Here is a 144,179-nt window from a genome sequence, read left to right on the forward strand (position 1 = left end):
AATATTTAAGTACAACTTTGTATCATTTTTTCTTTTCTTTCTTTTTTTTTTTTTTAGTGAGGCAATTGGGGTTAAGTGACTTGCCCAGGGTCACACAGTTAGTAAGTGTTAAGTGTCTGAGGCCGGATTTGAACTCAGGTACTCCTGACTCCAGGGCCAGTGCTCTATCCACTGCACTACCTAGCTGCCCCATATCATTTTTTCTAATTTTTGTCACCAACATAATCCAGTGCCTAATACTTGCAGACTTTAATTCCAAAGTTCCTATATTGCCAGTCCAATTAAATAAACATCAATCAATCACCATGCATTTATTAAGTGCCTATTTAATGTAAGCCACCTAGTATGTTCAAGGCACGGTGCTTTATAACTCCCTTTTAATTCAGAGTTGAAATTTATAAACACTTAGAATTTTTCTTACTTTAGAGTCAAAGCTTTTCTCCGGACACCTACAGAATTCTAGTTCTCCAGAGCTTCCGGTCAATTTAGCATCAAAAGTGCTTGTAAGTGGTTTTCTTCCTCTAATGAAAACTATTTCCCTGATTAATTTCAACTAATCATAGGAAAAGCATTTGTGTGTCTTTCCACATACTCTGCTTTCTTCTTGCTTCTTTCTCCACACCAGCAGAATCAAAAGACAGAGTTTAGTCATATTACACAGCCAGCATGCATCCCAACTGTCATTTTCCAGTAGTTATTTTCCACTCTCTTCATTAAAAAGATAGAGTATCTCCTTCTCACAACAGGTATTACTAGCTTGAAATCTGCATACAATGTCTTTTCTGTGGGTTGAAGTTTCCCCTAGCAACCAGTTTACAGACACGATCAGAAACAAACTGACTTAATCAAAAATTTCTCAGGACTGATATCCCAAAGAACCTATTACCCCATCAAAACAAAAGCTTTTTAAACAATTATATAATTTTATACATAGATTTGAAATGATTCATCACAACTTGCTATCCAGCAGGATTAAATGAGACTTGATATTCTAGGATAGAAATGTTCTGTGGTCCATTACAATTAATAATTGTTCCATTTGGAACAATCTGGCTGATGAATTTCACCACATGATCCAATCCTGTTCAATGTGCATGTGGGTGTTGGTTTTCTAGTGCATACCTGAAGGCCTTTAAAAAACCATGAAAATTGTCTTGTAAGGAATCAGGTGTTTATGAGCCTATATATTCAGCATTTACTTCTTTTTACTAAATGTAAGGTCTTAGTGACATCCTCCAACATAAAAACTTGGTTTTACTAGCAGGGCAAAGGGCCCTTCCCCCACTTTCAAATTTCCTATCACTAAAGTGGGAAACAAAAGAGCTCTCTATAAATGTGGCTCCCTCTCCAAAGCAGAGGACTCTGAGATTTAAGCTGTGAAGCCTGGGAGACCCCTGAGGTTCAACTGTTAAGAACACCAATTTCCGACTGAGGAATAACATGCAAAGAGAGTGAAGGATAACTGACATCACAATTTATTGCCCCAAAAACAACCTTCTCAACTCAAAGCAAAACCATAATTATTGGTGAGAAAGACACTGCCTGTTAACTGAATGTGAAAGAATGATTTACAATGCGTTCCCCCCTCACAATGGAAGGCCTCTTGGCAGTCACAAATACCGGTTTTGTGTGTTTGGGAAGCAAAGCTCTGAGGAGCAAAAGTGAGTAAAAAGGATATTCTGCCTGGGAAGTGTGCCCTTTTCCACTACATTTATTCCATAAAGTCACAGCATTTAGAGGTCTTGAAAAATTCGCTGTTAGGAAAACAAACCTGCACCATAATAAGGAAAGAGAGGAGAGTATATTTAAAAAAAAAAGTTTCCTATCTCTTGAAATCTCTTTGCCTGGTATTTATGGCTCACAGAAAGATAGCAGTTGTAAGAATGACTGAAATGCTAATACAATTTCAACTCTGAGAGGGAAGCCAGGACCTTAGAGATCTAACCTTGCTAGAAATATGAGCTTTAAAATAGTATTAAATTCTTACATCAAAAGAAAACTGTCAGGAATTAAAGCTAAAACAACGCTCTAAGATAAGCAGGCGGCTAAAAGTCCACTTTTCTCACACATTTCAAGCTATGAGAGGGAATAGTTAAAGGAGATGGGAGGAAGCTTTAGGAGGAAAAAAAAATGAAAGACTGAAAAGGTAGGAAGAGAGAGAAAGGGGTGTGTGATGGGGGAAAGATATTCATCATTCCCAAATTCCAAATCACTCTACAGGCCTGTAAAATATCTAAATTTTCAACTGCAGGTCGTTCTACTATTTCCAACCTCGGCACAGCCACTGGAGGTAAGGACAGGGATCAGAGGCCCAGAGTATCAGAATATCACCCTGGAACTTCCCTGAACAACTGAAGTTGCCTGGGCCTTCTCATCCTAGAACATCCCTCTACAACACCAACCTCTTCTCCCATTCTTCAAGAAGCCTTCATTTTGGAGAGAGGTCCCAGGCTGGACATCCTTCATTCACTTCCTGGGGCTCTGCCTTCTCTGGCCTTCATCACCATCTTCCCTTTTGGATACTTTCCTTCACACCACTCCCCAACCGTTTTAGCCCCCTATTTCATTATAAGCTCCTTGAAAACAAGTCCTCTCTTTTTTTTCTTCCTTTCATCCTTTCATCCTTCCTTCCTTCCTTTCTTTTCTTTTTTCTTCCTTCCTTCCTTCCTTCCTTCCTTCCTTCCTTCCTTCCTTCCTTCCTTCCTTTCTCTTTCTTTCTGGCTTGTATTTGTATACTCAGCTCTTATCACAGTGCCTGCCACATAGTAAGAACTTAACAAATACTTATTCCCTTTCTTGTCTGCCTGCCCACCTCAGAAGCCATCTAGACAAACCCATACCTCCCTCTCTGCCCCACCCCCAATAAAAATAAACTCTATAACATAACTAACAAGTGGTAACCTTCACCTGAACCCTTCAATGAGGGAGCCCCAATCACTTCCTGAGGCAGTACAAGAGAGAAGGAGAAAGCCAGGGAAGAGAAGTGCAAGATGAGAGGGGGAAATAAAGTCAGTTTTCTGTTTTCAGTTTATAAGAATTAAGGATTAAGGACCTTTCATCACAGAAGTTGTACAGGCAGGTAAAATTTTGCCGCAGACGACTGCAAGTGGTTGGGAAACCCTGTTTGTGAGCACTTTGGAATGGAAAAGAAACTCTAGTGAAGAGCTTTTGAAATGGGAAGTACATGTGTCTGCCCCATCCAAGCCATCAGGCCATAATGAAAGATCACTAACCGGATTTTAAGAATGCATTATGTTTCATTCTCGGACCTAGGAAAGTTTCCCACAGAGATAACACTCAAAGTACAGATTGAAACATGTTTTCCCCTCAGTGCTGGGAGAAAGGACATCATCCTTATCTTTTTTTTAAAATAGAGGGGGGTTTTTGCAAGTCACAAACATTTTTGCTAATCCATTCTTCCCACTACACAGTTGAACAATATTTTTAAAACTGAAAAATAAAGCCCTCAATACATGGCTACATCATCCAGCAAAACAAATTCTCATATTGGTCATGTCCAAAAATGTGTTTCACTTTCTGTATTTTAAGTTCATTCTGTCAAGAGATGGATAGCATGTTTCATCATAAGGACTCTGGAATTACAGTCAGTAGTTATTAACGGGCATTTATGAAATGTCTGTTATGGGCCAGGCACTAGAGATACAGAGCCTACATTGTGTTAGAAGAAATGACCTGCACATGTGTAATGGGGACATTGCCAATGGCACATCCCCCTCAGAGAATGCATAGTGTCCTTTTTCTGCTGCCAGTCCAGGTGGGAGAAACTGTTTCTGGATAGGTAATGAAAGGACCCTGCTCCCCATTGTGAAGTATGCCCAGGCATTCTGTGACCAGTTCTTATTTGCCAACCATGTGATAAAGAGGGGTACTTTTGAATGGCCAGAGAGCCAGAACTGAGGGCCGTTCAAAATGGGCCTCTTTGTCTTCTTCTTTCCTGTCCTCAACAAGGAGCCAATCTACATCAGGGAGCCCCCATCATGAGAATTAAAAGGGATATGGGAAATTGTTTTCCCGTATCCTGGATGGTGGGCAAACAAAAGACTTTGAGAGGAGATCTAGAATGCTGCTTAAATGATCAAAAGAGATCAAAATAGAGAGAATATCATCTCTTTTCCTGCAGTTGGCTAAAAATGCCATTTCCCATTGCCTACATAATAGTTCACAAATAGCACCAAATGGTAGAATAAAGAAGGAAAGGAAGAAAGAAGGGGGAAAGAAAGGGAGGAAGAGATTAGATCTACTAAGAAACCTTTAAAAGGCAATTTTCTAAAAAAAAAAAAAAGTAAATACTTGTAACGGCATTGGACTGATTGTTTTATATTTAAGAACCCACGTACAACTCATTTCCTGCCACCAAGTTCTAAAAGAATTCTGCCTTTTGTTGTTCCTTTCTGGGCCTCTTCAAATTGACAGCCAGGTTTCATCATCCTTGCAGCAGTTTCCCTAAATCCTCTCAGGAAGAGATGCATCCTCAAGGTGCCTCTCATCAAGTCCAGGCTTCCTCTGCTCTAAGTGCCTGCCCCTCTCTCTCTAGATACCTTGTCAGATATATAACTGCCTCTCCCTCCCAAAAGAAATAACCCTCATTCAGTCAGAGTCCCAGACTCTTCCTCCCATCTCACATAAGTAAAATCAAACATAGGATCACAGATTTAGATCTGAAAGGAACCTCAGAGGTTGGTTGCCTAGCCCAGCACCCTTTTTGATTGAGACCCAGAGAGATCAAGTAACCTACCCAAAGTATTGCAATAAAGCAGGAGCCAGGACTCAAGTCCGGGTCAGAGCACTCAGGTTTGAAGTTGGAATAGACCTTCTAAGATCCCTTCTGGATCAAAAATCTATGCTGGAAATCTAGATCTCTTTTCCCTCTACTACAAAGCCTCGGCCTATCAGGTGCTGAATATTGTACTCAGCACTAAGGAGCTGTAAAGAAAGGGGGGAGGAATAACTTCTTTAAGAGGCCTGATGGCAGATGGGAGGATCATTGATCTGAAGCTGGAAGAGATTTTGGAGATCTAGTCCAATCCCTTCATTTTACAGATAAGAAAAAGATAGATAGGGGAGAGAGAGAGGGAGGGATGGGGAGAAGAAAAGAGAAGACAGAAGAAAGAGAGGAAAGAGAGACAGAGGTATATTGGTAAATGTTTAACAACCAGCTCTCTCTTTTTTTTAATGTACACAGATACTTTTTTAGATTAATCTACATGATTAACATTTTTTTCTGCCACTTTCTTAAATCTAGAGAACCAACAAAACAACAAATCAAGCTTTGGTATGTAGCATTTGCTCATCTCTGAGGTATAGATGCTCATACTGAAAATTTAACAATCAGCTCTCCCCTGGTTTGACCTGGCCCCAGCTTATCCCTGGATAGATAGATCAATAGAGCATTTATTAAGTGCTTATTATGTTCTAGGCACCACTGGGGATACAGGTACAAGCAAACAAGACAGTCCCTGACCTCAAGGAACTTACATTCTAATAAAGGAAAACAACATATAAAAGGGGAGCTAGAAAGCAAGGGAGTAACACCCACACAGGAGCAAGGTCACTGGTTAGGAGGTAGAGAATAAGTCCAGAGAGTGATTTGAGCCAGGAGTTAATTCAGCGCGTCTGTGGTCCCAAGGTTAAGTAGCTTGCTTGCATAGGGTCACACACACAAGAAGCAAAAAAGGTAATGTTCGAACCCAGCTCTTCTAACTACGGAGCCAGCATTCCTTCCACTGCAGAACAGTATACAAATAGTCTCCATCAATAAAATGCAAAAGGGCTCAAATCAATATCACAGTGATAGGAATGGATGGAAAGAAGAGAAATGATACAATCCTCCATGCCACAGGGAAACATTAGCTCCTTGTAGTTTGTATTTTCAGTATTCACAATCTTCATGGAAAGGAAGCTAGATGTAGGCCTAGTGGCTAGAAGAACAAGTGAAAATACCAGTTTGTTAGATGTTAAATAAACACTAGCTATTGGATTTCCTCTTGCTTGCTGGGGAAAACATAAAGGATATGATGCCAATTCTATCACCCGAGCCCCACATCACAGAGAGGAAAGACCCAAGTCTGAAAGTCAAAGGGGGAAAGTAGGAAAGGAAATTACAAGGTCAAAAGGACTGCCTGGGGAAGTCAGATTACCCAACATGTTTAAAGCATTAGACAGTCTGAACATGGAGGGGTGGGGTGGAATGTGGGGAGAGGGCTGGGGTTGGGGGATGGGAGAGGGGGAAAAGAAGAGGTCTCAAGAGTTGCAGAAAGGTAAGGCAACAATAGCTTGATTTTTTTTCCTCCTAAAGTTTTACTGGAAACCCTCACTCCATTGCAGGGCACATCATTAAGAGGGGGGAAATGGGTTAGGAATCAGCCAGCCAAATACAAAAAGAAAGGAGTGTGGAGTAGAGGTTAATTGTGGCCGTCAGAGATGAGTGGTTACATGGGGAGACTCATTTAAAATTAACGAGGCATTTGGTTGCATTTTATAGATCTTCCTAGGTAGTCAGATCATAAGCCAAGGGAGCAGAAATGGAATGGCTCCTGAGAAACTTTTCTTGGCCAGTTCCATTCAAGTGAAACAGATGGACATGGGGGTCTCTGCACCGGATAGAAGGAACACAAGTAGATTCATGCAAGCACAGGGTCGCCAAGAACCATGGAAGAGAATGGAGCCAAAGTGGGGTGGAGGGGGGCATGAGAGAGGACCCCAGCTGGCATTTCCAAGCAAGGAGGTGAAAAACCTTATAAAGCACAGCTGCTACTTAAGGTAAGGGCTGAGTTGAAATGAGCGCCTGCCCCTCAGAAGTAGCAGCAGCACCCTTTTCTTCTGCTCTGCTTGCTAGCTCAATAGAAGCCTAAGTAGAGGGTGTGCCCTGTAGCCCACAATCATTCCTTTTCTCTGAAAATCTGGCACTTCACACATGCAGTGTCCTCTGTGCCTACTTGGTGATTTCTAGTAAAACACAGTAATCAGGGAACATCTTAATGCTTGGTTGTACAAGGTAAATCGAAGTGGCAAGAGAATTATGGACCAAGCACGGGGATCTTGATCTGAATGTGATGTCTCTTAAAATTACAAGCTCTAGCTCAGCTACCCAGTGGAGGATGACCCTGGCATGTGTGTGTCTGTGTGTGTCTGTGTGTATGTCTGTGTGTCTGTGTAGTATATGGTATGTAGAATGTAGAATTCAAAAATGGAAGGTCTTTATAATAATTTCATTGTTCATAACTTCATGTTATTAACTTCAGCCTCAATATGAAAAGGACTAAGAAGAACCTAAAGTAAATTTCTTGAGATCATGTAGTATCAACAAAATGGTTTGGAAGAATTCTCCTAGTATCCAAGGTTGCCCAGACAATGGTCTCTTTGCCAAGGAGTTCTTAGGGAAATTGTTTACTCCTGCACCCAGGTAGAGTTGAGAATATGAATCTAGGATACAGAAGGGCCAAAGAAAAGGCATTAACATCTTACAACACCAGACTAAGGGGAAAAAATGAGACTAGGTGAACTTTCCCTTATTTTGCCCCAAAATGGGTCTCCATGACACTTCTCAGTCAACTCTCCACCATGATACCTCCAATTCCCTTTTACGTTGTTATCTTTCCCGGTTAAAATGAAAAATACTTGAGGGCAAGAGCTGTCTTGTTTACTTGTATACTTAGCACTTAACCTGATTCCTGGAAAATAATAAGCTTTTAATATATATTTAGCAAATGTTCCATCTGTAAGTCTATCTATCTATTTATCTCTATCTACCTATCTATCATCTATCCTTCAAGCTGTCCGTCTATCCTTCTAACTTTCTATATCTATCAACCAAGGACTGCCAACTTGACAAGTGAGCAATGAAGAAAGATGAAGATGAAAGGCCTTTCTGGGTTATTCACAGGAACTACTGTGCCAAGGTTCAAGAAAAAGAGATTCCCTCCACCAAAGGGCTTTGGGAACTATGTAAAGATCACAATCCTATCTGCTCCCCGAATTTGGTGGAAATAATGCCAACCAGACTTGACACTCTTGTAGGAAACTGCATTTTTAACTGACTACTCCATCAGTTAATTTCCCAACAGCTCCACTGATGGAAAAAGCTAAAGGAATAGGAAATGTGGTCCTAGAAAGTGCCACAATGAGCAAAGAAAGAGCTATTGTTTCGTTGACGGGTGGGTGAAGGTAAGGGGGTTGTTTCTTATTTTGTTGGCTTAAAGGAAGTATCCTGAAGAGGTTGCATGGCAATATCCCTGCCTAGAGAGCTTAGGGGCAGTTATAATAAGGGAGGAAATGAACTCTTCAGTCCAGACATCAGAATCCAAGGTAATGAACTACAGATGCAAGGAGACAGCTTCCAAGCTGGATATTAACTAGTGATCTCTTAAGGATGACCATATAGGATTCCCATGGAAACTACAAGCAGAGGACTAAGCCTGCTGAAATACTGTTTCTTTTTATTCACATTCCTGGATATTCATTTTAGGCATCTTGGGAAGGCACAGTGTTACATAATGCCTTGGTGTCCTCAAAACTCTCTAGGTCAGTGCTAGGCACACAGTAAATGATCAATAAATAATCAGGCAACAAATATTTATTAAGTGCCTACTATGTGCTGGGTATTGTGCTAAACCCTAGGATTCAAAGAAAAACAAAAACACATCCTAATGGAGGAGACAACATTCAAATAGCTATGTACATAAAAGCCATACACATGATAAATGGGAGGTAACCTCATAGGTATTAGTTGTTGAATTGAGTTTCTCTGTATCTTCATACTATAAAATGACTCTGCCTGAGTATTGGTTTGTAGTAGAATATATTGGGATGCTTTGGGGCTAGGGAATATGTTGATACTTCTGTGTACTCTTACATTTTGCACATGCCCATTTCTTTGTTTCAATTAAATTAGAAATTATTGTAGTAGTGCATTGTCTTTGAGATCCATCTCCAGTATAAAAGAATGTAAGCCTAGAACAATAACTCAGGTGACACGTCTAGTATATAGTGGTAATAATAATAACAGCATTCACATAGTGCTTTAAAGTTTGAAAAGAACTTTACATATGTTAACTTATTAGGTAGGTCCTCACAATCACCCTTTGAGATGGGTACACTTATTATCTTCATTTTACAGATGAGGAAACTGAGGCTGGGCAAGGCTAAATGATTTGCCTCCATTCATATAGCTAGTAAGTGTCTGAGGCAGGATTTGAACTCAGGAAGGTTAGGACTAACATCCTGGCTTTTATATTAATAGTTCTGTTACCTTGGACAAGTCACTTTATCCTTTCTAAGCTCATTTCCTCATCTGCAAAATAAAGATAATAATATGTATATCACTAGCCTCACAGTATTGGTATAAGGCTGAAATGAAATAACATATAAATAGCACTTTGCAGACATTGAAGTGGTATTCAAATTCCCACAATGATGATGATGGTGATGGTGGTGGTGATTGATTGATGGACTGATTGATTGATTGATGTTGATGAAGGATACTCACCCCAGAAAGGGACAGCTCCAGAATATATATGCATATATGACCAGTGTAGGAGAATGTAGGGAGTCTAATATTGTTTCTTTTTCTTTCTTTCTTCTTCTTCTTTTTTTTTTTTTTTGCAGGGCAATTAGGGTTAAGTGACTTGCCCAGGGTCACACAGTTAGTAAGTGTCAAGTGTCTGAGTCGGATTTGAACTCAGGTCCTCCTGAATCCAGGGCCAGTGCTTTATCTACTGTGCCACCTAGCTGCCCCCAGTCTAATATTGTTAATGCTGGATTTGATCTAAGCTGTTGTCATTGGCTTGTCAGAGTACCTGTTCCAGCCTATAAGTTCTTATCAAACTAATGGTTTTTAAATGTAATATAAAATTCCTATTTGTGGCTTAAATAGTAGCAGCAGCAACCAGTACCTTTATAGATTGATAGTTGTAAGAGACTTCAGTAGTCATCAAGTTCAATCCCTTCATTTTTTGGATGAGGAAATTGAAGTCCAAAGAGATAGAGACTTCCCCAAGGTTGTAAATGGCAGACCACAGATCTGAACCCAGGTCCTGTGGCTCCAGAGCCTCTATCCACTTCACTATGAAGGCCCAACCCGGTGACTAATACCCATAGTTTCTATGTTATATCTGCCAGTTTAGCCCAGCTGTTGAATAGGAACCAGAGGGGAGCCCTTAAGGTATAATGATAACAAAACAGTGTGTTGGGAACCAGAACATCATCACAGGGGAAAAAAAATAAACTGTTACCTAGGCATAATTTTGACCCATATAATTTTAAGAACAATATTTTAATAGATACTGACATACCAAATACTCATAACCTCCAAGATGCATGAAATGAAAAACTCTCAAAATAAGACTAAGCACAAGAAAACAAAACCAGGTGGGGAGAGGATAAGGTATCTATCATTCCCATCATGCTGTCTGCCATTGAAGTGGCACCCAAAATGCTCTCTTTAAAAGTTTGTAGAAGTTACATTTATGTCCCATTACTTATATTCAATTACAAAAACAGATCATCGTATCTATCTGTACAATAGCCCATTGAATATTAAACCTAAAAGAGCAATAGGATAGCCACTATTCTAAGGATAATTTCTTTCTGAACTCCATCATAATTGATAATTATGATGACAATGATAATACTCATTCAAAGGCCTGAGGCCCATGGATGTAGAAAAAACTATTTCATTGTCAAAGGGGGTGCCAGTCAGGAAACCTCTAGCTAGAAGAATTGACCTACAGAGGACTAACAAAGAGAGAGGAAAGGGGAGAGGGCTGGAGGGAAGAGTCTAGAACAGTGGTATCAAATTCAAATAGGAAGGGATCCCTGCTGGCCCCATATTGACTTTTTTTTTTAGTGAGGCAATTGGAGTTAAGTGACTTGCCCAGGGTCACACAGCTACTTAAGTGTCAAGTGTCTGAGGCTGGATTTGAATTCAGGTCCTCCTGAATCCAAGGCCAGTGCTTTATCCACTGCGCCACCTAGCTGCCCCCCATATTGACTTTCAAAAACCCAAATTTACGTTCTCTATGTTGTATTGCATTTTTGTTTCTTTTGTTAAACATTTCTCAGTTATATTTTAATCTGGTTCAGGTTAGCACTCTAGAGTTCTGAAGGCCATGATTTTGATACCTCTGATCTAGAGCAGTGGGCTCTCCCAATAAAGGTATTAATTAAGCTAGAATGATTGGGAGATTTGGTAGCATCCTCTAAGTCTAGATCTTATGGCACTGTACTCTGTATCCCCTGAAGCTTACCCTATTCCACAAACCTAAGGACCCTATAGATAATAGGCTTGCCCTATACCAGAAACCTATATATCCCATAGATAATGGGCTTACTGTATACCACAAACCCAGGAACCCCATAGGTAATGGACTCTTTTTATATAAAGAGGAAAGTGATCTTTTCTAGAGACTCTGTGTGGAGAGATAAGTCACACACCTGAACATTTCATCTAGATAAAGTTGCCAGAGTCCCACCAATGTAGATTCTCCGTGCATCCAGTATACAGTTCATTCTTGACCCAGTCCAAAGAAAACATTTCAAAAAGAACCCCTTCTTACTCTGGTACTTACGATACATGGGCTTCTTGGGCTGTATTTACAACTAACTATGGAGGAATAAAAAGAGAATGTCCCTTGGAGGAATAATAAAGTGAAGGATAGTGGGTTTCCTCCAATTTAATGCTTTCTCATATATGATACTAAAAAAAATACAGCAAATTCACACAGATATTGCAAGGTCATCAAAGAGAACTGGACCATTTTCAGTTTTCTATTGATAGCAGAGCTCACATAAAAAGGCAATAACCTCAGACACCTGTCCACCATTCCTTCACAACCCAGGAACCCCTGGAAGAGAAACCCGGAATCTTAGAGCAATCATAGAAGATCCTGCCAACAGGGAGAAGAGGACCATGCCACATTAATTTGGACATTCTCAGGCACAATGCCAGAGAGATAGGCCTAAACAACGAGTAAGAGATCCCTTTCACCACATTCCTTGCCCATTACTGGACTCAGCACCAAGTAGTTGAAATACTGGAATACAGAAACTATAATCAAGGCAGAGCAGATTGACAAAGAATCATTGACCTTCATGGATGGAACTCGAGGGTAGCAGCTGGGATAGTAGTAAGCCAGGGGAAGAAAAAGAGGTGGCATCTTCCCGCTGGTACCAAAAAAAAAAAAAAAAAGACCCAAAGCTTTCATGTAGCAAACCCACAAAGCAACTCTGGTGAGAATGAGGCTGATTGCTGGGCAACTTTCTTGCCTTCCATAGAATCAAAGTCTTTGTTACTTTTTATATAATTTCCTGTTTTTCCCCCTTTAAGGTTGTCCTTGGTCCAAGATATCCAAAGTCCTCATCCTGACCTTCAAATCTGCCCTCACCATTTGTTTTAGCCAGATTTCATTGATACAAAAATAACAGAGAGGCATGATATGGTGTTCCTGAGATCCCAGAAATTCTATAGGCTCTTTCCTGTGGTAGTCAAGCCTTGAACTTAGACTCAGGACACTTGGGATTGAACTTTAACTGTGACACTTACTAGCTTTGTGACTTTGGGCCAGGAGTTTAACTTCTGATCTTTGCATTCCACATATGTAAAATGACAATAACAACACTGGCACTACCTACCTCACAGAATGGTTGTGAGGAAAATGAGGAAACCTAAAACTGGATAAATGTGAGTTGTGATGATGATGATGATGATGATGATGATGATGATTATTATTATTATTATTATTATTATTATTCACTTCCACCAGGGAGACGCATAAAAATCTTCCTCCACACTATTCCTGGAGGTTAACAAACCACTATCTGACCCAGTGTCTATCCCCAATATTCAAGCTGTAGATTTTAGAAAAACCTGAATTTATAAGCTGAGGGCTCTGCTTGATCTAATTCAACATCTTAAAATTCCCCTCCAAAATTTTCCATTGCTTTATTATATATGATGAAGTGAGTTCAAATGAAAACTGCTCTCCAAGTCCTCATATTTATTTCATAATGCCAATATTATTTTTACCAAGCTCATATTTCAAGAAGCTTCACTCTGTTCTGATTACTCTGAACCAGGGGAAATTATCTTATCCCTTCCCTGGGTTTTAAAGAGAAACTGTCTGTGGCTTATGTTTATCAACATCGAAATTTCTCTTACGAGGAATTGAAGCCAGGATTTAGGAAGGAAAGAATCATCCAGGATAGGCTTGGCTTTATTGGAGAAGATAAAGAGGTGTTGATTTCCCCAGAGGCATTATCCTGGTAATTTACACCCATAAAAGGTTCCATGGTTCATGGATGGAAGTTTTTAAAAGATCCCATGGTCCTTGCATGACTGTCTACACTGATCTGCTGCTAGAGCTATCTTAGCCAGACCATTTGCCTCTCAGTTGGAATCATGATAATTACTGAGTCTATAAATAGTTACTGGGGAAAGGGAAAGAACATAACCAAGGAATCTCAGAGCTGGAAGAAAGCTTGTTGACCATTTGGGACAAGAGAGGAAGTGATTTGGCCAAGGTCACACTAGCCATACCTCAAACCCTGATACTCCTTCTACTAGGTCATTTGTTCTCTGTTAAGGAGCCTAAGGGGAAATCCTGAAGCATTTCAGAGGGAAGATGGCTGCTACTGGGATTTGCTTTGAAGGGCAAAGAGCCCTTATATTAAAATGCTAAATTAAGAACATACCTAAATCAGGTTTTAAGTCACTTGAGAGGTGCCACCACAGGAACTGATCAGATGATGGCTTTTATAAGATGTAACAAAGAAATGTGTCTGCCCTCCCCTATGGGTCAGTGATACTAGCCTGATGACAGATAGGACTGGGCTAAATTAGTTAGCAGAGATGTTTGACTAGTCAAGAGCAAAACAAAACCAATCCAAAGTAAGGGACTATGCAGAAATTCATTAAGAAAAAAATTGGTGGGGGGGAGGGCAGCTAAGTGGCACAGTGGATAAAGCACTGGCTCTGGATTGAGGAGGAGGACCTGAGTTCAAATCTGACCTCAGACACTTGCTTGACACTAGCTGTGTGACCCTGGGAAAGTCCTTTAACCTTCATTGCCACACACAAAAAGGAAAAAAAGGGGAAAAAAATTTAATGTCACAGACTTTTGGGGCATCCTGGTGAAACCTCTGGACCCCTTCTCAGAATGAGGCTTATCGTCTCCATTGATAATTAAAAGAAAAGTTCAATTTCAGCTAAAGGTTATTGAAAATAATGATTTTCCCACTTAAGTTCACAGACCTCCTGAAGTCTACCCACAGACCCTTTGGGGAGGTCTGTGGTCCCCCTGAGTCAGAGATTCTAGGTGATGTGGTTTCACTTCAGTCATCAAAGTCCCAACTATGTTTTCTGTAGCCAAAGAGAGCGTTGTTCACGGTGTTCTTGTTCATGAATCACCCTCTGCGATAGAGCGGTTGAAGTGAGAGTTGCCTAGGTTGTCTTAATCAATCTGAGTTGGGTCCCAAAGGCCCAATGACACACCAAGACATCTGCAAGCCTATGCTTCAGTTCCTGCTAAAGTGATGATCAAAGATGACTTCTTACGTTCTTTTAAATTGGGTGATTCTGATGCCACAAAAGTTAGGATATAGCCCACATATATATAAGAGCCATTCTCCATGAAGTTTTCATAGGAAGAATAGAGTAACATCATATTAACACTAGGGTCAGAGCCCTACAAATTATCCGCATACTATGCTGCTGCATGTGTTCCAAATCCTATCCTCTCTGACCCCAAAGCTGTAATACCATAATTGCAAATTAGTTTTCCTGCCAAACATACCCCCTATAGGCAACGGTTACCATGCTAAATGGAAACGCCTGCTTCTTTTTTGTGGTGTTGTTGCTCATAAAATTTGACAACATGGTCTGGATGCTTGGTAAAAGTACACATTTGTCTACATAATCATGAGAAGATTGGAGCTGGAGAGCAGTGTTGGGTTTTTTCCCCCTCATATGTTCCTGAGGCACATATTTTGTGCTGAGATCAAATACAGGGGGAAAAAAGTCTGCCCAAATGGGAAGTTTTTGTAAAGTTAAAAGCAAAAGCAAGGCAGGTTGTGATGGAGAAGCTTTTGAAACTTCAAAGAGTGTTCACAATTAGGAATTCAGTGATGAAACTAGCATCCCCCTCATGTCCCACTTATTCCCTAATGCTCATTGCCAAGTTCCTTTGGAGAGATTATTCTGAATTCAACCCATCAGAAACAAATTGGACTTATTTCTCTCTAAGAAATTGGAGCCAATACAATAATGCCAAATTATGCTTGGAACGATGTTAAGCTTGGTTCTGATTTTTCGTGACAAAATAGTTCCAGATTATAACCAAAATGTACAATTCAGGATAAATCTTGTCTTACTTTTAAAAATTATCTTAAACATCCACAGTATTTAATAAGAGAAATTGCTAATTTGATAATTGAGTCTCCCTTTACAGAATACTCTGTGAAGAGAGGGGCCTTGGTCCCCATAAGTACTGCAGCACCAAAAGGACCTTAATATAAGGAGGTTTCATCCATCAGGTGATGTCCTATGGCATGGCCCCCAGTGACAGCTTTATAATAAGGTTCCAGTCTATTCATATTAAGAATTTACTGAGGGGCAGCTAGGTGGCGCAGTGGATAGAGCACCGGCCCTGGATTCAGGAGAACCTGAGTTCAAATCTGGCCTCAGACACTTAATGCTTACTAGCTGTGTGATCCTGAGCAAGTCACTTAACCCCAATTGCCTCACAAAAAAAAAAAAAAAAAGAATGGAGTTAATTCACTGTGACTTTGGTAAAGTCACAACTTAACTAAGATTTAGATTCGTCATCTATAAAATGAAATGAACCAGCTCCCACATCCCCATTGTATAGATTTAAGAGATAAAGTTATTTGTATATGGTCCTATAGGTGAAAAACAGCCATGAAGGGAGGCCGTAGCAATAGCAGTGAAGTGGCCCAGTGGATAGAGTGTTGCACCTAAAGTCCAAAAGACCTGAGTTCAAATTCAGCCTCTGAAACTTACTAGCTGTGAGATGCTGGGCAAGTCCCTTTATTTCCATCTACTTCCGTTTTCTCAACTGTGAAATGGGGATAAAAATTGTGCCTACCTCTGAGAGTTATCATAAAGATAAAATGAGATAATATTTAGAATGTGATAATATTTCTTAAAATCGTTTACACAGTGCCTGCCACAAAGTAAGTGCTTAATACATTCTTCTTTCCTTCCTTCCAAATTCAGTGCTCTTTTGAGCACACTCTGCTGCCTCATCTACATACGTGTCATTTTGAAACTTTGTCCTTACGTTTGTTTCCCCAACCCTTCCTCAGCACCAATGACAACAATGATAATGATAATAGTTAACATTTGTTTGGCATCTTACGGTTTATAGAGCTTTTTTTTTTCCACAATGACCGGGTAAAGTAGGTAGTGTGTCTGTTAAGAGGCCCAAAGTCACAAATCCCTTAAGCTACAGGGCCAGCATTCAAAAGCTGTCTTTTGGCTTCATATAATGTTCTTTCTCTACCTGGTTGCTAATTCATGTTCATGCATTTTTCAGTTGTGACCTATTTCTCTCCATGACCCCATTTGGGGTTTTCTTGGAAGAGATACTGGAGTGGTTTGCCATTTCCTTCTCCAGATCATTGTACAGATGAGGAAATTGAGGCAAATTGCATTGAGTGAGCTGGCTCATAAACATTGTTATTGTTGTCCTTGGGGTAGAGGGAGATTAGACTGGAAAGGCATGATCAAATCAGATTGCTGAGTGTCCTGAATGCAAGTAAAAGGAGTCTGAACTTTATCCTATAGGTAATAGGGAGCCGTAGAAGGTTTTTGAGTGAGTGGCAAAAGCAGGTGGGTTCTTTTGTTTGTTTGTTTGTTTTTAGTGGGGCAATGAGGGTTAAGTGACTCGCCCAGGGTCACACAGCTAGTAAGTGCCAAGTGTCTGAGGCCGGATTTGAACTCAGGTACTCCTGAATCCAGGGCCAGTGCTTTATCTGCAAAAGCGGTTTTTAAAGATGTTTGATCTAGCCATGATCTTCAGGATATATACTTCATGGGAGAGATTGAAAGTGACAGAGCATTTACGATGAGGGATACAAAACCAAAGGGTATGGGATCAGGAGCTTCAATCTATAATTGCTATAGGCACTACTTCCTCCATGTTCCAAAGTTGTGGCTAACAGCATATCAAAGCAACAGTATATCCATACCAATATATATAGCCAAAAGAAATTAATGAGGAAAGGAACAGAAACCATTTAAAACTGGAAATCCCACAGCAGCCCAGCTGCAGAGACCTCAGGCCCCTGAATTGCTCCAGGTTATCTCCAGTATTTTCATGCTTCTATTTGCAGACCCACTAGGAAAGGCAACTGTTAGTGGTAGTGTTTATTCTTTAGTTGTTTGCACAAGGTTTCAAGTGTCATGCTGTTCCAGAGTATAGGCAAAGGTCATGTCACTAACAGAAGTAAGAAGACTGGTCTTGGTCTAAAATGTAGCCTTCAGTCACGTTTCTGTATACATTGACAAAGACTACTCCTCCAATTCCTGGTAAGTGTGCTGGGCCAGGCCTAGGAATGTGACACCAAAGTCTGCTGCTACTTTAATCAAGAAATGAAGTGAAAAGAGCCTATGTTCCAGGTCAGATAGTATATATGGAGAGGGAGAGATAAGTGGGTCAGACATTTTGAAGTTGACAAAATTTTTTCTAATGACTATGTATAGGCCTTCAAGCAGAGAAATTATTCAAAGATAACTCTTTTGTTGTATTCTTCAGAAAAGCATCTGTGGGGGCAGCGAGATGGCACAGTGGATAAAGCACCGGCCCTGGATTCAGGAAGACCTGAGTTCAAATTCGGCCTCAGACACTTGACGCTTACTAGCTGTGTGACCCTGGGCAAGTCACTTAATCCTTATTGCCCGAAGGAAGGAAGGAAGGAAGGAAGGAAGGAAGGAAGGAAGGAAGGAAGGAAGGGAGAAAGGGAGAAAGGGAGAAAGAGAGAAAGAGAGAAAGAGAGAAAGAGAGAAAGAGAGAAAGAGAGAAAGAGAGAAAGAGAGAAAGAGAGAAAGAAAGAAAGAAAGAAAGAAAGAAAGAAAGAAAGAAAGAAAGAAAGAAAGAAAGAAAGAAAGAAAGAAAGAAAGAAAGAAAGGCAGACATCTGTACTTGGAATGCAGCTGTCCAATAATCAGTCAAGTCATTGAGAGGCTTCCAGAGCTGGGCTTCACCCAATAATTTTGTAACCCAGTCAAGAATTAAGCCAATTGGATGAAAGAGTTCAAAGAGGGGGTGGGGTATTTGGGGAAAGGTATTCTTTGTATAATACATGTAGGATCTGATGTTTCTCAAACCTCCATTCTCATTGACAGGTGAGATGCCTGGAGAAAGGTTACTGCTTCCTTCAGAGTATCTGGGTATCTGAGGGATTGGGAGAAGGAGGCTATTTTTCCAGTGTTATAGATCATAAGCCCTCACTGGTACACTTCCCACCACCATTATCAGTCAATAGAAATTAATCAGCCAGACTTAATTAGCCTTTAAAAATGGTTATTTACTATAGCGATACGGTTGGTGCAAAATGTCTACACAAAAGTCAGTGACATACTCTCTCATCAGCATATATAGAGTCCAGAGAAAATGGAGCTCAAGTTTTAAGAGCACCTGTGGGGGTCAGCTAAGTGGCGCAGTGGATAAAGCACAGGCCCTAGATTCAGGAGGACCTGAGTTCAAATCCAAACTGAGACACTTGACACTTACTAGCTGTGTGACCATGGACAAGTCAGTCAACCCTTGTCACCCTGAAGGAAAAACAGAAAAAGCACCTTTGGCAAAGGGGTTACTCCTAGTTTTTAAAGGACTCCCTTTGCTAGAGTCCTCAAGATAGTCCTCTTAGGTATGGTGGAGTTTTTCATTTCTTCATTGGGTCTAGTCTCATCTTCCGACATAGTCGGTGCCTCCAGCCACTGAGCTGCTGTCCCAGGGATCCTGCTAGGATGCTGATGAAAAATCTCAACACCATTGAACACTTTGAACCTCAAAAGGCCCTCCTCTAAGTATGGAGTATGAGGATAGACTGAGTCCACGTATGAAGTGCTATCTTCCCCATGTTACCCCCGGACAATTCTTTCTCAGGAGTTTGCCTAGAATGCTCTCTCCTGCCTCACTCCTCACTCTAATCTCTTCTTCCAAACAGACTTCCTGTCACACCTAGGATGGTGTTCATACCTCGTTCACCCCTAGTAAACAGTCAATGTTCTAACCTAACCAATATGTCAAGGGGAAACAGAGTAAGGTGATTTTGACCCCATTCATATTATCTCGGCAGTATGCTAAGGGTCATCCAAAGGGCAATGCCTTTTGGATGCATGTGTGCTTGGGGATGGGCACAAACAGGCTGAAGATTATTACAAAGAATTACAAAACAGAAGTGAAAGAAAGGATATCAGCAAATAAATATAGGAGTGAAAAAGGAGATGGGTTGGTCACACAGCAAGAATGAGAGATAATTAATGGACGGCCCCTGTGCTCCCTTACTATCATTGTGATGTCAAGAGAAAGCAAGGAAATCCCAATAAGTTGAGTGGCTCCCTCAGACCTGAATTCATGATAAAACATGGAGAAGAGTTATGAGGATTGGCATGCATGAATGTATTGCAATCTGCATCATTGGAGGGAATAGTTACAATAGGGAGATCACAAATCCACTAGAGAATCTGAATAGTGCTCAAAGTTTTCAGTATTGAGGATTGTCAACAAACATTGTTCAGACAGGTGAAAATAAAGCATAGAAGCATTTAATAACACATAACTATTCTGGGATATTTCTACAGAGAGATCAATAGTGGTTTGTAATTGGTATAACTTTTGCCTTTTCATACCTCTTCCTGGCTTAAAGAGCTCTGAGCCTGTTAATATCTTTAAACATGACTATACATAGCAGATTAAATATTATTATGTAAATAGGACTTATAAAATTTTAAAGAAAGAATTATTTCAAGGGGGATTTTAGTGAGCTAAATTGCCTTTATTCATACCTTGAATGATATAAACTAAAGAAACAATACTCAGTAAATTCATGCTGTCAAGTATTGAGTTTTCTGAACGATATTCTCAAAAAGACTGGGAGCTAATACCCACTACCACACTTCCTTGACACCAATCACATATCCAGTGAGACTTCTCCCACTTTCCTATCATGTGACCTTCAGTAGCTTTCTTATGAATAGTCATATCTTATCTTCAATTCCAGGTAGCCCTTGATTGATAGTACTCACATAATATCTGTCCTTCTAGCCTTGGACCACTCCCCAAGTCACAGACCTACTTACCAGACCTGTGCCACCATTTGCCCTAGAATGAAGACTCTTGGTCAGGAATCTTAAACACTCAGACTTTGCTCAACTTTTCAGGAAGTCTGCCTGAACTTCCATATCTACCAGTTTCCCAGTCTGGCTCATCTTATTGCTTCCAAAGACTAAATTATGGTATTTGCCTCCCGTGAAACAGAACTATGAAATTATCTGAACTTATATTTATTTATAATTAATGGAATTACACAATTAACAATTTATAGAAGGAAGCAATTCCTACTATTCATTTCCCTTCATAAGGTTTCTTCCCTTTTTTGGTAATATGTCAAGCTCATCATGTCTAAAACAGAACTCCTCACCTTCCCAAAATTAGCCAGTTCCCTCTCCTGACTTCCCTCTTTCTGTTTATGGAACCAAAAACTCTTCCAGTCACTCAGATTTAAAATCATCTTTGACTCTTCTTTTTCCTTGCCTACCTCCCTTTTATTTTCAGTCAAGAAGCCCTGATACTGTCAGTTGCTCCTTTATGGTGCCTTTCCTCTTCTTTCCATCCCATCTAGACACTTCAATCTTAGATTATCTAAATAGACTTCTTTTTTTTTCACTTATCCATATTTATTCACACACACACACGTACATGTGTATAGATATGTATGTATATAATTTCCCCCAATTACATGTTAAAATAATTTTAACACTTTTTAAAAAGATTTGAGTTCCAAATTCTATGTCTCCCTCCCTCCCTCCCCTTCCCTGCCCCCTCCCTGAGATGGTAAGCAATCAGATATAGGTTATACATGTGCAATCATGTAGAACATTTCCATATTAGTCATTTTGTACAAGAAGACTCAATTAAAAGAAAAATAATGAAAGAAAGTGAAAATAGCATGCTTCGGTATTCAAACAATATCAGTTGTTTCTCTGGATAGTATGCTTCATCATTAATCCTTTGGGATTGTCTTGGATCATTGTAGCCTTCTGATTCCCCTTCCCAATCCTAATTCCTTAAGATCTATTCAGCCAGAATAATATTCATAAGGCATTTTTGTTATGTCCTGCTCAAAAATCTTCAATGGCTCCCCACTGCCTAGAGACATTCAAATCTTCCACAATTCTTACCAACATACATTTCTAGGCACATCTCTCTATTCCCCTGAATTTCAGCCAAACTTAGCTCCTTACTATCGTTCAATGTGCCTTGGAAAGAAGGAAGTGCCATCCTTATTCAGATTATTACCTATCTGTCAGGTCCAAACTCAAATTCTACCATTTTGTGAAACTCTCCCTGACAAGCTTTGGACACCACTCCCTCTTCAGAAAACTTATAGGGTTCATTCTCTGTGCCACCCATAAAATTATGTGAATATTGCAGTCCAAGGGGACATTTAAGATTATCTAATAACCTGGGATCCATGAACTTTATATATATATATATATATATATATATATATATATATATATATATATATATATACACACACGCATACATATACATATATACACATGCATATATATACATATATACATGATTACAACTATATTTATACATAATTGGCTTCCTATGTGATCCTACATATTTTATTTTATGCATTTAAAGACATTAATCTGAGAAGGGATTGAATTAGCATCATCAGACTGTCACAGGGGTCTGTTCATCTAGTCCAACATCATACCCATCATAGGAATCTCCTCTACAAACATTCTGGAGAGATAGTCATCCCATTTCTGTTTGAACACCTTAAGTGACAGGAAACTTACTACTTTGTAAGACAGTTAGTTTTCATTGTTGACTAGCTCTCAACATTAGAAAGGCTTTGCTCATGTTAAACTCAAATCTGGTCCTTTACATATATTGCCTTCTCTTACGATCAATGTTTTTCATGTATATGTGTATTATTTCCCCAGCTGGGTTGTAATACATCACCCTGAGGGTCAGGAACATATCTGATACTTCTTTGGCTCTCTCAGAATACCTGCCATAGTGCCTTTATATAACAGAGGCTATATTTTAGGAGGAAAGCTGAGACACTGGGGTGTATCCAGAAGAAGACAGCCAGGATGATGAGAAGACTCAAAGCCAACCCATGAGAGGAACACCTAAAAGAAACAGGAAGCAGAGTGGTACAGTGGGAAGAATACAGACTTAGGAGTCCAAAGCCTTGGGTTCCAATCCCAGCTCTGCTTACATATTACTTTTTATGACTTTTGGGCAAGTTGTTTTATCTCTCGGGCCCCAGTTCCTCATCTACAAAATGAGGGCATTGGACTGGATGGCTTCAAGAGTCCTGCCCAGCTAGATAGCACTGTGGATAGATTGTTGAACTTGGAGTCCAGAAGACTTCAAATCTAGTCTCAGACAATTACTAATATGTGACCAAGGCAAGTCACTTAATTTCTCTCAACCTCAGTTCCCTCACCTATAAAGTGGGGACAATAATAGCTGTTGTGAGTATGTATGTATATACGTATGTAGGTATGTGTAGATATAGGTGTATGTGTATGTGTACATGTAAAAATACATAAACACTTATATAAACACATACATACAATCACTGTATATAAAAATGCATGTGTGTATGTAACTATTTGGTAAGGTCCTTGAAGGCAGGGTTTATTTCATTTCACTTCCCATTAGATCATAAGCTTCTTGGGAGCAGAGACTCTCTTTTGCCTTCCTTTGTATCCTCAGTGCTTATAAATTCTAGTTGATTGAATGACTAAGGCTATGATCTGATTTTTGAGGAAATTAGGGATTTCTATTTTTGAAAATAGAAGAGAGGGGGCAGCTAGGTGGCACAGTGGATAGAGCACCAGCCCTGGAGTCAGGAGGACCTAAGTTCAAATCCAGCCTCAGACACTTAACACTTACTAGCTGTGTGACCCTGGGCAAGTCACTTAACCCCAATTGCCTCACCAAAACAAACAAACAAACAAAAAACTCCAAAAAAAATAAATAAAATAGGAGAGTTAGGGGGACGACATGCTGGAAATCTGTCAATATTTGAAGGGTTGTTAAGTCTTCTTTCTAAATCTATACCTCTTGCTTTACTTCCCTTCTCTCCATTCATACAGCCAACACCTCATTACCTCTCTCCTAGTCTGTTATAATCAGCACCCGTCTCCCTGCTTCCAGTCTCTGGCTCTCCAGTCTCCAATCCATACTCCACACAGCTGCCAAATAAAGCAGCTTCCTAAGACACCAGCCTGACCTTGTCACTCCTCAGCTCAATACCCTTACTGACTCCAGGATAAAAAAATCAACTCTTCAAGTTAATATTTAAGACCCAAGAAACTCCAACCTCTCTTCATATTGCTTCTCTTTATACACTGGAGTACTGTTTCTTGAGCTTATCATTCTATTTCCCATTTCTAAACCTTTCTCCATGCTGTCCTGCATGCCAGGAATGCGGTCCCTTCTCAGGTCCAGAATCTTTATATCCCACCATGATTCAACTGACGCCACCTTCTCCCTAACAATTTTTCCATCTCCCAATTAGTTGTTAGTCTTCTCCCCTTCCTCAAATTATATTGTATTTACTTATCTATACAACTATCCCTTCCATGTAGTGGGGGAGTGAGGAATGTAGTGCCCCTGAAATCTGGAGAATATGCATAAAAGTTTTTGGCCCTCCCTCTATACCAGAGAAGTATGAATTATTTCTTTTTATGGAGTGTTACAGTAGTTTATTGTAAAATTTGAGGTTGATATTATACAATACTATATGTATATTTTATGCACTTCTGAGTTTCTAAACTTTTTTCTGTGTTGTCTGCTGGCCTTTGTGTGTCATTTGCAGCTTCTGCAAAACTCCCCAAAAATTCCCATTTAGTTTCTTTTTTTTTTTTTTTTGGTGAGGCAATTGGGATTAAGTGACTTGCCCAGGGTCACACAGCTAGTGTCAAGTGTCTGAGGCTGGATTTGAACTCAGGTCCTCCTGAATCCAGGGCTGGTGCTCTATTCACTGTGCCACCTAGCTGTCCCCCCGCCCCCATTTAATTTCTTATGTCAACCCACAACATATTGAATATGGATTTGGAAAGTTGCGCTGTGGAAGGCATAACTGTATATACATTGTAAGTCACCTGTAGAACCAAGTAGAATGTAACACTTTTTGCAGTTTTTGCCTTTTGATCACCACACTTTAGCCCAGGGTGAGGTACTTCATAAATGTTGTTCAACCAGCATTTGGAAAAAGATTTGCATTTATTCTGCTTGGTCCAAGAAGGCAGAACTAGAATCCAAAGAGTTCAAATAACAGTGAGAACGATTTTAAATTGAGAAAAAGAAAAGATTCCTAATAATTATAGCCTACCCAAAATAGAATAAACTTGAAGACCTGTCACTGGAGCTTTCCAAGCCAAGTTGGATGACCATTTGCTGTGGCTGAGGTTCACGATTGGGGTAGGAATGGCACAGGATGTTCTAGCTGAACCTGTCCGGCTCTGTGCTGAGTCTGCTTCTATAAATATTTAGGGTTTGGTGACTTTGACTTTTAGGAGATTTACTTCACTGTCTTTCTTCACTTGAAGCTCTTACTAAAGTTAGCTATCATTTGCTTTAAGTCTAAATACCAGACAAGAGTTGTGTTGCTGAAAAATGATGAGCAAATCAGCTCTTTATGTATTAATTCCTGCTTTATCATTTACTTCCTTATCAGTGATGCTCAAATAGCACAAGCAAATGTCCCAGAAGCAATAAGCAAGATGTGTTCAATAGACTACAAATAAATGAGCTTGTTTGTCGAATCAAGCGCATTCAAAATAAGGAATAGGGGGAAACAAGATTGAAAAGGAAGACTGGGAGCAGGTTGTCATAAGCCTTGAATACCAGGGTCAGAAATTTGGACCTCCTGGGAAATGGCTGAAGGCTTTTTGCCTATACCTTTCCATTTCATGAATGATGAAAATGGTGGTTAAAGAAGCTCAGTATAATAGCTGCACAAGATAGTTTGAGGTAGGGGACAATAATGGAAATAGGGAGACTGCTTGGAAGGTTATTGAAAACACAGAGATAAAAGATAATGAGGAGATGATGATCAGGGAATTTTCATCTCCACCCAATGAAATCTTCCCATCATTCAAGACTCAGCCCAAATGTTATGTCCTCCATGAAGATTATCCTGATCCACTTCCCCTCCCCCCCCCAGTAGGAATGATGTTTCCTCCACTGGAATTCTTACAACAATATATTTGCTCTTCTTCTCATATACTTCTCATGCTATTTTTATGTTATAATTATTTGCAAACAAATGTATATTAGCTCCTTAAGGTACAGCATCTTATCCATATCAGGTGTTTAACCAGTATTTCTAAAATATATTCAATTGGAATCAATAGGAATCAATGGGAAGGATATGAAGGACAAAGGAAAAGATAGAACTGATTCCAACAGGTGAAGCCTGATTGACTAGAAGCTTAGTAATGCCACTGACAGAAATAAGGAATTCAGGAAAGGGAATCAGTGAGAGGAAATATCTCTGAACTATAGTATCATGGTACCCTCTCTAACCACAATTAACCTGTTTCATTGTCTCCTCTTCCTCTTCCCATCTTCTATCTGGAGATGGTCCCCAAGGGTCACTCCTCAGTTCTCCTCTCTCTCAACATTTTCTCTTTCAGCAAGGACTTATCTAAGGCCCATGGTTTAACTATCACCACTAAATGGAGGACTCAGGTAGATGATGGTTAGATGATTGATGGATAGATAGATGATAGATAGGTAGATGGGTAGATAGATGGATAAATGAATAGATAGATAAATGGACAGCTAGGTGATGAAGTGGAATAGAGTGCTGGGCCTGGAGTAGGGAAGACTCATCTTTATGAGTTCAAATCCGACCTCAGACACATATTAGCTGTGTGACCCTGAGCAAGTCATTTAACTCCATTTGTCTCAGTTCCTCCTCTACTCTAGTATCTTTGCCAAGAAAATCCCAAATGGGGTCACAGAGAGTCAGACACGACTGAAAGGACCTAACAACAAAAAGTGTTTAATACATACTTATTCCTTTCCCCTTCCCTTTGACCAGTCACTTCTCTCTGTGTCTCAGTTTGTTCTTCTCTCAAATAAGGTGTTTGGACTAGATCACATAAAAGTCCTTCCCAAATCTAAATCTAAAGCCATGTCCTGTACAATTCTCAGGTGACCTTCCTCAAGAGAAAGGTAGCTGGCTGGGGGCCAAAAACCTCCTGGAACTATTTCTCCTCCACTTACCTTTAGATGCCTCTGGTATGTTACGTAAGCTTAATAATCTGAAGAAGGTGCAGTTAGAGAATCTCCAGGTTCCAGCCACCTCCTGACTGGCTGAATGACCTTGAAGAAGTCTCAGAAAATGGTTTGCACTAATGCACATGTCTCCCTGCCATCTCTCCCAAGCAATAATTGTAGAGAATTTGCTTTGTGTCCAATAAGTGGTTAAAAACTTGTCAACAAATAGATTGAAATAGGTAACAAGACAGGAAAAGCATTCATTTGCCTCCAAACATAATCTGTATATCTCATTTAATGAGAACCCAACTGCTCAGAGGTTGATTATTTACTTAGGACTGAGAGTCCAGTGGTTGTCAATAGTGTTGTTCTTGTTGCTGCTGCTACTATTTAAGCCACAAATAGGAATTTTATATTACATTTAAAAACCATTAGTTTGATAAGAACTTATAGGCTGGAACAGGTACTCTGACAAGCCAATGACAACAGCTTAGATCAAATCCAGCATTAACAATATTAGACTGGGGGCAGCTAGGTGGCACAGTAGATAAAGCACTGGCCCTGGATTCAGGAGGACCTGAGTTCAAGTCCGACTCAGACACTTGACACTTACTAACTGTGTGACCCTGGGCAAGTCACTTAACCCTAATTGCCCTGCAAAAAAAAAAAAAAAAAGAAGAAGAAGAAAGAAAGAAAAAGAAACAATATTAGACTCCCTACATTCTCCTACACTGGTCATATATGCATATATATTCTGGAGCTGTCCCTTTCTGGGGTGAGTATCCTTCATCAACATCAATCAATCAATCAGTCCATCAATCAATCACCACCACCATCACCATCATCATCATTGTGGGAATTTGAATACCACTTCAATGTCTGCAAAGTGCTATTTATATGTTATTTCATTTCAGCCTTATACCAATACTGTGAGGCTAGTGATATACATATTATTATCTTTATTTTGCAGATGAGGAAATGAGCTTAGAAAGGATAAAGTGACTTGTCCAAGGTAACAGAACTATTAATATAAAAGCCAGGATGTTAGTCCTAACCTTCCTGAGTTCAAATCCTGCCTCAGACACTTACTAGCTATATGAATGGAGGCAAATCATTTAGCCTTGCCCAGCCTCAGTTTCCTCATCTGTAAAATGAAGATAATAAGTGTACCCATCTCAAAGGGTGATTGTGAGGACCTACCTAATAAGTTAACATATGTAAAGTTCTTTTCAAACTTTAAAGCACTATGTGAATGCTGTTATTATTATTACCACTATATACTAGACGTTCATTGTACTGAGTACTAGGAATGCGAAGATGAAATTGAACAGCCCCCTAGATTCAACTGGGGGGCTGGAATGAACACCTATAGAGAGTGAATGCCAGAGCCAACACAAACCCAAAGTCCATTTTCCTGACTCTAGTTCAGTACTTTTCCCACTATCTCTATTGGAGAATCACAATCCCAAGAAACAGTTTGGACAGGTAGTATTGTACCTACTTTACCTAGCTTGTAAACTGAGACACTGAGAAATGAAGTGATTTGCCCGAGATGACATAGCTAGTGAGAAGTGTTCTTAGATCTTCTGGTTTCCAAGTTCTGTGCTCTTTCCACTCCACTATACCATAGTCCTTGCCAGTTTAAAAAAATAGATCATTTTGAGGTAGAGATAGGGAGAAAAAGGTAAAGCTGATCCAAAGAGACATGATCTTCTTTTGGCCAAACCCGAAGAAGCTGCCAACTCAATCCAAATTTCACTTGGGCCATGCCAGCACTCAGTGGAGCAATTATTTTAAGAAAATCTATCTGAGGACAACACCATCATTATCCTTTTAATGGTCCTACTCCAATAATCCAGTTAAAACAGGCTTGTTTTTTAAAAGTGCTTTCTTTGCCAATACAATTAAAGCTCTTTGGAGAGGCAGATGGTTTTAGTTCAGCTTGTAGATAGTTTTTCTTTCTACCTTCTGAAAATAATATTTCTGCAACTACAGTTAAATGCAGTTGCCAAGTCCAATGCAGATATGCACAGCCAAACAATTGTTGTGGTTTCCGGAAACCAGAGGAAAACCTGCCAGTGCAGGCTAGAGCTTCCTCACTGCTGAAGACAAATCTATTTTACATCAGAGGGGAATCAGTGGAATCCAAATAACTAGAAAGTAGATAAACTCTGGGGACACCTTTAACAAGAAGCTCTGCTCACGAGAAATCAGTTGCAGTGAAACTATAGACTGGTTCATACCAATGTTTCTCCCTCCTCCATAAGGAGGGGACTGTGCATGCCTAATAATAGGTCATCCTAAGGTGCTTTGAGTGGGTTAATTAATAAAACTTGGAGGAGGAGAGGAGAGAGCCAGAAGGGGCTAATTCAAAAGGTTCAAAGGTTTGGGCTGATTCCATTAGCCACTCCAAATCCAAACTTTGTCCCAAATGTACTTCTTCTAAAGGCGATTTGTCTTCTTAAGGGAAGTGTAACTGAACTTTCTCATCCAACCTCCTATCATCTGGTCAGAAATGTCAGCAAAAGTCATTTCCCTTTACTACTATAAAGACTTCCATTTAAAATGAAAGAAGAAGGAAAAGGCAAAGTAGAAGCAGCTAACCTTTTGTACGCCAAAGAAAAAGCTAAATCAGTACAGGGCAAGGAAGATATTTAAAGTATTCCAACAGGTCATAAATTGCATGAGGGCAGGAATTATATCATTTTCTTCTTTGAGTCCCTGGTAATTAGAATAATGACTCAGGCAGGTGACCAAGCAGATTGAGTGCTGGGCCTGGAGTCAGGAGAACCTGAGTTCAAATCTGGCCTTAGATACTTCCTAGCTGTGTGACCCTGGGTAAGTCACTTAACCCAGTTTTCCTGAGTTTCCTCATCTATAAAATGAGCTGGATAAGGAAAGGGAAAACCACTCCAGAATCTTTGCTAAGAAAACCCCAAATGGGGTCATGAAGAGTCACACATGACTGAAAACAACTGAACAAACCTAGCACAGTGCCTTGAATAAGGCTTACTATAATGTTGCTCTTTGGTTGTTTTTAAGTCATTTCCTACTCTTTGTGTCTCCATTTGGGGTTTTCTTGGCAAAAATCTTGGAATGGTATGCTCATTTTACAGATGAGAAACTGAGGCAAGCATGATTAAGTGACTTGCCCAAGGTCACACAGCTAGTAAGCACCTGAAGCCAGATTTGAACACAGGAAGAGGAGTCTTCCTGACTCTAGGCCTGGTGCTCTATCCATTGCACCACCTAGCTGTTATCATAGTAAGTACTGAATAAATGTTTGATGAAAATGATAGAGCCATGTGGTAAAAAGACCTGGATGGAGAGTCAAGGAAACTTGGGTTCAATTCCTGTCTATATGTCATCTTGATCAAGACATTTCCTATCTCTGGGCCTTACCTGTAAAATGAAGAGTTTAGACTAGACAATAACTAAGGATATCTTCTAGCTCTTGCTCTCTATGATTCTTAGAGAAACACAGAGGAAGACCAGTCATGCCACTGCTTTGTCATGGAACTGATCTTGCTGACACCTAAAACCCCCAATCAGTCCTAATGAACAATTGTACATCTCTCTGAAATAAACAGGTTCCTTCCATGTGTAGATTCATTCACTCATGCCACAAATATTACAGTTATCATCTAATAAGTATTTACATGCAACCACTTCACAAGATTCATTATTCACACTAATCAGAACCTCACTGTAGTAAAGATCCTATGCATAAAAGTCCCTGTGCTGAGATATATACATTTTTTTAAAAGCATAAAGAAATATACTTTGCCTCTGTGAGCTTGCTAATTATAGAATCATAAACTTAAAACTGAGAAGTGTGAGGACCAATTTTTAATTGGGGAGTGTTAGCTAAGCGGCTCGCCAAAATATTGGGACAAGGAAGGAGACCGGCAGCCTCCCTCAAAACAGAACAGGATTTATTTTAACAAGAACGAACTTAAAACACACACACACACACACACACACACACAGTATCAGTAGGATCAAGGGAAAGGAAATAAAATGGGGAGAGGGAAATTATACAACCTCAAAAGATACCACTGCCCAGGAATCAGCTGAGAATACGCACCAGAACTCCTGTTGCCTTCCAGTGTCCAGCTAGAATGTCCCATTCTCCTCCCCAATACCAGAAAAACCCCACACAGCCCCAGCCAATGGAATGGCCACTCTGACAGTCACATGATTGCCTTCACTAGGCTTCCAATCATTATAATTTTGCCAGGCCCATGTAGGCATCTCGGAGTGGTAATGACTGAGGTGCCAGCGCCATGGCAACGGCTACAACCAGTGGATGGAGCACCATGCAGTTAGTTTGCGGAGCCCCAGGCCAGTGCTCCACGAAGCATAAAACCCTCAAATAACAATTAATTCTTTACAGAAGGACCTTAGAGATCATCTAATTCATTCCACTTGTTTTACAGGTGAAAATAACTGAGACCCAGAGGCTTGAAGTTAGTTGCCCAAAACCATACAGGTAGTAAGTGGTAGAGCCAAGATTTAAAGCTAGACCAAACAATCAATCAGCATTGATTAAGCACCTACTATGTGACAGGCACAGTGCTGAGAAGAGATCCTCTGAGATAAGACAGGAAAGGAAAAATGCATTCAACAAACTGAATTCACCTACTCTGTGCTAGATGGGAGAAACAAAAGTTAAAATTTTCACGATCCTTTTACTCAAAGAGCCGAGTGGTACGGATTGACAATTCAGGCATTTTCATTCATGTCCAACTTTTTGTGACCCCATTTGGGATTTTCTTGCCAAAGATACTGTTTTCTTATCTGTAAAATGGAAAAAATAAATAGGGCCTGTTTCACAATGTTGTTGTGAGGATTAACAACAACTATATATATGTGTGTGTGTGTGTGTGTGTATGTATATATATATATATATATGTATATGTATATAAAGTTCTCTAGAAACCCAAAAATACTAAGTAAAAAATTTTTTATTGTTACAGTTATCCTTTCCACAATGCAATTTTCCCCATGGTGGTTTTGATATATCACAGGTCAGCATAAAATATGTAATGGGAATTTTGGGGGAGTTTTGCGGAAGCCACAAATGACACACAAAGACCAGCAGATGACATAGAAGAAGTTGAAAAACTCAGAAATGCATAAAATATATGTATAATACTATATAATATCAATATATTTATTTTAATACCATAATAATTCAGACTTCTTCTCTGGTTTAAAGAGAGGGACAAAAAAATGTACACAGATTTTCCAGATTGATGTGGAAGAGATAACTGCACTAATAATTAACATCATCAACCTTATCTTTATCCAGCATGGAATCAATGGGACAAAGAATAATCACTACAAAAGTACTTCATATGCATAAAACCCAAATGAAATGACTTGAGGCATGTTTATACCTTCCTTAAAGAGAAATCTGCAAAGCCAGAAAAAAGACCCCAAACTTTCCATAACATAAAAGCTTTTCCATCCATCCTTAAACCTAGCTTTGGATTGAAAGTTACATAAGTTCCCTTCCTCTCTCGTATTCAAAATGACTTTAAATTATTCTGAATTATTATTTGGCCATTTTGTTCTTATGTAAAGTAAAATGTCCTGTGACTATGTAAACAATAGGACCAAATGAACTATTTGAAGTCCCCCAAAGGGGGGTTGCTGACCTCACCACACCAGGCCCCCATGTGCTCCCCCTCCCATCTGTCACCACCACTGGATGCTGAAGCTTAGACTTGTTCACTGGTTGGGTCTTACTTAAGGTCCAAAAGCACATGATTGCTTAGAAACGGTAGCATCTCACCCTATCATTTAGATCTGACTCTGCTGGTGCCCAATGTCAGCCTGACACAGGTCACCTTTCATCAATTCACTTGTGTGATGGTTTTTCAGAGAGCATCTTTAAGGACAATGAAGCATCAGCTCACTTAATTACTCACTCTCCCTCTTTTCCTCACACAGAATCAATTTCTAAAAGATAAAATTAACTCTCATTAGGGAATCTATCCCATGCACTTCATCTTGCCCTGCTTTTCTTCTCTGGTGTTTCCATCAGGAGGCTAAACATTCAGAGTGGCCAAGGAGTTTTCAGAGTTACTTAAAATAGTCTTAACCACACTATCCTGTACTTTTCTGCCTTAAAAACATAGATTTCTATTCTCTCTAGTTCAACCGATATGTATAACTATTCTCTTTTTAGCCTCACTACTGACATGCTTCAGAGCACTGGGTCATTCTGAATGTACCTCAACTTCATCAAGAAAATGGGTATAGTATCACCAGCCAGTCCTTTCTCCCTTTAGCAGCATCTGATGAGAAATAACCATATTAAAATATTAAGGATTGATCATGATATAGTGAAAGGGCAACATACTTGAGTCGGGAAAACCTGGGTTCATTTCCCTCTTTAGACACCTATTAGCTATGTGACCCTGGACAGGTCACTTTATTTTATTTCTCTATGGCTCGGTTTCCTCATCCAAAAATAAAATCAATCAACAAGTATCTATTGAGTGCCTCCTATGTGTCAGTCATGGTGCTAGGCTCTGAAGATATGCATATAAAAAATGAAATAAGGGGGCGGCTAGATAGCACAGTGGATAAAGCACCGGCCCTGGATTCAGGAGTACCTGAGTTCAAATCCGGCCTCCGACACTTGACACTTACTAGCTGTGTGACCCTGGGCAAGTCACTTAACCCCCACAAAACAAAACAAAACAAAACAAAAAAACAAAGCAAAAAAAAATGAAATAATACCTACCCCAAATAAGCTTATGTTCTAATGGGGTTAAAATAAGGGCCTTGTAACCTCAAAATCCAGCTCTAAATCTAAGATGCTACGTAAACCCCCAAGTGGTTTCTTTCTTGGGACTTAGTTGTTAAAAACATGTCACTTCAAATGTAAGAAACTAGATATAATTTCCCATTGCCATTTCAGTCAACAGAAATGCCCATATCCTTGACTGTTCCAAAGGAAATGAAACCCTTATCCAATTCTGACTTGGAAAACAAGATGGCTCATAAGATTCCTTATCAAAAATGGAGAGACTTATTTTCACCTCTCCGTTACCAAAGTCGCTACTATATTATCAGGAAGACTTCTCTGATGGACTACCCACTCTGCAACCGTCTTTTCTTTCTTTGAATTTCTGCTGCACTTACAGACTTCACTTGTCACAAACAACCAGATGCTGAATGATGTACTCCCCCGGTTTCTTGTGTGTGTTTCTCAGCTCACCAGGAGGGGAGGGAACATGCCTGCCTTCTTTTGTGTTCCCAATGGCTCCCAGTATGATCCTGAAACCAGGAGGGAAAAAAAGCACAATTGGAACTTGCTGATTCAGATTTGAACATTTGGGAGAAATCAGCCGTCAATGTGGGTTCAGTTCTAAGGGAATACCTTCCCTCATTCACAAAGATGCTATATTCAATGATATTCTAAGCAAACTGTCCACTATTGATTATTAGAGAAAATCCACAGATGAAGATTAGAATAGAGATAAAAATAGAGTTTGACCCTTTAGGACAGATCTGAAATTCCATAACTGGAAAGTGGGAGTAGCAGGTGGGAAGAGAACAACACATGCTATTTCTGTTCAACAGGAAAAAAAAAAAAAAACACCAGTAGATGTTGTTTTACAGGCCTGTCAATCCACCATCTTCCAGAAAGGAAACTAAACTGTAAGAAATCCCAGAGCATTGAGGACAGATGGAATCCTTGCATTTCAGGTCATTTCTTGCATGCCCTGGCATCCAAAGGTCTGAGACGATGTAGGGAGAAATTAATTAGTGGCGGCAGCAGCGTCTGAGCACAGTTTAACTAATTGCTATTATGGGGGTGGGGGGAGAGAAGAGAGATAAAGGGGGAAAATGATCACTCAACAGATGAAGTTTTAATTAATGGTGTCTTAAGACCACCACTTCTTCTGGAAGACATGTTAGTAGCAAGTAAAAATCACCTCTTGTTGGTTACTGGGTCCAGTGACAGGTTCAGTATGCAAACAGTGTGTTTCCTTATCTTCATGCTTCTAAACTTAAAAGGGCAGGAACATCCTACCAGCATCTTTGTACCAAGTGCTTACCTATTTCCAGGGGCCCCAGTCAATAGGGCTGGGTGATAATGGAGTCCTGTGACCCAGTTTTTACTAGAGTATCCATATGCCTCAGGTGGCACAGATGTGAGCAGTTTGTACATCAAAACTATAAGCCTTCATTCAGAATGATTCCCAGCCCTTTTTGACTTCTTAGCCATAAGTAGGATATTTAATCATATTGTGTGGCTATGTGATTTATGTATGCTGTAAATTATATTGTGTTTTTAGTCTAGAAGTGTCTGTCAGCATGCTTAGATGTCACAGCGATAGGCATCCAAGGAAAAAGGAGATAAAAATAAAATGGTTTGTAACAGCATTTTGCAGCCTACAGTAGCTAGAGGAAATGGTACCAGCCACACAGAATCTCTCGACATTCTTGTTAACTGGTTATCTGTTTTGCTTTAAACCAGTTTGACAAACAAGTACAGAAAAATATTATCATCTCATTTCTTCCTCCTCCCTGCCACACTCCTATTCCACCATCACTGCCACCAATCACAGCTACTGTGAACAGATAAAAACAAAGCACAATTAATAAAATCACCTCTGCTTCCTTTAAGTGGTGAAACAAATTCAATACTGATTTGGAACCCAGTCTTAGGGAGTGAAAAAATGCATTAGAATGAATGCTTTCTTGCCCTGCTTTGCATCCTTTGCACTTGTAGGCCAGCTAGGTGGTAGAATGGATAGAGCACTGGCCCTGGAGTCAGGAGGACCTGAATTCAAATCTCACCTCAGACACTTACTAGCTAAGTGACCCTGGGCAAGTCACTTAACCCCAATTGCCTAAAACATCAGAGGCCATCTCCAGTCATCCTGATGTATATATGGCTACTGGACCCAGATGGCTCTGGAGGAGAGAGTGAGATGGTGACTTTGCACAGCCCTCCCTCACTTAAATCCAATTCAGTACAAGTCATGACATCACCTCCCAATGTCATGGTCCTCTTCCAGAGGAAAAACAAAATGGGACACAGTAAGTGCTTAATAAATGCATGTTGACTGACTAATTTAGGCTCAGAGGATCACACTTTGAAACCCAGCCCTTGAACTTGGACTAGCCATTTAACTGTCCCAAGCCTTCCTTTGTTTATCTGTAAACTACAGACTAGATATCCTCCAATAATAATGGCTAACATTTATATATTGCATTTTAGATATATTATCTCATTTCATGCTCACAATCATCTTATAATAGAAATGCTATTTTTATCCCCATTTATAGATAAGGAAGCTCTGGTTGAACTTACCCAGTTTAGTAACTTATCCCGTCACGAAGCCATTAATTGTGGTGGGATTCAAACTCAAGTTTTCTTTTCTTTTTTTTTTTTTTTTGGCAGGGCAATGGGGGTTAAGTGACTTGCCCAGGGTCACACAGCTAGTAAGTGTCAAGTGTCTGAGCCTGGATTTGAACTCAGGTACTCCTGAATCCAGGGCCAGTGGTGTATCCACTTCGCCATCTAGCTGCCCCCAAACTCAAGTCTTCTTAATGCCATTTTCATAGTTCTGTCTACTGGGCTGAGCTGCTTCAAACAGTTGTTCTCACTGAAATGGCACTAGCTGTATTCACTGGACTTATGTTGTATTGGTTTGGGAAAAGAAGGACAAAAAATAGTGCTTTCTTTGAAGGAGTAATTCCAGAAGCAAACAACCTAAAACTAAGACTATCCTTCAACACATCAAGGAAGAACCCCCCAACCCCACCAGATTATTATCCTTCCTTTTTCCTAGTTTATACCAGGCTAGTAATTCATATCCAGAACCCTGCCATAGAAGCATAGTTAAATCTTGATATTTAAAGTAAATTTCTCTTCTTCTAGAGTAAAAAAGAAAAACGTAAGCCCTAGGCCCAGGAACGCATTAAATTCATTTGAATGAGGGGATGAGGAGGGATGAGGAATTAGTTCACCAGGCTAACACTATTGGTAACTAACTTCCTGGTCATCCCAACACCACACAACCAAGTGTGCGCTCACTCCTCTTGTCAGCTCCCCTTTATGTCATTCCCCATTAGAATAAAAGCTCTTTGAAGGTGCGGATGTTGTATTATCTGTCTATCTAACTATCTGCTTATCTATCTGGCATTTTTTCACCTCACCAGTCTGATGTTGCTTGCCACTTAAATTTAGGTAAGAAATGTATTGGGCAAGTGCCAAGTCGTTATAGCTATAACATTAAAGCTCTCTTTGGCATCCAAAATGGCCAAGGTAGGGAAGCAAAAGGGGCTTTGAATAGGATCTGATGTCCTGGACTTGAGGTTCAAAGAGTAAGAGCCCTGAATTACTTATTATCACTTGTGCCTGGAAAAACTGTATTTTCCCTCAAGGATGAGTGAATGTACATAGAAAATGGCTAGAACGTATTTTTAATCAATCACATTGTGACACTTTTTGATGCCCTCCTTTTCCTTCCTGTGATCTGTTGTTGCTGCTGTTGTTTTTCTTGTTGTTGTTGTTATTTCTAGAGAATGGTTTTAAAAGCTGCTAGTGGGGGGGGCAGCTAGGTGGCGCAGTGGATAAAGCACTGGCCCTGGATTCAGGAGGACCTGAGTTCAAATCCAGCCTCAGACACTTGACATTTACTAGCTGTGTGACCCTGGGCTACTCACTTAACCCTCATTGCCCCACCCAAAATATATATATATATATATATATATATATATATATATATATATATATATATATATATATATACACATTGAGAGGAAATCCTGACAGACCTGAGGCTGAATAATAGAAAAAGCTGCTAGTGGCCCAAACCCGCTTGTACCTCTTAGAGCCTATGATACCCTATGATCCCAAATGAGGACTTAATGGAAATACCTGCTCACACCCCCAAAACATTATGGTACCTGCCCTCCCTGCATTGTTTTCTCTGCAAGGGTCACTGAAGGGGATGAAAACCGTAGCAGAATGAAACCTTACTAATCCTCCAGAACAGAAGGATGCGATTGGCTGGCTCTGTGTTAATCACATCTAATGCAGATGACCCAGATTGTCTCTGAAATCCTGGGGGACCAGAGGATGCTGTTCAATAATCTCTCCTGACCTGAAGTGACTGGGATTTAGGACATTAGCTTCTGGAGGATATGGCCCTAGGTAGCAAATACTGCTCTCTTTTAATTAAATGGTGCCTTTCCCCCAGGACCAGAGCACACAGAAGGCACTTAATACATGTCTGTTGAATTTAATTGAATTGATTCTTTTTTTTTTTTTACAGAGTGATAACCCTTTATTTATCCTTTTTTTTTTCCATTACATGTAAAGATAGTTCTCAACTTTTGTTTATACATGCTTTACAATTTCAGATTTTTCTCCCTCCCACCCCTCCCTCCCCCCTCCCCTAGACAGCAGGTAATCTGATATAGTTTATATCTATATATCTCTATACATATACATATAGATATATATATACACACACACACACATATATATACACATAATAACATTGATCCTATTTCTGCATTAATCCTGTTACAAGAGAAAGAATCAGAGCAGTGATGCAAAACCTCAAAATAGAAAGAAAAAAAAACCAACAGCACCCAAAACAAAAGAAATAATATGGTTCAATCAGCATCTATACTCCACAGTTCTTTCTTTCTTTTTTTTTCTTGGATTTGGAGATCCTCTTCTATCATGAGTTCCCTGGAACTCTTCTGTACCATTGCATTGGTGAGAAGAATATAGTCCATCACAGTAGGTCAACACTCAATGTTGATGATACTGTGTACAATGTTCTTCTGGTTCTGCTCATCTCACTCATCATCAGCTCACGTAAGACCCTCCAGGTTTCTCTGAACTCTTCCTGCTCATCATTTCTTACAGCACAATAGTATTCCATTGTATTCATATACCACAACATTGAATTGATTCTTAATAAATGTTTGTTGAATTTAATTCTGAAGCAGTTAGCAAGGAGGGTCCATCTCTCGCCTTGGGATACTGGTTTGATACTTAAACCTACATTCTTTCCATTCATTTCTTCATTCAAAATCTTGCTACTGAGTGATTACTCCATTCAAAGATCTGTGGTGAGCTACTTTTTGACAGGTATAGCAAAATCCCCCCCCTGCCACCCTCTCTCTTCCTTCCACTCCCAAGGGGATCATGTGGCTGGAGTCACAGTCATTCAATAGTAATGGAAGTACTAAATTCTAGGTTACTCAATCAGAGTAAAGATAAGGGCAAGAAAGTAACATCCAGTCACTGGACTAAGGAAAGTAGGAGGAGAAAAGAGGTGAGAGGTGGCAATCCAAGGATTAAAGTAACAGGCACAAGACAAATAATCTAGAAAAGAAAAAAAGCTTAGGCTCCTCTTCCTCTTTCCCCAGAGTCATGCAATGTTCTTAAATTGAGAAGACAGGCTCTCCTTTATTCAACAAACATTTCTCCAGCATCTGCTACTTACAGTGCAATGTGCTGTGGTGTTGGGCAGATATAAGGATAGATTAGAGCCGGTTACTACCCTCAAAGAGCTTCCCAGGAGTGATAAGACTAGGACACAGATAGAGCAAACATTAGAATATGATCAGTGTGTTCAAAGGCAGACAAAGTGCTGTGAGATCAGAAGAAAGAGATAGCACTCACATTTGGGGAGATCAAAGATGGTTTCAAGGACAAGGAAACATTTGCTCTGAGACTTGAAAGAAGATGGGTAGGAAATCATCTGGCAGAAGCTGAGGAGGGGGCCACACCTAGTCAGGAAGGTATGACTGAACAGGATGCATCTAGAACCATAACTAAGGAGGATAGAAAATAGAATAATAGCTCTGGGGTTACAAAGGGCTTTACATACACAATCTCATTTAATACAACAACCCTCTGCAGTAATTGTTACTTTTAGACTCATTTTAAAAACAAAGGCTCAGAAAGGACAAATGACTTATCTAGGGCCATGCAAAGTAGAGCACAGCAGAATCAGGATTCAAACTCAGGTCTTCCAAGTATAACTCAGGGTTGTTGTTTTTTCCATTACACTATGGAATGAGCAGAGGAATACAAACTCCTGTAGCCCACACTATCTTTCTGGCCCTACAATACCAGACCATGTTTCTAGTCATCCATGCCAACCAACTTCTTGCCATCTGTCATGTCGCTGTACCCACCAGAACATCAGAGACCATGCCTTGATGGTTTTAATCCACTCAGCTTTGGAACACCCCATCCCCAAGGCCAAGCTGTTCCACTTGGGTAATCAGTGCATGTCAACTCACATTGCCCAGTATATTTCCTTGATGCCTGATACCTCTAGCCATCAATGCATGCCATCTTCTTGCCACCTTCTACACAGCTCCAACCACCCACATCTCTTGATCTGGGGACCATAATCATATCAGTCCTGCCACTGCTTCTGGAAAGGATGTGCCAATAAAGTTATTTGCTTATTTATTTATTTGGTTGGTTGGTTGGGGTTTTTTTGGTGGGGCAATGAGGGTTAAGTGACTTGCCCAGGGTCACACAGCTAGTAAGTGTCAAGTGTCTGAGGCCAAATTTGAACTCAGGCCCTCCTGAATCCAGGGCTAGTACTTTATCCACTGCATCATTTAGCTGCCCCCCAATAAGGTTATGAAGTTCCACTCACCATCCCTATGATAGGGCCTGGGACGAAAGCAGCCTTCCCCAGCCAACAGTCTCTTCTCTCCCTATTAGAAATGTAAGTTCTTCAAAGGTAGGGACTATCTTGCCTTTATATCTATATCCCCCATACTTAGCACAGTGCTTGGCACACAGTAAGCATTTATTAAATGGTTTTCATTTATTCATCCACCATGATACCTACTCATCAAAACAAAACTGATCTAACCATTCGTGATAGAAAAGCAAAATGGATGAAAATCATATCTTTCCCACACTACAGCACCCAGCTAGATTGGCCTTCTATCAGCTATGTGTATGTGTGCATGCATATGTGCGGATATATGTATATAAAAAGCCAGTGAGGTCGTGCAGTGCATGGAGCACTGGGCCTGGAACCAGGAAGACTCCTCTTCCTGATTTCAAATCTAGCCTCAGACACTTACTAACTGTGTGAACTTGGGCAAGTCACAACCCTATTTGTCTCAGTTTCCTCATCTGTAAAATGAACTGAGGAAGGAAATGGCAAACCACTGCACTTTCTTTGCCAAGAAAACCCCAAATGGGGTCACAAAAAGTCAGACATGACTGAAAAGACTGAATGAACACATATATATTAGGAGCAGCTTGGTGTTGTAATGTATAGAGCACTGGACCTGGAGTCAGGAAGACTCATCTTCATGAGTTCAAATTCTGCCTCAGACACTTACTAGCTGTGTGACCTTGGATCAGTCACTTGATTCTGTCTCAGTTTCCTCCTCTGTGAAATGAGCTGGAGAAGGAAATGGCAAACAATACCCAGCTCTTTGACAACAGAACCCCGAAATGAGGTCACAAAGAGTCAGAAATGACTGAAAGCTACTGAACAGCAACAACTTGTGCTAAATCTTGTACAGGCACAGAAGAGGGATAATGAGTCTGGTTCAGAACTGAGGAAGAAAGAAAGAACATGGTATAGGCAAAAGTATAGTGACTCCAGAGTTAGAGGTTCTGGGTTCAAATCCCACTTCTGATGGTACCTATGTGACCTAAGACGAGGTATTTTCCTGGAACTCAGTTTGTTCATTTGTAAAATGAGGGGCTTGAACAACATGGCCTCAGAGGTCCCTTCCAGCTCTAGATTCTAAAACCATGGGTGGGAAATTCCACAACGCTTTCAGTACCTCTAAACAACTTGCTGCTGCAAGTCTTGTTGATATAGATTTTTACCCAGTGACACAATATGGCTGAATGAATCACCAAATACCATGATGTCAGAAGAATCAAAATTACCGATAACTCAATGGAAAGATTCATTGTGGGGATTGGTAGACTACAGCATGTCACCAGTGATTTGCATGTAAAAAGAAACATAAAAGATATAATCAAGGACATATATGACTAGAAGAGAAAGTGAGGCAGTCATGTAGCAATAACGAGACAATAGAGGCACTGTGAGAGTATTACCTTCATCCCCCTTAGATATTAAGCTTCAGTTTATTGGATGGATGCCCTATGGAGGATTTATGAAAAACACAGATAGGAATCACACGGCAACATTTATTACAAACCTACTATTTACAAGACACAGTGTTAAGAAGCGTGAATGGGATGATAATTTCCACTGGGGAAGCAACCATGTTGATAAAACTACAGATCTATCAAAATATTAACTTAAACTGAATGTTGAATGAGTCATGTAATACAAAGCTGGTCAGGTAGGTTGGGGCCAGTTTGTGGAGAGCCTTGAATGTCAGGTTCAGGAGCTTAGGAGTCATTGAGAGTTTCTGAAGAGTGAAGTGATACGATCAGACAACAAACGAACGGACCAATCCTTTCTGTCCCATGCTTTTTCTGTGGGTAGTTTCTTAGACATTCAGGGCTACAACAGAAGGCAGGGTCAGGAAGGGAGAGGGGACAAAAGTGATGGCTCTGAAAGAGTGTTCCAGTTCCCTCCAAGGTTCCCTTCTTTAGGATTTCAGTTGCAGCAAGCACAGTACAATAAAACATGTGCCATCTGTTAGATCTTGAAACATAGGTAGGAAATTAATTCCCAAAGTTTGGTTTGGCGAGAAAGGGGAGATAGACATTTCAGGAGTAGAAAATCACATGAGCAAGGGTTATAATAGTGTGGATTTGCAATTGGAGGTGCTAGGTTCAAATTCTTGCTCAGCTACTTATTACTTCTGTGACCTTGGGCAAGTAACTTAATCCTTCTGAGCCTCAGTTTCCTCATCTGTAAAATCTATAATGGGAGTTGATTAAGGGACCTCTGAGGATCCTTCAAATTCTAAACCTATGATCCTAAGTCAAAGAGCAACAGCCAAGCCAAATGAGGTTTTTTGAATACATTTCTGTGGAACCTTTCTTGCTGAATCAAATTTCCCTACAAATGAATGCCAATCTCCTTTCTGTGGGATTCAAAGCATTTCACCAGTCAAACTCATTGCCAGCAACTCCATTGCCTACACCATCTGCTCTGGCCAGGCAAACCTTGCCCCCCTTCTATGCTCATTTTCTCCTGCCACCAGGTCTTGGCACAGACAATTCCACATGCCTAGAACCCCTGCCTGGTCCCATCAACCAAACCATTTTCATTTCTTCCTTCAAAGCTCTGCTGAAGACTTACCTGTTTCCCAAAGCTTTCCCTGATTTTGAGCACTCCTTTCTCAGCAAATTATTTATGTTCACACCTTCCGGTTACCAACATAGCCTTCACCCAGCCCCCTAGGCCTATGTTCTTATCTATGAAGAAGCCATGGAGGAAGTCCTCTTCATTATTCATCCATTCTTATCAAGCAGCTTCAGGTAAAGTTCCAAATACTTAGGAAGTCAGATGATAGAGTAGAATAATGATACCTGTAACATTTAGAGCAAATGAAGCTTTCCAAAGCACTTTACAATTAGATCCTTATTATCTCGTTTGATCCCCAAAACAACCCTTGGAGGTAGATGCTGGAGGAAAATAAGGCAGACAGAAGGTAAATTACTTGCTCTGGGCCACACAGCTAGTAAGTGTCTAAGGTCCGATTTGAACTCAGGTCTTTGGACCACCTAAGCTACATCATAATCCTAGATCTGGAGTTAGAAGACTAGGATTTCAGTCTGGGCTCTGGCTCTCTTACATGACTGTAGGCAGACCTTATCTTAGACTGAATTTCCTCATCTATAAAATTAGGACAAAAAATATTTCACATGGCCTATCTCCCAGATTTACAGTGACCATGGTGCTAAGTAAACTGTAAAGCCCTTTACATACTGTCCAACTTTGGATCTGTCTCTCTAGCCCTTGGCACAGTGCTTGGCAAATAGAAAGTTCTTAATAAATGCTTTTTATTCAGTCATTTCTAAAAGTGATTTTTTTTCCAAATAAATCAGACATAATCAAACATTTATTTTTAATTCATCTATTTCTACCCATTTCAATCATTTCTATGAGAATCTTTCTAAAGTGAATTAGCACTTTCCTGCCTTCTTATACATACAGAATGTAACTTAATGCTCGGAAAAAGCTGTGCCATGCTTTGAAAGGAATGAGGGAATTATTTGTACTCTTGAGTTATTTACAATCTGAACTACAGTGGGGCTATGGGACAGGTTAGCAATTAGGTATCACCATTGTTATAATATAACAAAACTCTCAGGGATTCTGGAGTTAGGTAGGGCTTCTTGCCCCTACACTAAATGACCCTCCCTCTCCTGAGTACTCTTTGGAATTCTTATTTGCTTTTCAGAGTTCTCTAGTCTCCTTTGCTGCCAAATGACAGCTGTCCATTCATTCAACAAATATTTGCTGAGTGTCTACGACACACCTGCCCCTAGCAGCTGTCTGTCCCAAACATCTTCTAATCTCCTTTGAACTGAGAAATCAGAAAACTTTGCGCATAGAAACACACAGAGGTTATGTCGTGTTTGTTGAATTGAACAGCATCAGAATGATAAGGAAAATTAGGGGAAAGGCTTTGGATATGTAGAACCAATGAGCCTTCGTGCCTGGACTTGGGGAGAGAGGACTTGCATTCAACTCCCAAATACCTGGGTGACTTTGGACTTTATTCTCTGTGCCTCAATTCCTACTCTAAAAAATATCAGTCACTGGGGCAGCTAGATGGCGCAGTGGATAGAGCACCGGCCCTGGATTCAGAAGTACCTGAGTTCAAATCCGGCCTCAGACACTTGACACTTACTAGCTGTGTGACCCTGGGCAAGTCACTTAACCCCAATTGCCCCGCAAAAAAAAAAAACAAAAAAAAATATCAGTCACACTAGATGTGCTCTAAGGTCCCTTCTAGCTCTGAATCTAAGATCCAATCAGAATTATTTTGTATTCTTTCCCAGAGGCCCTTTTTGCTTTCTTGAGGGGTTCTCAACTGTGTTCCAGATAAATGAAATTGTCAAATAAGTGAACTAAGAATAAGAGGAGTGTTAGCTCTCTCTCTGTGTACACATACTATCTATATATGTAAATACACCTACAAAAATCTAATAGGATTTAAAAGTGGAAGGAACTTTAGAGATCATCATAGGTCAACTGTTCATTTTATAAATGAAAACGCTAAGACTAAGAGAGGTTTCAACTTATCCAAGGTCACTTAAGAAGTAAATAGAGGGCAGCTAGATGGCGCAGTGGATAAAGCACCAGCCCTGGATTCAGGAGTACCTGAGTTCAAATCCAGCCTCAGACACTTACCACTTACTAGCTGTGTGACCCTGGGCAAGTCACTTAACCCCAATTGCCTCACCAAAAATAAATAAATAAATAAATAAATAAATAAAAGAAGTAAATAGAAGAAAAAAGAAGTAAACAGAAGAGCTAGGAGTGAAATATTGGTTCTCTGACCTCAAATTCAATGGATGTTTTTTCCTGCCACACCACAATTTCCTGCTATATGACTAATTATGTGCCTCTGTGTATAATAATTAGTCTTTAAGTTCTTTAACATGTATGACATGCTTTACATACTAGATTCTCACTAGCGTCTCTCATTGCCCTTTAAGGTAGCGACTAACTACGTCCACTTTAGAAGTGAAGAAATAAGCTTAGATGTGAGCTGATCCAACCATTCTGGAGAGCAATTTGGAATTATGCCCAAAGGGCGATAAAGCTGTGCATACCCTTTGACCCAGCAATGCCACTTTTGGGTCTTTTTCCCAAAGAGATCATGGAAGGGGGAAAGGGATCCACATGTACAAAAATATTTATAGCAGCTCTTTACGTGGTAGCAAGGAATTGGAAGTTGAGGGGGTGCCCATCAATTGGGGAATGGCTGGACAAGTTGTGGTATATGAATACAATGGAATACTATTGTGCTGTAAGAAATGATGAGCAGGAAGAGTTCAGAGAAACCTGGAGGGTCTTACGTGAGCTGATGATGAGTGAGATGAGCAGAACCAGAAGAACATTGTACACAGTATCATCAACATTGAGTGTTGACCTACTGTGATGGACTATATTCTTCTCACCAATGCAATGGTACAGAAGAGTTCCAGGGAACTCATGATAGAAGAGGATCTCCAAATCCAAGAAAAAAAAAGAAAGAAAGAACTGTGGAGTATAGATGCTGATTGAACCATATTATTTCTTTTGTTTTGGGTGTTGTTGGTTTTTTTTTCTTTCTATTTTGAGGTTTTGCATCACTGCTCTGATTCTTTCTCTTGTAACAGGATTAATGCAGAAATAGGATCAATGTTATTATGTGTATATATATGTGTGTGTGTGTATATATATATATATATATCTATATGTATATGTATAGAGATATATAGATATAACCTATATCAGATTACCTGCTGTCTAGGGGGGGGGGGGGAGGGAGGGGTGGGAGGGAGAAAAATCTGAAATTGTAAAGCATGTATAAACAAAAGTTGAGAACTATCTTTACATGTAATGGAAAAAATAAAATACCTCATACATAAAAAAAAAAAAGAAATAAGCTTAGAGAGATGTGATTTGTCCATGGTCAGATGTGAACAAAGGTCTTCCTGACTATAAGTCCAGTAGCTTATCTATGCACTCTGTCATGATATGTCTGTGTAGAGGTATATTTAAGGGATGTAATCACTAGTGTGTGGAAGGCAGTGGGGTATGGTGTACAGAAATCTGGCCTTGAAGTCATAAAGACCTGGGTTCAAGTCCTTCATCAGACATAGTGTAGCTTTATGACCTTGATCAAGTCAATTAACTTCTCAGTGCTAAATTCTATAACTCTAAATTACAGGGCAGGTGACAACTAGTATTGGTAAAGAAGATTTTCTCATCAGAAGCTCACTTGGCCAACGAAATCACAGGTCTAGTACCCTCCCCCCCCAAAGAAGTTATTCATTTATCATGTATCTAATTCATATTTCAAATACTTCAAATGTGGAAATGATTTTCTCCTAAGTATCTTTAAGTATATGCCATATGTCTAAGAGGTATTCAATAATTGTCAGATTTTGTTTGGTTTTGGTTTGGGATATTGCAACTGCTGATGAGATTGATGAAACCAATTAGAATCCTTAGCTCACAAGCTTCCACTTCCAAGAAGAACAAGCTGAGGCAGACTCCTCCTCTGAGAATGTCTCCTCAGGGTGATACCTTCAGGAAAACTCTATGGAGATGATTGACCAAGAAAAACCTGCCAGAGGAAGGTTACTGATTTAGAATTGGAAGGGATCGTTGTCTCACAGGGCCAGAGATTTCAAATCAGAAGAGACATCAAAGGCCACGTAGCCTAACACCCATTTTACAGATGAAGAAAATGTGTCTCAGAGAAGTGAAGGGAATTTGCCAAAGGTCATCTGGGTAGTCGGCAGCAGAGTTGATTGTGGAATCTAGGTCCCCTGTCTCTACATCAAGCATGCTTTCCATTATGCACAGCTGAGTGTCCACTTCAAAACTTAGGATCAGCATAACCAGGAGTATCCTATTTTAAAGGTGTCAAAGAGTGGAACTTGTCTCCATCCCTTCCCATCCCAACTTTTCTGCTAACATGATTTTAGTTAGTTACCTTAAGCAGATTACTGAGCCCAGCTGAGGAAGAATATCCAGACCTCCTTAAGAGACCCAGAACAGGGACAGACATGCCCCTCATAGCACCTGGTTGATGCAACTTGAACACAGTCCCCAGAGGAAATAGTCTCCTCTCCATGGTTAAGGTTTTTTTTTTTTTTAACATTGGTTAATAATTTTATTTGATTTCCATAGATGGGTAGAAAGAAGAAAAACATGCATTGGAACTTAAACAAAAAAGCTAATATTAATAATTGTAAGTGTTTAATAAATTTATCAGTTTTAATTTCTAATATGGCAAATATTTAGAAGTATAAATGACATTAAAAACTCCTTGGTTTCCTCGTTAACTTTTTGTTTTGTTTTGTTTTGGGGCAGGGCAGGGCAATGAGGGTTAAGTGACTTGCCCAGGGTCACACAGCTAGTGTCAAGTGTCTGAGGCTGGATTTGAACTCAGGTCCTCCTGAATCCAGGGCCCATGCTTTATTCACTGTGCCACCTAGCTGCCTCCTCCATGGTTAAGTTTTAAGAAAACATCCATAAGTAGTATACTGCCTTGGACCTCTGAGACAAAATAATAATGGTAATAATTTATTACAGAGGAAGTTAACTCAGGAGCCTACAAACAGACTCAACAGGCAAAACATAAAGACAATTAAGCTATCACTGGCACTCCCACAAAGACCCAGGACAGCCAAAGCTGTCTCTCCTACTTTGTCCTTTATTGTGCTATTGCTTTAAAAGTACTTTTTTTAAAGCATCAGAATCTTTTCTAGTAACCCTCTAATGACATGTTTCATAGAAGCAATATAATTTGGAGCCATCTTTGTTCAGTCGCTTTTTCAGTTGTGTCCAACTCTTTGTGACCCCATTTAGGGTTCTTTTGACAAAGATATTAGGATGGTTTGCCATTTCCTTCTCCAGCTCATTTTACAGATGATGAAACTAAAGCAAACCAAGTTAAGTGAATAACCCAGCTAGTAAGTGTCTGAGGCTGGATTTGAACTCATGAAGATTAGTCTTCCTGATTCTAAACCTAGTGCTCTATCTACTGCCTTACCTAGCTGCACAATTTGGAGTTATCAGAACCTTAAAAAAAAACCTGTTCCAACCCTTTCATTGAAATGTAAAGTGTAAAAGAAAAGAAAAGAAAAAGAAATGCTAAGTGACTTACCCAATGTCATACAGGGAGAAGTAAGTGAATGAGTGATCTATATCTAGTTATAATTCTATGGAAGACTACATACAGAAGTACTACCCACCCTGCTACTATGTGACCCTGGTATCTCCCCAGTCATTTCAAGTAGTGCCACAAAATATCCTTCCCAGTCCCCACAAAAGATAATCAATATACAATAGATTTTGATTGATTCACTCTAATTTTTAAAAATTAAATATTCTACTATCCTCCACTAAAGTCTTACTTGGATGCTCTTGTATCACAAGATGGTCCTGGGGGGTGGGGCAGCTAGGTGGCACAGTGGATAGAGCACCAGCCCTGGAGTCAGGAGTACCTGAATTCAAATCCAGCCTCAGAACATTGACACTTACTAGCTGTGTGACCCTGGACAAGTCACTTAACCCCAATTGCCTCACCAAAAAACAAACAAACAAACAAACAAAAAAGATTGCCCTGGGTTCATAAAGGTTTCAAGATTTTGCTGAATTTGTGGCTTCATCAATGTGGATCCTCCTCTAGCAATACAGAAGATGACTCATCTACCCCTGCCCATCTTGGGTGACTCTTTCCCATGACTTCCTAGGAACCTTCCATGGAGGATCCATCTAGTGTGCTGGGACCTTCCTCTAGCTGTCTTGACATTGGAATGATATGAGTGTCGTGAGCAGGCTGCCTAGAATTGTCATCCCTTGCTCTTGCTATATGACCAGTCTACCTTGATGCAGACTCTATGTGAGAATGTCAGAATGGAAAGGTTTTGAGAATGGAAGCAGCCATCTCCATCATCTGCCACCCAAAGCAGCTATAGTTGAAGAGGCTCACCAGCAGGATGGTAACAATTTGATGAATTCTTCAAGTACACCACTTCATAAAGACTATATACTAAGGTACAGAAGAATGAGGAAGCAGAGAAAGCACCCCCACCAGGGAAATCATGGATGAATGAAGTATTTAATTACATGTGTGCATGTCTACATATAATGTGGATGCATACATGTATGTGTTTATATATATACACACATGTATGTATCTACATGTATGTGTATTCCACAGAGCATAATCAGAGAGTGGGGTAGAATAGGGCCATAGAATTAAACACATGAAGATAAGATGTTCCAAATCCCCCAAAGCTGGAATTCAACAGTAAAGAATGTGAACTCTTTATTTGCAGTCATTTTTTTATGTTGTGTGATTTTTCCAGAAGGATAAGGGCCCTTTCTGAAGGAACAGGAGATCTTTGTAATCCTAGGTCAGTCACCTCACCTCCATCAGTCCCACTTTCCTCATTTGTGAACCAAAGAGGAAATGGTCTCTACTTTCAAATGTCACACTCACAAAAGACAACTTCTGCTTATCATAACTGGATCTACCTCCTCAGCTATTCCTGGGGGAGGGGGGGGAGGGGAAGCTCTCTGGCTTTCTCTGAGCTTATATTTTAGAAACATGAGATGAAGACATAAGTCAGAGGGGAAGCAATTGGGGAACTTTTACCTTCCATCTTCTAACTGATGACATTAGTCATTTTAGCCAAGGCCTTCAATTGATTGGGAGGAGAAGGAAGTTAAGTGGTACTTCTGGCCTCTTGAGAGTTCCTTCCTTTGAGCTGATGCTTACCACCAGGTAAAATGAAAACACAGAAAGGCTTTACACTGAGAGAATATGGAATGAGGGGAAGAAAGAAAGGATCAGACTATTCCAAAGTCCTATGGATGTCAACTGTAAAAAGAGACCTAGCTGCCCATTATCTTGGCAGAAATGTGTGGCTTGTGGAAAAGATTCAGGAAGCCATGGGAAGAAAACATTAAGCTGGATATTTATTAATGAGACTGGACCATGATTACCCATACATACTAGGGGTAGGTAGCATGGGGTTTGGGGGGGTGGCATTGGTGGTCACAATGACCTATGTGCAGATACTAAAAGTCTTCCCCTCCTCTTTCCATGTTGTTAATGTCTTGCATTTTTATGGATCCTATTAGGACTGCGAGATGTGATCCCATATACAACCCAACAGAGTTAAGGAATTAAAGGGAGGTGACTGATGAGGAGTCTTTATTCCTAAAGAGAAATATGGTCAGGGGAACAAGGGATCATAGAATTCTAGCATCTAGTCTTGCAGTGAGCTAAGTGTCCTCATACCTTCACTGGTGAGCAAGTGCCTCACTGACTACATTTAAACTACAAGGATTTAAAGGGAGTGGAAAAAACTAGCTACTCCTGTGTAATCAAGGATGAAGGTAACACAAGGTGACATGTGTATGTGTGTGTAAGATGCTTTGAGCAGAGCTCTTCATGGGCCATTTGGAGACCCCTGCAGAAAACAGGACCTCAAGTCCTTTTTGCCATCTGTCCCTTCTGCCCCTGCCTGAGAATCCTGAACAGGCTAGGCTTACACAGGTTAGAAGGAGCCCACTTTACTGTAAGTAAAAGCCTCTGGCAGGGAGCTCACAGGGGTGCTGGCTGGTCACCCTGGCCAGACCTAGGCTGAGTTGCTTTGTTAAGCAAATACGTCAGGCAGGAATCAACCTGGTGAGTGATACAAGTGTCCCAGGGAGTGAGATGTAATGATCACCAGAGCCATTCAATGAAAGATCTTGCCTTGTAAAGGACTAGCATCTGCTGTTAGCCATTTTATCCATCATTTTAGAATTGGGTGGCAAAATCATTCCTAAACAGAGACTGCAAGGAAGAGGCCAAATTTGAGAAGATTCTGTTTTTTATAGGGGGGTGGAAGTCAGAGGAATATATGAAGTTAGAACTTCCTCTGTTTTATAAATCACCTTGGGGACTTGCTACCTGCTCTTTCTCAAAACGAAAAGGAAGGATAATTCATGTTTCATATGACAGTTATTAAGGAGAAATATAGAAGAAGTCTGGAAAGCACCAAAGAGCCCCATGTTTGCTACTGAAACAATGGTTACTAGGTACCAAATAGGTATCTAGTAGGGGAAATGAAATCAGATTTGAAAAGAAGAAGGGCCCAGGGCTGACATGATAAAACAAGACCTCCAAGCCATATTTATAGAATTGAAGAATGTTGTGGCTAGAATTGACCAAAGATATTGTCTAATCCATGAGTTCTTAGCCCTTTTTGTATTGTGTACCTCTTTACTAGTCTGATCAAGTCTATGGAACCCTTCTCGGAATGTTTTCAGAATCATAAAGTGAAATATATAGGCCCACAAGGAAAACCAAATATATTAAAATATAGCAATCCCAATATTGTTTTTAATGTCCACAGATCACAGCTTAAGAGCCCCTGACCTTGGCCACTTCCTTTATTTTACAGATGTGGAAAAGTGAAGGGAATGGCCCAGGATCACATTCCTGGTCAGCAATAAAGCCAAAATTATTAACTGGTGCTCTTTACACAATGGATTAACCATTTCTGTTATACTGGTGGCCTTTGTTGCCATGGATTATAGGAGGTTTATTATATATCATAGACTTTGAGCTAGAAGAAGTCATAGAGGTGATCTAATCAGAGAATAGAGAGGTCATAGGTGTAGAACCGGAAAGGACTCAATGACCAACTAGCCCAATGTCCTTATTTCACAGTTTCAAAAAAAATGAGGACCAAAGAAGTAAAGTCATTCACCCAAGGTCACGCAGGCAGATAGGGACACTCGAGATTCAAAAGCAAGTCCTTCAACTCCAAATCTAGTTCTTTTTACATTGGACCACATTATATCTCTCCCTCGGGAAAGTCAGAACACTTCATCGTGAGCTGGGAGTCAGGTTAAAACCAATATATTACTTACCCCTGCCAGGGTTTTTACTGCTCATTAGTCCTAAAGACACCTCCAATAAGATTATAGACTAGCAGCTCATCCCAATGTGGATGTAAACTCCTAAGACAGACCTAGAATTACTTCATCATCACCAACTTCTAGGAGTACAGTGGAATTCAATGTCCACACTGTCCCAGTTCCATGACCATCAGCTTCTCACTTCTCCTTTCCTCTCCTTCCCAATTCCCTGAAATATGTTGATTAGCAGTGCAGTCATAACACCCTTTAAGGATCTCAGGAATATTCAATTTCAAGTCCATAAACTCATATTCAATTGCCCTCTCTAGTCAAATAAGATATGCCATCCTCCATATACAAAGATAATCCAACTGGTCTACCATCAGCAAGACATATGCCTAGAGGTTTTTTCCTATGTCTAAATGAGCACCTGCCCATGCTCCAGGGCATAATTAGCAATCTACCTTCATTTTTAGCAAACCAAAACCTGTCACTAAAGGAGAATGAGCAAGATACTGCTTGTATTTACAATCCCCTTTCCTTTACAATTCTATATTTTGGGATATTGGACAAGTTATTTCCCTTAAATGTAGTCAAGTCTAGTGGATAGAAGGTTGGACTTGAAGTCAGAAAGACCTAGGTTCCAATCCTGCTTCAGGTACTTAGTAGCTGTGGACAAGTAACTTAATCTCTCTGTACCTCAATTTCTTCATATGTAAAATGAAACCATTGGATTTGATCATCCCTAAGGTCCATTCCAACTCTAAATCTATGATCCTATGACCTCTCTAGGCCCTTGCTGCATCCATGTTCTCCACAAATAGGTACTCCCTCTAATCATGCCAATAGCAACACATCCTTCCCCCAAACCAGAAATGATAAATATGAATAAATATGGTATCTTTTCCATGATCTTCTGACAATTTCACATATCAATTTGTTTTCCAGAATGGGTTGCACAAACTTCCCCCAAGGAGTGATTCATTAATACTTCCTTCACCACTGAGAGTACAAACAAAGCAAGCAAAAGTTGCCATGCCTGATGCAACTTCAAGAAGGATTGAACCAAGGGCTGATGTAAAACTCTGGGGACAATCACTGTTAGCTCCTGAGCAGGGAATAGGACAGGGAAATGTATGTGTTCCTTATAGTTGGTTTCTGCTTTGCCTTTGAAATCCCAGGGCCTTTTACCCGGCTGCCAGCTAGATGCCTAATTTGAACTAGAACACCAAAGGAAAGAAGACTGTCTGTCTTCTCTGCAATGCCTACCTCGTATACTGCTGGTACAAATGAATGTTTGAAAACCATCACATAGAAGAACCAATCCCCCCTCCTTCCCCCAGTCTTTTGAACATATATCTAAAACATCAGATGTTACAAGGTCTGTACTCCTCCTAGACATCACTTGCTCAACCAGAATAAGAGTGGCTTGTAACACAGAGCCCTTTGCTTGTGGGTGCTAATAGGCAAAGTATGTGCACTGACCACATTCTGGAATATTAATACATGCATTTTGCAAATTGCAAATGTTGATTTGCTTACTTGTACAATACAAACAGAAGAGCTTAATGCATCCATCTCCAAATGTCCCCTGACACAGCCCAAGGGATTTGCTAATGACTCTTCTGAGATGACTAGACACCAGCGTGGCATAATTATGATGCTACCCATATTTTCCACAAAAGCATTTTTCTCTGTATCCAGGCTCGGGCATTCTGATGGGCAGTCTGTTCAATAGCAAAGCTTTCCTACTGCACAGAAAGGTAATTTTATCCCCCCTGCCTAACCAGGTGAAAAAGAAATCCAGTAAGCATTAGTATCAAGGACCCAGAATAGTATTGTTTTTACTCATCTATAGATTAGTGTACTTTCCTGAAACTGACATGGGGTCTCAACTTAGAAAGTTTCAGATTTGGGGATTTATCTGCACAAGAAACCTGGTTTATTAAAAGATAGAGTACCAGGTCAAAACACAAGACCTTTTAGGGAAACTCCTTAAGCCCATGGAAATATACTTTCTAACTTACTTGTGGCATTTCAATAGAAATTATGACCCTTACAAGTTTCTAACAAATACTGCTACGGGATTTTCCTTCAAACTGTTCTACATCCTCAGCCACTGACAAAGATCAGCAGATAAATGTTATCTGCATTTTTTCATTTTAAAAGTTCACTTCAAATAATACTTCCTGTACTGTCCACCACCCCATAGTGTGCTGTGTCTAACATGTAAGGCTTTAAGGGAAAAGACAGCTCAAATCACAGAATCACAAAATGGAATTTTCTGAAGTCATCCAGTCTATTCTCATTAGCAATATTCTTTCCCATACACTCAAAAGTAGCCATCCAGCCTTTGCTTATAGAACTCTGGGTCCCCAGATCACAAAATCACAGAACTTGAGAATTGATAGGGACCTCAGAGGCCAGCAAGTCCAGTCCAAAATGAATCTGCCTCCCTCCTCCCCAGTAACATAGCTGACAAGGCTGCCCAGCCTGTGTCTGAAGACCAGAAAACCTATCCAAGCAGACCATTCTACTTTAAGCTACCTCAGATTGTTAGGAAGTTTTTCCTTAAATGAAGGCCTTAATCAGCTTTACCACAACTGTCAACTATTTTTCCCTAGGTGTCCTATAGGGCCAAGCAGAATTAGCCCATCCTTCTTAGAATCCTGTTGTTGTTCAGTCATTTCAGTGTGTATCCAACTCTTCATAACCATATTTGAGGTTTTATTGGCAAAGATAATGTAGTGGTTTGCCATTTCTTTCTCCAACTCATTTTACAGATGAAGAAACTGAGGCAAATGAAGTTCAGAGATTTGTCCAGGGTCACACAGCTATTAAGTGTCAGAAGTTGGATTTGAACTCAGGTATTCCTACCTCCATGCCCAGTGCTCTATCCATTGTACCACCTTGCCCTTTAGAATCATAGGATCATAGATTTCGAGTTAATCGGGATTTCAGAGGTCAACCTTCTGATTTTAAAGAAGTGACTTTGCCTAGAGTCACATGGATAGTCAGTTTCAGAACTAGGATTCAAATCCAGGCCTTCTGAGTCCAAATGCAGCAACTTTCCAATACCACAATGACATCTATTTAAATGCTTTGTTTATCATTTTCCTACTATTAAACCAACTTTCCATTCCTAATATAAATCCAGCTGGGTCAGAGTGATATCTTTATGATATCTTGTTTTAACCTCTTCATTAGTTTTATTTTAAATGTTTGAATTAATGTCCATTGGGGACATTAGTCTCTAGTTTTCTTTCTCTGTATTGACCAGAAGACAGTGATCACAAGCCCCTCCGCACCCCACATCCCTCCACTCAGTTTTGTCTTTTCCAGGCTAAATTTTCAGATTTCTTTTAGATGATCTTTCTGTGACATAATGTCACTCTGCTCCACTCTCCTAGAGGCAATGAGGTGGCATGATATAGAGAGCATTGGACCTGGATTCAGTAAAACCTGAGTTCAAATCCACCTTCGGACACTTATGAGCTGAGTGACCTTGAGCAAGTAACTGAATCTCTGTCTCACTTTCCTCAACTGTAACGTAGGGATAATAATATCACCTACCTCACAGGGCAGTTCTAAGGCTCAAATGAAATAATATTTGTAAAGCACTTAGCCCTTAACAGGCACATTTTTTTAAATTTGGTTGTTTTCCAGTAATGTTTGGCTCTACGTGACCTCATTTGGGGTTTTCTTGGCAAAAATTCTGGAGAGGTTTGCCATTTCCTTCTCCAACTTATTTTACAGATGAAGAAACTGAGGCAAACAAAGGTAAAAGACTTGTCCAGGGTCACATAACTACTAAGTATCTGAGGCCGGATTAGAACTTAGGAAGATAAGTCTTCCTGACTCCTCTAGCATTCAATCCTTTGTACTACCTAGCTATAGGCTCTTTTTTTGTGTGTGAGGCAATTGAGGTTAAGTGACTTGCCCAGGGTCACACAGTTAGTAAGTGTTAAGTGTCTGAGGCCGGATTTGAACTCAGGTCCTCCTGACCCCAGGGCCGGTGCTTTATCCACTGTGCCACCTAGCTGCCCCTAGCTATAGGCTCTTAATAAATGTTTATTTCTGGGCAGCTAGATGGCACAGTGGATAAAGCACCGGCCCTGGGGTCAGGAGGACCTGAGTTCAAATCCGGCCTCAGACACTTAACACTTACTAACTGTGTGACCCTGGGCAAGTCACTTAACCCCAACTGCCTCACTAAAAAAAAACAACAACAACAACAACAATAAATGTTTATTTTCTTTCCTCCTGGTTGCCTTCTGCATGTTCTCCCATTCTCTATGGGAGGTATACCCTTCCTAAAATGTTTCCCCTGAACTGAATCCAAATGTCCAAATATGGTCAGTCTTCCTGGGGCAGAGGATGGTAGCAATACCATTACCAATCTAGACTAGCACACTATGCCTCTCTTTATGCAGCCCAAGATCCTACTGACTTTTTAGCTGCTATATCACAGTAATGACTCATATTGAGCTTAGGGTTCCACTAAAATCCCCAGATTAGAGGAACCACAATCTAGCCTTGCAAAGGTGTTTGTTTGGGTTTTTTTTAACCCAAGTGTAAGACTCTATATTTATGCCCATTAAACTTCATTTTATGAAGTAACTGGATGTGATGGCTAGAGATTTGTCCTCAAAGCCAGGAGGGCCTGTGCAGGATTGGCTTTAAGGTCCTTGCTGACCCTGGCTAAGTCACTTAACTTCTGTTTGCCTCAATTTCTTCAACTATAAAATGAGAATATTAATATCACCTACATAACAAAACTGTTGTGAGGATCAAATGAGATAATTTTATAAATTGATTAGCACTGTGCTTAGCACATAACAGGCACTTAAATAAATGCTTAGTCCCCCAGATTTAGAATCAAGTTCTAGGACAGTAGTTCTCAGCTTTATTATCTCAAGATCACTGTACACTTGTGTGTGTGTGTGTGTGTGTGTGTGTGTGTGTGTGTGTGTGTGAGGCAATTGGGGTTAAGTGACTTGCCCAGGGTCACACAGCTAGTAAGTGTTAAGTGTCTGAGGCTGGATTTGAATTCAGGTCCTCCTGAATCCAGGGCCGGTGCTCTATCCACTGCGCCACCTAGCTGCCCACACTCTACACTTTTAAAATTTATTGAGGACCCATCTGAAGAGCTTTTGTTTATGTGTATCATGTCTATCCATATTTACCATATTAGAAACTAAAACATCTAAGTATTATTATGAAAATTATTTTGACCTCATGAATGACTGAAAATGTCTCAAGGACCCACAGGGATATGCATCACACTTTGAGAACCACTAGTCTGGGTAATTGAGATCTTTTTGGAACCAGACTTCATTATTCAATGCACTAAGTGTCCAAGCCTAGCTTCAGATTGTCTGTAAATCTGACAAGCATGCCATCTACACCTTAATCCCAATTACTAATAAAAACATGAAACATCACAGGGGCAAGGATACATCCCTAGAGCCCTCCAAGTTGACATTCAACCAGTAATGACTTCTCTTTGGGTCTGGCAATTCAACATTCTGAAGCCACCTAATCTCACTATCATTTAGCCCTCATTTCTCCATCCTTCCCCCAAGAATAACAGATTTTGTCCAATGTCTTGCTAAAAATCTAGGTGCGTTATATCTACATTATTCCTGTGATCTTCCAGTCTAGTAACCCTGTCAAAAGAGGAAATGAGGTCAGTCTGTTATGGCCTATTTTGTTGTTGTTTTATTAATTATTTTTTACAGCCCAATCTTTACTTGATAGATGTACTCCCCATAAAATCCTTCCTTCTAAGAAAAACACCTAAGCAAAACTGAGTAACAAGCAACCACATCTAATGGCATGATCTACATTCCACAGTCATAGCCCTCCATCTCTCTTCTGAGAGGAAAGGAATGTGTTTCATCATTTGTCCTTGTCTGGCACAATCTATTTTTGGAAAAAGCTGTGATGGCTCGTCACGATCACTAATTCCTTTGCTAAAGGTTCCCTACCCATGCCTTCTAAAATTTTCCCAGGAATGCAATCAAGCTCACTAGCCTATAGCCTACAGATAGTATCATCACCATCCTCATATCGTTTACATAACACTTTAAGGTTGACAACATGCTTTGCAAAGATCATCTCATTTTATCTTTTCAACAATCCTAAGAAATAAAGGCTATTATTATCCCCATTTTGAATATGAAGAAACTTAGGCAGACAGAGATAAAATCACTTACCCAGGGTGACACAGCTAGTAAGTGTCTGAGGCTGGATTTGGCCCCAGGCCGAACACTATCCACTGTGCCATCCAGTTTTTGTCTAAGCAAGGGAAGGATATAACATTCCATGTACATCTCAAGATATTGGGCTGGCATCATCAGGTGTTTTCCTTCTGGCCACAAACTTTAAGACGCTATCTCCTGGAATGTACTGTCTAAAAAGTAGGAACTACCTGTATTTAATCAAGATAAGATAGTAATAGTGATTACCTTCTCAATCATAGGCAATGTCCTGTTAAATTTCATGAAAAATATATGGGCAGCACCATGATACTATCTAATGCTTCAATATTCCAAATGATCTATCAGCATGGGAATCCCCTCCATTGTTTTAAATAAATTCCCTTCCCTAACCTCCCTGTGCCTCAGGGGGCTATTTCATGGGATGCCATAGTCAAACATCTTCACAAATGGTAGTCAATTTAATGATAAGTCTTTCAAAACTTAGCTAAACTGGTCCTAAAATGGTATGATAATATCCACAAGGTATTCAATTTCTCTCCATCTATCATAGTCTTGCTCCACTAGAATAACATTCAAGAGCCCAAGGCTATGGAAAAGATCAACTACAGTAATAATTATTAACTCAAATTTAAATAATGCTTGAAGTTTAACAAGCTGCTTTCCATACCATAACCCAATGAGACAGGAAATCCAAATATTATCACCCTCATTTTAAAATGAAAGCCTTCAGTCCAAGTCATTTGACTCCAATATCAGTGTTTGAACAATAACTAACCCTGTCATTGCTTTCGTGATTCTCTTTACCATGATTCACTGAAAAGAAGAGTTTTAGCAAAATGGGGGGCCATGCTGGGCCTCTTCCCCAAAATGCAATGTTATGATGCCCTTGTATGCTATATTCTACTTTGGACCTCAAGTACTACAAGGCCCCAGCGTAAAATTAAAATGAAAGCTTTAGCCTTTGTCATACCTATTGGCAACCCTGAGTCCCAGGATGACATTGGAAGACCTTCAATTCTCTGGGTCTCAGTTTCTTAATCTGAAAAAGGGGGTAATAATAGCACCTATCTCTCAAGCTGGTTGTAAGGACCAAATGAGATAATATTTGTAAAGCACTTAGCACAAACCTAGCATGTAGTAGGTTCTATATAAATGCTAGCTATCATCATCACCATCATCAATATTATTACCATTATTATTCAAGTAAATGCTTGGCTTCAGAACTATAACTAGGATGGAGTAATGAGGACTTTGCCTCAGGGTGCCAGATTTGGAAGGGGTTGGCAACATGCAGACTATCCACAGATAGAAACACCAAAACTTAGTGCCTATTTAGCAAGAATAAATAGTTAAAATAAGAAGCTTTTAACATCAACCATGAAATGATAAAAAAAAAAAAAATGCTGCCAAATTACAAAGAACTAGCAAGGCCCCCAAAAAAGAGTTAGTAGGAAACATCTCCCCTTGCTTCTTTTCAGAAGTCAGGGTCCCCAAGCATGAAACGTTTCATATAGTTAATTTTTTTTCAATACATTAAATGTTTATACTGAACTTGGTCCTTTAATCTTCCTGTGTTTTTCTTTTCTTTTTTTTTTAAATACTTTGCTACAAGGGATTTCACTCCTGGATGAGGAGTAAGAGGGATTCTAGGGGATATCTAAGTGATGTAAAAACAAAAGATAACAATAAAAATATTTTTATTTTAAATTAATAAATAAAATAGCATATATGTGCTGGGGTAAGGCCTTCTCCCACTCTGCCTTGTTCTTTTCCCACCCCTTTATAGCAACGGTCTTAAACTGGTGTACCCACATCTCTGATTTCAGCCTCCCTCCACACCCATCTGAGAATAATTCCGTAGTTCTTGCCCCAGGCATAGTTTGTGGTATTTGCCCCAGGCACAAAAATGTCTAGTCCCAGTTATGCTGGTTTCCACTGAATAAGTGCTAAAAAGCAAGTTACAACCATTCTTTCCCTTTCAAGGTATGTGGGCCATGTTAATAACCATTTGGGAAGTATTTTGGGGACCAAAAAAAAAAAACCTCTTCCTAGTGCATACATAGCCCAAGGCCTGTGCCCTCTTGCAAATGCCAAGAGCACAAAAACCAGTCTTTTCTAGTTTATCCCTAGAAGAAATAGCTTAGTCTTTAAGAGTAAGGCCTGCAAGGAGGCAAAGTGAGGAATGAAGAATGTGGCTCAGTAAGGCAAATGGTCCCAAAAGAGAGACAGGACAATTCAATTCTATTGCTAAAGAAAAGTTGGAGAGAGGGGGAGGAAGAAGAGAGAGTCCTGTCGAAGCCCACATTTTTTACAGAAGGTCAGCCAGTGCTCCCTGAATTAGGAACTTTGAGGCTCACTGATACAACACCGAAGCCATAATATGATATGAAACCTTTTCGGCTGACAGAGTGCAGAACAATTTGAGTGTCGCTGTCAGAGGATACAAAAGCTTCTCCCTGGTCTGTTTACTCAGCAGGGGTCACAACACAGGGTAATCCCATTAAGTTTCAGCTACCACACCACCATTCCACTGATTTACTGTCACACTGGAGCAGAGTCCTTACCAGCTAAACCCAAATTTAAACACCACTCTTGGTGATGATCCTGCATGTGAATGAGCCAGCTTCAAAGAGGAGGGAAAGCTATTTAGAAAAGGAAAGCTTGCATTTACGATCCAAGCCATCCTCCTCTTTGTGGTTTGTGTCATTGATTTTTTTTTAATTCTATTCTAAAGGAAGCCTGAACTTATAACTCCCTCTGCTCCAGGTGCTATTGCTACCCAGGTATCAGAACAGCCATCGGGCTGGGAAATGGCTAGATAATAATGAGCCAAGGTCATCATGAACCAAGCCAGATAGCCAGGTTCTTCTCCCCTGTAAAATTTCCTCTTTGGGATCTGTGAGGAATTGTTTCCATGAAAAAGATGAACAGAGCAAAGGTATGGCTACCAACTGTGTCTTAAGAAATGGCAGCCATTGGACTCTTCTGCTGGATCCCCAAGTCAACAGAGATTGCAACTGTACACTTCTACCTACCAAGATAGAACATGTGGAATTCCGTCCTTGGAGATCCTCAGTAACATTTCCTGAAGTTAAAATGGCAAGTTTTGGGGGCAGCTAGGTGGCGCAGTGGATAGAGCACCAGCCCTGGATTCAGGAGGACCTGAGTTCAAATCTGACCTCAGACACTTAACACTTACTAGCTGTGTGACCCTGGGCAAGTCACTTAACCCCAATTGCCTCACCAAAAAAAAAAAAAAGTTTAAAATGTCAAGTTTTCCAAATCCCCTCTAGACAAAGGTTCCAGAATCTCCAAGATGAGACAAAGATGGAATAGAATTACTAGATCCAGGTCCTCACATCAGTAGGAATTTATGGGATGAATTTTAGTCAACTGTCAACAAGCATTCATTAAGTATTTTACTATGTACAGGAAACTGTGCCTTTCAATACTGAAAGGGATCTCTATGGCCATCAAGACTAACTCCTACCTGGGAAAGAGTCCTCTTTACAATTAAGCCAACAATGAGTCATCCAGCTTTTGCTCTAAGGCCTCCAATGCAAAGGAATCCACTACCTCAAAAGGCAGCCCATCCATCCCACTTTCAGGACTAGGAAAGTTTTTTTAACCTCCAACCTGAATTTGTCTCTCAGTAACTTACACCCATTGCTCCTAATTCTTCCCCATGGGGTCCCACAGATCAAATCTAATCCCTATTACACATGGCAGCCTTTCAAGGACTTGAAGACAGAACAGCTGTCACCTCAGAGGAATCTCTGTTCCAGGTTAACACCCCTAGTTCCTGAAACCAATTCTCACAGGAAACACATAAAGATTCTTTACCATTCTGGTTGCCTTCCTCTGGAAATTCTCCAACTTAGCATCATCCTTCCCAAAATGTAGGGCCCAGAATGGAATGGGACTCTAGATGTTGTTTAACTAGGGAAGAATACAGTGGGCCCATCATCTTCTTATTCCTGGAAGTTATGCCTTTCAAGATCCCATTAGCTTTTTTGGCAGCCAGGCATGTCAAGAGGCTGGTAGGTGGTGAAATGGATAGAGTGTTAGGCCTGGAGTCAGGAAGACCTGAGTTCAAGTCTGACCTCAGACTCTTACTAGCTATATGACCCTGGGCAAGTCACTTAACCCTTTTTGCTTCATTTTCTTTATCTACGAAATGAGCTAGAGAAGGAAATGGCAAACCACTCTAGTATCTCTGTCAAGAATGTCACTCTGATGATTCAATTGGGTTTGCATCCCACTAGAACACCCAAACCTCTCTCAGACCAAGCACTGTCTAACAAGACTGTACCCTTCTTGTACTTGTGAAATCAATTACTTCAAGAACCCACCTATAAAGCTTTACATTTATCCCTAGTAGATTTCATCATGAACATAGGTTTATATTTTAAAGAAATGTCAAACTTTCAATTCTAAATGAAAAGACGTGATTTGACCAAATACATATACACATAACACACACACACACACACACACACACACACACACTTTCCTTTCTCTGTCTCTGGTGCTCTGGGTTTCCATTTCAATCTGGAGGCAGCGCCATGACTTCCCTCCAAACCTCTTATGTATCGAAACTCTCACCAGAACTAGAAACTTTGTTCAGTTCAAAGTTCTAAAAACAAGTGAAGTTTCTCTGACAGACTAAAATAGATGTAAATGCATTCAAACACCTGTTCTTGACTAACTCAATATTACTGCTTCCATCTTGTTAATTGTTCTAATTTTACATTTCAAATTCACCACCACCACACGAACATGTTCACGTTTCCTCCTCTGTTAAGGCAAACAATTCTTTCCTGGCTTCAGTTCCTCTTGGATTTTAGTAATCAGAGGATCCAGATCCAGATCATATAGACAAAATGCCACCAGAAAAAAAATGCCACCAGATTAAAAATAAAAACTACTCAATGTTATGCAGTAACTCCTTCAAAAAGTTCAAACAACTTCATTCTCACTATTCTACAATTGTCCAGAATTTCAGGTTGAAGAGACTGTGGGGACCACTTAGTCCATTCCCTTCCTTTTTTTCCTTTTTTTTTTTTTTTTTTGCGGGGCAATGGGGGTTAAGTGACTTACCCAGGGTCACACAGCTAGTAAGTGTCAAGTGTCTGAGATCATATTTGAACTCAGGTACTCCTGAATCCAGGGCCGGTGCTTTATCCACTGCGCCACCTAGCTGCCCCCATTCCCTTCCTTTTTAAGACTCCCCTCAACCATATCCCAAACAAGTGGCCATTGAGTTTTTGGGTAAAGAACTCTAATGAGGAAGAACCAACTATGTCCAAAGACAGACTGCTTCACTATAGTATAGCTATTATTATTAGGAAATATTTTCCTTCTACTCAGCCCAAATCTGCTTCTCTAAATATCCCTTCCTTCCACCAACTCCTAATTCTGCCCTTTGGGGACAAGCAAGACAAATCTACTCCCTTTTCCATATTACAACCCTTCAAATGTTGACCCACCCTTAGTCATCTTCAGGTTAAACTTCCCCAGTTCTCTTAGTCAAATTTTTTATGGCATGATCTCAAACCCTTCCTCATCTAGGCCACCCGCCTCTGGATTATTCTTAATTTAACACTGTTTTTCCTAAAATATGGCAACCAGAAACAAATATAATACCATAGATGTGATTTGACCAAAGTGGGATACAGTGAGAAGTTCCTTGTTCAGGACACCAACCCTCTTTTAATGCAACTTAAGATCACCTTGACTTTCCTGGCTGTCAGAAGACACCGTTGACTCATAAAACCTGCACTCTATCCATATTTCTTCTATCTTATACTTGATGAATTTTTTTTTAATCCAAGTGAAGGACTTTCCATGCATCCCGATTAAATTCTTCCTTATTAGAATCAACTTCTAGTCTATCTGGATCTATTTGGATCCTTACTCTGTCCTCCAATGTGAGTTACAGTCTTCCCACCTAGTATTGTTTCATCTGCAAATCTGACGTGCACATCTTCTACATCTTTAACCCAGTCACTAATAAAAAGAGTAAACAACCCAGAGCCAGCGATAGATTGCTCTGGTGCTCCCCTAGAAATCTTCCAAGTTGGCATTGAATCATTCATTAATGACCACGCTGTGAATGCAGTCATTCAATCAGCTCTGGATATAACAGCACAATCATCAAGCCCACATCTGTGCATCTTCTCCCCAAGGATAGATAGCATGAGACTTGGTTAAATGCTTTGTTGAAATCTACATGTAGTGAGTGCTTGCAGAGATCACTATCACAGAACTAGGATGATATATCTCCTCCTCAGGTTGCTGAGGATACCACTAAGAAGCTGAGGTGTCTCTTCTCTAATGCTATTGGCTCAGGCACTCATTACAGGTATATTTCCCTTATTTTAGCCAGCCAATTATAGATAATACTCCAGTTCCATGTAACCAATTAACTTCCCTTTGCTTTTACTAAATTCACTTCAAATATATAACAAGAACAGAAACATAAACATTTCACACACATGTCAGGGGGGATACTCTACCCTATGCCATCTCATTCTCTGGAAATATTAGACTCAGAATTAATGGATCTTCTACATAGCATTGATTTCACCAATTCACATCCAAATGTGGCACGACTGCCTCATAAGCCTTGTCCCAGCTGTGTTGGTCATCCAGTCTTGACATTCGAGTGATTGGGATTGAGACAGAATTGCATAGTGATCAGCCATACTCTCTCTTCCAGTGTCATCAAAGTCCAGTGGCAAGACAAAAGTCAAGGCAATGGCAATGATCCAGGATGCAGCAGATAATCTTGGCATCATCAGTGTCTGACCAAGCTCTAAGCACTCCACAGTGCCTGCCTCAGCTACCTTCATGGCTGTTGGAACAAATTGTTTTCACTCTCCCATTCCACTGGGAAGTCTTCACACGTTTGAGATAGACATCCCCCTAACTCACTGACGGGTCTGAGGCCTGTCAGTCACCCTCAACCTGGTTTACCCTGTCTGCCGCGATGGTTTTATTGGGGTGTGGCTGCTGTGCATGCTACAACTTTTTGGAGTCAAGGGTGAGAGTTGGGTGAAGATGGACATCAAAGGTGGATGAGCTGCCCTGAAAAAGGCTCATCAAGGCCTCACACCAGAGGTGCTAATCCCCCCTGAAGACCATGGGTATATGGGGGTTTGTCTCAGCTACCACTAGGTTGAGACCAGAAGGTTGCTTCTCAGAGCATCAATACTAACATAGCTACAAAACTCATCATAGACTAACTTCTTAGATTCCCAGATTCTTGGGATCTTGTACTCCTGAACTCTCAGATGTCTCACTCTCTTGAACTTTCAAAACTCAAAGATCATGTCTCCAACATCTTTCATCTAAAACGAAAGAAATAATATGAATCAAAGAACCAAGGCCCATATTCATGGTGCCACATGCTGGTCTCAGATAGGAAGAGGGCCCATGGCCTCTCCCCTTGTAGTATTGACTCTACTCAGACACCATCTAGCAGGGGGAAAAGTGAACAAAAAGAACCAGGAAACAGAGGCCAATGCCAACTAAGGTCTTTTGAATGCCATCATCCCCACCTCTACCCCACCCCACACACAAACATACCGGTTTCAGCTCCACAGCCATGGCCAATCAAGAGACTGCTATTCAACATGAGGTAAATAATATTAGAACCATTTACAAAAAGTCTGTACATGCTCCAAAGCGTGTCTAAAACTATTATACAACCTTACAATGCTCTAGATGCCTCTACCACATGGGGAATTGTATCAGAAACTTTCTATGCATACTCTCAGGGACTGGCCCATTAGTCAGTCCCTTATTATACAGGCCAACTTTACAGCATTCCTGTGTTCTGTTAGTCTAATAATCCTATGAAGAAATAAAAACAAAAACAAAAAAGGAAATGAGGTTAATCACAAATGTTTACTTTTGGGGTTTTTTTGGCCTAGACTTCTGATTTTATTTGCATAGAGAACTCTTGGTGAGAAAACCCACTCTACCAATGCAAAGCCACAACTGCTCTGAAGTTTTGAGAGGTTCAGTGACTTGCCCAGGGTCAAACAGCTATTATATGGCAAAGGCACGATTAGAACATAGGCATTCTGAACTCTGAAAGCAATTCTATATCCACTGGACCACACAGTCCTTTTACTTTAGAGCCAGATAGGTGGCATAGTGGATAGAGTACTGGACTTGGAGTCAGAAAGACTGATCTTCATGAGTTCAAATCCGGCCAGAGATACTTACTAGTTGTGTGACCCTGGGAAAGTCCCTAACCCTGTTTGCCTCACTTCCTCATCTGTAAAATGAACTGGAGAGGGAAACAGGAAACCACTCCAGTATCTTTGCCAAGAATATCCCAAATGGGGTCATGAAGAGTTGTACACAACTGAACAATGGCAAACTTTCACTTTAGTGAAGTGAACAAAAAAGTTAACTGACCCAAGATATGAAAACTAGAAGAGCAATGGAGGAAACAAAGAAAGAAAAATACTTTCAAGAACCAGAAATAAAATTTTTCAATGAGTCCTGCAGAATTCATGTTTTAACATCATCCCCTTTGTACCACCAAGTCAACAAGAGGTTACCAAAAACTTCTTTCATTTCTGAGTTGCCTAGCAAGCCTAACAACTGAGGCAAGAGGACCGTATGACAGACATTTAATTTGGCAAGGTTATAGAGAGCTGATCATCAGGATTCCATGTTCCAGCCTCCAGTGAGACTTCCCCAATCAGTGAGGATCACATTTCTTATTCATATTTCACAAGCCTCCTTTACCAATGACAAAAATGCCAAATCTAGTTTGAGAATCCAGTTTCCTCTGTTCCAGATCACTGTAACTGACTGGTAACTGGCCTCACTGTCCCTAGTTTCTCCACCCCCCAATCTGTCTCACATCCTGCTACCAAATTAATCTTCATAAAACACGATTTTTATCATGCCACTGCTTCAAATCCCTACCATGGCTATCCATCCATTGTTTACAGGAATTCTGTCTCAAAAAAAGACCCTCACCTTTCAAACCTCACAGCTCCCAAATACACATCCTCCTTCACCCATAGTAAGGGATTGGCAAGAGACTATTTCAATGTAGAAAGTAGGCAGTCAATCAATAAGCATTATTATTATTATTATTATTATTACTCCTAGGCACTGTGCTAGGAGTATTAATGTATCATGCTTAACCCTCGCTTTCATGAACAAGGTGATTAGTCCCTTTTTACCTCTGAAGCCTGGATCTTAATGAAACACCATGTGCTACTTTAAGACAGAAATGAAAGCAACACACACACACACACACACACACACACACACACACACACACACTACCCTGATTTACTTTAATTCAGCAAAACATCGGGAATGCATGCTCCAAAGCCAGCCAGTCCTAAATTAAGATGAGATACAACTGTTTTTGTCCTATCCCCTCCTCAGTACACACTCCTCCAATTCTCCCTGAGGGATTGTCTCTTCTGGATCCCTGTAGTGCCACTTGGATACAAAGCACAAAATATTCATTGGGAAAGATAGTGTGTGTGGCAGCTCAGGCTTTCTGCATTTATATTTTAGGGACTCTACTTGTGTACTTATTTAAAATTTCTTGTACAGGAGAAAGCTAATACAGTTGTATCAAATGCTTCTGATCAGAACCCATGACTGATTTAACAGTCTTTCATTTGGGCTACAGTGTGTTCCACAATGCACCCATTCTTTTACTTCTCTACCTAATGCTGTGACTATGTTCACCAATCCAAAATTCTATATTTCCTTCAGGGCCAAATTCAAATCTTTACTTCCTTCACAAGGTAACTTCAGCCCACAAAATTATTTCTTCTCTGAACTCCTTATGGAAATTACTGTTGGGACAACACAGTCTGCCACTTAATTATATGCCATCTTGCCTGGTTTCCTGGATTTTCCATGAATATGCAACTTATCTTTAACCAAAGCATAAACTCCTTCAGGAGACAAACCCATATCTTCTATTTGTGTGTCCCCTGAATAATCAGTACAGTACTAAGTACATTTTTGTTATTTAGTAGATTAGTTGTGCCCAACTATTAGGCAAAGATAGTGGAACAGTTTGCCATTTCTTTCTTGGATCATTTTATATATGAGGAAACTGAGGCAAATAAGGTTAAGTGACTTGCCTAGGGTCACACAGTTAATAAGTGCCTGAGGCTGGATTTGAACTGAGGTTCTCCTGACTCCAGGGCCAGCACTCTCTCCACTATGTCACCTAGAATGTACTTAATGCTCCAATTCTGTATTTACTTTTGTTTCATCCCTACCAGCCCTCTACCAGGACAACAGGCCTAGCTAACATGAGCATCTTTCCATTCACTTGCTGATGTATACATCTCTCAGTTATAAAGAATGACCCTCCCACCAGGACCTCCAGACCTCCCCTTTCTTACCACCTTCCCTCCCCTTCTCCCAGTTAATCTACTCAACTTTGGGATTCACTCCAGAGCTACCTGGTGTAAGGGCTAAAATTCTAGCTATACTGTCTAAAAAAGAAAGAAAGAAAGAAAGAAGGAAGGAAAGAAAGAAAGTGTGTAAGAAGACTGGAAAGGTAGGAAGAGGCTGGGTTATGGAAAGCTTGAAAAGCCAAACAGCATTTTGTGTTTCATGCTGGAGGTGATACTGGAGTTCACTGAACAGTGAGTGATATAGTCAGACCTTCTCTTTAGGAAGATCATTTTGACAACGGAGTGGATGATGGGAGTGGGGAAGGAGAGAACAGGCATTTATTAAGCACTCATGTAAGCTGGACATGGTATTATCTCATGTGATGGCTGGAGTGGGAAGAAACTTGTAGCAGCCAAACCAACCAGCAAGCTATGGCAATAGTTCAGGAATGAGGGGATGAGGCCCTACACTAGGGTGATGGCAGTATCAAAGGAGAGAAGGCAACAGATGCAAGAGATGTTACAGAGGCAAAATCAACAGTACTTGATAACTGATAAGATAGGTGATTAAGAGTCAAGGATGACACCTAGTTACTGATCCTGTGTCACTAGGAAAATATTTGTCCTCTCAACAAGAAAGATTCTTATAAACCAGGAACAGTTTAGATGTTCTTCTTCTTCAAGATACAAGGATGAAGCTGATGACTTCTTAATGTTCCTTCCAGCTCTAGGAGTTTACTTCATGTGATTCTTCATGGTTGATGACCCAATTACTTGTTCTAGTCACTTCCGATATAAACCTACAACATCAGAGTAGCCTCTCTGTTCCTGACTCATCACTTCAATTGAGGCACCTTTGAGTAACCAGGAAGAAACAACCATCCACACATTCAACCAGTCAACCTGCAGAAGGTGATAAGTTCTGTGACATGACTTCGAATGAATAGTCAGGACAGTCAAAGGACTCAAACTTCTGACCTTGTCCTGTCAATTTCCATTTCTCAAAATGAGAAGGTGATATTTGCCACCCATCTTCTATCTTTCAGACCTTCCTAAAACAGAAATTTGGTCTGATGTTGAAAAGCAGTCTAGAAATGTTCTAGAGGAGAGTCAAATTAGTAGTGGTCCAATTAAATAATTAAGGTTTGTGATACTCCACAAAATTTCCTGAAGGTATCACCCTGAGGAGACATTCTCAGAGGAGGAGTCTGCCTCAGCTTGTTCTTCTTGGCAGTGGAAGCTAACTAACAATTGTTCAAGCTGCTTTATGTTCTGATGAGGTTTAAGTATCAGCCTTTCACAAAATTTTAACAGTAGTTATATCAAGTTACTGAATCATTGGAAGTCATTCTGTTAATACTTGCAAAGAGTCTTTTATGTTTCGCAATTCTCTTGTGTGTAATAACAAAGTACCTTCCCCATACCTGATAGATTTTGTGCAGAGTACCTCCCCATTCCCCTCTTTGGGAGAGTCCCTAGATATGAGGCACAGTCCATGCCATAAGTAAACCACCTTGAGGCACCAGAATTGATGTTGCAGGAGTCTAAGAGTATTAGAATTTGGAACCTAGCCCTCTCTCACTAGAGGCCAGGGTCCCCCGGGACTGAACGCATTCTATACTTCAAGCCTGATTGCAGAAAAGGAAGTAGATGCTGTACCCCAGTCCCTGTGAACCTAGCAGTAGTTCTTTAAGGTGAGATATAGATTATCTCATTTGATCCAAAACACAGCCCAATAAGGTAGATGGCATAATTGTCCCCATTTTATAGATGAGGAAACTAAGACTGAAAGAGATTAAGGCTCTTGCTGCCTAGTTTATACAGCTAGCAAATGTACGAGGTAAGTTTTCAACCCTCTTCTTCCCCACTCCAAATCCTTCACTCTCTCCATTGTGCCACACTGACACTCAAGCACAATTTGACTTCAAAACATTTGCCACTCGGTCACTAAGAAAGTTCAACTCTAAAATATTTCTAATTTATGAATCATGAAATAAGTAATTGAACAAAATTACTAAAGGGGTATGGATGTGACAACAGGCAAGGCAGAATATCCAGAGAGAATAGTGAAAGGCCTTGAAAAGGATTAAAACAAATACTGGAAAGTGTAGAAAGGGAGTTAGGAAAATCCAGAGAAAGGATGCTCCCTTTCCCTCCGGTTACTAGTGTTCTCCTACTTCTCAAATTACTTTGTATTTCTGTATTAGTGTATATGTTATATTCCTATTCTCTCACCCAGCAGGTTATAAACTCCTTGAGGGCAGAATCTATTTCATTTTCTTCTCTCTCCGTCCCTGTCTGTGTGTGTCTTTCTCTGTCTCTCTGTCTCCCTCTCTATCTCTGTCTCTGTGTGTGTCTCTGTCTCTCTTTGTCTGTCTCTGTCTCTCTTCTTCTTTCTCGCTCCCCCCATCTCTTCTCAATCACTTTGTCTCTCGATGCCTCTCTCTGTGTTTCTCTGTCATTTTCTCCTTCTCCCCTCCCTCTCCACTGCCTCTATCTCTCTCTGTCTGTTTGTGTTTCTCCATACCACACTTAGTACAATGCCTTGCCTACAACAGAAGCTTATTAAATGTTTGTTGAATTAAACTGAAGACATGAGAACAGTATCCAGAGGTAGAGAGAAGATGAATGATTGCAGAGCCAGAAGGGAAAGAGTAAAGAAAAGCAAAACCATAGCGAGATCTGTAAGTGACTTTAAGAATGCCCAGCTGGACAAATTCTAAACCTAAACTTTGGAAACTTGAATATCTCCAGGTGAACTCGGCTGCTGTGAGGAAGAAAGGAAAGGAACAGAATGAGAAAGATGAACTTGACAGTTGAAGAACACCACTCTCAAAACCACCATCTGGAGATACTAGAATGAGACGCATGCTAATGATACCTTACATTTCTAGAGCTCTTCACAGTTGGCAAAGCAATTCCCTCAAAACAATCCTGAGGTAGGCAGTATGAGGATTATTAGTTTGCTTTTAAAGCTGAGGAAACAGGCTCAGAAAGGTCAAGTGACTTGTCTGTAGTCACACAGCTAATAAGTTTCAAAGTCAACACTAAATTCAGTAGTTTTTCCACTCTACTGAGGGGAGTGGTCAGGGGGGAGTAGACACAGAGACAGGCAGAGGCAGAGACAGAGAGACAGAGGTAGAAAGAGATAGAGACAGAGAGAGACAGGGGAAGAGTCAGGGAGGGTGAAGAGACAGAAAGAAGTAGAGAGGCAGAGACATAGGTGCAGAGAGGCAAAAACAAAGAAAGAGAAAGACAGAGAGAAGTAGAGAGACAGAGAGACAGAAACAGAGAGATAGGGAGGCAGAGAGACAGGAGGAGAGAAAGAAAGAGAGAGAACTAGCAAGAGAGAGAGAGAGAGAGAGAGAGAGAGAGAGAGAGAGAGAGAGAGAGAGAGAGAGAGAGAGAGCTCCACCTCATACAGTTCCTCCTTGGGAAAACACAGATGAGGCATCTGTGGAATTCTAACCTCATCTCTCCCTTGAACAATGCATGACACACTAATAATAGGAGAGCCTTGCACAGTAACAAATCGTTCTCTGGTCCCATAGCCCCTTGTTTTTATTTTTTGGTGGGGGGATAAGAAAACGCCTGAGGTAAAACATATGCTTTGGTGACTGAAAAGATGATGACATGTACAGAGCTGTGTTGCTGTTTTAAATATGGAATGCTCTCAAAATAAAACCTAAGGGGGGAGGGGGGAAGAAACCAAGTCAACCAATTTGAAGCCTAGCCTGTGTTTAAAAAGTAAAATCAAATAAAAATAAAACCTCACACACCAAAGTGCATGCACATCTGGGACAATTTATATTCTTAAAGCTGGGCTTATAATGGAAACTGCAGTCGTCCATTAACTGTGGAGCTCCCAGTGGGGCCCCTGGTAGCAATGTCTGGGCTGTCCCATCTCTCTATGTGGAATCTTTTGCTGAGACCACTGATCACAGGCTACATTAATGAGACTATACAAATACATACATACATACATATATACACATATTTAAGCAAGAGGAAAGAAGTATATCTTTATGAGAGGGAAATACAGGGTAGTGCAATGGGGTCAAACTCAAATAGAAACAGCTGCTAATTCATACATAAGGATCCCTATGAGTAGCATATTGACATTGTTTTAAAATCTGGTATTATGGGGGCAGCTAGGTGATGCAGTGGATAAAACACTGGCTCTGGATTCAGAAGGACCTGAGTTCAAATCCCACCTCAGACACTTGACACTTACTAGCTGTGTGACCCTGGGCAAGTCACTTAACCCTCATTGACCTGCAAAAGCAAAACAAAACAAAAATGTGGTATTATCTATGTTTTACTGTGTTTTAGTTGTTATTCGGTCGTGTCTAACTCTTCATAAACCTCATTTGGGGTTTTCTTGGCAAAGATACTGTAGTGTCACACAGCTAGTATGTGTCTGAGGCTGGATTTGAACTCAGGAAGAGGAGTCTTCTTGCCTCCAGGCCCAGGACTATGCACTGCACCACCCAGTTAGATTTTAATCTGGTTTGGGCTGTACTAGGGAGTTTTGTGGGCTACCTGGGACCCTAGTGGAGCTGAGTGCTAGACATCTCTCTTGTGGATAGGTAGGAGAGTGGAATCAGGAAGACATAGATTCAAATCCTACTTGCAAGCTATGGGAACACAGTCAAATCACTAAATGCTCTCTGATGTGTCTTCCTCAACTCCTCACTCTCACTCATCCCACCTATCCAGTCACACATCTCACCAAATTATCCCCTTCTACCATCACATCTCTTGGACATGTTCCCTTCCTTCCACACAACACCCTCATTTGGAGCTTCCTCACTTCTCCCCTGGATTATTACAAAAGCCTTAAGAGGTTTCTGTTGTAGTCTCCCTGCCTCAAGTTTCTCTACTCTGATCTGTCTTCTAAGCTGCCAAAGTGATTTGCCTAAAACATATATCTGACCATATCATTCCTCTATTTAATAAATTAGAGTAGCTCCCTATTATCTCTAGAATCAAATTTAAATTCTGTTTGACCCACACAATGCTCAATCTCCTACCTCCATGCCTTTGAACTGGTCCTTCATGCCTATAATATACTACATCTTCATTTCCCTTTAGGAATTCCTAGTTTCTTTCAAGATTCAAGTGCCACCTTCTGAATGAAACCTTTCCTCTCCCTCCCCCCAACCCCAGCTACTAATGCCTTCCTGCCAATGTTACTCTGTAACCATTTTTTGTATGTTTTCTTGTTCAGTTGTTTCAGTCGTGTCTAACTTTTCATAGCTCTATTTGGGGTTTTCTTGGCAAAGATACTAGAGTGGTTTGTCATTTTTTTCCCAAGCTCATTTTATAGCTGAAGAAACTGAGGCTGAAAGGGTTAAGGGACTTGCCCAGGGTCTATACCTACAATACATAATATAGATCTGCATAGTGTAAGTATACATTATAAATATGTATAGAGTATGCACTACGTGTCTATGATTTCTTCCCCTTTGAGCAGGGGTTCTTAAACTTTTTTTTTTTTTTTTTTTGCCATTGACTCCTTTGGAATTCTGGTGAAGCCTTTGGCAGAACTATGTTTTTAAATTCATGAAATGCTAAGGAAGCTAATTATATTAAAATCTCTAGGTTGCCCTTCATGCCTGGAACGCTCTCCCTCTTCTGCACCAGCTACTGCCAAACAGATTATTTTATATTTTATTCTGCCAGTAATAAGGAGCCACTGGAGTTTGGGAGGGGCAGGGATAGGGTAACATGGTCAGCTGCTTTGGGAAGATCACTTTGATAGCAGAGTGGAGAATAGACTGGAGTGAGGAGAAATGTGGCTGGGGAACCAACCAGCAGGCTATCACAATAGTCCAGGTGTGAGGAAATTAGAGCCCGCGCCAGTATGGTGGCAATGTCAGGAGAGAGAAGGGGGATCGTGTGAGAGAGAAAAAATTGACAGACCTTGGCAACAGATTAGATATGGGGTGGGAGGAAGAGTGAGGAGTTGAGGATGACATCTAAGCTGCAAGTCTGAGTGACTGGGAGCATGGTGCTGACCTTGAAAATAAAAAAGATTGGAAGCAGGGAGTCTTTTAGGAGAAAGATAATGAGCTCAGTTTTGGACAGATTGAAAGAACAAAGACTTTTTGCTTTTTTTTTTTGTATCCCCCTCCCCCTCCCACAATGGCTAATAGTCCCTGGCATATAGAAGGTATTTTTAAAAGGCCTGATGATTGATTGATTGCCTGTAAAACTGGGATAAGACTTTGGAATTTACCTCACAAGTTTGTCATAAAGCTCAAAAGAAATAATGCAGGCAAGGTACTTTGCCAACTTGAAAGCACTACACTAACATCAGTAATAACACAGACAGAATATTTTCCTTTGCCCTTTGGGGGGATATAATTTACAATGGGGGTTTGGGGCGGGGGCTGGTTCTTTTTTGTTGTTGTTTGATACTAGCTCTCTTTCATACACCAAAGTTTCTAGAATCTCAACTCATTCCTGTCCAAATATTGATGCTGTGTGTGGGTTTGCTGGGAAAGCTAGGATTCTGAGCCGGAGATAACTCTTTTCTCTGTGTGGGGTTTATTGGGGTGGGGGAGGAGGGTTTGTCCCAGGGCCTGGCAATTCTATGACAGTATCTTACTTGCTCTGTAAAATCCTAACAATCCACTCATGCAAAGTACAATCAGTGTAAGAGCAGGCAATGTAACACCATCCTTTAAATTCGAGGGGGGGGGGGCGGTGCAGCTAGGTGGCTCAATGGATAAAGTATCGGCCCTGGATTCAGGAGGACCTGAGTTCAAATCCAGCCTCAGACACTTGACACTAGCTGTATGACCCTAGGCAAGTCACTTAACCCTCATTGCTCTGAAAAAACAAAACCAAAAAAAAAAATTCTATAGTTAGGGTCAAGGCTCTTCCTATTAGAGATCAAAAATTCAAAAAGGGGGGGGGAGGAGCCTGCAGCTGTTTTAATGGAGCAAAAACTCATTTCAGGTGAGCTGAAATTGATGGCATCCAAGATCCCAAAAGAAAGGCCTGACGAGACCATGGATTTCTCAGGAGTAATAGAAAGAATCCCTCAGGGTGCAGAGCTGAGGTTTTTAGAATAAACTGCACAATCATGGTAGTCATCCATCCATAAGTAAGGTTCTCCTCCTCAGTGTCTGCCCCCTAATCATTGTTCAGAAAGATTGCCCCATACCTGGTTAATTTGGGGGGGGGGATTGAGATCCTAGAGTTAGACTCTTGCCTGAATTCAGGGTGGGACAGGGGATAAGATTTTAACAAAAAAAACGGTGAGAGTGTTATCTAACTGTTGGCTATGTTTAAAGGTAAATTATTCACCCAGCTCTGGGGTTTGCCCCTTTCCCAATCATTCCTGACAGCATGTGTGGGACCATAAAGACTTTCCCAAAACCTTGTTTTGCAATAAGCAAAAAGATTCTTTCAACATTTCAACCGTTTAAGACAGGTTTTTAAGAAAGACTAGCTCCCAGGTCAGTTCCAACTGTTTTCAAAGCACTACATTTAGCAATGATCTGTGTGACTTCTGACTTCGAAGTTATTGGGTTTTTGGGTGGTTGTTGTTTTAATTTCTGTTCTGTAAAAAATAATCCAGGCTCTCTCTCTCCCTTTCCACTAAATTTCCATCCTTTTCAATGAGTCACAGAAAGCAAATTTCTTGTCTTTCTATAATTCAGCGTTCATATGGATACAGCTATCTAGACAATGTCCCCTTAACCAATAGCCTAATAATTAAGGACAGTCTCTAGTGTCTTTTCTTAGTATCTTCAGTGTCCTAAGGCTAAATCTTTGTGAGAAACTGTGAAGATCTAAAAGTCCTGCCTTCTTTTGAACTCCTCCAGAATTATAATTTTATAAATGGAAGGGCACAAGCCTGGCACTGGCCATTTTATATGATTATGTATGCATACATTCTCTCTGTCACAAACATATACATATGAATGTGTATATGTATGTGTATATATATGTATTTGCGTGTATGTATATATATACACATATACGTATATGTCTATGTCTACATCTACACATACATGTACATGTAGAGAGACACACACACAAAATATGTGCATATGTTAACCAGTTCAGTGATCTCTGCTCTGTTGTTATTCAGTTTTTCAGTTGTATCCAATTCTTTGTGACCCTATTTGGGGGTTTTCTTGGCAAAGATACTGAAGTGGTTTGCCATTTCCTTCTCCAGCTCATTTTGCAGATGCAGAACTGAAGCAAACAGAGTTAAATGACTTGTCCAGGATCACACAGCTAGGAAGTATCTGAGGTCATATTTGAACTCAGGTCTTCCTGACTCCAGGCCTGGCTCTCTAGCCACTGAGAAACCTGGCTGTCTATGGGACTCTGAGCAAGTGATTTAACCTTTCTGGACCTCAGTTTCCTCATCTATAAAGTGAAAAGGTTGGAATCCATGATCTGTAAATCCCCTTTCCAGCTCTAAATCTATAAGACTATGAGCCCACAACTGTACCAGACCAAATTTAGGAACTCTGTCACCCACCACTGGAATGCAGCCATGCCTTGGTACAAAGCAGCTGTTGAATGGTGCAACAATAGACAACAGTTTGGGACAGGAAGTGAAAAGTACCACATCCTCTTGAAACTACAAGGGGAATTTATTAGGGCTATTATCATGGCTTTACACTCGTTCAGCACTGACAGTTGGGCTCCAGTGCTTCACAAAGAGATTTGATTGCTGTGGTACCAGCTTCATGACTTAGGACAGTGTAATTCCCCAATAGCCTTTGCTTGAGAGGCAGAGCTGAATCTCTGGGTCTTAAATGCTGAACAAATCAATCAAACATGTCCTGAGAGCCCCTCCTCCCCTTCCCAGCAGGTCATTGTGTCAAGTGATAGGGAGAGACAAGGCAAGGGGGGAAAAAACTTCCTTGCCATCAAGAAGCTTAGAACGCTAGAATTTTAGAACTGGAAACCCATCTTGGAAACCATCTGTTTGGGGAAGTAGCATGATAGAGTGGAGTCAGAGGACCTGTATTCAAATTCCACCTCTGACACTTACTACCCGTGACCTTGGGCTGGTCACTGAACTTCCCTCAGTTCCTTATTTGGAAAATAAAGAGTTGTACTATATGGCCTTTGAAGTCCTCCCCAGCTCCAGCTCTCTGATCTTATGAACATCACTATCTATTTGGAGAGACAATGAATGCACAGACAAAATGGTATGCAAGGCAGCACATGAAAAGTGTCCTGTGAGAGAGAGAATTTTGTGTTGATAGTGAAAAGAGCACAGGGCCAAGAATCTGGAATCTTGGGTTTCAGCACTAACTAACCAAATAATCCCAAGCAAAGCATTTAATAACTCTAACATTCCTTCCACTTCTGAAGGTCTGTGATCCTCAAAGAGTTCAGAGGACAACAAATTTGAAAATCGTCAGTGTCCCCAAAGAAGAGCCCACTGAGATCAAAGAACTAAGAACCCAATCCTCAAACCAATGTGACAGCATCATACATGGGAAAGAGCACTAGTTCTAGGGTTGAAGGACTTGGGTTCAAATCCTATAAGTGTATTTACTGCCCGGCAGACCTTAAATCACTTAATTTCCTTTAAGTTCAATTTCCTCATCTGTACAATGACAGGCTGGGGATGTTAGACTGGATGGCCTCTGAGGTCCCTTTCAGCTTAAACTCTAGGATCTTAATGTCCAGGGCAAATACCCACAGCCTTAGTTGAAAGAGGAATGAATGACAGTCAACAAAGATAACAGGATAAATGGACTCTGGGTCTTAGGGTTAGGGAAGAAGAGAAGCAGGTGTCTGGGCTGATGAGGGTTGTTGATGGAATAATATTGAGTTGGCACAACAAAGGCTAATCCTAATCTTACAGCTGAATCTGGGCACTTACCTTGGGAGGTGCTGAAACAGACTTCAGTCTTCAGCCTCAACAATATAAATAAGGAATCTAAGAAGGAAAACAAAAAATGAAAAAGAGTGGGTTTCTTTTGTTTATCTCTCCTCGCTTCTATCTAAAGCTCTGTCCACTTGGGTCACTGTTTGAGATTATGTCATTCTCTATCTTTGATTTCAGACCTCCTCCCAATTCAATTCTCTTCACAGAGCTTCCAAAAGCCCTGGAATCTAAGCAGATTTGGTGGCGATAGAAGGCTCAGTTTACATCTACCCTATGATGTGAATCCTGTTTGACAAGATCCAGGCTCCACCGAAAAGGACAGAAAGTTTGCATCCAGCAATGAAACGTGCTCAAATTTTACCAGAATCACATTTCTGATCATTCCCTGAAGCCACAGAATAGAAATGTGGATCCTCAGCTTTCTCAAGGACTGCCAAACATCAGTTCTTTGGTTGGAGTGAGGAGAAAACAGAAAAGTCCCTTCCTTCCATCTCAAGGCCAAGGCTTTGCACTTACATTGCTGAATACTGGCAATGATTCTACAGTTTGTCAGGTATAGGTCTCTCTATAGAGATACAAGACCAATACTCTAGCTCAAGGGGACCTCAGCCAGCATCACTAATTATCAGAAATCATCTGGTCCAATTCATAGGCCCCCAGATTTTGACAACATCCCCAACACATGGTCAGTTTAAAGCCCTCTAGTATAAGGATGATGCAGCTTTCAAACAGCCTTTAAGCCATTTCTCTTTTTTCCCATATAAATATTTTATTATTTTCCAGTTACACATAGAGATAGTTTTCAACATTTGTTTTTATAAGATTTATAGTTTCAAATTTTTCTCCCTTCCCCCTCCCCAAGACAGCAAGTAATCTGATATAGGTTATATATGTACAATCACATTAAACATATTTCTGCATTAGTCATGTTATGAGAAAAGAATCAGAGCAAAAAGGAAAAACCTCAAAAAAGAAAAACAACAAAAAACCCAATAGAAATAGGATGGCTCAATCTGCATCCATATTCCACGGTTCTTTTTTTTCTGTCTTTGGAGAACATTTTCCATCATGAGTCCTTTGGAACTATCTTGGACCATTGTATTGCCTTTAGTCATTTCTTGAGTTGTCTTGACCGGCCCATTTCAAAGAATTGTAGAATGTTAGAGCTGGGAAGGCCCTTAGAGGACATATAGGATATCAGGAAGAATGCAGGACTTGGAAGTAAAACACAGGACCCTAAATCTATATTCTGGCTCTTACTGTGTGACCACAGGCATATGACTTAACATCACTGAGCCTGTTTCTTCTGCCCTGTGAACTTTAAAATACTATATAAATGTGGGTTATCATTGGTTAATCTGGCTCCTGTCTGCTTAATAGGGAGGAAGGAAAAAGAGAAAGGAACCAAAGTGGATAGCAAACACCTGTTAGCTTCACTGAACACTATTCCTTGTTAGCATCCTAATATTTTAAATATGTGCCTCCTCCTAGGCTTTGAACCTTACTTGGGCTAGAGGTCATTCTGGATTCCTAACTCTCTCACCACCCCCATCTCTACATCCAATCTGTTGCCAAGGCCTCTCGATTTCACTTTTGCAGTATGTTACCCTAATGCTCCCTTCTCTCCTCTGACACTGACATTGCTGTGGTGCAGGCCCTCATCACCTCGTGCCTTGATTATTGCAATAGACTGTTGGTGGGTCTGCCTGCCTTGAGTCTCTCCCCATTCCAATCCATCCTTCATGCAATTACTAATGTGATTTTCCTAAAGTGCAGGTCCAATCACGTCACTCTTCCTCCTACTCAACATTGGCTCCCACTCACCTCCAGGAGCAAATTTTACAAAGTGCTCTGTTTGGCATTTAAAGCTCCTCATAACCTCCCCTCCTCCTACCTTTACAGTCTTCTTGTACCCTTCTCCCTTCCATGTGTTCCTTCAATCCAGTGACACAGGCCTCCAACCTGGGCCTCCTGGCTGCTCCATGAACAAGACACTACATTTTCTCTGGCTGTCCTCCGTCCCTATAATGCTACTCTGCTCTGCATACTGACCTTGCTGGCTTCCTTTTTGTTTGTTTGTTTGGTTGTTTGGTTGTTTTTTGTGAGGCAATGAGGGTTAAGTGACTTGCCCAAGGTCACACAGCTAGTTGTGTCAAGTGTCTGAGGCCAGAATTTGAACTCAGGTCCTCCTGAATCCAGGGCCGATGCTTTATCCACTGGACTACCTAGCTGCCCTTGGCTTCCTTTAAGTACCAACTAAAATCCCATCTTTTACTGGAAGCTTTCCCCAACCCCCTAGGTCTATCTCCAGTGGGTCATCTCCAGTCCTCCTGATGTATATCTTGCCACTGGACAAGATGGGAAGAGAGAGTGAGGTTGATGACTTTGCATAGCCCTCCTTCAGTTAAATCCAATTCACTGTAAGTCAGGACATCACTCCACCTCCTGTGCAACAACAAACAACAAACAATCCTCAATCCCTATTAATTCCAGTGCTTTCCCTCTATTAATTATTTTATATTTATCTTGTATATAGCTTGCTTTGTATACATCTGTTTGTTTGGGGGGAGGGAGGGGAGGGAGGGAGAAAAATTTGAAATTGGAAATCTTATCTAAACAAAGGTTGAAAACTTAAATAAATAATTTTTTTAAATGTATACAAGAGATCATTGTTGTTAGTTACATCATCCAAACTCTCCTGTCTGGTGTTCAAGCACCTCCACCATCCATTCAACTTTTCTAGCTTTGTTTCATGCTCTCCCTAACATACATTTTTATTTTTTTTTTATTTTTTTTACAGAGGCAATTGGGGTTAAGTGACTTGCCCAGGGTCACACAGCTAGCAAGTATCAAGTGTCTGAGGCCAGCTTTGAACTCAGGTCCTCCCGACTCCAGGGTGGGTGCTCCATCCACTGCGCCACCTAGCTGCCCCTAACATACATTTTTTAGTCCAGTCAGTTTCTCAAAAGACCTCACTGCTGTATGCACATACCATGCTAACTCCCACCTCCATGCTTCTGCTTATGTTGTCCCCTGCCTTTCCTTGAATACCCTCTCTTTCTCTCTGCCTATCAAAATCCTGCCCATTCTTCCAGTTTCGACTCAAGCCTGCCTCCCCCATGAATAGCCCATTCTGATTTCTTCATTCTCTAAACCTTTTATCCCACATAGTCCATATAAAATGTTTTAATATTTCATTTATTGAATACTTATTGAGCATCTACTTACTCTGTGCAAGGTACTATATCATATGCAGCCTTGTGTCATCTTCTAAGTGCTTCCTATGAAAGCAATCAAAAGGCCTCAGAATAAAAGTCTTCGAAAATCATTTGATGAAGTGAAATGAGCCAAGAGAGAGAGGTCTGTTCCAATTGGCTTTTGTCACACTCTCTGGGTGCTGCATGAAAGGAGAGGACTCATCTTTGACCTTAATTGTGTCTCCTTCCCTTCTTCCCCTTCCTCTTTGACTAGAGGATAATCTTCCAGTCTCAAAGGGTCTGCAGAATGTTGTACTTCCCATCTTCTTATCAGTGTCTGAAGCAGCATTCCCAGGTCAGTCACCGAGGAGTGTCTATATGAGGAACCAAGGACAAACTAGACACAGATTCATCATGCTTAAGGGGAACTTCCCACAAATAGGAGGAAAGTATTTACAGCACCCAGGAGAGGCAAATCTTTACCCCATACACTCACCCTTGGTCCCATTGTGCCAAGCTTGAGCCCACTTTCCCCTGGACTCCATATGGACCTGTGGAAGAATGTGTCACAGACTTTTGGGGAGGAGTTTTTGTACCCACAGCTCTAAATTCCCCTTTCTAAAAGCTACTTAAGGCTAGCTGGCTCATTTGATTCCCAATGATTCCCAAAATAATGTGGGAGGAAGCACACCTGGTAAGGCTTAAACCAATGACATTAAAAATCACCTTTCTTTCCTCAAAGTTACCTCTAGAATCCTGACAGAGAGGTGTAACTATACTGACTCTGGGAATCCAACTTGTCTGAAGTGGGAGTTTGGATAAGGACACCCCAGAGCTTATCTAAATTATTTGTGGGACATTGGGATGAAATTAGGCCTTTCATATTTGTGGGGACTCTCTAGAGACATTTTCTACCTGGGACTTTCATTAGTAAATGTATTAGCTACATTAGGGGGAAATTGTCAATTTTTTTATTCCCTTTCTTGTTTTAAACTACAACTGTATACCCGTTGTTTTAGGAGACTTCCTTAAACATCAGATGGGAGGGAGAACATGATTTTGGCATTTGTTGATTTGTTGAAACTTTAAGTACAGCCAACTTGCTACATTACTGAATTCTATGTAAGTATTTTTATTTTTAGTGAGGCAATTGGGGTTAAGTGACTTGCCCAGGGTCACACAACTAGTAAGTGTTAAGTGTCTGAGGCTGGATTTGAACTCAGGTACTCATGACTCCAGGGCCAGTGCTCTATCCACTGTGCCACCTAGCTGCCCCCTATGTAAGTATTAACATTAAGACTAATATAAAAAATATTTTTAAACAATGATTCCTAGCAGTTTGCCTAAAACATACTTTGATAGGTCATAAATGTGTTTTTTTTTCTTTTATTACTTTGCAGATCTAAAATGCTTGCTTTATTTGTGACATGAGTTCAGTCAGCTTACCTGAGATCCATTTGTACTGTAGGTCATTGGAAAAGGTTTGTATATTGGCCTGGAAACCCCAGAGAAATCAATCTTAAATGCTTAATCCCTTTCACCAGGAGCCTCACCCTTGTTCTGGGCTTATTTGATCTTGTTTTCTTTGGTCTTTGAGCCTACTTGTCTTGTTACTAGATGAGTTTGGAATTCCTTTAGGAGTAGCTTTGAAGTAGCAGAGATTCACTGGGGGAAATTTCATGTGCCCTTTGGAATAGGGATCCAGAGGAAATTTGCCAGAAGTTTGATATGATACAGGTACCCCTAGAGTAATTCTGGTGTGCCCTGTGAAGATCTACACCAAGAGAATCTGTCTGGAATCCTGGTCAATGGCCTCAGGCATTGAGGGAACCATGGAATAGTTTTTCACCCAGGATAATTTCTCACCTAAGGGTGGGGAAAGGACTTTCAGTTGAACCTAGGTCTTTATTTCTTGTAGGGAAAGTTCCAAGTAGCCTAGAAAACTCTTCAGGAACTACATTTTTGATATGGGAAGCTTGATTGTTTTTTTCCTTTTTAAGTTGGTCGGTGATTCTTGATATGAAGGAGAGGAGTCTCCAAACTAGAGGGGCCTTTTTAGTGGTAATAGAAGAGGGTGTCAACCTGAGGTTCCTAAACCTTGTGGGGAGAGCCCCATATGCTCAGGCAGTTCTGTAAAGGACCAGGTTTTCAATATGGAAAGGGAGGCTTAATTTTTTTCCCCTTTTCTCTTTATTTTCTTTATTGTGTTGGTATGTCAGGGAAGACCCTTTTTGCAGGAAACAAGACAAGTAGTAACCAATGAGGACTTTGAAAAGATTGTTAAATTGTGCCACCATGTAGCTAAAGGCATGAAAAAGGTGCGAATTACTGCATTTGATTACAAACTATGCCATGTAGATTTCCCCTGAAATCTCTTTAATACAAGACACTGAGGAAGGCATTTAAAGGAAAATGCAATCTACCCAAGTCACTAGAGAGCTAGCCATGATTTGACCTTTGCCAAACCAGTAGATTTGCTGAAAACAGCAAATATTAAAGCTGAGGAGTGTAAATGTAGGGCCAACACCACCCCACCTCACTTTAGCTTGATATTTTAACTAGGTAATAACATATCTCAGTCAATCAATCAACATACCTTAGACTAAGTGAAAATGCTTTAAAAGCCATTTGATGAAATGAAATAAGAGGTCTGCCCTACTTGGTTATGGGACTTCATTAAGCCTTCTGGATCTTGTATAGCACTATCAAGTTAGCTGGAATGGAAAGGTTTTTCTAGAAATTAGGGCTTATATAGTAATCTAGAGCACCACTGAACTACCTGAGGAGTGGACAGGGATGAGAAGAGGGGGTGACAAGACTTTGATTTGGCATTAAACAAGTCTTCCTCTTCATTTCTCCTTTAGCCAGAGGTCAACATTCTTACTTCAAAGGGTATGAAGGATGTTGGACTTCTCATCTTTTTTTTTTAATCATAAAAGTATTTTATTATTTTCCAGTTACATGTAAAGATAGTTTTCAACATTCATTTTTATAAGATTTTTTAGTTCCAAACTTTTCTCCCTCCCTCCTCTCCCTCCCCCTCCCCAAGACAGAAAGCAATCTGATATAGGTTGTATATGTACAATCACATTAAATATATTTCTACATTAGTTGGACTTCGTATCTTTCCAATGGTGTCTTTAAAAGCATCCCCAATTCAGCTGTCAAGAAAAGACAACAAACATTATTCAAACATTTATTATGTGCCAGGCACCAAGATAAGCAAGGGATACAAATTAGAAGCAAAAAGACAGTACCTACCCTCAAGGAGTTTGCATTCCAACAGGGCAAGACAGGACAAAATTAGGCTGAAAAAGGCTGAGGTGGGGGGAGGGAAGGTATACACAGGGCATAGTGATGAAGTCTGTAGAATCAGAAGCAGAGTTAAGAAAGGAAAAACTGCTGTTCCCCAAAATGTGACTCTGGAAGGAACTCACCAATGGGTGAAAGGGAACTACAAGAATGAATGGATGGTCCAGGGTGGGAAGATTGTAGATGATGAGGGGACTTCCAGGGTATGAAGGCCAAACTCATAAGGTCAAAGGGCCACAGGGACATGGGGACTTTTCCCAGAGTGAAAAGGCCAAAGGGGACTTCAAGGTTGCAAAGGCAGCTGAGGTATGACAGCAAAGTTCAATGGGTCAAATGAGCACTATGACCCTCAATCAGTCTCCAAAATTCTGTGGGTCTATTTTCTCACCCAAAATCACACAGCTGCTAAGTGTCAGAGCCCAAGTCCTCTGACACCAAACTCAAAATGGTCAGTAGCATCTACATCAGGAGCCAAGGACAAATTCGGACATAAATTCACCATGCCAGAGGGAAACTTCTTATGCACTCCACAAATAGGAGAAAAGGCCCTTTAGCAATGAGGAGCTGTGAACACTCATCCACCCTTTGTTCTCTAAACTTGGACCCAATTTCCCCTGGATTCTTTATGAATTTGTAGAAGAATGTTTCACAGAACTTTGAGAGAATGTTTTGTGCCTACTGGTCTTAAGATACCACAGTAAACACCCCTTTCTAAAAGTGTTTTAGTGTTGTCTGATTAAATGATTCCCAGCTGATAACCTTGGGAGAAAAAACAGCAGTGGAGGCTCAAGCCAATGGCACTAGTGAATCATCACCACCACCTGCTTAGGAGTGAGTACCTTTATAGCCATACGGGGAAGAGACAGCCAAGTGACTCATCAGTCTGAGTGGTAGTTTGGATAAGGAGCCACAGAACTCACCTGAACTTCAGGTGCCCTGAAGTAGCTTTCGAAACCCCAAAGCGTGATGGGGCCAAATGAGTTGGGGAAATTCTGTCCTAAAAGGTTTGACTTTCTCTAATTACCTATTTCTGTCTCCCAAAATGACATTAATGAGGTCTGTGTTTTCCTTAGCTGATCTGTCCAGCACAGGAACCAAAAGAAACAGCATTAAACTTGCCCCTACAGGAAGCTGCTCTCTGCAGATTTGCTCCATCCAACCCACTTCAAAGTCCAGTTAATCCTGAATCAATCCTGAGGTGTCTGGACCAACAAAAGGTGGTGACTACTGCAATGAAAGGCCTCCTTACCTTGGCCCTTTTACACAGAGTGCTTCTGTTTGTCCAGCATCTATGCCAGGTCAGGCACTTCAAACAAACCCTTATATATATCCTGAGGAAAAGGGCAGAGCAGGCCCACATGGGAAAGAGTCCATGTCTAAACTTCCACAATCAATCACGCCAGAGGGGAAACAAGGAAAATATTTGAGTGGCTCCTACGCCAGAGCAGCTAGGCTGTAAGGAAAACAGCAAGGGGGTGATGAGGGAAAGATGTACTTCTACATACAGATGTCTGGGAAATGCCATTCCTTTGTCTCTTCTACAACCCCCACACCACCCCGGAATCTGAATCCGAATCTCTCCAGAGCAGTTCTGCTAGCAATTGTGGATACTGCTCAACCTTATCAGAGCTTAGAGCTAACTACCATCCTGTAGATGAAAGGGGAGCAAGGGTTGGAGTAAAAAGGCAGATTCATCTGATTGACAGAATGACGGGTATGAAACCAAATTGGGTTTGGAATTAAAAATTGGGAGTTCAAACCACACTCCTGCTATTCACCATCTTTGTGACCCTAAACAAATTATTTCATCTTTCTGAGATTCGGTATTCATCTATGAAATGGGAGATATCTTGGACTTGGCCTGACTCAAGCCAGTCCCCTGGTAATTTAGGATATGATCTTAGAACAAAATGTAATATTTGGAGGACATGCAGTGGTTAACAAAAGAAGGTTCACTCAGTCATGGCATAGAAAGGTTGCTTAGTATCAACCTCAGGATGGCCTTGTCCAGAATCTAATAGGTGGAGCTGACTGGTAACAAGGGAAATTTCCTCATAGGAGAAAATGGTCAACAGAAGGATGAACCCAAATCCTGGCCTGGATTGGCAGAAGATATGGGCAGGGAAGTTCCTTGGCTAGTTCAAAGCCACCTCAGTTTCATCTGCCAAACCATCTGTCTTGATTGGGGATCTAGGTATAACAGGGACAAATACATGCTAGAAAATGCAGAGAGAGAACAGGAGATATATAGGCCAAGATAGTCAACAACAGAGAAATACCTCATATAGCAAGACATTCCTGGCAGCACTTTTTATAGTAACAAAAACTGGAGACAAAGTAGGCCCAATCGAAGAATATCTGAACAAATTGTGGCAGATGAGTGAAATGGAGTCTTATATCACTATAAAAATGATAAGCGCGAGAAATTCAGGGAGACATGGGAAGACGTGTATGAAATAATACAGAGCAAATTAAATAGAAACAGGAAAACAGTATCTATAATAGTGTCAATAACAAAAATGCTAAAAGGCAGCCAGACTGATCAATTGCAGTGACCAATCTTAGCCCCAAAAAGAGAATGAAACACTTCTCAATAGAGAGGTGGGATCGTATATTGAAAAATATTCCATGTATGATCACCTAAGGTTGCTTTGTTAGTCATTTTTGTTTAATTGCTTTTCTTTGTGACAAGGATGAATTCAATCGCTGCTATAGAGGGAAGGATGTTGGGAAATGTTTGTGGTATAATAACAAAAGGCAACAATAAACTTTTTAAAAGAAAGAGATTAAAGAAAATATAGTATCTTTTCATAAATTTCATAAATCCACAGGAGCCAAGTTCCTTTAGCATAATAGTAACAAGGAATAATTTTGCCTGTTGCTGTTACCCGTATGGTGACTATCATAAATGCATCCATTGATACAACTGAAGGATTTCTCTGGAAGCAAACACCTTTCTTGATTTGCTCTAAATACCAAAAGGTGGGTTACCAAATTTAAATGACAAAAAAACAAGAATTTTAAAAAAGGAAAGAATGGGAGGAGAGGAGAGGAGAGGGCATGTAGGGAGGGGGAAAAAAGACCAAACCAAGCCAATTTCCCAGATACTAAGGATTTCTTTTATTTTCTATGTCAGGTCAGCCATTCTCTGGGTCGGAGACTATCAAGGTCTCTTGTCAAATTTTGTCATGAGGTTGGAGAGTGAAGAGGACATGGCCACATGAACTTTCTGTCTTTCACCCTGGCCAGTCCCAAAGCACTTGCTGGACTTCACTGATTGATGACATAGGAATAGCCTTGTCTGGCCCTGAGGAGAGAGGCAGCAGCTGTTCAGAAGCCCTGGAAGTGACCCCATTCAGCATTTTTTAGACAGGCAGCACAGAAGGATATAGTGTCCGTTTACAACAGCAAATGAGGTAATATTGGTGTAGGAAAAAGAGTGCCACTCTTGGAGACATGGTTTTGAATCTCTGTTCAGAAACTGTGTGACCCTGGGCTAGTCACACACACTCTCTGACCTTCAGTTTCCTCATCTCTAAAATGGAAATAATATTACGTGTTCTGTGTGAATAACAGAGGTATTAGTGAGGAAATCAATGAAACCTTGAAAGTGGCATAGGGATGCTGGCCATCATCATTCTCAGAGAAACAACAAAGGCAATGAGAGGAAGAATTTCCTCACCTGATCCCTGGGTGGAGATTCAATGTGAACACCATTAAAGGCAGGGGAAGAAGGGGATTTAGGGCATCTGAAATGACCATAAGTGAAGTGACCTCTGCACTTTATCTTGTAACCAACAGGTGGTTGGCATCAGTGTCCCAGTGTATATTGGGCTCACAGTCAGAGAAGGCCATGCACATGAATAGCTACCAAGTAGCAATGCCCTCTCCACTCTCCTGCCACCTTTCTAATTCTTCCCCCTCTTCCCATTCCTAGGATACCTCTAATCATTTCTGCTCCCTCTGCATCCTCATCAGGCAACTGACCCTTCCTGAGCCCAATTCCCCAGGTCCAGTTTCCCTCCCACAATCTGCCCATTTCCCCCCACTCCAGTGTTCATGTTCCAAATTCCCAAAAGTAAAAAAAAAAATTAATAGATTGAAATTTTTTTAATTTAAAGTTTTTTTAAATTTTAAAAAATCAAAAGAAAATTCAAGAGGAAATTAATCTTGCTGGCCTCCTTCAACTCTCTTCCCTCCCATCAGTCCCTGGGATTGTCAGTATGTGATATACTTAAATGCTTTATTTGGGGTGGGAGTAGCATGACAAAGGACGTCCACCAAATTCCTCTTCCAATACCTCATCATAGTGCTGGGTTCTTAAAGACTCAGTCATCAGAACACAAACACTGGCAGGTCTCACCAAGCTGGAAAGGCTTCAAGGATAAGGCTGGCAACAGATTATGTAGCTACTGACCAAGAGTAGGGTGATGAGGTCAGAGAGGTCTTCACCAGGTTGGGCACAGGCAGATGAATTTTTCAGCTACATCTTCTTTCAGAGACTGTCCTCCAACTCACAGGATTGTCATCTCTATCAGTGTGGTCCAGTGGGATAAGCACTGGATATGAAGTCAGAGGCCCTGAGTTCCAATCCCACCTACCTTACTTCTAACCTGTGCAACCCTGGACAAGTCACTTAACATCTCCCACATCTATAAAGGTAAGGGTTTGGTCTCTAAGTTCTCTTCTACCTCTAAATCTATGATCCTATCAATACTCACAACAATGAAGACTCAAATCCTTGGAATGCTGGAGTAAAAATGGAGTAGCATCCAGGAAACTATTTCAGAAGCACAACACAGGCTCTCATTCCAAACCTCTTTGAAATGCCACAGATGGGTTCCATGCATTTGGTGCATGGGTTGATTTTGCCATGTAGAGGTGAGAGCTCATTCAGTCACTGGACCTAAGAGAAGTCTTGTGGCTTCTCAGTATAAGGCTGTGTACATTTACTTTTCACTTTGAGTGTCTGCTTTCTATCAGTTTGGCTTAGGAGACCAAGGTGCAGATTTGACTTAAACACACACCAAGAGGCTTAAGGACTGTTTACAATCAGGCTGCACAACTCTTCTGAATACCAAACATTTTTTAATTATTATTTTCATAATACATCTCTTCCCCCCTTGGCTCTCTCCTAATGATTCAGGAATGATGGCTAGTGCCCTGGCTGGGTGGGAGCCAATAGCCAGCATTACAAAGGAAACTGAAATGAATGAGGCCTGTATTGCCCGGCTGGCCACTTCACACACTAGCCTTCGTGAAGTCACGGCTTGGGGACGGCTGTTGCCCCATTGAGTCAGGCAGAGTAGCAGGCATTTGGCAGCTGTGTGTATAGCCAATGCCCATGGTATGCACAGCCCTGTACTAGGTACAATCCCAGGAAAGTTCTGTATCAGAAATAGGAGTTATGCCCTCCCCTTCCTTCTGGAAACCAGAACACTCAATATTAAAAAGTCAGAGTTGAAGAGCAGAAAACCTTAGATCATTCTACTATTTTAATAGTGTGGTGCATTTAAGCAGAAAGAACACTGGAGACCAACCATGACTTCAAAGATCTGATAATGAAGCATGCCTTTGGCTTCTTCTCAGAGAGATGAGGACTCCAGGTACAGAGTAAAATGTTCATATTCAGAAATAGCCAATATGTCCCTGGTTTGTGTGTGTGTGTGTGTGTGTGTGTGTGTGTGTGTGTGTGTGTGTTTGCTTGGTTATATTTATTTGTTGTGAGAAAACTTCAATCTGGGGAGATAGTACAACAAGTTAATGGGGAGTGATAAAAATTACCCGCCAGAATCAACATATTAAAAATAAACAGAAAGGGGGGGCAGCTAGGTGGCGCAGTCAATAGAGCACCAGTCCTGGATTGAGAAGGACCTGAGTTCAAATCTGGCCTCAGACACTTGACACTTACTAGCTGTGTGACCCTGGGCAAGTCACTTAACCCCCACTGCCCCGAAAAAAATAAATAAATAAACAGAAAGGAAACAAAAAAAGTTTAGAAGGGGGCATATACAGGACAATGTTGTTACTGTCTTATAAGATTGAATATACGCTTTTTTAATGGCTTTAGATATAATCTTCTACTTCATTCTTCATTGTTTATTGACATGATTATATTTGCTGATTGGCAAGTTCATAACAAAAATTAAAATATAAAAAGAAAAAACACTGGGTACTCAGAAGGACTGGGTTCTTGTCCCAGCTATGGGACCCTGGGCAAGTCCTTCACTTTCTCCTTCAAACACAATTTTCTCATCTGTAAGGTGGTGGAATTTGATGAAATAAATCTGAGATGGGTAAGTAGCTCAGTGGATAGCATGTAAGGCTTGGATTGAGAAAGACCTGAGTTCAAATCTCAGATACTTCCTAGCAGTGTGACCCTGGGCAGGTCACTTAATTTTAGGAAAAGTAGAGGGGGCTGATGGGGGTGGGGGGGGAGGAAGGTGTTGTCTCGGGTGGAGGGAGAACAAGGCAGGACTCTCTGCCTCAGGTGCCACAACAGTAAAATGGAGCTAATAATAGCATCAACCTCCCACAGTCGTTGTGAGGATAAAATGAGATGGTTGTAAAAAGTGCTTAACAAAGTGCCTGGCACATAGTAGGTGCTTTATAGATACTTATCACTTTTCTCTTCCCCACTTCCTACACTATGAATCTGTGTCTATGTATGTGTGCGTGTGAATCATTTTGTGCAGTTTACATCTTCCATTTACTTCCCCCATTGTATTTCTTATTCTTAAACTCCTCAGCTGTTCACTCTCTGAATAATCTACCTTTCCAGCCCTGAGTTGGAGTGAAGGGCATGTGAAGGAAACTATACTCTGTATTCCGGCCAAACTGGAATATCATGAAAAGTTTCTAAGTTATACATTTATTGGTTTGTACCAGTTGTTACCAGCGCCCCGAATATTCTCATCTCCTCCATTTCAACTCATCCAAATCCTACCAAGACTTTAATGTTCACCTCAAATAATACCTTTTTCAGAAAGTGTTCTGAACCTCTCCCTTCTGGGAATCCATGCGTTACCCGTCCCTCCAGAGCATAAAGCCCTTGAAGCCAGGGCTCTGTCCTAGGGACCTTTATGTCTTTGTTGGTGCATTAAACAGCATGTTGTACATAATAGGTACTTAAATGTTGCCTAATGTGTGCTTCACAAGCCCATTCTCATGTTATCAGCACACACACACACACACACTTTTCTTTCTTATTGTTCTTAGAGTTCCTACTTCCTCTTTCCCAGACACTATGCAAGAGTCACCAGAAAAATAAATCCAGTGTCAAAGAGGGAAATAATAATATAATAAATAATAATTTAGCAGACTAAAAGGGCTGGTTTTCTTTCTTTCTAAATAAATTCCTTTTATTGATGCCTTTTGTCTATATCATAGTCATTTCCTACCCACTTCCTCAAGATGGAAACCTCCCTAGGGACAAAGAAAAACAATTAAGAAAAAAACCTAATGAAAATACCCCCTATGACAATGTACACAATATTCTCCCCTAATGGTCCTGTACCTCTCCGCCTATGAGGGAGGAGGCATGTTTCATTAAACATCCTTTGAGACCTTCATTGGTTTTTCAGTTTCTCAAATTTCAATTTTGTTCTAACGATCTTTTAAAGTCCGGTTTTCTAAAGGATAAGTTGAAGTAAGACTGCTCTTCTTTGGTGACAGAGGGACAGAGATGAGGAGACAGATGGAGCAGTAGGCCCAGTTTCTGCCCTTTTGAGGGATTATCTTCTTGGCATTATCAGGATAACTGCAGCAGTAATTTGCACTTTAATTTAAGAGGATAAAGTGGAGATGAGCATGTACTGATCTCCCCTCTATTTAGGACCAAGAAAGGTAGAATGGATAGAATTTCAGACTTGGAGTCAGTGAGGCCCAAGTTCAGACACTTACTAGCTGTGTGACCTTTAACAAATCACTTCCCCTTTTTCAGCTTTAGTTTCCTCATCTGCAAAATGGGTATAATAATAACACATACAGGGGTAGCTAGGTGGTGTAGTTGATAGAGCACCGGCCCTGGATTCAGGAGGACCTGAGTTCAAATCCGGCTTCAGACATTTGACACTTACTAGCTGTGTGACACGGACTTTACAGAACTGTTTGGAGGATAAAATGAAGTAATATGTATAAAGCACTTTGCCTTAAAGCACTATAAAAATGTAAGTTATCATTATTATTAACTAAGAGGTGAGGAAGAAAACAAGTGGTTCCACCCTTCAGTTTGACAACTCCCACAAAGCAAGCTGGGAAAACGCCATATGGGGAAAACCCCACAAGGGGAAGTAAGCCTGCTCCTTTCCCCTGTGCTAATGCACAAAAAAAGCACAGTTTGCTCCATAAGTCTCTGAGGCAAAGGCCCAATTATCTTCTGAGTTAATCCACATCCCTGACCTTGAACCTGCCAGGAACATTAGACGGAAGAAAGCAGAGGACAACTAGCAGCACTTTCTCTTTTTTTTTGTCCTGAATCCTATGTCTACATTTAAAGGTTAGTCTTTCCACATAAGCCTTCAGTGTTCCTTCACCTCCAATAATGCCTTGGATTCTCCAAGGCCCCTGGTTCCTCCTGATGTCTTTCCCTACTCCTCCTCAATCCCACAAGATAGTAAGACTATGACCTCACTGGGAAAGTGACCTTTCATTCCAAGGACACTGGGGAAAAGTGTAAAATTATCCCCTGCCTCACTCCCTGCTTGGAGGTTTTAAAACAGTTTTGGCTCAGTTCACTACCTCATCCTGAGCCAACTCTAAGTTCACTGGGGTAATTTGGTCCCTGAAAGAGAGGGGGGCAAACCCCGGTGGAGCACACAGCAAACTTTATTGGTCATGACCCCTAGTGAGCTGAGGTGCTTGAGAATCTGATTTCATGGGCCAGTAGGCAAGCCTGGTAGATAAATATTCAATGTTATTATCAGTCCTTCCCACCTGTTCTCTTCCCAGATGGTGCATAAATTTTTAAAAAATGAGGTAGGGTTTTGTTTATTTGTTTGTTTTAATAATCATTCTTTAGTACCGGTCAAGCATTGCTACTGGTTACCTGGAGTCCTATCTGTGGCTCAGCATAAATATTTTAAAATACAGCTCTAAAAATCATCAATTACCAAGCAAGAAATAGGACAAAGCAGGCCCACAAGCTAACTTCTACTTTTCTAGAAACCATCAGACTACATCATCTGGTCACTGAAATCCAACACTACCCACTAATCCCTTCCCACACACTGTATTGAACAGGACAACTCCAGTTACCCCTCAGAGCCCCTCCTTCCAGTTCCATGCAAGACCCTGGCATTCTGGGAATTTTCCCTGTTTCCTGAACACATGCAGTCTAACCCTGAATTGAATGCTCAGAACATGAGGAAAAAAGAGTAAGTGAATTAGACTCTATTCACAGTCTTACTGAGTTTCCCAATAAGAAACTGATGGTTGGCATAGTCTACCTGCCTGCCATGCCCTGGTTATAAGTAAAGCTTATCACATAGCTATTCAGTCTTGCAGCTATAACCAAATAGTGCAAACCCCTCCTCTCCCCCCCCCCTCCCACTATCAGAAGAGAAAACTCACTCTATATTACTACAAAGTGTTCACATTGTTTCTTGGGAGGTATTGTGTGTCAGTCACCACCTCTAACCGAGGAGAAGGGAATTTTACAGACACACCATGGTACAGTATCATTTACCTTCTCCAGCTGCCGATACAAATAAAGCAAAGAACAGGAGTACTGAAAGACTGAGTGAAAACAGTTCCTTTTCACAGGACACAAGCTATATTTGCTCCCAAAATAGAACTTCTCTGATCCTTCCAACTCTTCTAATTGGCAGATAATCTGTGAAAGACTAACATAGTTTCTTTCATGCTGACCTTCAAAAAGAAGAGAGCAGAGCACTCCAAAAAAACTAGACAGAGATCAAAGAGTTGTCCAAGGGCACTTCTAGATAGGATTCCTTCTAGTTCCAGCTCTAAAATCTTAGGATCCCCAGAATTCTAAACCATTAAATTCAGAAGGTGTTGTTTCCAGAGATCTTTGGTGAAAGATATTCCACAGCCTCCTTGGAGAACCCAGTGCAGCATCTCACAACCATAGTTCTGATGTCTCTTCAATCTGTCCAGCAGCTGGTTAAGCCTAGTGCTCAACTAACCTGAGGCTATATCTGCAAAAGTCTAAGCTAGAGTTTCATGATCAATATGGTTTCCTCTCCTCCTCTTCTTCTTCTTTTTTTAATCTCAGAACTAAAAATTCATTTCTGTCTGTTAAATAACCCAAGATGTTAGTGGAAGAGCAAAGAAAGAAGTCTGGTTGTATTGTAAGGTAGACTTTAGGATTGTGTCAAAAGGTAGAGAAAATGGCATTTATCAGTTGAGTAAATAAGCACTGGCCCACAAGCCCGGGGCCTGAAAGAAATTGGATGTTCTTTTTTTCCATTCTTTTCCCTTTGCTACATTTCTAGGCATCTCAGTCTAGGGGGAGATTGTTTTCTTTCTGAATTTGCAAGGAGCAGATAGTTGTGCCTTCGTACAGCTGATGTAGGAAATTAAAGTAGGAGGGAAAGGATGCAGGTCAGCATTGGTTAATATGGGAAACATCAGTGCAAATTTTTCAGGCCAAAGAGGCTGCTTTTGGAACATACTCTACAATATTGGTGCTAATGAATGATTTCTTGTGCTGTGACTGGCAACATTGGCAACTTTTTCACTTAGAATTAAACTGAAAAGCTCAGTGCTCAGCAGAGGCCTTTCCTTGCACTGCAAGGGTAACTGGGTAACTTTTTCCCTCACTCGTAAAACGATTTTTTAAAAATTTTTTAATTGGAAGGAAACTTAGAAGTCACCTAGTCCAGCATGTAGGACCTCTGACTCCACCATCTCTAAAAAACAGGTGGTCGGGGCAGCTAAGTGGTGCAGTGGATACAGCACTGGCCCTAGAATCAGGAGGACCTGAGTTCAAATTTGGCCTCAGACACCTAACACTTAACTAGTTGTGTGACCCTAGGCAAGTCACTTAACCCAATTGCCTCACCAAAAAACAAACAAACAAACAAACAAAAAAGAAAAAACAGGTGGTCAATCGGCCTGGACTAGAATACAAGCAACAACAGAGAGCTCACTTCTAAGGAAACTGATCCATTTTCAGATAGGTCTAATTACCATGAAGTGTTTCCTTCTATTCGGCAGAAATCTGTCTTCCACAAACTTACACTGATGGGTTTTTGTTTTGCTATCTAGAAATCAATTAATCAATCCACAAGCACTTATTAAGTGCTTCCCATGTGCCAAATACTCTGCTAAGTTTTGTTTAACCAAAACAAAAGGAAAAAAAGATCCTGTCCTCAAGGACTTTACATTCTAAAGGAGAAGACAATGTGTGCTTATATAAGTCTAAGGGATCCGGTCCATGAAAGTCCAGGACAAAGGGAAGAAGGAAGGAAGGAAGGAAGGAAGGAAGGAAGGAAGGAAGGAAGGAAGGAAGGAAGGAAGGAAGGAAGGAAGGAAGGAAGGAAGGAAGGAAGGAGGGAGGGAAGGGAGGAAGGGGAGAAGGGAGGGGAAAGATGTATGTATAAATAATTTTTTAAAAATATTATTGGGACAGCTAGGTGGTGCAATGGATAAAGCACTAGCCTTGGATTCAGGAGGACCTGAGTTCAAATCCAGCCTCAGACACTTGACACTAGCTGTGTGACCCTGGGCAAGTCACTTAACCCTCATTGCCCCGCAAAACAAACAAACCAAAAAAAAAAAACCCAAACAAACAAAAAAATTATTAGTGTGGGAATTTATGTTTGACAATGCATATTCATTTCAAGAGCTTTGTATTTCTGTTTTTTCCTTAGTGGGGGAGTGGGATGTTTATTAATTGAAAAAATATTAAAAAGAAATATGCTTTGTGTACATTGCCATGAACTTAATTGTATGACCAAATTCACTGTGGAGTTTGAAATGTTTTGTATTATACCAAATATTGATTCAAAAAAGTCAAGGGAAAGAAAGAGAGGAATGTCAGTTGAGTGATGAGGTCCCAAGTTGTAGAAAACTTAGAAGACAGTGAGAGGAGAAGAGCAAGCAGAATACTCCTAAAACCTTTTCTATGTCTTTCATGTTTGAACACCACCCTGCCCCCAACCCCTCACCCATCTTCTCTTATCCAGGCTACAAAATCCCATTACCTCCCACTGTTTGTCTCATAGCTATATTCAAGAACCTCCCTCATCTCAGTCAAGCTCCTTTTTCACGAATGTTCCTCTTAAAACACTGTGCCCAGGGGCAGCTAGGTGACACAGTTGATAAAGCACTGGCCCTGGATTCAGGAGTACCTGAGTTCAAATCCGGCCTCAGACACTTGACATTTACTAGCTGTGTGACCCTGGGCAAGTCACTTAACCCTCATTGCCCTGCAAAAACAAACAAAACAAAACAAAACAGAACACTGTGCCCCAGATGTAAAATTTTTCTCTTTCCAGATTCTTGAAAGCTTTTGTCAAAATTCACTCAGTATATGCCACTTTGGGGAAGGCAGCAGGAATTAACTCTCACTCTCATTTCTGTAGTCACAGACTTCCAAACCCATGTAATCTGGTTACTCATCCTGAATGAGAAAAACCCAGAGTAGTTGTTGCTATCTGGTAAGTCCTGATGTGGCCCATGTGTAAGCATGATTAGGTCAAGAAACATCATAATTGTATCTCTTGGAAGCGATAGTCATATGTGGGACAGCCCTGGATAAACCCAACTCCTACTCAAGTGTGTTTGTGTGTGTGTGAACTCTCTGAGAGTTAAGGCTATAGCATTGGCAGAGGAGATATGCATTAATAGCTTCAGCTCTTCTACAAGAGCTCCTATCTCTGCCGATGCCACTGTTATGGCTCTTCCTGTTTCTTCTTTCTTCTGCTCACTCAAATCATCCTATTTCCCTGCTGCAAGCTTCTGGGAAACTAGGTCATTGAGTACAACGTGGGGTGGACTGCCCTCCACTCCAGAGCAAGCACAGGTATTCCTATTCCTATTGTCTCTTGTCAGCTTACTGGTATTAATGAGAAGCCTTTTTAATGGGCTATTCTGCTGGAACTGAGTATGTACATTAAAAAAAAGAGGAGAGGAGAGGAGAGGAGAGGAGAGGAGAGGAGAGGAGAGGAGAGGAGAGGAGAGGAGAGGAGAGGAGAGGAGAGGAGAGGAGAGGAGAGGAGAGGAGAGGAGAGGAGAGGAGAGGAGAGGAGAGGAGAGGAGAGGAGAGGAGAGGAGAGGAGAGGAGAGGAGAGGAGAGGAGAGGAGAGGAGAGGAGAGGAGAGGAGAGGAGAGGAGAGGAGAGGAGAGGAGAGGAAAGGAGAGGAAAGGAAAGGAAAGGAAAGGAAAGGAAAGGAAAGGAAAGGAAAGGAAAGGAAAGGAAAGGAAAGGAAAGGAAAGGAAAGGAAAGGAAAGGAAAGGAAAGGAAAGGAAAGGAAAGGAAAGGAAAGGAAAGGAAAGGAAAGAATAAATGGAAATCTCTCACTGGTGTCTTTCAAGGGAGGAAGAAGATGAACTCTTGTATGCCTTTGGGTGGAGAAAGGTAGAAGTGCCAGCTGCCTTACCTGCCCACCTGGGCTGTGAACATATGGTACCGCTATATACTGGTTCATTCTTTCCTATTGTCAGGTGAGTGTACATCAAAGATAGAATGGACCAGGTGGATTTCAAAAGGTCAGGAGAACCACTGAGGGTCTGCTTCAACAACAAGAACTAGTAGCTGCAGGAACCAAGCCCAGTGAGGAGCAATCCCTGAGAAATGGCCTGCTAACCCAATACAGAAGTAGATTGACCTGACAGTGGAGATTTCCAGTGCTATAAATGAGGGAGGAACTCTTTCAACTACTATGCCATGGCCAGAAGTGAACTTGTAAGAAAAATGATGGCAGGAATCACTTTACATTTCAGTCAACCATCTCTAGGGACGAAGATGGTAGAGAAGAGTAAGTAGACTTTCTGTTTGGGAGGTCTTTGTATTTCAGTTCTTATTCTCAGTCAATATCCTTTTGAAAAAATTAACTGACATTAGTTGGTTAATTAATATCAAGGTGATAGCAACTGGTTAAAATTATATTAGGACAGCCATCACTAGTTAAATGTTTTGAAGGAGATGCAGTAGCAATCCATTTGGTCATATTAGGGGGAACACACTGGATGGGGACTCATGACCTTCTGGCTTCCTTTAAGTCCCAACTAAAATCCCACCTTCTATAGAAAGTCTTCCCCCACTCCTCTTAATTCCAGTGCTTTCTGCTGTTTAATTATTTCCTATTTATACTATATATAGCTTGCTTCATACACACACACACACACACACACACACACATATCTATCTATCTATCTATCTATGCATATATTTGCATATTGTCTCTCCCATTAAATTGTAACCTCCTTGAGGGCAGGGACTATCTTTTGCCTCTTTTTTGTACCCCCAGCCCTTCAAGCACAGTGCCTGGCCCATAGTAGGTACTTAATGAATGTTTGTTGATTAATCATGAGAAATAGTAGTTTTAAAAAAACACCCAAGGTTATACTTAAAACTTGGAAGAGAAATAGTGGTTTTTCTCTGAGAACTTGACGTGACAGGAGAGTGGAGACTAGGAGACTAAGCCCAGAGTCTATATGTGATACATTCGTATGCACAGGTATTTTTCTCTTGAAAAATATAAGCACTGTGAGAATAGGAACTACTTTATTTTTTGTCATTGTACCTGAAGCATCTACTACAGTGTGCCCCACATAGTAGAAACTTAATAAATAAACTTGATTGCTGGAGATGTCATCTGAATTAAGCTTTAAAGGATGGCATGGGGAAACAAAGTATTTGCCTATTGACTGTGAAATGTTGATTAAATTTTGGTATATAAATGTAATGAATCATAATTATACAATAAAAAATGACTATGATGTATTCAGATAACCATGGGAAAGTTTGTATACCTTTGATTCAGAGTAAAGGAAGCAGAACCAGGAGAACAACTGATAGGGTGACCATAATAAGGTAAACAAAAACTACACAAAAGGCAACAGAACTCAAATTAATTTCAGCGACCAATCTTGATCCTGAAGAACAATGATGACATACACTCCTTTACTCTTGGTAGAAAGATGGGGATTTCTAGGGGCAGAATGCTGTGCATGCTATCTGACACAGTCCTTTTGTTGATTGATTTTTCAGTAGTCTTTCTTTGTTGGGGGCAGGAGAGAAGAACTCAAGAGTGGTAAGAGATGGGAGAGGTTGGTTTCAGGAAGTGACTAGGACTAAAAGACAGAAGGCTTAAACAAAAATGTATTCTACAAAGGTTCTTAACCTGGGGTCCATGAATTAAAAATATATATATTTTGATAACTGTATTTCAATGTAATTGGTTTCCTTTGTAATCCTATGTTTTTTTTATTTTATGCATTTAAAAATATGATTCTGAGAAGGGTTCACCAGACTGGCATAAGGGTCTATACCACAAAAGGTTAAGAATCTCTGGTTTAGGGGGCAGCTAGGTGGCACAGTGGATAAAGCACTAGCCCTGGATTCAGGAGGACTTGAGTTCAAATCCAACCTCAGATACTTGACACTTACTAGCTTTGTGACCCTGGGCAAGTCACTTAACCCTCATTGCCCCAACCAAAAAAAAAAAAAACAACAACAACAACAAACCAAGAACCTCTGGTTTAATAAAAGGAAAAGGATGGATGGTGTGTATTTGTGTGTATGGGGAGAGGGAAGGGAGGGAGGGGGAGGTAGGAAGGAGAGGAGAGGAGAGATGAGGGTTGGAGGATTATGTACTTATGTTGCAGGCACTATGCTAAACCTTATTAGGAATTAAATTAGTGAAGAGGGAGAGTAACGACAAGAATAAGGAATAGTATAAGCAGAGGCACCGAAGACGGATCTTCACAACAATAAATGTTCAATTAATTGAACCTGTGAGATAGGTGGTATGTCTTTTATTATTTTATGGAAGAGGAAACTAAATTGAAGTTTCAAAATAAACTAACTTGTCTAAGATCACAGCTAGTAAGTCTTGCAGCCAGGACTTTATCTCAAAGATTCTGAATCTATAGATTAGTATATGTAACTTGTGTCTCAAAGCTCATTTTCTCTGGTCTTTTCTCATTGATGGATATTGATTTTAGCTCACCTATGAGAGAGACAGAGACAGACAATGACAGACACAGAGAAAGAAAGAGATAGAGAGACAGAAGAAACAGTGACAAAGACAGAGAGACAGAAGAGAGATAGATACAGAGACAGAGAGAGGCAGAGACAGTACCAGCCCCACTTCAACTGGAAATGAAATCCCTAGTGTAGTAAGTTAGAAATAGGAACATAATCTAGGTTCTGTCTCCTCTGCTTGTCAGTTTCTTCCCAGAGTCTCTCACTCCAGGGCCCCAAAGAGAGTTTGGAAATCCATGTCTTCTCTCTCAAATCTGGAACTCAGAAGACGAAAAGATCTCTATTCTCCCCAGATCTCACCAACTCCACCCCTCACACAGGCATAAGGAAATAGTCCCATGCAAATAGGCCTTGAAGTTGGTGTTACATGTACTTGGCCTGTTATTACTCAATGACTTTTAAGTCTGAAGATGCTGCACAACTATTGCCCTCTACCCCACATCATGCTACTTCTATAAAGAACATTATAAAAACGGCCTCGATTTGGCATTGGGGAAAATATAGGAAGGAGACCAAAATGAAAGACAAAAGAGACAAGATGAATCATAGGATCACAAGTCTAGAGCTGGAAAGGACTTGAGCTGCCATTTAGCCCAAACTCCTCATTTTACAGATGGGAGACAGGTCCACAGAGCAGTTTAAGTGGCGGTCAGGATTTGAACTCAAGTCCTGTGACCCCAAGTTCAGAGTGTTTTCTACTGCCCCAAAACATACAAATGGAACTTTCGTTTTGTTTTGCAGGGCAATGAGGGTTAAGAGACTTACCCAGGTTCACACAGCTAGTAAGTGTCAAGTGTCTGAAGCTGGATTTGAACTCGGGTCCTCCTGAATCCAGGGCTGGTGCTTTATCCACTGCACCACCTAGCTGCCCCAAACAGAAGTTTTAAGGAGGTTATTTTAGTCCAATACTTTTCCTTACTTTTCCTCTGGGAGCCTCAGTTTCCTGATTTGTAAAATGAAAGAACTAGGGGAGATGATCTCTAAGGTCCTTGCCAGCTCTAAATCCTCTAATCCTATAATGCCCCGGGCAGTATGGTACTTAACTGTCCTTGGACAGATGGGAATTTCCTCCATTTTTCTTAAATACCCAGAAAGAAGGCAATTTGGCAACCTCCCTCAATGACCCATTACAATGTTTAACAGTCACTTACTTTCTGAAAATCATGTAACATTTTATAAAATTCATCCTGAAGAATTAGTGGCAAATTTCATCTTTTTGATCTGCTTTTCAGATGTATTCTAAGGTCCCTTCCAATTCAAAAACTCTACAATCTATGATTGCATGACATCACTGCAGGGAGTGGGGAGGAGGGGGCAGTTAGCTCTTCAGGTTTAAAAGCCAGCCTCATATCCCAAATAAAATGGGCCCTATGTTTCAGAACAGCTGAAGGCAGGTGTAAGAAAGAAGTTTTAAACTGGCAAGCAGTGGAGGCACTGACAGAACAAAACCACACAGAGAGAACTCCCCCAACCCCCCTCGACCTCCCACTTCGAGGCAGGGCAGGAGACCAATAGCCAGGCACTGCCAACAGTGAGACCAAAGGCAAACTGAAAATACTCAAATGACAAGCCAGAGCCCATCTGAGGGGGCCCCAAACATAAGCAACGTTCCCAACTACCTACTCAGCACTGCAAGACCTCACTATTCACCGATGTACAGTAGTGAGTAAATGTAAAGATCACCAACTCTCTGAACCACATTAAGGTTCCACACCAATACCCCCAGGCTGAGCAGCTGACAATAGCACCAGACTCCAGAGGCAGGATCCCAGCTTGACTCTGAGAGGTCCAGAAGCTAATGAAAAACTGTAGAGACCTAGAAAACATCCCATTGAAGGAAAGCCTGACTAGAAAAGGTGATACCCTTAAAAAGATTTTTTAAGCCGCTTCAGAAATATGCAAACCCAACCTCACAATGGAGGAAGATTGGGAGGAGATAGAGAGACAGAAACATGGAGAGAGACAGAGACACAGGGACTAGAAAGACAAAAAAAAAACAAGAGAGAGAAAGAGAAGGAGGGAGAGAAAACAGAAACAGACACAGAAAGAAAGAGAGGAAGAAAGAGATTAAAGAGAGGGAGGGAGAGACAGAGACATAGAGAGACACATACAAAGAAACACAGAGACTAGAAAGACAAGAGAGAAACAGACAGGGAGAAAGAGAAGTGGGGGAGAAAGGGGGGAGGGAGGAGGGAAGGGACAGAGATATAGAGAAAGAGAAACATAGAGAAAGAGAAGGGGAGCCAGACAGAGACAGAGAAAGAAAGGGAGAAGGGAGGAAGGGAGGGAGGGAGGGAGGGAAAGAGACAGAGACAGAGACAGAGACAGAGACAGAGACAGAGACAGAGACAGAGAATCAGAGACAGAGACAGAGACAGAGAGAAATAAAATCATCTAATCCAAATCCCTCATTTTTGAGATGAAGAGACTGAGGCTCAGAGAATCCCACCTTCCCCCATCTGACTTGTCTCCCAAAATTGTCTTGTATTCATTTGTATATACTTAATGTTCATGTTGTTCCCACTTTTAGAATGTAAGTTACTTGGGAGAAGAGACTTATATTTAACACGGAGTCAGTGCCCCTGGAGAAGGCTCTGCAACATCCAGTGTAGAGTTCGGGGTCAGTATCATATGACCCATAAGATAGATACACAAATGCACATACGTACCCTTACACACACACAATATCACTCAGCAGCCAGTTGAATGTCCCAGTTCAAGCCCCAGGTGGATTACCATCCAAGTGAGTAAGGGGAGAGAGCAGTCTATTTCCTGGAGAATGTCACACAAGACAACTTTTGCTAAATGCAGATGGGGGTTGGGTGGAAGTAGTAGGCAAGAATTCACTGAAAGGCCCAGGTCTAAAGGGATATAACTTTGGGATCTGATTCTCACCCTGAGAGGTGGCCCCATCCATTCAAGTCTGCCGCATGCATGACTGGGCAGCAGAGCCTGCCACTGCCCATGGATAAACAGACTTTCCATCTCCATGTTTGTCTGTCCAACACCTTTTGCCAGCATGAGATTAATAGACTTTTTTTTAAAGGAAAAAAAAGGGTTGGGGTAGGGAAAGGCAGCCACATGCATTCCCTCCTCTCCCAAATAAATGAAAAAGTGGGGAGTGTTTTAGGCAAGAGCTTGTTTTAGTGGGGAGCTGTCTTTTTTCCCTTTCCCCCCATGGCTTGAGGCTGTTTTACCAGCCAGGGTCAAACAAAGAAAGCTTGGAGACCCAAAGAATAATAAGTCAAAACAGGCTGGGGCGGGGGGGGGGGGGGGGGGGGGGGCGCGCGGGAAGCAGCTAGGAAAGAGCCCTTTCCAAATGAAGCAAACTTGCCATCCCACCTCCCAGCCTGCCTTGTCTCATTTTAAGTCCTAATCAAGCCAGGGAGGGAGGTTCCTTCATTGTTTCTCTTTATTACGTTTTTGCATCAGCACTGCAGTTTGTCAAGCTAAAGAATCCATTTGTAACTTCAAGTTCCTTCCCTCCCCCCCCCTTTTAAAAATTATTAACATTCATTAAAAGAAAGGGGGAGGGGTGCAGAGCTTGCCCTCTTTTCAAATTGCTTGTGAGGGAAACCCTGGTTATCACAACAGGTGCACTGGCTCCTGGCACACATGTCACACACACACACACACACACACTCCAAGGCAGCCCTGAGCTGAAAGGCTAAGAAATGACTTGTTCTCTTTGTCAGCTGCTCATAGAGAAAGTGTAAAGCCTGCTTTGGAAAGAGATTTTGCATCTTTGTTAAAAAAAAAAAATAGAGGGCAGAAGAAATGTTTAAAGTTGCCAAAAAGAGGAAGGATGAGAGGGAACTAGCTTCTGGTTGGGTTGATTTCACTTTGCTTAGTAGGAAAGTCAGTGAGGCCTGGTGGAAGCCCATCAAGGAGAGATGAAAGGGGCATGCCTAACTATCCTGTGAGGCTTCAAGTACATCACTTCCTTGTCCTCTTGAGGAAAACAAGGAAGACGATAATGACATTCATGCCGGCTGTTGGGACGACCAACTGATTATGGAAGGAAACAGTGAGGCAGAAACAAACTTTAGGAAAGGGTGTCTGGTCTTTCTTCTTCATGAGGAATATGCCTGAGCAAGTGCCGATATGCCTTAGGATCTGACTGGAAAGGAGGGAAGGAGATAAAGTTGTTACTGTGAAAAGAGCATTGGAGGGCTTGGGTTCAAATACCACCTTTCTTACTTTGGAGATATGTAAATTTGACCATTAGTCAACCTCTCTTCACCTCAGTTTCCTTACATGTAAAATTAGAAAGTTAGACTAGGTGGTCTCTAAAGTGTGTTCCACCTCTAAATCTGTACTCATAAGATCTTAAAACCTACTTTCAACCCTGTGTTTTAACCCATCCCACCTTGTCAGTGGGACTGGGAAGGATTTAAATTCAGGTCTTCTTTACTCCAGGTCAAGCACTCTATCCAGGTCCACCGTACCATGTAGCCGCAACATATAATAATTTTGATCACACTAATTACAATGTGAAAAGTGCTTAGGAGAGCTCAGTAAGAGATGAAATATCCAAAAAGGAGGGAGGGATTATCAGGGGTGGGGATGGTGGAGATGGGGAAGAGAAGAAGAGTGACAGGAGAATATCAGGGAAAAATTTCATGAAGGAAACAACCTGGGTCTTGAAGAAAAAGTATTTCAAGAGTCAGAGATGGAGGGAATTTATTACCAGCTTATAGAGTTTTGCAACCAAAAAAAAAAAAAACCCATAAATACAGGTGGGAAAGAGCAGAAAAGAAAGAATAATAAAGGTCTCCAAGTTGACTAGAACATAGAACACTAAAGGGCAATAGTGTAATATGTCATGAAAATTGAGTTGGACAGATTGTAGAGGGCCAAGGAGCTTTTAACTTTTTTCATTAGGCATTTGGAAGTCACTAACAATTTTGTGCAGTGCAGAGTGACGTGATAGGATCTATGCACTAGGAAGATTATTTAACAAGCAACCTGATGACTAGGAGAGGGAAGAGACTGGATGAAGTCTCTTCTATCAGTTAGGACAATAGTTCAGGTGTAAAGTAATTAGGGCCTACTTCAGCTAGGATAAGTTTCATCACAACAGTAGCCTTGGCTTATCCAAACTTTGAATCTTTGCCAATGGCTGGCAAATTGCCATTAATACACTGAGCATTTAATAAATGTCTATTAAAATGAAAACTCATATAAGTGGCTAGAACTTGATATCATTATTTAACCCCCTTTAACAAGTACTAAAATCCTCAATACTTGATTGGAGGAAGCAGGACAGAAAGCCAATAGAGAGTTATTTTACTTAAGACAAATGTATACCTAAGTTATGTTGCTTCCCCCTACTCCATTAGAGACCTTTGGTGCTGGAGGACCTGGGTTCAAATCTGATATTTGCTACTTACTAACTATATGACCTTGGGTAAGTCACTTAGCTTCTGTAGGCCTCAGTTACTTCATCTGTAAAGTGACTTGATGACCTCTAACTTCCCTTCCATCCCTAAGTCTGTGATCCTATGACCATGCACTTGAGAATTAAACCCTTTCAGCTCAGGAATTCCCATCCTGGGGCTGCACTGACCTGATGGGTTAATACCCTCTATTTTGAGCCCCTAATCCTTCTATACTTCACTTTACTCCCTGGCCATCTTCTCCTTTGCCACTCTATATATACCCTCTGCCCTTGCCACCCTGCCTGTAGCTTTCCAGTTCTGGAACCATAATCAAATCAACAATGTCATTATGATTGGGAAGACTATAACAGGCTATAAGGCTACACTCACCACTTCCAAACCAAACAACCCTTGCCCTCCTCTCTTCCTTTATATGTTGCCTTCTTCTATTAGTGTGACTGAAAAAGTTGTGGTATATGATTGTGATGGAATACTACTGTGCTATGACAACTGATAAGCTAGATGATCTTAGAAAGGCATGGAATGACTTGAATGAAATGATGAAGAGTGAAGTGAGCAGAACCAAGAGAACTTTGTATAGAGTAACAGCAACATTGTTTTAATAACAACTTTGAGCAACTAAGTCATTTTGACTATCACAAATACCCGACTTAACTATAAAGGATATATGAAGAAAAATGCTATCTGCATCCAAAGAAAGAACTGATAAATAAATGTATAGAATAATTTTACATGTATATACTTATTTGTGTCTAATGGTAGCCATGTGTAAGGTGGGGAGAAGGGAAGAAAAAAGTGGAAAAAAGAAATTTACATGGTAACTTCATTATATACTTAAAAAGAATAGCAAGTTGTACATAAAAGATTTGCAGTTTCATGTTCAATCATCTTTTTATTATACTATGTTATGAAAATGCTTGTTTTATTCAACAAATTAAAAATAAAATTGTTTAAAATAAATAAATAATAATTTAGTTTAGAGGCTTTTTGAGGGCAGAGATGGCCTTTGTTTTTATATTTACTTGTGTGCCCAGAATTTAGCACAGTATTTTGGCACAAAGTGGGCACTTAATATATGTAAAGTATTTTGCAACCTTAAAGCTTTACATAAATGTTGGCAATTATTATTAGTAATTAGTAAGTCATTAATTTATTCGTCTCCTGTGAGAACTCCTTCAAGTCATCTATTACTTAGAAGGTAAGTCCTAGGGAGTTGTTTGAAGTACAGAATTGAAGTATCTTGCCCAAGAATATCCAGACAGGAAGAGTGTGAGGCAGGGTTGAATGCCAGGTCCTATTGAATCCCAGCCCAGAACATTACCTCCCACGTCATTTTGCCTCTTTTGCCTAGGAAATAAGAATGAAGTAATAGAACTTAAAAGGATTAGATTCCCAGGAACCCAACCCTTTCCCATTTCAAGACTTGCCACAAATGGAGCCCTCTAGGAAGTAGACAGAGGGCTATATGTCCAGAAGATGGGTCCCCAAGGTCCAAAGACAAGGTCAGGAAAAGTTAGCATAGAGGATAGAGAACTGAATTTGGAGTTAAGAAGACAGAGGTTCAAATTCCAGCTCTGCTGCTTATTACAGGGTGAATGACATTTCACATCATCTCTCTAGGTCTCAGTTTCCTCATTTGTAAAAGGGAAGGGTTGGACTAGATTGTTTCTAAGTTCCTTTCCAGTTCTAAATCTAGAATCCCTAATTTTACAAAAAGAAACACTCAGGTAAGAAGGAACCACTACCAGATGAGGTCAAAAGCCCCACAATCCATGCATCATAAATGGGATTAATTATGTACAAGTATCCACAAGTATGTAGGTCTCAATAGTGACCTAACCCTATTGGTGAGATTTAAGTTATCGGGAAGCAGTCAGTCTCAAATGCAATCCATGAGAAGTAGTCTTTAAACTTGGGACTGTTATAAAAAGTGTGTTCCAATGAAGAAGGTCAATGTTGTAATCAGGAATGCAAACAAAAGGTCCATACGGTCCCTATGGAGCATAGAAAAAGGAGAGATGTATGGGAAAGGATCTGTCAGTATTTGTCTGGCACTGTTCAAGAGAGAGCATACAGTGTCCAGCAGGCCTTAGGGTGAAACAAGAGAGTTCATCAAAGTCTACTGTGGTCTCAATGAAATAGCTATCAGAACATCCACCTCCTATTGCTTTGAACCCTTACTCATCACGTCAACTCATTACTAACCTGGTTTCTGAGCTAATGTAAGTACCAAGGAGGAGCTACTTTGGAAAGTAGACATGACTCCTACCAAATTAACAAATATGATAGAGGATAGGGACTTGATGCATGGTTCATTGGTATAGGGAACTCCCAGGTGAGAATACTTCCTGTACTAATTAATGGAAGTCAGCACCTTCTCTGTAACTTGTAGAAGAGTTTCTCAGAACAGTGAGAAGATGAGGGACTTGTCTAGGGTTACATAGCCAATACCTGCCAAAATCCAGACCTGAATTCAGATCCTCCCCCACACCCCAGAGCATCTCTCTATCCATCTGGGTCATGCTATGAAAGGTGAAAAAACTGTCTTAAGTCTATGGGAAGACAAACATACTACTAAATTATTAATGGAAATCTTGGTTTGATTCGAATGTTGTGGAAAGCAATTGGGAATTCTGAAATAAAAGTAATTAGATTAATCATGCGTTTTAACCCAGTAACCCCACAATTCAGTTTATGCAGCAAATGGGAGATAACTCACTTAAGTTTAGAGTTGGATAAATTGGGTTCAAATCCACTTCTGATACTTGATATGTGTGTGACCTCCCTGAGCCTCAATTCTCTTCTGTAAAATTAGGAGGTTGGACCACATAGCCTGGAAGACTCCTTCCATCCCTGGAGCTATGAGAGTACTATTCTCAAAAATGTCAGAGATTGAAAGGTCACACAGGTCTCCAGGTGATGGTGGAAAGCTTTGTGGAAAGAGTATTAGATTAGAAAGTAGACATAAATTCAAATGGATTACCATGTAACCATGGCCAAGTTTGTGAAACTTGTTTCTTCACCTGTAAAATTGGATGGATGATAAAAATAGTACTTCCTCTCTTACAAGGTCACTATAAGAATTAAGAGATAATATATTTGTATAGCATGCTATAATTATGGTTTTTTTTACTCTGTAGGACTAGGGGTATATATGGCTCCCCTTGCCCATCTCCTTGTCCAGGATATCAGGAGAATCAGCATTCAGGAATTTGAATAACTCCACCCAGTCATCACTAAAGGGACCATAGGGGCCAACAAGACATTTGGGGTGGGGAGATGAAGTGAATATTTGATCAGCTTCCACGTCCATTGAAAGTGCTAACATGGGCAGAAAGCACGTGTTTTAGAAGCTGGAAGAAAGAGGACAGAAAAAAAAAAATATGAGTTCATTTTGACTCAATCCAGTGTAAATGTTGGACATCAGCAACAGCAACTATTAGGGCAAGAGAAGTCACTTGGTGGGACATAGTGTTTGGGCTATAATGCTACTATAATGGGAAACTCTGAAATGACCCCCTATTCTGTAATCACTGGGTATTACAGGCAAAAGTATTTTTCTATGAAAAAGAAGCCACAACTTCCACTGGGAATTGCAGAGATATGCATGCAGTCATACAGAGAAGTTCTGTAGCAGGCTAACAAGAGAAACATCCAATACTAAAGACAGGAAGCTTCAGGGAGCTAGAATGATGGGTTGTTGTTTGTCCTTCTTACTCAAAGAGGACCATGACATCAGGGTGAGGTTATGACTTGCACTGAACTGGATTTAAGTGAGGGAGGGCTGTGCAAGGTCACCAACTTCACTCTCTTCCAGAGCCATCTGGGTCCAATGGCAAAATATACATCAGGATGACTGGAAATAGCCCTGGATTTTTTTTTCATCATAAAAGTACTTTATTATTTTCTAGTTACACATAGAGATAGTTTTCAACATTTGTTTTTATAAAATTTCTAGTTTCAAATTTTTCTCCCTCCCTCCCCTCTCTCCTCCCTCCCCAAGACAGCAAGTAATCTGATATAGATTATATATGTACAATCACATTAAACATATTTCTGCATTAGTCATGCTGTGAAAGAAAAATTAGAGCAAAAGGGAAAAACAAAAAAAAAATACAAATAGTATGGTTCAATCTGCATCTAGATGCCACAGTTCTTTTTTTCTGGATTTGGAGAGCATTTTGCATCATGAGTCCTTTGGAACTATCTTGGACCATTGTATTGCTGAGAAGAGTCAAGTCTATCACAGTCATCAACACAATGTTGTTGATACTGTATACAATGTTCTCCTGATTCTGTTCATCTCACTCAGCATCAGTTCATGTTAGTCCTTCCAGGATTCTCTGAAATCCGACTGCTCATTGTTTCTTACAGCACAATAGTATTCCATCACATGCATATACCACAACTTGTTCAGCCATTCCCCAATTGATAGATAGCCCTGGATTTTTGAGGCAATTGGGGTTAAGTGACTTGCTCAGCATCACACAGCTAGTACGTGTCTGAGGTGAGATTTGAACTCAGGTCCTCTTGACTCCAGGGCCAGTGCTCTATCCACTGTGCCACCTAGCTGCCCCAGAATGATGGGCATCAACAATTGGAAGCTGTGGAGGGGTAGTCGGTGGCCCAGTGGATAGAAAGCCAGGACCAGAATGAAGAAGATCTAAGCTTAAAACCAGCCTCAGGCACTAACTAGCTGGGACGCTGAGCAAATCACTTAACCTGTCTACCTTAGTTTCTACCACTAAAAAAAGTGAGTATAATAATAGCACCTACCAGAGGCAGCTAGGTGGTGCAGTGGATAAAGCACTGGCCTTGGATTCAGGAGAACTTGAGTTCAAATCCAACCTCAGACATTTGACACTTACCAGCTGTGTGACCCTGGGTAAGTCACTTAATCCTCATTGCCCCATCAAAAAAAATAAATAAAATAATAGCACCTACCTCCCAGGGTTGTTGTGAGGATCAAATGAGATAACATTTGCAAAGCATTTATAAGATAAGTGCTTTTAAAATGCTTGTTTCTTTCCTTCCTGTGGAGAGCTACAATAGGTACCCTAAAGAACCATTAGAAACACCTACTAATGGGGGCAGTTAGGTGGCCCAGTGGATTAAAGCACCAGCCCTGGATTCAGGATTCCAGCAATTCAGTTAAAGAAGAAGAATCCAGCTTTCCAGACCAGAATCCAGCTTCCTCCTGATGACATCTTACCACTCCAAGAAGACAAGAGAACTGAGAAAAGACTTACAAAGACTTAATTATTTTTTTTACTGTTTCATCTAGGAACACCTCTTCCTAGAAAAAACAAAGGGGGGAATGTGATGAAATAATGGGATTTTAGCAGATACTCGAAGAGACGCCTCCGGCCGGGGTGGAAAGTCCCTTCGTGGTCGCCAAACTGTGATGTTTAAAATCTAAATTGTGGTCACCTTAAATCAGAAGCTTCAGCTCCAGTCTAGCCTAGAGTTCCAGCTTGCGAAAGGGTGTTCCTGATTAAAGCAGGCTCGTGGAGGAGGACTTCGGGAAGAACCCAACCAGGCTGGAACTCTAGGCTAGACTGGAGCTGAAGCTTCTGATTTAAGGTGACCACAATTTAGATTTTAAACATCACAAGGACCTGAGTTCAAATCCAGCCTCAGACACTTGACACACTTACTAGCTGTGTGACCCTGGGCAAGTCACTTAACCTTCATTGCCCCACAAAAACAAACAAACAAAAAAAACCACCTACTAAGAGCTCTTCCTACCTAATACCTAACACCTGAAATCATAGAGGTCACTGAGATTGTTCTTTGACACATGTCAATATTTTCTAAAAATCTCTGATAAGGAAGCTATTTGTCTTCTCTAACCTATAAACAGTCCTTGACTTCTTTGGCATTTGTGAACCGTGTACTTGCAGAGGGATTTGTGGACAACAAGCTATGTACTATCACATAGTGAAGTTCTCAGATTTTTCTTGGTGAAGAGCCAATGAGCCAAAGATGTGAAAGGTCTCTTGGGATCGTCATGCCATGTGGGAGCCTTCAAGCAAAGTTTTTCACATGTAAAAAGCTTTATAACTTGGTAAAGCACTACATACATCTTATTTGTTTGTTGTTGTTGCTGTTGTTTTTACTTCATCCTCCCTACCCCCAAGAAGAAACAAAACTTTATTGTATCTTGAGATCCCAGTGATAACATATATGGCCACAGTATGAGTAATCATTCAAATGGATATTTTTTCCTTATACCCAATTCAGGTATCTATCAATTACCTATTCATTGCAATTCTTCAGTATTAAGGGTGCATAGCCATATGGAAGAAAGAAGAGATGAACCTAGAAAAGGTTCTTGTTTTCCATAGGGCTAATCAAGAACAACAAAAATAACAACTGTTGAATCTTAGATGGCTCTTTAAGGACTACAAAGCATATTTACATAGATTTCTAGTTTGTTGTTCAGTCACATCTGACTCTTCACGACCCCATTTGGGGTTTTCTTGGCAAAGATACTAGAGTGCTTTGCCATTTCCTTCTGCAGTTTATTTTACAGATGAGGAAACCGAGACAAACAGGGTTAAGTGACTTGTCCAGAGTCATATAACCAGTAATTGTCTAAATCCAGATTTGAACCCAGGAAGATGAGTCTTCCCGACTCCAGGCCAGGCACTCTATGCACTGTACCACCTCACTGCCCTTTTTTAAATATATAGGAAGACCTCAATGTAAGGAGGATGCTAAATTTTTCACTGGTCACAATACAGCACCAAAGCAATGGGATTTTGCTACAGACAGATATACATAATAGAGAAGGAATACAGTGAGTTGGTAAGGAATATTGTCTCCATAGCTTAACTAAGCTTTGACTAGCTTAAACTTACCTTAGTTTTTGGACTGTCCTGCTAGGCCAGAGATGATCTATGAAACAGCCAACCTTAAATGAAAGAGAAGACTGGGATCTCCACCCAGACAGAAGAGCCAAAGAGAAAAGATTGGATCATAGCCTGAGGGCACTCTGCCTAGCTTCTGTTAGTTGAGTGAGATGGGCATGAGAAAGAGTTGTCAGCCAGGTATTATCAGAGAAATGTTCTACTCTGCCCTAACTCAGAAGCTGATAGCAAACAACTATGCCCAGTAGTCCCAGCCTCTAGAAAACTATTTGAGACCAGCATAACTATGCCTAACTGAGATAGCATATCCCCTGTAGAGCTTATCTGGTGAGAACAACTCAATGGCATCACCAGAATACACTGGTGTTACTGCAACATTAGAGGTGTGAGCTGCCCCCTCCAACTATGTATCCTGGCCATATTCCCTATATATATGTCCCTTATGCAAAATCTCTGTTATAGCCACCTGACTACTAAGATGCCTCAGGTCTATGAAGGGACTGTTCTGTTTGTTGTCTTACTATCCTGTTTCATTAAATGTCTTTACTCTGAACTTACTGCTGCATCTTTGAGCTGACTGGGGAAAGACTCAGAACTATTGAGTACCCTGAACCTAGGGGGTGGTTATTTATTTCTTTGTTTGTTTGTTTTGCGTGGAGCAATGAGGGTTAAGTGAGTTGCCCAGGGTCACACAACTAGTGTCAAGTGTCTGAGGTCGGATTTGAACTCAGGTCCTTCTCGATCCAGGGCTGGTGCTTTATCCACTGCGCCACCTAGCTGCCCCTGGGAGTGGTTATTCTTGCCTTATTCTCTCTTAATGCTTTCAACAACCTGCGACACAGGAACGCTATTATTATTTTCTTATTTCAGATAATGAAACAGACTCAGGAAGATTGAGTGACTTGCCCAGGGTCACACAGTTAATAAATGTCTGAAGTAGAATTCTAACCCAAGGTCCTCCTAGCTCTTAAATCCAGCACTGGACCCACTACTCTTACCCAATGATTTTAGGTAGTCAATCTTTTGAGATCCACCCACTCACAAACACTTCCTTTCCCATTCAAATCATTTCAAGGATTAAACAAAATCCACACAAAGAAGTGAGGGAGTGAGAGAGAAGCCTTGAAACCAACAAGAAACCCTAAATGAGCATCTGGCTTTCAGCAGTCTTTTTGTAAGCAAAGACCACACCAGGCCAGGCCAGCAGCAGCTGCAAGGGGAGAAGTGGGCTGCCCCAAAAATACAACAGGAAAAGGAAGAAAGGAACCATAAATCACAAAATTGCTGCTAAGGATCAGATACTACCTCCCCCCAGCCCCCTTCCCCTCTACCTCCCCCCAGCCCCCACCTAAAGGCCTAAGAGCTAGTCTTAAATACAAGCCACAATAATGCAAACCAGGTGTCTCAACTTCCTACCATAATGGCTGGTGAGACCGTCTAAATAGAATAATAATAACAACAACAACATCTGAAGTACATCTGTGTTTAAACACATAAAGAGCATATTTTTCTTTCTTCTCCAAGTAGGTGTCTGCTCTGCATTTGTATTCTGATAGCATCAAGGTGCCGGGGGACCAAGTCATCCAAAGTAACAGATACCCCAGTCTGGAAAGCAACTCACATGTTTTCTTTTGTTGTGTGTGATTTTTAAAGAAGGGGTGGGGAGTCATTCATGGCAAGAGATGCTACTTCAGGGATACCACTGGAACTTTTAAATTGCCGAAAATGAGGCAACTCAGAAACAACCCCAAGCTAATGGGGGAGGGGGAGATAGACAGAGGGAGAGAGAGAGAAAGAGAGAGAGAGAGAGAGAGAGAGAGAGAGAGAGAGAGAGAGAGAGAGAGAGAGAGAATGAGAGAATGAGAGAATGAGAGAATGAGAGAATCTTGGGAAGCTTGGGAAGCTTTCAGGAATGGACATTGGTTTCCTCTACGCCATCAGCCCTCTCTCCTTAGAAAACAAGGCTGAAAACCTCTCCAGTAGTATCAGCTGGAAACACAGACAGGCAGTGTTTTTAAGGGGAAGACCTCCAACATGAATAAATCCATTCTCCTTACTGAAGAGAAAACTAAGCCTCACACTTACAATGCAGGAAGGGGGAGAAGAATGGGAGAGATATGTTTGGGACTAGGGAAAACCAAAACTCCAACCTTCAAGTATATGGAAGACCTATTGCCAAGTGAGGAAAGTGTCTGGACTATTTTAACACAAAGGACAGAAAAAGAAAATTAGTTTAATGCAAAGCAAGGGACATTTAGATTTGACACTAGGGAAAACCTTAGTAGATCAACTGACAGAAACCACTGACAAAGGGGAGGTAGTAAAATTTTCGAGGGAAACTGTAGAAAGCATGGCATAATGGAGAGTTTGTGAGATTTGGACCCAGGAAGACCTGAATTCAAATTCTACCTCTGAAACTTACTACCTATATGACCATGGGTAAGTCACTTCACTTCACTAAGCCTCTATTACCTTATCTGCAAAATGGCTTTAATAATATCTTTAGTACCTGTACCAATGGGCTCTTCTAAGACCCCCCAAAAAAGCGGGGGGGAGTTGCAGACATTAAATTGCTATGTAGGGCAGCTAGGTGGCATAGTGGATAAAGCTCCAGCCCTGGATTCAGGAGGACCTGAGTTCAAAGCTGACCTCAGACACTTGACACTTACTAGCTGTGTGACCCTGAGCAAGTCACTTAATCCTGATTGCCCCACAAAAAAACCCAAAACAATTGCTATATAAATATTAATTTCACTTCCCATGAGCTACTCCTCCACCCTACTTCAGCAATACACAAAGATGGTCATATCCTTGATCTTGCCATCACCCACAAATGTAGCACCTCTATGTTCAAGAATTCTGGAATTTCCTTATCTAACCCTAATCAATTGGCTTTTTACCTCTCCCTTTGCCTTCCCTTACAAAGCCCTTCTCTCCCTCCACACGAGGACCTCCAATCGCTTGACCCTTCAATTCTCTCCCAGTCCATCTCCCCTCCACCAACTACTCTATCTTCTTTTCCCCATCTTTACCCCGCAGTGAACCAATTTGAACACTAGCTGTCATTTCTCTTAAATCTCTAATCCCTTATCACATAGCCAATTATGCCCAGCCAGGCCTCCAAGCCTAAGCTTTGAATCACTCTTACCATTAGCCACCTTTGCGGCTACACATGTTCTGCTTAATGAAGATGGAGCAAATCGCACAACTCTTTTGACTGACTCAACTACAAATTTATGTTACACAACCTCAACTGGGCCCTCACAGCTTCTAGGCAATCCTACCATACCTCCCTTATGAACTCACTATCCTATTCTCCACAGTGGTTCTCCCAAATCTTTTTATCCCTCCACAAACCTCCTTTGACTCTTCCCCCCCACTCCCTCTCAGCTGAGAACCTTGCCTCATATTTCCACAGGGAAAAAAAATGAGGCTATTCACCATGAGCTTCTTCTCCCCACTTCCTTATCTCCCATCATTCAGATGCATTCTGCCACTTTCTCCTCCTTCACCTGGGCCCCAAATGATGAAGTAGCCTGACTCCTTTCTATAGCTAACCCCCTCTGCTTGTTCAAGTGACCCCAATCCATCCCATCTCAACACAATGTCCAATAGATTTCTCCCCCTGTCAAACCCATTCTTTCACTTATCTTCAATCTCTCCCTGTCTACTGGATCATTCCTTACTGCCTACAGACACATCTTTATCTCCCCCCTCCTGGGGGGAAAAAACCTCACTTGATCCCTCCAACCCCACCCCACTATCATCCTATATCTCATCTGCCCTTTGGAGCTAAATTCTTCAAAAAGACTGTCTACAATAGGTGCCTCCACTTTCTCTCTTCTCACTCTTTTCTTAACCCTTTACAATCTGACTTGTAACTTTCTCATTCACCCAAACCGCTCTCCAAAGCTACTGATAATCACTTAGTTCCCAAATCCAGTAGCCTTTTCTGTCCCCATTCTCTCGAATCTCTCTGCAGCCTTTGAAAGCATTGATCACTCTTTTGTCTTTGGTATTCTCTTCTCTCTAGGTTATGAGAGACCACTCTCTCTTGGTTCTCCTCCTACATATCTGACCACTCCTTCTCTGTCTCCTTTGTTGAATACTCTTCAGATCATGCCCTCTAACTGTGTGTTTCTCAGGATTCTGTCCTGAGCCCTTTTCTCTTCTCCCTCTGTATTACTTCATTTCTTGGTCTCATTAGTTTTGATAGATTTAATTACCATCTCTATACTAATGATTCTCAGATATAACTATCCTGCCCTAAACCTTCTGCTAATCTCCAATCTTTCAGACACCCTGAACTAAATGTCCAGTAGATATCTTGAACGGGCTGTCCAGGAGAGATCTTAAACGCAACATGTCCAAAACAGAACTCATTATCTTTCACCCTAAAACTTCCCCATAGGGCAGGTAAGTGGCACAGTGGATAGAATGCCAGGACTGGAGTTAGGAAGAACTAAGTTCAAATCCAGCCTCAGACATTAACTAGCTGTGTGACCCTGGGCAAGACACTGGACCCTTTTTGTTTCAGTTTCCTCATCTGTAAAATTAACTGGAAAAGGAAATGGCAAACCAGTCCAGTATCTTTGCCAAGAAAACCTCTAATAGGGTTAGACACAACTGAAAATAAGTCAACAACAAACCCTCCCTAACCGTCCTACCTTCCCTATTACTGTAGAGGACAACACTATCCTCTCAGTCCCTTAGATTTACCACCTTGGGGTTATTCTGGATTCCTCACTCCTCATATCCAAGTTGTTGCCAAAGCCTGTTGATCTCACCTCTGCAATATCTCTCATATACAAAGTGTTCTCTCCTCTGACACTGCCACCACCCTGGTGAAGACCCTCATCACCTCATACTTGGACTGTTGTAATAGCCTGCTCAAGGGTCTGCCTGCCTCAAGTCTCTTCCCATTCCCATCCATCCTCCATTCAGCCACTAAAGTGATTTTCCTAAAGTACGGGTTCAACCATGCCACCTGCCCCCTACTCAATAAACTCCAGTGGCTCCCTATTGCCCTTTATAATCCAGCCCCCTCCTCCCTCTCCAGTCTTTTTACACTTTTCTCCCTGTCACAAACTCTTCAATCCGATGACACTGGTCTTCTGACTGTTACACGAACAAGACATTCTACCTCTCAGCTCTGCACATTTTTTTTTTTTGACTGTCCCTAGTGCCTAGAATACTCTTCCCTCTCTGGTCTGCCTATTTACCACCCTGGCTTCCTTTAAACCCCAACTAAAATCCCTTCTTTTACTGGAAGCTCTTCTCCATCCCCTCTTAATTGTAGTACCTTTCCTCTGTTCATTATTTCCTATTTATCCCATACACAACTTGTTTTGTATATATGTTTGCATGTTGTCTCCCCCAGTAGATTATAAATTCCTTGAGGGCAGGGACTGTCTTTGATCTCTTTTTGGATCCCCAGTGCTTAGCACAGTGCCTAGCACATAGAAGGCATTTAATAAGTGTTTGATTGATTGACATTGTAAGGCAATTTGGGGGGAGGGGGGGTGGGAAGGGATCCAGACCTGGGCTTTCATTAGTCTAAGGAACTTCAAGTATTGATATACATCAGCAATGCATCTGTAGTTCACAGCCCACAGTCATGACACTTTCCTGCGCCAGAGGCAGGAACTAAACCCACATCTTCCTGGTTCTGAAGTGGATCTCATTATTCACATACATAGATGAAAGTTCTATGTGAGTATACATATTTGCTCTTTCAGTGATGACAGATCCTGTGGAGGAAAAAGCAAGAAAGAAGAAATGACCTCCGATCTACTATTCTACCTGGAGAAGCAGCAGAGAACAAAAAGGATATAGGATTAATGCCAACACCAGCTAAAAGACACGTTCTGATATCAGTACTGACAGAAGTAATTACACATGCTAATGAGCCATTGTCACATGTTAATAGTAGTTGTGTCCATTTTCAAATAATTAACATGAATACATGGTAAATACACCATTACAGCATGTAAATACATTCCTTATCCGTGTAATTAGGCATGTAATGATGCCGACTTGTTTCTTATAACATGTGAACCTAATGTACAGCACCTCTTACACACGATGCTCTCCAAGCCCCATCAGTTGGATAGTTCTTAGCACATTCTCTATTGCCCTGAACCAGAAGGCCAGTGAGCAGCCTTCTGGTCTTTACCAGTGAGCTGCATTTGCAGCAGAAAACAACAGAGTTGCCCAATCATTTACCTTCTACTCGGCCCAAGCCCTCCTGCCCTTGCTATAAACCTGAAGCCTTTGCACAAGTCAAAGTGGGAGCTTTAATTTAGCTATCAGGTTTACAAACACATTTTTTTCTTAATTTTTTTTCATTTTTTTACCCTGGGCTCTATGGGCTACTTGGTCAGGAGTTTGGGGGGAGGCCTCAGCTTTGTTGTCTTTTTTAAAAATTATTATTATTGACTCCTTCCTACTTCCACCCCGAAAAAGAAAACTGAACTGCAATATGGCAACAAGAGTTAGGGGTCGGACAGAGCTCTAGTTCTGACCCTCTTAGTTATTGTGTGATCTTGAGTAAAAAACATGGAAGACAATCTAACAGACTTTATTTGAAGTCTCCTAGAAAACTATATTATATCAAAGTAAGTCAATTGCTATTACTACCACTGGTGCAAAGGATAGAATGCCAGGCCTGAAGTCAGGAAGACTCATCTTCCTAAGTTCGAATCTGGCCTCAGACACTTACTAGATGGGTGACTCTGGGCAAGTCACTTCACCCTGTTTGCCTCAGTTTCCTCATCTATAAAATGAGTTGAAGAAGGAAATGGCAAACCACTCCAGTATCTTTGACAAAAAACCTTAAATGGGGTCACAAAGAGTCATACACAGCTGAAACAATTGAACAACAATAACAAAAACAACCATTGTTGGGGGTAACCAGCCCTCAGTGAGGAAAGTATCACTGTGCATCACAGTCATGCTGAGCTAAAATACCCAGATGTCAGAGAGAACCCTGAAACAAGAGGCTCTATGGGGTAGGAGTGAGGTCATATACGCACAGCTGCACCCTGGATTGTGTAACACAATTTGATTCTGAAACTTAATGAGCGGTTCACTCTTCCTGGTACAGGGTTGTTTTTTGGTTTTTTGGTGGTTTTCTTCTGTTTCTCATTCTGACTTTTCAGAGCATCCCATTGCCCAGAGAACAATACATGACACTGACAGGCATGTTCGTGGGAATGGAATAATCCTTGTGTGAAATCCTGCAGGGATTCTTAATCTAGTTTTGTGTCATAGACCCTTTGGCACTCTAGAGAAGTCCTAGAACCCCTTCTAAGAATATCTTTAAATGTATAAAATAAGATACTTAGGATTACAAAGGAAACTATATTGAAATAGTGATATAATTTTTCCTATCCAAGTTCAAAGGCCCCCTGAAATATATCTAGAAACCTCTTAAGATGATGGACCCCAAGCTAGGAACTATTGCTTAGAAGGAGATTTTTCAGGGTAGAATCAAGAATCCATAGCAAAGTGACTTTTCCCCAATAGCCATTTCAAGAAGCCGTTGTAATAAGTGAACCTAATAATTTTATTTGGAAGAACTTCCTTGGAGATCAGGAGCCAATGGATTGTGGTAAAACTGACTGTTGATCAGTACTTCTCAGACCTATGGACAAATTCCTCACCCTCAGACCCAAACTCTCTGCAACCCACAGAGCAATCCCTAGTCTCTCAAGACAATACCAGTTACCTGTCCGCCCCCTAAAGATTCAGGCTAACTGTAGGCCCAGGGGGAAGTGCTACACACTTCGCCCTAGTTGGTTTCTACAGTGTAGAACAACAACAGGTCATCCTATAGAGGTTCCAGAGATCTTTTCTGACTCCTCTTTCCTCCTTGATGTAGCTGGGGTCAGTCCAGGAAAGCAGGATCCTGACAATCTGTCAAAGCTATCAATTAAAGAATAGGGGGTTAGGGATTGTTTTTTATTTTTGTCTTCTGGCATTCAGATAGTGCTTCGACTTAGTATTTCTTTTATAGAGGTCTGGCTCTTCCAAACCATGTTCATTTTCACTTATTAAAAAGATGGATGAGAGCCTGGGACTTGAACAATTCAAACTATTGAAATCATTGCCTATGGGTGTGTAGAGGGGGTGGGGCAGGGTGGGGTGGAGGGGAGAGCTTTCATAATTGTATCTCCAAATACAGGATACAATTCCATGGAGAAGCAAAGAGAGATCCAGAGTCCTTTATAACTTTCAAGAAATATGTGTGTGTGTTATTACAATTTCTATGAGTAGATATCAACTTACAGCCAGGAGAGACAGCCAGGAGCATTCAAGGTGACAAAGGAAACCAGCCAGGCCATAAAAAATGTGCCAAATACAGTATATTAAGTGACTAATCCACATGTTGTAGTTCTCCATCCTCTCTCACGGGCTTGGGACCTAACTTCCTCCATTATCCTCTTTCCTTTCTAGCATGCTAAGAATCCCAAGAGATTGGGGAGTAAAAAGCAACCAACTTTCTAAAATCTGGTTTAAGTAAATCGAAAGATGGCTATTTTAGATAAGGCTATTTGAGGGAGTCATAGCCCTGGAAGACTATTACTATTAAATATGTATGTGTCAAAAATAAAAGAAAGAAAAGAAAAGAAAAAATGGGGCAGCTAGGTGGCTCAGTGGATGAAGCACTGGCCCTAGATTCAGGAGGACCTGAGTTCAAATTTGACCTCAGACACTTGACACTTACTAGCTGTTTGACCTTGGGCAAGTCACTCAACTCTCATTGCCCTGCAAAAGAAAAGAAAAGAAAAGAAATATATGTATGCATGTGCATGTGCATGCGTGTGTGTGTGTTTCAAGAAGAAACTTGAGGTCATTAAAAGAACATTATAATTTCCCAAAGGCTAGCCAGCCTTGGATTACATTATGTGACTATGAGACATAGAACACAACAGTCTCCTGAAGAAAAACAGTGGAAAGGCAACACAGTCAGTGTGAACAGACAGCAAATTCCTTCCCAAGAAGTGGAGAGGGGTGGGGCAGGGATTACACAGCAATACATAGGATATCAAAGAAGTGCATGATGGGAGGTGGGGCTGGATGGGGTGGGGGGTAAGGTAGGCAATTCAAATAGCAAGAACAAGTGATAACTGATGTACAGCCTGATTGCCCATTGGTATCCATGCAATGCCAAGAGAACTCAATTAAGGCCCCTAACACCTTGGGTGAACCCCTAATGGTAAACAAATGGGAGGATAGGAGTGAGAGTTGCACAGGATGGGCAGGCCTGGATAGTTAATATCATTAAAATAAATATGGTTGGGGGGGCAGCTAGGTAGCACAGTAGGTAAAGCATCGGCCCTGGATTCAGGAGGACCTGAGTTCAAATCCAGCCTCAGACACTTGACACATTTACTAGCTGTGTGACCCTGGGCATGTCACTTAACCCTCATTGCCCTGCAAAACAACAACAACAACAACAAAATGAATATGGTTGTCAACAAGATCAGAAATCTGTTGAATATTGGAGAGCACAGGCTTTACTAGGTAGACTCATCATTCTCCTTGAGGTATATAGATGGAAATGGTGTATTTCGGGACTAAGGAATTTTTTCAAGCATAATAGTTTTGGGAAAATGAAGGAAGAATAATTTAGATTTCAGACAAGTTATACATAGTAGCAGAGAGAGAGAGAGAGAGAGAGAGAGAGAGAGAGAGCATGCAAGAGCTGGTGAGTAGGGGAGGGAGCAAGAGGTAAGGCAAATAAAGTATATCTTAGTGTCTCCACTTCTCCACACAATAAGAAAAGAATTAAAAATACACTGGGGCAGCTAGATGGCTCAGGGCAGCTAGATGGCTCAGTGGATAAAGCACCGGCCCTGGATTCAGGAGTACCTGAGTTCAAATCTGGCCTCAAACACTTAACACTTACTAGTTGTGTGACCCTGGGCAAGTCACTTAACTCCCATTGCCCCGCAAAAAACAAAAAACAAAAAACAAAAATACACTGAAGGTTTGCTATAAAGCAATGCACTAGTACTTGGAATGAATGAATGAATGAATGTTTCTTAAGTAGTTAGTATGTACAAAGCCCTATGCTGAGCACTAGGTATAAAAATGAAAAAGTAAGAAAGAATACCTGGTCTCTAGGACATTACAGTCTAAAGAGAGAGACAACACATATAGGAAGTTTCATCTCCAAGTCAGATTGAAAGTCTTCAGGGTCCTTGGGGTGCAGCAACCAAGTAAATAGTAATCTTTAATATCATTTCCATTAATAAAGTCATTTCATTTCCAGATGTTGAACTATTTGATAGCACCAAGGACTTTAGTGGCAAAAACTTACTTTTAGGGGCCTGAAGTTGCTATGGCTGCTAAGGAGCCTTCAGAGTGCTTCGGCTGGATAACATTGCTAAGGTGACATAATGTGGCCTACCTGGTTTGGACGTTGTCCAAAAGAGTTTAATTACCAGAAGTCAAGGAAGAACTTCATTATAACTTGGCCTCCCGTCAATCATGATTCTGCAGCAAGGACCTCCTTGATCAGTGGTATATTGAGGTGTTAGCCTTTCAGCTCCCCGTAGAGGGCCATGACATATTCACTGCAGTAGTCTGCAAGTTGGATCGTAATAACCAGTGAATGCCATCTTAGACAGAGCCAACTAAATATCAATAATGTGCAATGTCTAAGTTCTTTTTGTAGTAGCTTTCTGAGAAGGCACTCTTCCCAATGCAGTGTTGCCATAAATGTGTCTGTATTGGGGTAGGCCAACCTAGATTTCTTTTTTATTATTATTTGTTTTTACATCATCTTCATTTTCTGTTGCCCCCCACTCCCCACCCAGAGAGCCAGCCATTCCTATAACAAAGTTATAAAAGAGTGTAACGATTGGAATGACACCACCTGCTGGAGACTTACTGTAGAAGAGTTCCGCCCATGAAGCGAAGGTCTTTGAGGGCAAGACCAGGAGTCTTTTCTTTGGCGTCAGGAAGTGACGCAGGCTAGTGGGAGGAAGAAGGGGGGAGCCTGGTGCTCAGTCTGGCTCTCTTTCCTTTGGACTCTGGTGGAGAGCGGAGCTAGAAATGTGCTCTCCCTTTAATAGAATCTAGGCCTTTCTCTCTTTACCAAATTCTTATTCTCCTTAATAAATGCTTAAAAGTCTAACTCTTGCTAAAGCTTATAATTTATTGGCGACCACTCATTAGATATTTTAGACAGTTTAGCTAGAATTTTAGCCCTTAACAAGAGAAAGAAAAAAATCAATTAATTTAAAGAGAATTTTCAGTGTTCCACCCTCATAGTACCCCAACTCTTCAAAGAGTGAAGAAAGGTGTATTCATATCTTTTCTTTGGGACCAAACATAATCACTATAATCACATAGCATTAGGCTTCTAATTTTTTGTTGGTTTTTTAATTTTTTTTCGTGTAGTCAAAATATACCATTTCCCCAATTCTGCTTACTCGTCTTTGCCCTATTAGTTGCTATGTCTTCTCGTGCTTCTTTATATTGTTCCAATTCATTCTTTCTGATGGTACATTAATATTCTGTCACATCCACACATTACAGGCAGGCAGGCAACAAGCCTTTATTAAGGGCTTACTATGTGACAAGTACCATGCTAAGTAATGATAGTTAGTGCTTATATAGTGCCTACTACATACCAAGCATTGTACTAAGCACTTTAAAATATTTTTTTATTTGATCCCCACAGCAACACTGGACGGAAGGTGCCATTATTATTCCCAATTTACACCTGAAGAAGCTGAGACAAACGGAAGTGACTTGCCCAAGGTCACACAGTTAATAAGTGTCTGAGACAGGATTTAAACTTAGGTCTTCCTGACTCCAGGCCCAGCTCTCCATCCACTGTGTCCCCTAGCTGCCTATAAGGATCAGGGATGCAAGTATAAGCAAGAAGAGAGACAGTTCCTTCCCTCAAAAAGCTCCCATTCTAATGGGAGGAAACAACACATAAAAGGGAACTTGGGGTAGAAGGGAGGGGGAAAATGCCTACATGGGAGCAGTAACACAGCCAGGAGAGGAATGAAGGATAAGCAGTTTGGGTCCATCCCCAAAATGAAGGCCCCCCCACAAGGCACCTCATCATGGCAGAAGAGAGACCAGCATGGCAGAGGGATGATCCAGGATGAGAAGGGACCTGACGGTTGGTGATCAAAGAGCGTGAAACATTTCAGATTGGGGACATGGGCATGTATTTTGTTTCCAGCTCTTGGCTACTACAAAAATGTGTGGGCAGCTAGGTGGCAGGGATAGAGCACTGGCCCTGGAGTCAAGAGGACCTGAGTTCAAATCTCACCTCAGACACTTACTAGCTGTGTGATCCCGGGTAAGTCACTTAACCCCAATTGCCTTAAACATCTGGGGCCATCTCCAATCATCCTGATGCATATCTTGCCACTGGACCCAGATGGCTCTGGAGGAAAGAGTGAGGTTGGTGACTTTGTACAGCCCTCCCTCATTTAAATCCAATTCACTGCAAGTCATGACATCACCCCAATGTCATGGTGCTCTTTGAGAACAAAGGACAAACAACAACAACAACAAAAAAGTACAGCTACAAATATTTTGCTAAGTAAGGACCTTTCTTTCTCTGACCTACTCAGGGCATATCTTGCAGTGAGATCTCTAAGTCAAAGGGCATGAAAATTTTTTGCGATGATCAAGATTATTTCCCAGAGTGGTTGGAACAACTCACAGCTCCACCAATGCTATACTAGTGTGGCTATCTTTCCACAACCCCTCCGGCATTGACTCTCTTTAGTCATCTTTGTCAATTTGTGGGATGTGTGATGAAATCTCAGAGTTATTTTGATTTCAATTTCTCTTAGGCTCAGTGATTTGGAGCAATCTTTCACATGGATGTTATTAATAGCTTGCAATTCCTTTGAGAACTGATTGTTTATGTCCGTTAACTACTTATTCATTGGAGGAAGCCTATATTTCTTTACGAAGGAAAGAGCACTATGAATCACCACTTCTACTGGATGGATGCATCACTAGTTTTTTATCAGCACAAGCTGAAAGTGTTTCACTATGAATGCCTTTATAAGGCTACAGGCAATGTTCTTGTTTTCTACATCTAAGCAACTCTTGCTGAGTTCCTTTGTTGTTTAGTAGTGTCCAACTCTGTGTGATCCGATTTGAGGTTTTCTTGGCAAAGACATTGGAGTGGTTTTGCCATTTCCTTCTCCAACTCATTTTACAGAAGAGGCAACTGAGGCAAACAGGTAAGTGACTTTTCCAGGGTCACACAACTAGTTTGTGTCTGGGGCTAGATTTGAACTCAGGAAGGTGAGTATTCCAGACTCCAAGCACTGCATTCTATCCACAGCAACCTCTACACTTGATGTTTAGGGATGCTATTGTCTTTTGTACCCTGTACAAAGCCAAACAACCAGTAACTCAAGACACTGCTTCCTCAAATAGAGTTCTGTAGCAGTTGAGGGACTTTGGACAAGGGTAAGAAATCTTAAATCTGAATCAAATAGCTGAAAGTTTTAACCCTGGCATCCAAGGTGAATAGATACTGAAGCCATCCCCGATTCTGTTCTCACAGTTCAGAGCCCAGAGATCTGAGATTCCCAATTACTACAATGACCTCATCATTGCCTGCCCATTCTCATTCCACTCCCACACTCTGGGGAGCCCTCAGGGGCCCTCTGGTTAGAGGACAAAGATTCTCACTCTACTGTAACAATAGATCACTTTTCTATAGCACTTCAGGGCTTACAAAGCGCTTTCCTCACAACCCTTTTTATAAATGAGGAAACTGGAGCATCCAAGAAGTTAAGTGACTTGCCCAGAGTCAGAGAAATATTAAGTAGTAGGACTGGAAATCAGAATCCATACTCTTGATCCACCCTCCTCTGTCTGCCATCCCAATTCCTCTCAGGGCAACTCAGACTACAAAGGCCTAGGGGCTACATTTGCCCCTTAACCCTCTACCTCCACCAACCCAATCCCCACCACATACCTCTTATAACCCTATCTCTGAAGTATTCTTCCTCTCCCCTCATAAGGTGACCCCCCCCGCCCCCCGCTGCCCTCTTTCCACCCCCCTCCAATAAGGGATAAAAACATATGGATTCTATTCCTTTTTCTCTGATCACCTTGGGAAACAGACCCAATAGTGGTATTGCTGGGTCAAAGGGTATAGGCAGTTTAATAACTTTTGGGGCATAATTCCAAATTTCTCTCCAAAATCTAACAATCAGCTCACATTTCTACCCGCAGTGTATTAGTGTCCCAATTTTTCCATATCTTCTGCAACTTTTGTCATCTTTCCCATCTATCATTTTAGTCAATCTGATAATAGTATCTCAAAATTATTTTAATTTGCATTTCTCTGATCAATAATGATTTAGAGCATTTTTTCATATGACTATATATAACTTTGCTTTCTTCTTCCAAAAACTGCCTGTTCATATCCTTTGACCATTTATCAATTGAGGAATGACTCATTCTTATAAATTTGACAAAGTTCTCTACATATTTGAGATATGAGGCCTCTATCCGAGAAACTGTCTATAAATTTTCCCCCAATTTTCTGCTTTCCTTCTAATCTTGGCTATATTGGTTTTATTTGTACAAATCCTTTTTAATTAAATGTAATTGAAATTGTCCATTTTACATCTCACAATGATCTCTGTCTCCTGTATATTCATAAATTCTTCTCCTGTCAATAAGTCTGATAGGTGATATGTTTCATGTTCTTCTAATTTACTAATGATATCTCCCTTTATGTCTAGGTTATTGTGAGAAAATGGGTAGTTGTCTCCTCTCAATGTGGATATAACAGTCAGTCATACTCCTCCTGACCTGTTTGTAGGACAAAGGTCTCAGATCCCCTCCTCCCCCTCAGGTTAACAAAATCACATGGTTCAAGAAGCCTTCATCTCAATTAGGTCCACTCCAGAGTTGTGTCCATATAAGGAAGTATGAGATCCACTCCTGAGTTATGCCCATACAAGGAAGGGGGTGGGAATACTGCATTCCAATTAGCTAGTTTTTGCTCATAGATTCTAATCCTTGAGTAATTGGACCAGTGATAAAAAAGGGAAGGGTCCATTCGAGTTAGGGACTAGGGTAAAACGGAGCCTGCAAGCCCCCTTTCTTTGCACCCACTAGCTGCACACTAGGGTACCTCCTCATGAGAAGGAAATAAAGAGCCTTTGACATATCACTGCTGAGTTCCTGAGAATTATTGAGAAGAGGATGTTTTTTCCCTCACAGTCATGTATCCATTTGAGTTTATCTTGGAAAATGGTATAAGATATTGATCTATACCTAGTTTCTGCCTGACGGCTTTCCAGTTTTCACAACAATTTTTGTCAAATAGTGAGTTCTTATCCCAAAAGCTTAAATACTTACATTTATCAAACCAAAAGGTTACTATAATCATTTACTACCCTGTATTGTATATCTACTATATTCCACTGATCCAATTTTCTATTTATTAACCAGTACCAGATATTTTTGATAATTACTGCCTTATAATATAGTTTAAAATCTGGTACTGCTAGACCTCCTTCCTGTGTACTTTTTTCATTAATTGCTTTGGTATTCTTGACCTGTTCTCTCATATGAATTTTGTTATTATTTTTTCCAGCTTAAGAAAAAAATTTTGTTTGCAATTTAATTGGAATGGCACTGAATAAGTGGATTAGTTTAGATAGAATGCATTTTTATTATATTGGCTCAGCCCATTCATGAACAATTGATATTTCTCTAATTACTTAAATCTACATTTATTTTTATTTAAAAAGTGTTTTATAATTATATTCATATGGTTCCTGGGTTTGTCTTGGCAGGTATACCCCCAGATAATTTATATTGTCCATGGATATTTTAAATGAAATCTCTCTTCTTATCTCTTCCTGCAGGGCTTTGTTTGAGATATATAGAAATGACAATGACTTATGTGGGTTTATTTTATATCCCGCTACTTCACTAAAATTATTATTTTTTTCAATTAACTTTTTAGTTGAATCTCTAGGATTTTCCAAGTAATGCCTCCTTTTTTTAAGAGGAGGCCTTTATGTTGCACAAATCTTTCATTCTTGGGCAACTGTCCTACATTGGGTAGTACCTTACAACCTCTCCTAGACATGGCTGTGTCCTAACATAAAATCCAATAGTCTCTCTATTACACCAAGCTACCTCTGCTCCGGTCTGTAACTCTTAAAGCACCATTGATCATAAGAATTATGCAGCTGAAAGGAGGCTTAGAGAATATCTAGGCAAGTTGTTCTTCACCTTTTTTTATGTCCTGGACCTCTTTGAGAATCTGATGAAGCCCAGGGACATCCTTCTCTGAATAATGATTTTATATGCAAAAAATAGTAGAAAGGAAATTGATTACATCAAAATATGTTTCATCAAAATGTTTTTCAAACAAATTCCTGAGTCCCTGGTTAATTACCCCTGAACTGAAGAGACTGCACCCAGGTAAACCAGGTTGCATTGGAGGAATTCCTGCTAAAATGGCCAAATCTCCTTATCACTGGCTTCTAGTATTCAATTCAGTTCAATAAACCTTTATTAAGAACCTACTATGTTCCAGGTACTATGCTAAGCATTAGGAATCTAAATAAGAGTAAGAGATGGTCCCTGCTCTATGGGAGTCTACAATCTAACAAGGGAAGACAATACAGAAAAGGAAGCATAAAAGGGGTTCACTGAAAAGGGTAAAGCATGCCATTATCGGGCAAGGGTATACCAGCACAGGGTCAAGAAATTCCTGTGAAGTCAAAACCAAGCAGAGCTGCTGATGGAAAAATGCAGTTAAGAGTTATTCCTTTGGGGGCAACTAGGTGGCGCAGTGGATAGAGCACCGGCCCTGGAGTCAGGAGTACCTGGGTTCAAATCCAGCCTCAGACACTGAACACTTACTAGCTGTGTGACCCTGGGCAAGTCACTTAACCCCAATTGCCTCACTAAAAAAAAAAAAAAGTTATTCCTTCCACATCCTGACTTTCCCCATTTCAGTTTCAATATATCACATGTTGGCATAAGAAGATAAATGGGAATTTGGGGGTACTTTTGTGGAAGCCACAGACAAAACATGAAAGCCAGCAGATGACACAGGACACGTTTAGAAACTCAAAAAAGCATGAAATATATATATATAGTATTGTATAACATCAATATATTTTGTCTTTTAATACCATAATAATTCAGACTTCTTTTCTGGGACAAAGGGAGAGCCAAAAAGTTTTGCACAGATTTTCTTGTTTGTGGGGTTGCTGCACCCCTAACCCCAGTGATGTGGAAGGGAGAACTATACTAAAAAATTTGTGAACCCTCCCTCTATCAGGGAAGTGATCCACCCTCCAGCCCTCAATGTGAGAGGAAAAGCAGCTGAAGGTAAATTGAGAAGGTGCTGAGTATCAAAACCTGAATCTATCTGAGGGATATGAGATTTCTTCTGATTGGGTTTGTTGTTTGGCGGGGGTGGGGGGAGCAGGGACAGTAGTGTTCCCCTGAAGTAAAAAAAAAAAAGCAGAGCTGCTGATGGAAAATGGAGTGTACCCCCTTTTGCCAGGGTCCAGTGGATATTAAATGAAAGCACTATTATAGACACACACAGCGGAGACCAGCTACACAGACCACTAACCAGGCCACTTTTCTTTCATGTGGATCTTTGGAAGGGTTAATGCTGGATCCTTTGAAATATAGCCTAACAGCTGCAGATGACATCAGATTTTCTGCTGCATTGGCTTAAATCAACACAATGAATCTATCAAGGGGAAGGCCAAGGCACCATTTGGGGCTCAAACAGAAAAATCAGGCAGAAATATCCAAATAAATGAGACAGGGATAGACTGTCCCCATGGTACGAAGGTGTCTTCAGAATGGGAATATTTCCAATATTTTTCTCAAAGGGTCATTGCCTTTGCACAGAGGAAAGGAATCCAGAGAGACTTGCCACAGCCACCTTCTCCCCTGCTCATGTTCATGCTCACTCTCTAGTTCAGATCCAGCACATGGCAGGACATTAGTTGAAACAACAAATGTGCATGGACTTCATAGGAGCCTTGCCTGGGCTTGGTCTTTTCATCAGGTGAAAGAAAGGCAGTGTCCACACATGTTTGCAATCATTACATTCCTAAAGAAACACACACAGTTTGGAACACTCGCTAAACCATTTTCTCAGTAGACTAAAGGCTAAGGACCTCAACTCTCCAAACTCCATCTTAACAAGTGGGGCTTTTATCTTATTTTGTAACTGATAGCTTTTCTTCTGATATCACCTTATTTCCAAAGGCATCCCTCTCTTCCCCTCCTATCCAGCAAACCATCTTGTGTAACAAATGTTAAAAATGAAAAAGAGAAGAAAAAAAACAATTTAGCAAAACCAACCCACAACCAACTTTGTCTCAAGTTCTTTGCTAACACAAAAGTGCTACTACAAATATTTTGGCGTATGAGGAACCTTTCTGGTTTTGCCTTTTTGGGGATATATGCCTGGTAGTGGGATCTCTGGGACAAAAGGTAAGGGCATTTCTTTTAGCTACTGTTTTACAATAATTCCAAATAGCTTTCTAAAATGATTGGACCAATTCACAGATATACCAACATTGTATTTATAGGCTGGCCTTCCTGCAGCCTTTCCAAACATTAACTTTCTGGTTTTTGTTATCTTTGTCAATACACAGGGTGTGAGATTAAAAACCTCACAGTTGTTCTGATTTGCTTTTCTCTGATTATTAGTGACTTGGAACAATCTTTTATGGGGTTGTTGACATTATGCAATTCTTATTTCAGGAACTATATATTCACAGCCTTTGACTATCCATTGGGAATTAGTTCTTAATCTTTTATATATTTTTATTAATTCCCTATGTACCTTGAGTGTTAGAGCCCTTTGAAAGATACTATCAAAATTTTTTTTTTAATTCAGTAGACTCTGCAGTGTATATAAGTCTGTGTGCTGATCTCATCCATGGACAGGTGTATAGTTTATGCATCACAGCATGTACAAAGATGCAAACCTACTGATGAAACAACTTCAAGGCTCTAGGGAAAGGACAGCAAAGTAGAAAAAAAGCAACCTTCGGAGCCTCTGTTCAGGAAACTTGAGGAGCATAATTTTTTTAAAAAATAAGCTTGGCTCATCTTGCACCATTAATTCCCTATAGCCTACCATGGCACTTGCTCTAATAATTCTGAAGAGACCAAAAACTGATGCAACTCAGCCACCTTTGCTGCTAACCACTTGTAAAGGTCTCAATTGCTAGAGTGAGCCAAAATCTTCCAAGCTCTGGAGAGGAGGAAGAGTCTCCCAAAGGCAGGCCCTTAGTAGGAGTGGAGGGAGAAAAAAAGGGGGGCAAGAGAAACAAACTTCTGGAGTGAAGCCAGGGCTCATTTTCTCTCCTCCTAGTAAACACACCTACCCACTTCTTGTTTTAAACCCATCCTGGAATTTAAGGAATTACCTGATGTCTCATCAGCCAAACAAACCAGAAGTGTCTATCTGTAATTAGCTAGGATTTTATACCCTGGGTTTCCATATGTTTAAGGGAAGCCCAAACTAGCTCAGCCTTTAACCTCTAAGACAGAGTTGTAGAGCCACGGAAAGGTTAGGACTCCGAGATAATGTATGGATCACGCTTCATAAGGGAGGTGATAGGCTGCAGAGCCCTCTTCTTCCAGTATTGGAATAGGGACGGAACACCAGACAGAGCTGAGAGGTTAACTAATACAACCTTTTCATTTTGCAGATGAGGGAACTAAGGACCAGAGATTGCCAAAGGGCACACAGGAAGCAAGTTTTAGGGCCAGGATTTGAAACCATGTTCTCTAAATCCAGAATCAGTATGCTTTTTTGTTTGTTTGTTTTAATTTTGTTTTTTATTCTGGCCAATATGGATGGATGGATGGATGGATGGATGGATGGATGGATGGATGGATGGATGGATGGATGGATGGACATCAAACCATAAAAGATTATATGTGAAACCATAAATTTCCATTTTACACCACTAATTTTAACATTATATATAATACATACATGTTTTACAAAAGTGTTACAAATGTGGTGTTATACAGGTGTATTTATAACGTGTAATGATATTGTGTTAGATGGGGGTTGGGACATATCGAGCTATTAAGGGACTGACTATTAAAGTTTAAACTGGCCAACTAGCTATCAGGATGGATATATCTAACAAGTAGGGGGAGATTGAATTCTAAAGCAGGAAAGACAGTTGGACATGGCTATTACCTGAGCTAGGAGACAGAGATAACTCCAGAGGTTGGGACTGTCATTCCAAAAGAAACATCCCACCCCTCATTCAAGCTTTATCCACCCCCCCAAAGGGAACTTTCCACTGTCAGGTGGTTGCCCCATCCATCCCCTATAAAAGCTTTGGCTTCCCTCAGGGTGGAAGAGAAAGATGTCTCCAAGCCATCTGATCCTCCCCAAGAGGGAAGTCTTCCCTCTTGGTCACTTTCTCTAAGCACCCAAATAAAAGATTTTATTCTAATTGGATTGTGTGTGAGAGTGATAATTTTTTAAAGAGGAAAACCTAAGGACCCCCACCACCTATTTCCCCCCATGATATTGTGCAACGTGTACTTATAATACATGTATATATGTGCATATGTATAATATGTATGTGTGTATATACATATATAATAAAACACAGAAAAGTTTTACACATTACTTTCAAAACTATCCTTCTTGTCGATGTTTTCTGAGCTTCTTCCTATTCTCTTCTATACATTTTTTTTTAAGTTTCAATGGTTCTCTTTTTTTGGAATCACTATTACTAGCCTCCCTCCCTCCAAATCTTTCCTCCCATGCCAGTTTTTTCTACTACCATAGATGAGAGAAGTAGCAGCGACTGTGGAAGTTAGCATAGTTGGGGAGTTTTAAAAAAAAAAAAAGCCTCTCCTCCCCCCCAACATCCAGTTGAAGCTCCTTTGTGTTAACAGACTCTTTTTAAAAATGTAAATACCTCAAGGGAGAGGATTAAGCTCTAATGTAAATTACTTTAATCAGATATTCAGGTTGTCATCTTAAGTGTGTACCCATAGGGGGAATAGAAGTTGTAGGCATTGGGGGATGGGGGAAGAAGCAAAGAAAGGATTGAGAGACTCATTTTGAAACGCGGAACACTTCAGAGGAAATCAGGCAGGGGGCAGAGCAGGGGCTTGGAGAACTGGGGTGGAGGTGAGAATGAAAACAGTAGATACCAGAACATGAGGCACTTGGAGGGAATAAAAAACAATTTCTTTGAAATTCTGCACAGGGACCCAATGGGGTCCATCATCCCCTACTACTGACCAGTCCTGAAAACCCTTGGGACTGGTTGTCCATTACTATAAAACAAAGATTTGGTAAATAATGAATGTCTGGAAATAATTAAAACTATAAACTTCTTGATGTCCAAAAGCTTTTACTAACCCAGGCCCTGTTAACTTCAGTGATCACTCCATTGTTATAGCCTCACATGTCTTAGTTTGAATTTTTAAATTGTCCCCAGTATGGGGTTCAATGTATTTTGTTCCCTAACTTTAGAGGGGACAAGGGCCAAATGGACCAATACCCTACCTGTCTGGAATAATCTGAGTAAAAAGTGGATTCTGATGTCTAATTTTTTAAAAAAGAAAATTTTACACTTAAAAAATTCTTAATAGAGAAATAACTGTAGTAACTTTGATCAATTATTTCCCTTCCTAAAAAGAAAGAAACTTCACTTATACTAAAGGAAGGTATTTGGAACCTTCCAGAAGTTCAAGAATGAAGTCTTCAAGGTCCTTTTATAGACCATGCTGGACACAACTCAGACTTCCTTGTTCATCTTTACCTTCCTCATCCATTCTTTCCTGGAACATCCCAGTGGTGTTTTATCTGATTGTCCTGGGGCAAATTTCCAAACTAGACCCTATGTCTCATTCAAGTAGTCTGCTTGTGGTTGGGTGTTTTGTGGTTTTTTTTTTCATTTTAAAAAACATTATTGTCACTACCTAATTATTTCACTCATTTCTTTCCTATCCCCAATAGAACACTTTTCTTGTATTTCTTCTTTTAAAATGTATTTATTGGGAGCAGCTAGGTAGCATAGTGGATAAAGCACTGGCCCTGGATTCAGGAGTACCTGAGTTCAAATCCAGCCTCAGACACTTGACACTTACTAGATGTGTGACCCTGGGCAAGTCACTTAACCCCCATTGCCCTGCAAAAAATTAAAAATAATTAAAAATAAAATTTATTTATTTATTTTGCTTTTCACCAGCTTCATTTTTTAATTATTTTATTTTTTCCAATTTCTTGTAAAAGTAATTTTAACATTCTTTAAAAAATTTTTTTTGAGTTTTGAATTTTCTCTATCCTTCCCCCATCACTGAGAAGGCAAGCAATTTGATAAAGGCTATACATCGAAGTCATGCAAAACATATTTCCATATTAGTCATGTTGCAAAAGAAAACATAGACAAAAAAAAAATCAGTTCTTTCTCTGGAGGGGGATAGCATTTTTCATCTTGAGTCCTTTGAAATTGTCTTAGATCATTGTATTGCTGAGGATAGCTAAGTCATTCATAGTTGATCATCATGTAATATAATGTTCTCCTGATTCTGCTCACTTTACTTTGCATCAGTTCATATAAATTTTTTCCAAGTTTTTCTGAAATCATCCTGCTTGTCATTTCTTATAGTATAATAGTATTCCATCCCAAACATATATCACAACTTGTTCAGCCATACCCCAACTGATGGGCTTTCCCTAAATTTCCAATTCTTTGCCACCAGAAAAACAGCTGCAATAAATATTTTTGTACATATAGATCCTTTTCCTTTTTTCTTTTTTAATCTCTATGGGATAGAGAGCTAGTAGGATTATTGCTGGCTCAAAGGTTATGCACAGTTTTATAGCCTTTTCAGCATGGGTCCAACCTGCTTCCCAGAATGGTTCACAGCAGTTCATTAGTGTGCCAGTTTTTCCACATCCCCTTCAACATTTGTGATTTTCCTTTTCTGTCATATTAAGCCAATCTGATAGGTGTGAGGTGGTACCTCAGAGTTGTTTTTATTTGCATTTCTCTAAAAAGTAGTGATTTCGAGTATTTTTATATGAGTAAATACTTTCTTTTCAAATCACACATTGACTATGTCAGAAAATGTATACTTCATTCCACACCTGTTGTTTTCCACACCTTTGCCAATAGACAGGAGACACTCTTTACCATCAACTCCTCTAACATGAAGATTGGTAACTGCCAGGGCATATTGGAACCAGCTCAAAAATTTTCATTGTGAACATTTACATTTCAGAAATATGGAAATGCTACAAATCAGAGCTTGGTTTATTAATTTTGTTGATCATCTAGACAAGAAAATGATGGAGAAAAATGTTAATAATGCAGATTAAACCTTAAAATGTGTTATGCACACATTGTTTTTCAGAGCTAGTTATTAAATATTTACCAGCACACCACTGGTAACATCATTGATCAGAGTTCTGCAGCCTTGGGAACCAATTTGTGAGTCCAAGAAGTCCTAAATTCCTGGGTCCCTCAATTGTAGCTGACAGGAAGCAAAGGGAATTCCTTAGTCTTTCAGCTAAGATGGCCTACTGATTCACCAGCTCTGCAGTCAGTAAGGAGATTATCACATCATCTTAAAGCACCAAGTCCCTTTCAGCATTGTATTAGCATAGATAGTAAGTCAGAGTAGGTAGGGCAGCTCTGCCAATGTTTGCTCAAAGTATACTCCAGTTCAATGTCCCACCACCTATATTGTTTTGTTTGTTTGTTTGTTTTGTGGGGCAATGAGGGTTAAGTGACTTGCCCAGGGTCACACAGCTAGTAAGTGTCAAGTGACTGAGGCCGGATTTGAACTCAGGTCCTCCTGAATCCAGGGCTGGTGCTTTATCCACTGCACCACCTAGCTGCCCCCTATATTTTTTAAATAAAAGTATTTTATTATTTTCCAGTTACATGTAAGGATAGTTTTCAACATTTGTTTTCATAGAATTTTTAGTTCCAAATTTTTCTCCCACCTTCCCTTCCCTCCCCCCTCCCCAAGACGGAAAGCAATCTGATATAGGTTATATATGTACAATCACATTAAACATATTTCTGCATTCATCATCTTGTGAAAGAAGAATCAGAGCACAAGGGGAAAGCCTCAAAAAAGAAAGGGAAAAAAACAGCCCAAAAGTAGAAACAGTATGGTTCAATCTGCATTCAGAATCCACAGTTATTTTTTTCAGGTTGTGGAGAACATTTTCTATCATGAGTACTTTGAAATTGTTTTGGATCATTGCACTGCAGAGAAAAGCCAAGTCTATCACAGTTGATCATCACACAGTGTTGCTGTTACTGTGTACAATGTTCTCCTGGTTCTGCTCCTCTTACTCAGCATCAGTTCATGTAAGTCCTTCCAATTTTCTCTGAACTCCTCCTGCTCATTGTTTCTTACAGCACAATAGTATTCCATTACATTCATATACAACAACTTGTTTAGCCATTCCCCAATTGATGGGCATTCCCTCTATTTCCAATTCTTTGCCACCACAAAGAAGCTACTATGAACATTTTTGTACATGTGGGTCCTTTTCCCTCTTCTATAATCTTTTTGAGATACAGACCTAGTAGTGGTATTACTAGTCCCATAGCCTTTTGGGCATAGTTCCAAATTGTTTGCCAGAATGGTTGGATCAGTTCACAGCTCCACTAACAATGCATTAGTGTTCCAATTTTTCCACAGCTTCTCCAACATTTATTATTTTCCTTTTTTGTCATGTTAGCCAATCTGATAGGTGTCAGGTGGTACCTCAGAGTTGTTTTAATTTACATTTTTCTAATCAATAGTGATTTAGAGCATTTTTTTCATATGGCAATAGATAGCTTTGATTTCTTCATCTGAAAACTGCCTGTTCATATCCTTCCACCACCTCTATTTATGAAAAACAGTGAGCAGGCAGTGGAGAGAGAGGTGGCCTTAAAGCCACCTTAAAAGCTGGGGTCAAATTCTGCATATGATACATACTGGCTGCATGAGCCCAGGCCTCCCTTTCAGCCTGACTAAAGAGGGGGCACACCACTTTCCCAGAAGAATATTATCAGAACCTGATTCTTTTCATGAAACATAGCTTCGATTAGTCCCTAATGTCCCATGCTTCCCCCACACCAATTCCCATGGTATGTACTTTTTTTAATAAGTTTTTATCTTCTGTTTTAGATACCATTGTAGTTTTCCCAACCATCCTTCCTCAACCCTTTTCCAAAGAACCAATACACAAAACAAGTAGTATATCTTAAAGAGGGAAGGAAATCAGCACAACCAATCAATACATTGAAAAAGTCTGAAAACATATGCAATATATAATGTATACCTGTGGACCTCTCCATGAAGGGGTAGGTTATGAGTATCCTTTCATATGTCTTCACTGGAGTCCTGATTGAGCTTAATAATTTTTTTTTAATATTCACTTTTGATTTGTGTTGTGCATGTTGTTATTGTTGCTACTTGGCTGTTTCAGTTGTGCCTGACTCTGTGACCCCATTTGGAGTTTTCTTGGCAAAGATACTGGAATGGTTTGCTATTTCCTTGTCCAGTTCAATTTTATAGATGAGGAAACTGAGACAAACAGGGTGAAGTGACTTGTCCAGGGTCACACAGCTAATAAGTGTCTGAGGCCAGATTTGAAATCACAAAGATGAGTCCTCCTGACTTCAGGTCCAGTGCTCTATCCTCTGTATCATCTGGCTGCCCCTTTACATTGTTGAAGTCCTTGGGTACGTTGTTTTCATGGCTATGCTTATTTCACTATGAATCAGTTCATGTAGCTCTTTTTATGCTTCTCTTTATCACATACATTCTTTACAACAGTAATATTCCATTATATTCATGAACTACCATTTGTTTAACCATTCCCTAATTGGCAGGCATAGCCTTTGTTTCCAGTTCTTTATTATTACAAAAAGTGATGCTAATATTTTGGTGCATATGGGGTCTTTCATCTATGGCTTTTTCAGGGTACAAAGTCCAGTGACAAATTCTCTGGGTCAAAGAATATGGACATTTTAATGACTTTATTTGCATAATTTCACATTGCTTTCCAAAATGGTTGTATCATTTCGTAGTTCCACCCACAATATATCAGTGTGCCCCTCTTTCCACAACCCCTCCAACATGGAATGTTGTCATTTTTTGTCCTCTTTGCCTATTTGCGAGACGTGAGATGAGACCTTTACATTTATCTCGTTATTAGTGATTTAGAGCATTCTTCCATATGATTGTGAAGACTTTTCAATTCTTCTTTTGAGAACTGTTTCTTCATATCCTTTGACCATTTATCTGTTGGAGAATGGCTATTAGTCTCATATTTATTTACTTTTTGTTTATATATCTTGAATACTAAACCCTTATCAGAGAAATTTGATACAAAGATTTTTAACAATTAAACCACTTCCTTTCTTATCCTAGATGCATTAATGTTGTCTGAGCAAAAGCTTTTCAGTTTCAGATAATCAAAGTAATCTATTTTATCTCTTATAGTCACCTCTATCTCTTGTTTAGTTAAGAATACATCTCCTACCCATATCTGTGAGAGGTACATGACCTGTTTCTCTTCAATTCTTTTATATTATGACTTTTATATTATGGTTGCATATCCATTTACAATGTATTGTGAAATATAGTGTAAAGTGTTAGTCTAAGCCTAATTTCTGGTTGTGTATCTATTTACAATGTATTGCGAAATTTAGTATAAGGTGTTAGTCTAAACCTGATTTCTGAAAGATTGCTTTATAGTTTTCCCAGCAGTTTTTAATCAAATATGGAGTTTGGGTTTTTGTTTTGTTGTTTTTATTTTGTTCTGTTTTTGTTTTTGCAAGGCAATCAGAGTTAAGTGAATTGCTCAGAGTAAGTGTCAAGTGGCTGAGGCCTGATTTTAATTCAGGTCCTCCTGACTCCAGACAGTGTTCTATCCATCGCACCACCTAGCTGCCCCCAAAGAGGGAGTTTTTACCTTCGTAATTTGTGATTTCCAATTTATCAAACACTGAGGCAGGGAAAGGTATCTAATACAAACAAAACTTTCTAGGAACCTTTACCCATTTACCTACTCCCACCAAGGGATCCCCATAGGACAGAACAACTGCTGTATGAATGATCCCTAACTCATGGGGATTAGCCCTCCATGGAGGGGTTCCAACCTAGAGTAACTCAAAGAAATTTCAGATATACCACTATAGTTCAATGGCATCAATTCATTGGATTTACTAGCTCTGGGAAGGACCAGAATTGGCCATGGTAGAAGTGTGTGTGACCATAGGGAAGTATCTTAATCTCTCTCAATCTTATTTTCCTCATTTGAGGAGTATGGGTTCAGATCTCACCCCTGCTACTTACTAGCTGTGTGATCCTGAGCAAGTCCCCATCTAGGTGGTGCAGTGAATAGAGAGCTGGTCCTGGTGTCCAGAAGACCCGAGTTCAAATCCAGTTCAGACCCTTATTAGCTATGTGAACCTGAGCAAGTAACTTACCCTCTGTTTACCTCAATTTCCTCAACTATGATATGGGGATAACAACATCACCTACTTCCTAGGATTGTTGTGAGGATCAAATGAAATAATATTTGTAAAGTGCTTAGCACAGTGTCTGGCACATAGTAGATGCTATGTAAATGCTTCTTCCCTTCCCCTGCCCCCAACACACCAAATATGACTTCCAGATTAAAGAAGGAATCAAACCAAAACATCTTATTAACCCTTTGATGTACCTGGATAACATCAAACTCTATGGTTCCACTCAAAAACAAATTAAATTGCTCCTTCATCTCATGGAATCTTTCTTGATAAGTGTAAGATTCTTAACACATGCCATGGGATAGAGACTGAATCTGGAGCTCATTTTGAACCTATGAATCAAGGCAACATTTAGAAATATCTTGGTCTCCTCTGGGCAAGATACCTCAAGCATAACAATATCAAGGAAAAGTCTGAGCCTTAAAGTATTAAGAGGATTACTGGCATTCTGAAATGACAGCTGAATGTGGGAAGGGTGCCTTTAAAGCAATTAACACCTATGCAATCCCAGTCTTAATATATACACTTTCAAAATTGTGAAATGGACCGTAACAGATTTGGAAAGTACCCTAACAGAAACCACTATGATATTAGCAAAACACATTCTGATACTTTTCATCAACTATCCTGAGCAGTTAGTATATCCATCTGTGCAACAGTCCAGGGCAGCTAGGTGGCACAGTGAATAGAACACCAAACCTAGAGTCAGGAAGACTCCTCTTCCTGAATTCAAATTCAGCCTCAGATATTTACTAGCTGTGTGACCCTGGGCAAGTCACTTCACCCTGTTTTACCTCAGTTTCTTCATCTATAAAATGAGCTGGAGAAAGAAATGGCAAAATACTCCAGTATCTTTGCCAAGAAAATCCCAAATGGAGTCATGAAGAGTCAGAGACAACTGAAATGATGAAACAATAACAGCATACAACAGTTCATGGAACATTGACCATAAAGGACTAATAGCAGGGCAGTGACTTGTCCAGGATCATTTCTCTCTGAACCCCATCAGAAAAGATGAGAACAAGATAGCATCAACAGCCACAACACAGAGACTTAGCAGAAAAGACCCAATTCACATTCGTTCCTGTTGTCCAGAGTGGTACTAAGGTTCTTTCCAGTGAACCTACAAAGGAAGAGCTTATGTCCTAATTCTTTTATTTAACCAGAAAATGAACTCGTTTGATAAATATATGCAATAACCCAGAGAATATTAAATATAAGAGAACTCTTACAGGATAGCTCTTTATCCCAGGACAGTGACCTAAATGTTATCTAAATGTTATGGGAAAAGTATAATATGAATCAGATGATAATAATAATAAAAATACTAACAGCTGACATTTATATAGCACTTTAACATTTGTGAATCACCTTACATACATTATCTCATTTGATCTCATGCATACCCAAAGCTGTTAGGGAACCAGTTCCGTCTTTGCCAAGAGGTAAACAAATACTAAGGGGCAGCAAGGTGATGCAGTGGATAGAGCACTGGGCCTGGAGTCAGAAAGATCTGAGTTCAAATTCAGCCTCAAACACGTACTAGCTGTGTGGTCTTGGATAAATCACTTAACCTCTCTGTTCTTCAGTTCCTCATCTGTAAAATGGGAACATACTGGAGAAAGAAATGGCAAACTACTACAAACAAAACAAAACAAAAAATCATGGGGTCACAGAGTTGGATACAACTGAACAACAAACAAGAACTAAATCTGACTGATTTGATATTCTATCCTTTCCTCCCTTCCACTGCTCAGTTTTCTAAGGAATTAACTGCCCCTCAAACTGAGCAACAGAAGGGAAAAAGAAAAGCAAATGTTTTGAATGGTCCACAAACCAAACATTCAGTCCAAGAATAATAGAGTCAGCTCCATATACCAGTTTCTCAGTCAGAAAAAAAAATCAAATACTTCTAATCACAACTGAGCCATTATTGTACAGAGCAGCAGGAGGAAAGAGTTAGTGAGCAGGAATCACACCTAATAAGTGGGATTCCCAGCTTTATGAACTCCAGCAAAGAACTCGGTCGTTTTCTTGGACTCAATTTTGTCTGCCTGTAAATCATCCTTAATGAAATCTCAGGATGCTTTCTGATGTACTTTGAAACCACTCTGAGATCCTATGAGACTCAGAGAGGTTTGTTCATTCCATACTTAAGGTGGGGAGGGAGAATTCAAATCCACCTCCTCAGATTCAGCCCCGTGCTCTTTCCTACACTAACCACTCTCTCTTTAGAACTGCTTAACAGCATCCAGTGTTGGAGTAAGCAGTTCTCTCCCACTTAATACTGTACACCTTTTTCAGCTTCTTGGTTCCAACCCTGCATTTAAGTCAAAAGTATGACCTGCCCTTATCTCTTTGGTAATATGACTTCACAACAGTTCACCTGTCAAGCTCAGAAAGCCCAAGCCTTGTCCTTGGAATTTTATATTTAAGCTGTTTAAAGGAAACTACAGAGAGAGAGAGAGAGAGAGAGAGAGAGAGAGAGAGAGAGAGAGAGAGAGAGCGAGAGCGAGAGAGAGAGAGAGAGAGAGAGAGAGAAGGAAAGAAAGAAAGAAAGAAAGAAAGAAAGAAAGAAAGAAAGAAAGAAAGAAAGAAAGAAAGAAAGAAAGAAAGAAAGAAAGAAAGAAAGAAAGAAAGAAAGAAAGAAAGAAAGAAAGAAAGAAAGAAAGAAAGAAAGAAAGGAAGAAAGGAAGGAAGGAAGGAAGGAAGGAAGGAAGGAAGGAAGGAAGGAAGGAAGGAAGGAAGGAAGGAAGGAAGGAAGGAAGGAAGGAAGGAAGGAAGAAAGAAAGAAAGAAAGAAAGAAAGAAAGAAAGAAAGAAAGAAAGAAAGAAAGAAAGAAAGAAGAAAGAAAGAAAGAAAGAAAGAAAGAAAGAAAGAAAGAAAGAAAGAAAGAAAGAAAGAAAGAAAGAAAGAAAGAAAGAAAGAAAGAAAGAAAGAAAGAAAGAAAGAAAAAGAAAAAAATGTCAAGGGCTCTGAAGTCCTGGAGAAAGAATATTGATTGTCTCTCCTAAATAGATTGTGGTAATTTACATAAAATGGGAAAATCAATCAACAAATATTTGTTGAACAAGTAAGCTGTGTAATGC

Source organism: Dromiciops gliroides, chromosome 1 (assembly GCF_019393635.1).
Source record: "Dromiciops gliroides isolate mDroGli1 chromosome 1, mDroGli1.pri, whole genome shotgun sequence".
NCBI classification, from domain to species: domain Eukaryota; kingdom Metazoa; phylum Chordata; class Mammalia; order Microbiotheria; family Microbiotheriidae; genus Dromiciops; species Dromiciops gliroides.